Raw genomic sequence first — 121,798 nt, 5'->3', positions numbered from 1 at the left:
CAGGGGAAGAATAACCTCCCTTGTCCTACTGGCCACACTGTTCCTGATCCAGGCCAGGATGCCATTGTCTCTCTTGGCCACCTGGGCACACTGCTGCCTCATCTTCAGCTTACTGTCTATCAGTACCCCCAGGTCCCTTTCTTCCTGGCTGCTCTCCAGCCACTCTGTCCCCAGCCTGTAGCACTGCTTGGGGTTGTTGTGGCCAAAGTGTAGAACCCTGCACTTGGCCTTGTTCAGTCTCATCCCATTGGCCTCTGCCCACCCATCCAGCCTGTCAAGGTCCCACTGCAGGGCTCTCCTACCCTCCAACAGATCCACACTGAAGTTAATAATATTTAGCTATATGACCTAACTGAACAATGAATTTATGAATACAACATATTTTCTAATTGATAAAAAAATGTAGCAGCTGGTTCAGAACAACAGATGTGAACTCCATATAGCTCCTTATCAACAGCAGTCTGCTAGAAAAGAAAGATACTGGCTTAGATAAATAATCACCACCTCTAGAACATGAGTGGGCTTCAGATAAGTACTGTTTGGGCTTTCAGAAGCCTCTGTAGAAACCATTCTGTGTTCTTCTGTTTTAGAAGGAACCTGGAACACCAGGTGAGTGACATACCCAATAAATAACTGCACTTTAACACCCAATTCAGGGTAATGTCTGAAAGGTAAATGGGAACTGCTCTGTTAACTGACTAGGGTTTGTTAATTTCCTTTCCAGCAGGTGTGTGTGCGTGTGTGTATGTGTCTACACACACATGTAGAATAGCCTTTGGTAGCTGAAATACCTGAAGCAATTTCATCTAATGCCACATGATGCTGGCAGTGTCCAAGGTAGAAAAAACAAAGAACAGTACCAAAAAATTCCAAACAAACTCAACCACAAACAACAACAAAACAACTAATAGATTACTTCCCTGCCCGTACCCACTTGTAGTAATGCTTTACATGGGATCAAGCTCTGGCCAATTCCTTGTGGAAGTGGCCCAGCTTCCTTTATAGTAACGTTTCCTATGCATCAGAGAGCTAGTTTCAAGTGTTGGATGTTTATGAAAGGGATGAGCTGACACTACCATTTTAACATGGCATTGAACAAGACAAAGTCCAGCTCCAACCATCTTATCTGTAGAAGAGGTTCAAGTTTGTGGTATAGGCACTCCATCAGGGAGTAGTAGCCTGTGGATTTGTTGGCTCATAATTTAAGCTTGTTAGTGCTGGTTTTGTCTCTGTCAGATCTGTCCTGCCAATGAAAAAGACGGTGCCTGAGGCATGAAGCCTGCTTAATCATCACAGCACAGTCATGATGTGACAGAAGTGATAATGTACAGTCTGCTTCAGGAAGGTAGGAGTTTGGGGTCTTTCCTTGCCAAATCACAGGTCTATCACAAAGGAGCTTCCGTAAGGAGCACCTTTTACTCCCAGATGGGGCTGGCCAAACCACTACTTATTGCTCAAACTTAGATTAAAAAAACACTCTGTAGCTGAGATCTACATGGATGGACACTGAAGAAGCAAAAACTAAATAAAGACCTGAAGACTTTTACCTTTTAATCTCTTAACTTTCAGGAAATTAGTTGTTCTAAAATATGTTCATGTGTTATCAGTGTCTGAACATTTGTGGAGTAGAGACTGTGCATTAAATATTTGCCCAGCAGCCTTGTGAGGCTGTAAGAAATGAAAAAGGGAGGTGGGGGGAGAGAACAAAAACCCCAAGACCAAGCAAAACCAAGCCAGGAAAGGTTTTCTGTAAGCACATAACACTTTATGGATTTTTTTTTAATATAGAACATTTTGGCTACCAACAGCATTTTTCAGTGGTCAAAACCAATGCAAATTTCAATGCTGTCTACAAAAACGTCTTTGCCCAGGATAAAAATAACACTCATGTATTTGAATGATTTTGGTCTTGAGTTAACGTTCCCTTCCTTTGGCAGGCATTATCAAACACTGGAATAACCTCAGGGAAGTGGCTTAATCTCCATGCCTGGAGGTGTTTAAAAGATGCATAGCTGTGGTGCTAAAGGACATGCTTCAGCATTGCTTAGATAATGGTTGGACACAATGATCTTAAAGGCCTTTTCCAACCGAAATGATTCTGTGACTCTGTGATTAGCATTTAGAAGTTGAGTACAGACACCAGAGTTTACAGGCCTCTAAATAGTGCCTCAGACAACAGTGTTAAGTTTCAGGAGATACCTTTTCAGCACTTGGTAAGTGGCTGAGTGCTTCAGACAGTTTAGGTGGGGGCTGAAATCCTTAAAATACCCTGAGCAGAAGCACTAGAGGCATGTTTTCCTCAGGGCTGCAGAATCGTCAGCTATGCATGTCCTTACAGCAGAGGTGACAGTATCGATCTTCATCTTCCCCCTGTATGAAACAAAACTTCTGGTGCTAATTGGGCCTAATTCTTCAAATGTGTAGAAACAGTGTTTGCTGGTGAGGTCTGGTGGAAGCCTGTGGTGATCCCATACAACCACAAAACAACCAACTTGGCAAATACAGTGTATTACCAGTCACTGTCACAAGAAGATGCTTCATGGTGTTCGTTTCTGAAGAGGAAGCTCCCAGTTGCAAAACTGTTGCGTTTAGAGTTGTGTTTCCAGTGAGATCCTTAAAATAGAGCTGCACTCTACCATGAATGGAAACCTGTCCTTTGAATTCTGGAGTGGCTGATAACAGAAGGCAAAGGCTCTGATAAGCTCGAAGTTAGGGCAACAGAAAGCTTGTGAGGATCAGGAAGAAGCACCAAGTTCCCCACATCTTAGTATAGACTGTGAAGCACCTGGCTGAGGAGCAGCTCTGTTGAAAGGGACCTGAGATTTACAGCAGATGTCAGGGTGAATATGAGATGCACTTGCACACTGAATAAAGCCAATGACCTACTGGACTCCACCAGGATGATAACTCCACGCAGGAGATGGAGGGAAGGTGTCTCCTCATGTTGGTGAGTAGTACCACTGATTCATGCTAAATGGCATCCATTGTGATGGTGTGCTTTGTGCCCTTAGTAAACGGAGAACAGGGAGGAAAGAACTGGGGAGATGATGTGATGTTACTGATTCAAGAATCTCTCTTACTACAGGTCAGAGTAGCTACAGCCCTGCTGCACTGTCAGGGGTACATGGGTACTAAGGTTACAGCATTACAGCTTAGTGAGCACCCTGTAGTATCAAACATGGGCAATGCCATTCAATTTTTGAACCTTGCATTTTGTACTCCAGTTTTCTTCTGCTTCAGTTGTTCCAGCCATTGAGGTGTGTCCTTTTGGTGGCTCAGAATCATAGAATCAACTGGGTTGGAAGAGACCTCCAAGATCATCCAGTCCAACCTATCCTGCTCCAACCAGCCCTGTCCAATCACAACTAGACCATGACACTAAGTGCCTCATCCAGTCTTTGCTTGAACACCTCCAGGGACAGCAATTTCACCACCTGGGCAGCTCATTCCAATGGCAAATCTCTCTGTTAAGAACTTTCTCCTAACATCGAACCTATACCTCCTCTGACACAACTTGAGACTGTGTCCCCTTGTTCTGTTGCTGGTTGCCTAGGAGAAGAGACCAACCTCCACCTGGGGTGGGAGGGCCTTCATCCTGCTTTACAGTGACTGTTACCACTGTTCCGTGCTACAAAGTAACCCAGCATGAGAAGTGGATTCCTTTAGGATGAAATTGAACAAGAGTTGCTCTCCAGCAGTGACCCTGCTGTGCTCAAGATGTTAATCAGATTTCAGTCTATAGGACCAGATGAGCAGCTCGAAAGCAGCCCTCCAACTACAGTGTGGATGTTGGGTCCTGAGCACCAACTGCTTTGCATGTTTGCTCCTGTAATGCTGTGCTACATGCTAATACAAGCACAGCTTTTGAACATCAATTATTCCATCTCCTTCTATCCAGTTCTTTGTTCACTTTATGCTGATCCCAAACTGAAAAGTAGTTATTAAACCCTGTATGGTTCTATAATCAGGTGCTTAATGAAGTCTAAATAGAATCATAGAATAATCCAGGTTGGAAGAGGCCTCCAAGATCATCCAGTCCAACCTAGCACCCATCCCTGTCCAATCAACTAGACCATGGCACTAAGTGCCTCATCCAGGCTTTTCTTCAACACCTCTAGGGATGGTGACCAACTGGATGTGGCACCATTCATCACCACTCTCTGGGCCTGGTTCTCCAGCCAATTCTTAACCCATATCAAAGTGAATCTGTCGAAGCCACAAGCTGCCATCTCTGTTTCCTGTGTCCCTAAAACCAGCTATTATTCAGACTACTCAAGGATCATCTATTTTTAAGTCCATTTTGCATTTTATCCCATTTTGCATTTGTCTCCACGTTTTTAGTGACCCCTTCCTTGCAAACATTGCTGAAGTCTTGCAAACTACTGAGTCTAGACTATTAACCCTGTGGTCCTGGGCATAATTTTTCATCTGTCTCCTTTGAAAGTAGTCCATTTTCAATTCCCAGATACTACAATACCACTTTCAATTTGAAAGGTTTTTTAGAAGCATTTCTTCCTGCCCTGCACTTACATAGAGCCATTCTTTCTGAATTCAGGGATGTAGTTTTTATGTGTACCAATGGGGCTGTAATCACATCTATGTGAGATAAAATACAATTTGAAGACATTTACTGCCTAAGTTCACAGAAGGTTTGCCTTGCCATTCTGAAACAGCATTAAGTTTCTATCTATAGTTTCTAAAGAAGATTATTGGAAATTTCTGACTCCTTCCTTCCATTCCATTTCCTGAGGATTTGGCCCACTGATTTTAAGTATATATATTCTGCAGGAAAGATAAGTATATACCTTAAGTGATCTCTACTTGCCTATAGCCTATATTGAGTACTGAATAAATAGAAGGCTGGACAAAGAAGCATTTCCAACCTTGCTAAAACTGAAGTTGGCATAAAGCAACATCAAGCTCATGTGCTGGGCAATGAGCTTGGCCAAATGAACACCTAGTGTCTGTCTAGGAAATGCTAGGGGGGAATGTCGGACTTCTCTTGATTATCCAGACACTTATTCAATGCCAATATTAGGTTTGGATTTGCACAAGTTTCACAGGTGATATATCACAGGGGTGACCTCATTGCTGTCTACAACTACCTGAAGGGAGGCTGTAACGAGCTGGAGGTTGGTCTCTTCTGCCAGGCAACCAGCAATAGAACAGGGGGACACAGTCTCAAGTTGTGCTGGGGGAGGTATAGGCTGGATGTTAGGAGGAAGTTCTTGCCAGAGAGAGTGATTGACATTGGAATGGGCTGCCCAGGGAGGTGGTGGAGTCGCCGTTCCTGGAGGTAGTGAAGCAAAGCCTGGCTGAGGCACTTAGTGCCATGGTCTAGTTGATTGTCTAGGGCTGGGTGATAGGTTGGATTGGATGATCTTGGAGGTCTCTTCCAACCTGGTTGATTCTATGATCTGTGCATACTGGTGATCTATCCTAGAGTTTAAGTAGTGATAAAGAATCAGTGTTAGAAACAGAGGCCATGCTGAATGCCTTTGTATTCAATCTGGAGATCTTCCGGATCTTGCAGACAGAAAAGATACAATAGAAGAAAAGAAGATACATCTGTGTCATATAAATAGCTTCTCTGAAATTCTCATGCAGAAAAAATGAATGCATGTACATGCAGGAATGTGCTGAGCATAAATACGTAGAATAAGTTATAATAAATATATAGAATGAGTTAGAATGCATTTTAATATACAAGAAAAAGGTCAAGAGAAAGAAATAAAAGATGTCAGCTAGTTAAGGCATTACAAATGGGGTAAGATGTTTTGTCTAATAGAGATCGATTTGTACCAGACTATATAATTGAAATACCAGATTGGTACTGAGGGAATTCTGAGCCCTCTGCAAGATGTATTGGTGATTTCCATCCAGGGGAAACATGCCAGCAGCACAAAAAAGTCTCATTCTATTAATTGGCACCCTGGATGGCAGGTCTGGGACTGAACATTGCTTTTATAGCTTATATCACACCACTCCTGTGAACTGCACAGCAGAGAGCCAAGAGAATGAGTGCCTTCAAGACTTCCCAGTGTAAACAGACTTCAGCCAAAAAAGGCTGTACTAAGAAAATTTCCACATTAGCCCTAGTGATGGTGCCTGTAGCTGCAGTGTGTTCTCTTGGCAGCGTTCAGGGACTCATGTTGACTCTCTGCAGCTTCTGTTTCCTGGACAATCTCTATCCAGAATTTGTAATACAGCCACATATATTTAAAATAAATGCATTTGTGAGCTGGTGCTGAGGAATCACTCCTTGTTAGACACTGTGTGTGCAGAGAGCCAGATACTTTGCCAGTGTGCACTGACATACTCTTTTCAAGACAAGGATTCATTTCCCTAACAAAATAACTAAGACTAAGGCTGGATGCAGCTGCAATGTGGAGGGAGAAAAGTTTTACCCAGCCCTTCCCGTGCTGTGTGAGGGAGAGGATGCTTTATACTGTGTGAAGCTAGTGAAAAGGGCAGAGGTGCCTGTAGCCTGCACTGAATCTGCATTGAATAATGGCATAGCACCATATGGACAGATTTAAAGAATTCTTAGGACAACCACCTAGTATTAAATGAAAACCATTGTTGCGTGCAGAGAAAGAGACCAGAACAGCAAGGCACCACATCAGGAGTGGCAATTATCACTGTTGGAGCTATAGTTCCCTTTTTTCTTGATAGAATGAAAAAAAAAATAAATCTGGAAAGAGTAAAAAGGAAGGGAAACTGCATGCAACAGATGTGAAGGTGCACAACTGGAAGGGCAAGGCACAAAACCCGAGGAAAGCAGCCCTTTTGTAAACTCTGCATGTCACTGTCAGCAGAACAATGACATCTTTGCAACAGCGTAAAAACAATTTCTAGTCTCGAGAGTGCCATCTAGTGTAAGTGGGACCTCCAAGTGTTTTGATCCACCGAGTTGAAGCAGTGTGTCTCATAGCTGTGAAATTCAACCACACCGTGCTAATTTAAGAGCAAATACTGGCTGCCCTGCCAAAATGGCAGAACCTTGGCTTAGCAGCAGCATACTGTAAAAGCCAGCCCTTAATCCTCCACATCACTGGCTTATCAAACATTTTTGTGTGTGTGAGAGCCTGCTCATCAAGATGAGAGTACAAACTCTGCTGCTAACGAGTCATAGTAGAATGACATGCGCTGTCGAGCAGATAACATCCGATCTGTGTGCAGCCCTTTGATCCAGGCTGTAAACATGTTGTCTCTTAAGGCTGCCTGTGCTACAGTACCATGTGAAAAGGGTACAGAAGAAAGGAAACGGCCTCAAGCCATGCTGCTGAAAGCAAGTTTAGTGAAGGAGGCGGGTTTTTATCTCCAAATCCATATTGCAGAGCAAAGAAAGAGGAGTACAATGGGACTGAGAGCATGGGGTGCACTGTGTTACTGCAGTCCTACATCAAGGATGTGTGTACATCCTGATACCACAGCTGACTTAACACAGGCTGCATGCTGGCACTTGGCCAGCTACACCAGTTACTAAAGCATATACTCCACTTAAAAGGATTTCCTTTCACTGTTTTAGTGTGAAAACATTAGAAAAGAACCCATGAGCTTGCCAAAATTCACTCCTTTTATATCAATACAAATTGAGAGGAACCTCTAAGGAAACTCCTTAAAGTGATGTAAGAGACAGAGTCTCATCTCAAGGAATTATGTTTCAGTTTCTTTCTATGTAGCCTAACCCTAGAATCACAGAATATATTTGATTGAAAGAGACCTTCAAGGTCATAACAGTCCAGCTTTCAACTCAGCACTGAAGGGGCAACACTAACCCATGTCCCTAAGTGCCAGATCTACAAGCTGCTTAAACATCTCCAGGGATGGTGACTCTATCCTTTGATAAAGATATGAAAGAGGACAGGCCCCAGTACTAATCCCTGGGGGACACCACTAGTAACTGGGCACCAGCCAGATTTAACTCCATTCATCACCATTCTTTGGGCCTAGCCATCCAGACGGTTTTTTTATCCAGTGCAGAGTGCACTTATCCAAGTCTTGGGCTGTGAGTTTCTGAAGGAGAATGCTGTGGGAGACAGTGCCAAAGGCTTTACTGAAGTCTAGGTAGACAATGTCCACAGCCCTTCCCTCATTCGCTGGGCAGGTCACCTTATTGTAGGAGGAGATCAAATGAGTCAGACAGCACTTGCCTTTCATAAAGCCATGCTCACTGGGCCTGATCACCTGGTTGTCTTGCATGTGCCATGTGATAGCACTCAGGATGACCTGCTCCACAACCTTTCCTGGCACCCAGGTAAGACTTGACCCTGCAGGTTAAGTATGCTGCTACCTAGTCTCCCACCACCCAGAGGTTCCCTCCTCACCTTCCTATGCACACCAGTTGCTCTCCAGGCAACAGTGTGCATTGAGTTCTTGTGCCATGTGCTGGGATGCAGCGCAGGTGATGTGGATAGGAACAGTGCAAAGGAGTACTTATATTTGGCTTCAATAAAAGATGGAAGAGGGTGATAGAGCAGTTGTCCTTATATTCATGGATGTTTTGTGGAAAGTCAAGAGGGAATGGTTATTCATTATGTTTGATAAAACCAGACAGGATGCACAGAAGGAAATTACCAGGCAGCAAGCTGAAAACAAACCTGATGAAGTTTTTTTGAGTTTGGGTTTGGTTTTTTTTTATTTTCTAAGTACTATGTTGCCAAGTTCAAAACCTTGCTAGGCAAAATAAGAAATTAACCATCATCAGGTTTGAGAAGGGAAATTGATGAAGAATGGGCTTACTACCAGCTATTAAACATTAAGATCCAGATGGAAATTTTGACTCAGAAAATTCTGAAAATATGAACTGATAGAAACAATGAAGGTGAGCTATGGCCAGAGTCCTTCTGTGTCTGCCCCGACTTTCTTGAATCATAGAATCATAGAATCAACCAGGTTGGAAGAGACCTCCAAGATCATCCAGTCCAACCTATCCCCCAGCCCTAGCCAGTCAACTAGACCATGGCACTAAGTGCCTCAGCCAGGCTTTTCTTGAGCACCTCCAGGGATGGTGCCTCCACCACCTCCCTGGGCAGCCCATTCCAATGGGAAATCACTCTCTCTGCGAAGAACTTCCTCCTAATATCCAGCCTATACTTTCCATGGCACTGGTAGGAATAGAATACTAGGAAAGGCAGGCTTAGTGAGCACAGTCTGGTTTGCTATTTAAATTTGCTTACAGGAAATGGGAACTATAGAGCAAAAATGAAATGCAATTTTTCTTTGTTCTGTACAGTGACAAAGCTATCAGCCAGGCAATTTGTCTGTAGTATTCGCACAGGCACAAGAGACGCAGAGCGGCAAGAAAATGACTGACACTTTTAGTCTCTGCTTTTTTTTCACAAGCACATTTTGAAGGATAAAATTGTCATAATTCACAATTGCTATTAGTGGTTTAGGATTTGTTTGGGTTGCCTTTTTTCACATGCAGAGCTGTGTAATGCAACACACGACCTCATTTACTAACCTGGGAAATCATCAGCATTGATTTTCATGAATGCTCCGGTGCCAGCAAGCTTTGCCAGATCAGATCTCAGCCTTTCTTCTGTTTCCAAATCACCAGAGGATCTTCCTCAAGGATTACTGCTATGAAATTAATAAAAGAGTCAGAATCATTCTATTAGGTCAACAGACTGCCAGATGAGCCAGTTCCCTCCCTGTAGGCTGCTAAGGTAGGCTGGTACAGAGCAGATAGAATTATTTTGCCTTCTTAGCTTATAAATAGGAAATAGCTGATCAGCAGCAGATATTGTTAAGGTTTAGGCTCACGAAGCAATTATGAGATGTTACCACCTGAGGCTGATTCAAATAGCTACAGCAGAAGATTTCTGCTTCTACCCTACAGTGGGTTGGTGGCGGCACATCAAACGTAATCAGCCCTCAGGGAACAGCCCTTAAATTTACCCTTTAGTGACAGCACCAGCAGCACTGCTGCAACACACAACTGCTCACTTTCAAATCTACTTCATACTCCTAGATCAGCGTGTCAGAGCTCTCCTTCCTCACAGGCAGAACAGTGCTTTTAACGTTTTTCCTTTGTATTTCATCCATAGAATCATAGAATCAACCAGGTTGGAAGAGACCTCCAAGATCATCCAGTCCAACCTAGCACCCAGCCCTATCCAATCAACTAGACCATGGCACTAAGTGCCCCATCCAGTCTTTTCCTGAAGACCCCCAGGGACGGTGCCTCCACCACCTCCCTGGGCAGCCCATTCCAATGGGAAATCACTCTTTCTGTGAAGAACTTCTTCCTAACATCCAGCCTATACCTACCCTGGCACAACTTGAGACTGTGTCCCCTTGTTCTATTGCTGGTTGTCCAGTTCAAATTGAGCCCCATCCACACTTACCCTATGCCATAAGCAATGAAATGGGTGATCTGCTGCCCTCTATCCTGACAGGCTAGCTTCTGACTTACATTCACCCATATTCCTCACAGAACTTCAAGGGACATCAGAGTGTATATTTAATGAATATTTAACAAGATGTTTCCTTGAAGATAAAAGAAAGATGAGTTTTCAGAGTGCAGTGGAAAACTGCTGAAAATCTCTAGGTGTCCATTTGTAAGTACATGCAGAAAAAGCCAAAGTAGATATCTTTACAGTTAAAGAAAGTGTGGCAGAAGTCAGCCTTTGGAGCTCAGAAGGGATTTTTTATGAATTACTGTGTATTGCAACCATAGCTCTCACTCCAAAGACCACAGGACTGGGCTGGTCAGCTCTACAGACAGAAGAGGAAAACAAAAATCACATTGACCTGTACGAAATCAGCGTGGTCTTACCTAGAAACTAGTAGCAGTTTGGCAGCTAATGAAAGCACATGGAAGCATGGCTGTGGTGTTGGTCAATGGAAAAGTCACTCCTATATACTTGTGATTTTGTCCAGCATCCTGGCACACATACAGGTGAAAGTTTTAATTCAGAAACATAACTGTAACAAATACAAACGTTGTAACTGATTACATTCTTCAGATGACAGAAAACATTGCACCAGGAACAGCAACACCAGCTTTAAAGCTGATACAGCTGAAGGCTGTGCGGCCATCCAGCAAGACCTGGACAGACTGGAGAGCTGGGCACAGAGGAATCAAATGTGGTTCAACAAGGACAAGTGCAGTCCTGCATCTGGGGATGAATAATAAACTGCACCAGTACAGGCTGGGAGGTGATCTGCTGGACAGCAGTCCTGCGGAGAGGGACTTGGGAGTGCTGGTGGATAACAAATTAACCATGGCACAGCAATGTGCCCTTGAGGCCAAGAAGGCCAATGGGATCCTGGAACATATTAAGAAGAGTGTGTCCAGCAGATCAAGGGAGGTTCTTCTTCCCCTCTACTCTGCCCTGGTGAGACCTCATCTTGAGTACTGCATTCACTTTTGGGCTCCCCAGTTTAAGAGGGACAGGGATCTGCTGGAGAGGGTCCAGTGGAGAGCTACAAGGATGATGAGGGGACTGGAGCACTGCCTTATGAGGAGAGGCTGAGGGACCTGGGGTTGTTTAGTCTGGAGAAGACTTAGAGGGGATTTAATGTTTATAAACATCTGAGAGCTGGTCAGGAGTGGGGGGACAGGCTCTGCTCACTTGTTCCTTGTGATAGGACAAGGAGCAATGGGTGTAAGTTGCACCACAAGAGGTTCCACCTCAACACAAGGGGGAATTTGTTTACAGTAAGGGTCACAGGGCACTGAAACAGGCTCCTCAGAGAGGCTGTAGAGTCTCCTTCTCTGGAGACTTTCAAGGCCTGTCTTGATTGTGTTCCTCTGTGATCTGTGCTAGATTGTGTGGTCCTGCTCTGGCAGAGGGGTTGGACTCGACGATCTCCTTGGGTCCCTTACAGCCCCTCATATCCTGTGACCAGATCTTGTTTGCCCTGAGGAAAACAGTGTATTTGGACAATACACACAGTAACCAAACTGGACTGCTACTTGGGGATTGAACTTCAGGCTTTTAATCCATGGAAGAATACCTTGATTGTCATAGGCAGTTTACCTATACATAGCAAATTAGTTTCAGCAATTCCCTGTCACACAGTGACAGCAGAAAGACCCAGATCTGGCTGAAACCGAGTAGCAGTCCCTGAAGCCTCACAGAGCTCCTGTTAGCAGGTACTGAGGGACCTCCCAGTCAGCGAGAGAGTCACCTTTGTGTTTTGTTTTAAAGTGCCTGTGAAGATTTCCCTTGGTTCTACAGCACTGAGACAGCTAGAGCTTTGGCAGGTGGCTTAAGCTCTCAGAAGAACGATGTGATCTCAAACACAAACGTGGCTTGCAGGAAGGAGCAGAAGCACATAGAAAGGTTTGGGTTGGGAGGGACCTTTAAAGGTCGTCTCGTCCAGCCCCCCTCTAGTGAGCAGGGACATCTTCAATTAAATCAGGAAGACAAGTCTAAAAACAGCAAAGGGGAAAAGAAGGCTTGCTGACAAACCCAAGTTTGTTTTGCCTTGCCCCACCGGGACACGGCGGAGGTAACGTTCGGCCGCCTACAGGCCAGAGTAGCGGCGGGGCCTGCCCGGCAAGGCAGACAGCCCCAGCGGGCGGCAGCGAGCGTCGGGAGGCGACATTTTCCTGGAGATGGAGCCACTGGTCCCCTGCCGGAAAAACCGAGCGGCCCCCGCTTCGGAACAGACTGAGGGGGCCGAGGGAGGGCTTCGTGGGTCGGGCCTGGAGCGACACGGCCGCGGCCGCCGCCCGCCCGCCCCGCCCCTCGCCCGATGCCTGCCGCTGCCGCCCCGCCATTGGCCGGGCGCGGCGGGGAACGGCGGCCGCGGGCCGGACCCGCCATGCCGAAGCGCTCTTGCCCCTTCGGGGAGGCGGCCCCGCTCCAGCTGAAAACACGCGTGGGGCTGCGGGAGCTCAGCCGCGGCGTGCGAGGCGAGGAGTACCAGCGGGAAGTCTTCGGTAAGGCGAAGGGGGAAGCGCTCGGACCGTCGCCCCAACCCCGGGCCTGGCCTGTGCCCGCAGGCCTCCGCAGCTGCCTCCGCCTTCCAGTGGCCGTTACCCCGCGCCTGGTGGCGGGCGGTGAGGGTGTGAAGCTGCCCCTGACTCTTCTCTCCTCCCTTCGGCAGAGAGAACCCGGCGGTTGCTCTTCAAAGGCGCCCAGGCGTGCATGGAGGGCGCTTGGCCCGCCAGCCCCGCCGACACTTGCGCGGTCACCCGCTCACCGGAGCCGGCTGTGGAAGCCCAGGACGGCAGTGCGGGGTGCCGCTGGAGCGGGCAGCTGCTCATAGGCCACGACGGGAAACTGCTGAGGCGTCCGGCTGCCATGGAGAAAGGTGAGGGACTCGCTGGGGCTGGGGGCCGGCGCCGTTGCGTGAGCCGGGCTGCAGGAACCGCTCGTCACCCGTCGAGCTTCTCCGCACGCGTTGTGGGAGTGTTCCTCTGCAGGCCTTTGTTGGAAACGTTAGATGCGAGCTTCGCTTGCGCACGTACAAACTGCTGCACGTGTGGGCTCCTTAAGAATCTCTCATCACTGAGCAGAGAAAGAGCCAGCAAAGTTGTAAACAGCGAGCCCTGTGCTGCTGCCTGTTGTTCTGCGAAGTGCTGCCGCCTGTAGCTGTAGTGCTGAGCGGTCTTGGAACTTGCAGGCGTTTTCTCTGGTTTGCTGTAAAGTTCATCCCTTCTTATTGCATCTCTTCCAAGCAGTTCCACCTGTAGGAGTCTCCAAAGCCTGTTCATCGTGTGTAAGAACGGCTGATGTCAAGGAGGCATGTACACAGTGCGACCAGTTTGTCTGCCAGAACTGTAGCAGACTCTGCAGCTGCTGTAACACAGTTACCTGTTCTTTGTGCTCCAGTGTTGAGTAAGTGTCTTTTAGATTTTTAAGCTTGTTTCTAGTTCAGTTTGCCCTGAAAACTTGTTACAGCAGATGAAGACTCAACAGGTATCTTGCTCATCCATGTAAAGGAGCTGAGCTCACGTTGCTTTAGCAGCAGTAAACCGTCTGAAACATGGGAAAATAGTATGTCTCTGTTAAGTAGTCTAAGCAATCTTAGTGTAAGTCAAGTTTGGCTTCTAATATAAATATTTTGGGGGATAGAAATTCCTCTTACCTTCCCACCAGCCATTAGCAATGCACTCCCAAGGAGTGATACTAAATTTTTGACATCATTGCTAACAGTTCCATGATATAAATAAATACCAAGTATGCTGTGTGGGAGTCCTGCACTTCCAGCTGATAATGGACTAGGAGATGGCATTCTTTGTTATCATCCAGAAACAGTACACACACACTGATATTTTTATTTTGGTTTTCTGTTTTCTTTCCTAGTTACGGTGATGTGGGAGAGCAAGTTCTGTGCAATGGCTGCTCAGTGTTTCAAGTCTGAAACTTGGTCATAGCCTTTATGGCTAAGGCATCTGTAAATTTCATGAAGTTTTCTGTTAGCATGTGAATTAAATATGGACTTTCTATGTTTTATATCTTTATATTGTACTTTTTAATATTGTAGCTAAATAAACTTGTCTATTTTGAGGCTTTCTAGCTTATTTTAAATCAGCCTTCTCCTTTTCTCTTGCTGTGATATACCTGTCTGGAAGGGGGTACTTTCTGCTTTTATGTGGTGTTCCTTATGAGATTGAGAACTTGGAATGTTTATCCAGGGTCTCTCCATGTATTGCACCTCTTAGCATGCACTTTTATGCAATAAGAAGAGAGATCAGTTGCTCATTGCATACTTTCAGGTGAGTGTAAATTTTTCTGGGCACACAGTGGTTTTTGTGAGCTGACTAGAAAAGTTAGCCAGGCCTGAATGCTCTTTCAAGCAGAGAAGTTGCTGATTTCTGGTTATTTTTTTTTTAAACTGCCACACACATCTCATGATTATGAAAAACTTGACTGTGAGCCAATCACATCCTGGACTACGTCAAGAGGAGTGTGGCCAGGAGGTGATTCTGCCCCTCTACTCCAGTGAGAACTCACCTGGAGGTCCAGCTCTGGAGTACTCAACACAAGGCAGACATGGATCTGTTTGAATGCATCCAGAGAAGGCCCATGAAGGTGAGCAGGGTGGAGCTCCTCCCATATGAGGACAGGCTGAGAGAGCTGAGGTTCAACCTAGAGAAGGTTCTGGGAAGACCTTACAGCAGCTTTCCAGTATTACAGAAAAGATGACGAGGGGCCCTTTATCAGTGGGCATAGTGATAGGATGAAGGGTAACAGTTTAAAATGTGAAGAGGGTAGATTTAGATCAGGTGTCAGGAAGAAATTCTATGCTGCAAGGGCAGTGAGACACCAAACAGATAGATTGCCCAGAGAAGTGTGGATTCCCCATCCTTGGAGGTGTTCAAAGCCAGGTTGTATGGGGTTTTGAGCAACCTGGCCTAGTGAAAGGTGGTCCCCTGCCTGTAGCAGGGAACTTGAAACTAGATGATCTTGAAGGTCTCTTCCAACCCAGCGCATTCTGTGATTACTGACAGCTTGAATGGTTTTGTTACTTTCCATGGTAACTTCAATAGAGAGGACAGTTCAAGTAAAAAGTTTTTTTTCCCCTCAGTAGTTGTGTCAGACATTTTCCTGTATACTTCCTGCAGAGTGACTTGTTTGGATCATCTATGCCATAAACTTGATATTGTCCTGAAAACAACTCAAAATTGGCTTGTCAGGTAGTCTAAAAGAAAATGGGTAGCATTCAAGTATACATCTCATAAGCTAGTTCATTCCTCATTTTCCTTTCATATCATGGCAGAGACCAGTGTCCTTAGTATTTGTGCTGCAGGAGTTAGCTATTGTTAAGTAGTATAGAAAAGCTCCTCAAAGTAACTTTCTTGTACTGTTTTTTTTGCTGTGTTTTTAAAAATAAACCCACTAAACTTGTGATCTTGCAAGCCAACCATATGTAAGAGAAAAACTACCCTGGTCTTCACCTGAGGAAAATGATGACTTCAGTGGTTGATTCAAACTGTAGGGAAAAAGGAACAGATTTCAGAGAGAAAAGAAACTCTTACAGCACTCATAGCTAATGCTCTGTTTCCCAAATTATTTGTCCTGAATTCCCAAAGTAAAGTCCACCCTGCCTGCTTCCCAGTCTTCTCAACTGTAATTAGCATGTTTTGCATGGATTGACTTTTTTACCCCTTCTGCTTCAGCCATTTCTGTTTGAAGAAACTGACAGGCTCTTGCAATGCAAGCTGAGAGAATTCTCTCCTGGGGGGACATCTTTACTTGTCATACTGACAGAGTGATTTACATTACAGAATAGCACAACTAACTTGCACTGCTTCATGACTTTCTCTGAGCTTTGGGGTTTTTTTGCCTCCTCACTTCCATTTAGTTCCTTACACTTAGTAAAGTCTTTTCATTTAGTTTTGAGATTCATCATAAGTGAGCAGAAAGAAGCAGCAGAAGACTCAGATGAGCTCAGCCTAAATAAGGAGGCCCAGGCAGCATCCATGAGTGATGTTAGAGCAACCATCAAGCCTATTCCTACCTAACCGGGGGGCCACCAGGCCCCCCGGCCTTTAGTCCCCTTCACCAACCACCCAGTGTGCACCATGGGCACTCACCTGTGATGTTCGGAGAAGGATCCCTCTGCCCAGTTGGGCAAGCTTGGAGCTTTCCTTTCCTGGGGCCCATTATAAAGGGGAGTGTGGCAGGGAGGGCACAGTGGTCACACCTGGGGTGGGAGGAGACTCCAACAGCACCCAGGTGCTCTGAGTTTGGGGGATAACAGGAAGATGTGGGATTTGGGGTAAGGGGCAGGTATGGTGGAAAAGGGGAGGTGGTGCTGAAAGGAAGGAGATGGAAAGGATGGAGAGGAAAGGAGGGAGATGGGGAAATAGATGGTAAGGAAAGGAGAGAGATAGGAGAAAGAGGAGATGGAGAGGAAAGGAGGGAGATTGGGGGAGGAAAGCGAAGATGGAGAGGAAAAGAGGAAGATGGGAGAAAAGGGGAATTAAAGCCAAAACTGGTCTGTAAAGAAAAAAAAAGAGAAAAGGTGCTCCTGCTCTGGCAGGGGGAGTTGGACTGGGTGATCTTTTGAGGTCCCTTCCAGCCCCTGACATTCTGTGATTCTATGAACTAACCAGACGAATGATTGTACTTCATTGCTGCACCCCTTGGGAGGGGGATTGGTTTGCTGCTAGGTCAACCATCTGTGTGTTAGTCTAGTCTAGCTGATGCATCTATTTGTTTCCCTATTTTGCATACTTTGTTGTCAGTTAAAATGGCAGACCTCACTGTTTTTTTTTCCAGTCTTGATTTTGAGCAACTGGAAGATGTATGTTGTCCCCACTTCGAAGCAAACAAAGTCAGAGTCAGTCAGGTGAGCTCACAGTGAAAGTATTATTCAGTGTATAGTAATTCTGCTGTTTTATCTTTTCAAAACTGATTTATTGTCAGGGTGATGATTGGTCTCTGGTGCAGTTCCCAGTTGTCAAGTATCGCAGGGCAGATAAAGATGTTCCTGCTGAACGTCTTTAAAACTGAGCTTTAAGAATGGGAAGAATCTGTGGGTTACTTCATTTAAATGCTGCTCTTTGACTTTGTGAACAACAGTGCTTTTTCAGTCAAGCATATTTTTCAGATTGAGAACTTTAAATATGTGCCTGCTTTTTCTTATTCTCTCCCAAAGGTGAAAGACTGAAAACACTGTTGTTTGCTTCCAGGATCCTAGAGAGACAGACATCTTGTTTACAAATGATGTGTGTTTCAAAGTAATTGATAGATATGTTGTTTTGGTTAGTTTAGTCACTGCTGTATTCCATAGGAAGCTGTCCTCTGTAAACAAGGGCTTGAGTCCTGTGTCCAGTCCTGGGCTCCTCAATTCAAGAGAGCTGTTGAGATACTGGAAGGTGTCCAGAGAAGGGCAACTAACTGATGAGAGGCCTGGAACACAGCCCTGTGAGGAGAGGCTGAGGGAGCTGGGGGTGTGCAGCCTGGAGAAGAGGAGGCTCAGAGGTGATCTCATTGCTGTTTACGACTAATTGAAGGGAGACTGTAGCCATATGGGGTTGATCTTTTCTCCCAGGCAATCAGCAACAGAACAAGGGGACAAGTTGTCTCAAGTTGTGCTGGGGCAGTTATAGGCTGGATGTTAGGAGGAAGTTCTTGATAGAGAGTGTGATTTGCCATTGGAATGGGCTGCCCAGGGAGGTGGTGGAGTCACCATCCCTGAAGGTGTTGAAGAAAAGCCTGGCTGAGGCACTTAGTGCCATGGTCTAGTTGATTGGACAGGGTTAGGTGCTAGGTTGGACTGGATGAGCTTGGGGGTCTCTTCCAACTTGGTTGATTCTGTGATTCTCATTTGTTATCATCAGGTCTGCCTGTTGAAAGATAGTTGTTCATTAGGGCAGAAAACCCATGCAGAGTGAAGAGTTGGGAGAAGAAAAAAATAAAACCAAAAGCTGGGGAAAAAAAAAGTTAGAGGCTGTGAGAAGCAGGGCAGGAAGAGCACAGAACAGCATGGTCAATTCTCACATAGGGGTGGTGCATCATACATCTAACAGACTATGTGCTACTTGTGCTGCCTTTAGTTTCCATCTGGATTCCAGTAGTGCTGACTACCTAGGCATGAAGTCCTCAGTGCTTGGGGAAACTCCAGTTAGTATAGAGTGTTGCAGTGTATCTCCACAGCTTAATCTGTGTATGGCAAGCTTGTCCTCCTTTCTATGCAGTGGCTTACCACTGATTTTAAGTCTAAGCTTAGATTTGAAGCGACTGTAGACACACATGAGGCTTTGCAAGCAGAGGGAAGAAAACCTCAAGCCACCCAACAAAAGCACTTTGCAGAACAAAGTTGCATCAGCTGTACAAAGATTGCATAGCCAAACTTTGTAGCACAACACTCAATATTAGTTTTGCAAATGTGACCTCAGAGGCTTGGTGGGAAACTCTTCCAAGAGAGTCCTTCCAGCAAGCTTTTGCCTGAGGATAGAAAAGGCTGAGAAAGGCCAAATGTATCCCAGTGCTGAGTTTCCTCATGCTGTTTCTTCAACTTCATTTAGGGATTTTCATTACTGAATACTGCAGAAGAAGGTACAAAGCTTTGAATATTCTGGGTTTTGCCCATATTGAAGCAAATTGGTTAACCTGTTTAAAGCAGCCAGAAGGCTTTAGAAAATGTTAATGCTATTGTAAAAAATAAACAGAAGTGCTGAGTCAAGCCAACCTGCTTGTGGATAGAAGATGGGAAATAAATTATTCTAGCTCTTTATATTTTTAATTAGTTAAACTGCAATATAGTGAAGGTGATCAGACACTGCATGTTTCAGAGCATTTAGAAGACTCACTGTTAATACATTCTTTTTTCTTTTGTATTGATACTTTAAAGATACTGAAATACCATACTATTTTATGGCTGATTGCCTTTTGGACCTTTATCATTGCAATACCACGGAGTTATCATAGAATTAACCAGGTTGGAAGAGATCCTCCAAGATCATCCAGTACAACCTAGCACCCAGCCCTAGCCAATCAACTGGACTATGGCACTAAGTGCCTCATCCAGGCTTTTCTTCAACACCTCCAGGGACTCCAGGTGGCAACTCCACCACCTCCCTGGGCAGCCCATTCCAATGCCAATCACTCTCTGTGAAGAACTTCCTCCTGACATCCAGCCTAGACCTGCCCTGACACAACTTGAGACTCTGTCCCCTTGTTCTATTGCTGGTTGCCTGGGAGAAGAGGCCACCCCCCACCTGGGTACAGCCTCCCTTCAGGTAGTTGTAGACAGCAATGAGGTCTCCCCTGAGCCTCCTCTTCTGCAGGCTAAACACCCCCAGCTCCCTCAGCCTCTCCTCACAGGGCTGTGTTCCAGGCCCTTCACCAGCTTTGTCACCCTTCTCTGGACACGTTCTAGCACCTCAACATCTCTCTTGAATCGAGGTGCCCAGAACTGGACACAGTACTCAAGGTGTGGCCTGCACAGCAATGTCAAAATCCACACGGTATCAGCAGGAACTATCTTGATCTGTTCTACATAATTGCATGCTTGAATTTCTGAAAAGTGAGGGGGGGGTTCTTTGTGCAGAAGTTCACTTTTCATCTGATTGGAGACGCAAGATAAACCAACCATTCACCCTCCCTTCTCAGGAGCAGTTTCTTGTTACAGCCACAGGGTGGCATCACTGTGTTAGTTTTGTGGGGCTTGTTAGCCAAGTACTTCGTTTCCCCCCCAAGTCTTCACAGCTTGATTGAACCTGCTGTAATTGGCTTGCTAGTTTGAGAAGGCAGGAGCTTATTTTAAAGTATCCCACCCATAATTCTGTGGGCCCTAAACAACCTTTTTTTAATCAAAAATACTTTGTACCAGTCATAAATTATAGCCTGGATTCAAAATGGATGAGTTAGGCTATCTGCAAAGATGAAGGCAAAAATCACAGACTCACAGAATGTCAGAGGCACCTTCAAAGTTCATCCAGTCCACCCCACCCTGCTGGAGCAGATCACACAGGAAGACATCCAGGCAGGTTTTGTATATCTCCAGAGAGGGAGATTCCACAATCCCCCTGGGCAGCCTATTCCAATGTTCTATTACCCTCCCCATGAAAAAAATCCTCCTTATGTTTAAATGAAACTTCCTATGCCTCAGCTTCCACCCATTGCCCCTTGTCCTCTCACTGGGCATCCCTGAGAAGAGCCTGGCTCCATCCTCCTGGCAGTCACGCTTGTGTAAATACAAATCATTTTTCTTTGAGTTTTAAGTTATCAGTATCATAAATAAGGGGAGGTGTTCAAAAAAAGCCTGGATGAGGCACTTGGTGCCATGGTCTATTTGATTGGACAGGGCTGAGTGATAAGTTGGACTGGATGAGCTTGGAGGCCTCTTCCAACCTGGCTGATTGTGTGATTTACACACTACAGGATGTGTAAGTTACGTCACACTTTTCTTAAAAGAGCCCCAATAAAAGAACCTTCAAGTACCCACATTTCACTGCAGTAAATTAACATATTGCCCACAGGTTGCTTCTCGTAAAGACGTGAAAGAATACGGTGGTCACTACGCCACAGCAGGACTGTAAAGCTTTGCTTTGAAGTGTACAGAAGTGTGCTGAGTGTGCAGGCTAACATCGTCAGGCCACTGTCTGTCACCGCTGAATGGCACTGGCCACTCGGGGATGGTCCTGGTGGCTAAGAAAAGATGAGGGTTATGCCAGTCTTTGAAGAGATCAGTTTGAGGAGTTACAACCTGGTCCATCTGACCTGAAGTCCACGGGAAGATCATAGTGTGAATCCTCATAAATACCACATCCAGCACTACATTCCGGCATGGGAAGGGCCAGAATGTAATTTGGAACAGTCACAAAGATCTGTCAAGGGCAAATTTTCTCACCAAACTAACTGCCTCTTCCGATGAGATAAGCAGCGCCAGATAAGGCGAGAGAAATGGATGTTATTCACCTTGATGTTAGCAAGATGTAAGGTGAGTAGAAGCTTCACTGGGCTGTGACAGGCAGGGCAAACCCAAGCAGCAGCACTGCTCTGGGGTTGTTAATGGAACTCGCGCTAATGGAAGTTCTTTGTTAATGACTTGGACCATGGGACAAAGCAGACCCCTCGGTGGTCCCTGGGTGATGCTGATTTGGAGGTAATCTTGGCACCCAAGGAACAGTACAGGAGCCTCAGCAAGCCATGGAAGTGGACTGACAGAGGGACTCCTACATGTGGTAAGTGCAGAGCTCTGTGCTAGGGGGACAGTTGTGCTGTGCTGACTGACAGCACAGTAGCCTGTGCTGATTGACTAGAAAGCAGCTTTGCAGAAGAGGAGCTGGGTGTCCTGTGGGGTGGATTGCACCTAAGTGTGTTCTTGACGTGATAAAGGTAACCTGTTGGGCTGCATTAGCATGAGCAGAGGCAGCACAGTTCCCCTTAGGTGTGAGGTCTAGAGGTGGGGGTGTCACACATGGAGGTTCTAGCTGTCCTGAAGACCCTACAGTGCAGAGAAACTATGGGACCAGAAGTCTGGCACCTTCCAGTTCACAGATGAGGAATGGTTGTGGTCTTTAGAGTCCACCAAAAGCATAAGTTTAATGATTATTTTCCTTGGGATTGCAAAGCAGTGTATTGATGTATCATGTTTCAGAACACACTTAGGAATTGACAGTACTGTTGGTACTCTTCAGCACTCCTAGACCTGCTCCTTTCTTCTGTTCTCCTAAGCATTGATTGCTGCTAGCTGCCAGAAATGAGGAACTGGTAAAAGCAGATGTGGTCTGAATATGTCCACTTTTACATCCTGTTTACTCTGCTAGAACTACTGATATGATTAAACTCACTCATATCCTTAAGTGTTTTAGTGAGCTGTGCCATAGTATGCAGCACTTCACAGCAGATAGATCCCTAAGCCTAAATAAATAATCACATTTTCAACCAAATGGCTTAAACCCAAAAGTTAATGCACTTTGATGTACCTCGGTCCCAGCAAGTTTCAGTTCAGGAGTTTGATTCTCCCACGCTTTCTTGCACTGAGTAATACCTTGCTAAATGAGTAATCTGATTGTTCTGATTTCTCTTTCCGTGATGGTGAGATTATTTACTGCCCCAAATGAAATGGTAAAGTATTTTTAAACTCGGTAAAAACAGAATTAAGAGACCATAGTCAGTTTAAGGAATGAAAGTACATTAAAATGTGAGTCCGGAAATAGATGATCAGAGTGCAGATTTTCAGTGTCTCCTCACAGAAATGTTACAAAAAGAAACCTGGCTCAAGGATTTCCTTTGTAGCTTGTTTCATCTTCTGCAGAGTGGTTTAACTCCAGGTTGTTCTGGAAGTCCTCACTTCTCTGAAAATTGGAGGACTTAGTCTCTGAAGTAGAATCATAGAATCAACCAGGTTGGAAGAGACCTCCAAGATCATCCAGTCTAACCTAGCACCCAGCTCTGTCCAATCAACTAGACCATGGCACTAAGTGTCCCAGCCAGGCTTTTCTTCAACACCTCCAGGGATGGTGACTCGACCACCTCCCCGGGCAGCCCATTCCAATGCCAATCACTCTCTGTCAAGAACTTCCTCCTAACGTCCAGCCTAGGTAGTCAGATCTGTTGCTATCTTTGTAAGTAAGAGAAGCAGTATAAAATACCTTTGTGTTTAGGTCAGATTTTCACATGAATGCAAGAGCTGTCTTACCCGTTGCAGGGAGTGAAGAAATTCTGTAGAAAAAGGCTTCACTCATGTCAGGTGAACACAAGCCCATGTAAACCCCAAAATATCTTTTGTTCCTCACCTATCCAAAACTGGAGTGCCCTGTCTTAGTGAGACCAAGAACTAGAAATTACTGTAAACTAAGAGGGACTTTCCCTCTCTGCTGGTGCAAGTCCTGCTGTTTACCTTGTGCATGTTCATATATTCACATATTTTTTGTGGTTAGGATCAGTGCTGTAACATTTTTTCTTATGTTTCATACTAACTTTGTCTCTTCTGTGCTGCTAGAGATCCAGCAAGAGCTTGTGCACATCTCATCACCTTAACATTAATAAGCTTTCCATTTGTGTACTTCTGCCCTTGCATTGCTGAAAAGATCCTCAGAGTTCATAGAATCAACCAGGTTGGAAGAGACCTCCAACGTCATCCAGTCCAACCTAGCACCCAGCCCTAGCCAACCAACTAGACCATGGCACTAAGTGCCTCATCCAGGCTTTTCTTGAACACCTCCAGGGATGGTGACTCCACCACCTCCCTGGGCAGCCCATTCCAATGCCAAATCACTCTCTCTGGCAAGAACTTCCTCCTAACATCCAGCCTAGACCTCCCCTGGCACAACTTGAGACTGTGTCCCCTTGTTCTGTTGCTGGTTGCCTGGCAGAAGAAACCAACCCCCACCTGGCTACATCCTCCCTTCAGGTAGTTGTAGAGAGCAGTGAGTTCACCCCTGAGCCTCCTCTTCTCCAGGCTAAACACCCCCAGCTCCCTCAGCCTCTCCTCACAGGGCTGTGCTCCAGGCCCCTTACCAGCTTTGTTGCCCTTCTCTGGACACATTGCAGCATCTCAACATCTGTCTTGAATTGAGTGGCCCAGGACTGGACACAGTACTCAAGGTGTGGCCTGACCAGTGTTGAGTACAGGGGAAGAATAACCTCCCCTCCTCATGATGCTGTCCCTTCATTGCTGCTGGCACTGCAAAATGACACGATTTGGGGAGCTTTCATCTTTTCCTTAGTGCCAGGTCTTTGGTACTGGTTTGTGCTACAGGTGTAGCTTTGAGCTGTTCCTGAAGTGTCTGTGGCACCAATTCATGTGTAGTCTCTTCTACACCAGTGAAGTGGAAACTTTCATACTAATGGCTGCTTCAGAAGCACTGTCAGAAATGAGACTGCCTTTTACAGATTAGGGACATCAAAACTAGTTCAAATCTCAACACTTGTTCTCTGTATTCTCACAAAGATTGAAATTCTTGAGAAGCTTTTAACTTTATTCCTCCACTCAGAGTATTTTCTTAGTTTGCTTAACTCGTGCTACCATCTGTTGTTCAGTAACTTCTCAGAGCCAAGGCAGCTGATGGAGATCTGAGTTCCCTTAGATCAGCACTTGGCACTACAAGCTTTTTCACAACCCAACAAGCAGTTCCAACAGCTGCATGCATGAATCACTTAAGTTATAGTACCCTGCAGCACCCTGTAAGAATGGGTTATGACAATCTGGTCAGACGCCACACAGGGAAGAGTGCTATGAACTGAGCTTCTTGGAAGGTCTGACATAAATTTAAGATCATTATTATGATACCTCTTTTAATGTAATGCGCTGTGAAGTTTCATTTGGGAATACCTAGGCTGCACTTAAGCATTTACCATTAAGTACCAAAGAAATCCAGTAGACTGAAGGGTGGGTGTGCATTTGTTAGAGCAAACCATTCTGACACGTTCCCTATGGCATTTAATGTTACTGAGAGACAGTTTGCCCCAGCGCAGAACTGCTCTTCACATGGCTTTTGAGTCAGTCTATATTTAAACCTGTCTCCAGCAGTATTTTATTTCAGTTGTTTTAGTCTGGTTTGCTTAGCTGTGGATACATTCTTGCTTATGCTGTATGTTTGCTGAAAGATTTGCTATCATAGGATTGCTTAGGCTGGAAAAGACCTTTAAGATTGAGTCCAACCGTTAACCTAACACTACTGAGACTGCTGCTGCACTATGTCCCTCAGCACCACATCTACACATCTTTTACATTCCACCAGGGATGGTGACTCAACTGTTCCTCTGAGCAGCCTGCTCCAATATTCATGTACTGCTCTGCAAACACTGAAACAGCATTTCCCTCAGAGGACTTTCAGGTTTGGAAGAGGATAGTGTGGATTCCTTCTTGGTTTCGTAGCAGATAGCTGATTGCACCTACACCAAACCTAAAGGACTGCTGTAAATCAGCCTAGGACCATGGGGCAAACTCAGGTACACAGCACAGGATCTCATCCTGCATCTAATGTGTGTTATGGTCTAGTGTTGTCATTATTTGTTTAACGATAAGTATTGCTTTGGCTGAGCATTTAACACAAGGCCATTCACAGAAGAATGTATGGAATCCATATGTTTGTATTTCACTTAGCTGCCTCAATAAGGTGGGGAGGGAGCAATATGGTGGTTACTGTTGTCTTGGTTTTTCTTTTGAAGCTGCATCTGCAGACTAGCTGGAGCCAAGCAGGGTAACTGTAGGATGGGACAGGAATAGGGTGTTGAAACTTCTTGGGCAACTTCCACAGAACTGCCTGGCAGGACTTCTCCCAGTTCTTCTGAGAAAATTGGATCAGTGGGTACCCAGGGGATAATGAGGGATGGGTGCCAGAGATGGAAAGTCTCAGTTCGGCAGAAACAGAATGGGAAAGGACATGATTAAGTCTTGTGTTCTAAGAGTTCAACCAATTTTGTTGATTTGGATTGGAAGCCTTTCACACCACTAGAAAAGTGGATTAAACAGGTCTCAGGATGTACAGGCTGCAGGCTGAGGCGGTGGCCTTGAGGATGCTGAAGAAGCTGGTATTAGTTTCCCACATTGTAAAGAGTTCTTAAGAGCTTGTAAGAGTTAGAAAGAGAATATGTAAATATCTTCCATCAGCAATTTTCAGTTAATGTCTTATCAGAGATTGGATTTAACTCTTTATAGAGAACTCTGCATAGGTTAAGCTTGATAGCTCAGACCACAATGAAAAGATAAATTAAAGCGCAGAGAAATGGTCTGCTTTGCTTCCCTCAGGTTTCTTACATTGATCATCTGGAAAACCACACAAATCCAGGGATGCCCTGGAACAGAAACTGATGCCATGCAGGGAGGGATGACCTGATTGAATTTTTAAGGCAACCAAGTCCATTCTGTCTGCAACTACCTGCAGGGAGGCTGTAGCCAGGTGGGGGTTGGTCTCTTCTGCCAGGCAACCAGCACAGAAGAAGGGGGGACAGTCTCAAGTTGTGCCAGGGGAGGTATAGGCTGGATGTTAGGAGGAAGGAGGAAGTTGTTGGCAGAGAGAGTGATTGGCATTGGAATGGTCTGCCCAGGGAGGTGGTGGAGTCACCATCCCTGGAGGTGTTGAAGGAAAGCCTGGCTGAGGCACTTAGTGCCATGGTCTAGTTGATTGAACAGGGCTTGGTGCTAGGTTAGACTGGATGATCTTGGAGGTCTCTTTCAACCTGGTTGATTCTAAGATTCTGTGATCCAGTAAAGAAATGAGCATGTTGCAAAACATGCAGGGCAGTTGCCTCCTCTTCTTGAACTCCAGTGATTTCTAGTTGTGCTTCTGCAGCAAAACTGGTATGAAAAATATTTAGACCTGGATGGAAGACACACTTTTTTCTTTGGTGAGGCCACTATTCATGCCTCAAGACATCAGTCGAGATTTGTCAGGAAATGTGAGGAGGTAGTTTTATATCATGTGGCACTATGGGTTTGGATCAGATGACAATGTTTACCTTGCCCACCTTTGCCACATTAAGGAGTTGTGGCTGCCAAAATACTATTTCTTAAGTAATTACATCAGATAAAATATTATTTGATAGACTGCAGTTAATATATCCATCCCTGAAGTCAAATACTTGATTATTTTCACTAGTTTGTATCTTCCAGCAAAGTCACCACACCCAGACCAGCAGCACAGTCCTGTCCCACACTGGAGGCTGTGACCAGGACTTTCTCTTAGTTCATGTGCCACGCCAGACAGTGCAGATAGGAGAAGGAAGGAGCATGCTACAGGCTTTAATTACCCTTTCTCCTTCTGTTCATTAAATCTGCACTTGTCTGAGACAAGGAAGAAAGTCTGGCAGCTTCCTTTTACCATTTAACAGGAAGATTAACTGTATCTTCAGTGTCTGAAGTGTTCACAGTGACACAAGAACATCCAGTACCAAGACACTGCCCAAGAGAAAGCAAATATTTAAAGTAAGAGGTATTGTAACAGTTTATAACACACCTTCCAGGAGGTGCAGGAGATGAGAAACAGGCTAAGGCAGGTTAAAGAAGGAGAGAAGGTAGGGGAGGAGGAAGAAATCTATTGTTTCTTGTCTGCTGGGAAGAGATGGGGGAAGGAGGAAGGTGTCATGAGGGCAAAAAAGGCAAAATAAAGAGAACAGGAATTGAGACAAAACTGACTGAAAAAAGAGAGGACAGGATAGAGCAGCCCTAGCGTCTACAGGTAACACCCAGCAATCTGTATCCAACTTCCATGCAGCAGGGAAGTGAAAGGCCACCTCCCTGTGCCAGCTTTTTTTCTGCTCCCAGGAGAGGAGATCTGTTCTGCAGAAGAGACAGATGGCTCTGCCATTGCCTGTGCTCCTGTGGGGGATTTTTCCAGATGGGGAGTTGGAAGCTTCTTTGTGCTGCCACAGCCTTCTTCTCCAGCAGCCCTTAAGCGCTCGGGGCCTCCACCAGTCTGCGTACCCATGTCATCTGCTGCTCAGGCGTGCGCACATGCATCTCGGTGCTGTGAGCGTGCTACAGCTGAACCTGTTAGACAGAGAGCTGCATTTATATCCAGGGCTTTCTTCACGTTTCTAAAGTATCCTTGTTGCCTTTTCCTTTCTTGTAACATGTGCCAGTGGTTGGTTTTTTTTTTTTTTCATTATCAAGAGATTGATGATAAAAACTGAGCTACCAGCAGCAAGCTGAATAGAAAGATGACACAACTCTTGCAGAGAGCAACTCCAGGCAACACTGCATCACTTCATCAGTCTTAGTGCTTCCCAGCATGGTTTGCATACCTCTCCTACCACAGGTGTGACAAGGAGTCAGGAGTCTCGGTCTGGAGGAGGCTCCGAGCTGACCTTATTGTGGCCTTTCAGTATGTGAAAGTGGCCTACAAAAAAGCTGGGGAAGGATATCAGGGAGTGACAGGACTAAGGGGAATGGAGCAAAGCTGGACGTGGGGAGATTCAGCCTGGATGCGAGGAGGAAGTTGTTCATCATTAGAGTGGTGAGAGCCTGGAATGGATTGCCCAGGGAGGTGGTTGAAGCCCCATCCCTGGAGGTGTTTAAGGCCAGGATGGATGAGGCTGTGGCCAGCCTGATCTAGGGTAGGGTGTCCCTGCCCATGGCAGGGGGGGTTAGAACCAGATGATCCTTGTGGTCCCTTCAACCCTGACTGATTCTATGATTCCAGGTTCTGTTACCCGGCAGATTTCTGGGCAGCCCAGGAAGCATCATTCTCACCACAACTCAATGAGTTGCTTAAAAACAAATCTAGTAAAGTCTATTTCAAATAACAGGCACCCACCTCTGATCTCCACTTTCTGAACAGCTGAGAAAATCAGCACAGAAAGTCAAAGTTTGGAAAGGTAATGTGATTTCAAGTTTTACACAAAGTGGAGGGAGATTCTAAGTTTAATCCCTTTATCTTACACATTCAATTTATGACCACTTCACCTGTGTAAATAAGTACATCTTGTTCTGCTCTCTGATACTTCCCTTCCTCTGCAACTTTCCAGTCTGCACTTGCACCAAATGACCTTGTTCTTTCCCCTTTGTTTTTACTGTTTCATTTTATACTCCTTACTGGACTCCTGCCTTCCCATTTAGTTTCATTTCCCCTGATAATAGCAGAATAAGGAACAACTGCAGCAGCTGAACCACATGGAAAGCTTCATATATGCTGCAGCATTCTTCAAGACAAGCATCACTCCATTTTTCCACTGTTAAAGTTCACTAAAGGGCTTACATTTTCATCTTTCTCCCATGTCCATAAAGCCTTTAAAGATCATTGTAGCAATTTGTCAAATGCATCAGAAAAGTTCATCAGCTGTTCCAGAACACTCAAATGCTGTATCGTCTCCAGGCTCTTGTGCAAGATAAAGGTGTTGCAGTTCTCCAAAGTCAGAGCCACACTTCACTGAATTGAAAATAAAAAGCCAGTTTCGGTGTGGGAAGCCTCTAACAGCTCAGACCTTGCCCTCAAGCCATGCTGGGACTCCTGACTGAGGCACTGCTGACATATGGTGAGCTGCTGGATTCAATTCTATCAAGAGACCCAAGTCAAACTGGCATTTTCTCCAGCAGTCAGCAAACTGGGAGTGTATGCAAATCCACAGGGCACAGCTGTGCAGCTCCAGGTAAAAGTCACCTAAGGGAGCCAGCAGTTCCAACCTGCACTAGAAACAACATCTGAGTGACTTTTGTCATGCAGGTGAAAGGAACATTAAAGGAATCTGTTTTGGGCATGACACTGTGGAAAAGAAAAGTGGCAGCCACCAAAACCAAGGAGATATGAAAGTGCCTGGTGGTGATGCTGTTGATGCAGCCCTTCAGAAACAGCCACAGGATCCTGTTTGAGTGGAATTCCTCATACAAGGCAGACACCATCCTTCACCTGAAACAGTAAGTATCACTTAAGTAAGTATCACTCCTAGTCATGCCAAGAGGAAGTCTGGCCTCCATGTACCCATCTCAAGCAATCCAAGGGCAAGTGCTGCTGCTCCTGCTAGAGGAAGGCATCAAAAATCTCCAGTTCAGTGAAGTGCCAATATACTAGACTAAAACAAGCTCTACAGCCCTGAGGGCATCTTACTGACCACAACAAAACTGGCATAGATCAACAAAGATACTTACTGTTTCAAGCAAAGTATGTGCAGTGACTTGCTATGACCAGAGCCAAGGACAGAAAATGAAAGGATGCAAGAAGTGTGATACTGGAAGCATCTCAAAGCAAGGCTGGTGCCCAGTCATGTTCTCTGAAAGTAGTAGCTTGTCTCAGTCTGGAAGTACAGATACATACCACAAAGCACAGAAAGAAAACAACTCATGAAGAACCTTGTCCACTGAAGCACAGGGTCACAAATCCAGGACTCAAACAATAAAATACACTTCCAGACAAGGTTTGCAGTGACTTCTGGATGTTGTCTAGCCCAGTGCCCCTGCTAGAAGTCAACAAGACTTCCCCAAAGGAATCCCTTTGTTCCAACTGTTTTACATCATTAGAAGAAGGAAGAGCAGTGGTGCCAACTTCACTGTTTTTCCAAAATACTACGTTTAAGCACATATTTTATGATTGTTTTAATCCAGTTTTGATGAATTTCCAGGCACTGCTGAAGAGCACAATCATTATTTTTCATTCTGATACTGTTTTCTCAGTACTAGACAACAGGTTTTCTGACTAACAGCATCAGTACTGTAAGAACACAACAAGGCAATAGATAATGGTAGAGTTTACAAACAGCCAAAAATCACAACATTCGTGGTAGGGGTTGCATCTCCTCTGGGAAGAATTTCACTCTTGTACTCAATTATAGTTATCTTCTGTGGGGTGCATGTTATATATTCTTTTCAAAAGGTGCAGAATTCAAGAGACTTCAGAAAACATAGCAACTGCTGCCTGCAGTGCCAGTGTTCTCTTGAAACAGAGAGCTGATGAAGATGCAAAATTCAAGCAATTAGGGTAACATGAGAGAAGATATGAAGAAACATTGTGAAGAGATTGATAAAAACGGGATTTTAGCATTAACAGGAGGAACTTCATAACGTTTAGCACTAGAGAAACAGGTAATGAGCAGTAAGAGAACCACCTGAAGCTTCAGCAAAGGAGAAACTGAGAACTGAGCTACAAGCACACTAAAAAACCCCACAGAAGGAAGCAGTGTTTTCACATATCAAGTCCTTGATAGGGACCAAACTCAGAAAAGCAGGATGGCAACCAGCAGTTGGAAAAATTAAAGTGAAGGAAGCGGCATGCAGGAACCACTGTAACAAAATGACTTGGTTTAAAATGATTTCAGACACAGAGCAACTAGTCATCACCTGATTAGAATGCAACATATGTTCCATTAGGCAGAGCTACCAAACGTCTGTACGCTCAGCTGCATTGGGGATAATAAGCTCCCATTTGCTATAGGCACTGTGCGTTCTTTTCGCTTTACTTCTAGTGGCAATTAACCTCCCTGTTATTAAGAAAATTGAGCTCAAAGTGGAAGACAAACACACTCATTTGCACCACTGAAGAAACAAGATTCTTCTACATTCACCCGTTTCTTCCAGCCTGTTTTCACCTCTGAAACTCTTTTAGCTACAATGAAATAAACCTTCCTCCTAAATTATTATTTCCCAAACTTCCCAGGCAGAAAACTCACACAAGTCCCACAGCTGCTTTATGTGTGTGGGCTTCTCTTCTGCCATTCAGTCTCCTTGGAGTTTGCATTCCCACTACAAGCTGTGACCTCTGGTTTGTGACCACCCTCCAAAATCTTGCTGCTAGAGATTAAAAAAAAATAACAACCTCCTTTGGCATATGCTTTCTAAAAAGCAAAGGTATTTTCTCTAACAAAGATGTTTAAAATCATGCACACACAGAGCTGCAGAGAGAACACAGCACTCCTGCACTGAGCATTTAAATGCAGCTAAGCAGATGACTTGCCCCCAGTTAAAGCAAAAGTTTTTACCCTCCAACCTTGAAAAACCTGACATTTGTTTCTCAGGTGGAAAACAGGGAACAAATTCGAGTATCAGTTTAGATAATGAGCCTGAACATGAGTCAGCAGTGTGCCCAGGTAGCCAAGAGAGCCAATGGCATCCTGGATCAGGAACACTGTGGCCAGTATGACAAGGGAGGTTATTCTGCCCTTGTACTCAGCACTGGTCAGGCCACACCTTGAGGTGTGAGGCTTCTCGATTCAAGAGAGATGTTGAGGTACTGGAATGTGTCCAGAGAAGGGCAACAAAGCTGGTGAGAGGCCTGGAACACAGCCCTGTGAAGAGAGGCTGATTGAGCTGGGGATGTTTAGCCTGAAGAGGAGGCTCAGGGATGACCTCATTGCTGTCTACAACTACCTGAAGGGAGGCTGTAACCAGGTGGGGGTTGGTCTCTTCTGCCAGGCAACCAGCAACAGAACAATGGGACACAGTCTTAAGTTGTGCCGAGGTAGATACAGGCTGGATGTTAGGAGGAAGTTCTTCCCAGAGAGAGTGATTTGGCATTGGAATGGGCTGCCCAGGGAGGTGGTGGAGTCACTGTCCCTGGAGTTGTTGAAGAAAAGCCTGGATGAGGCCCTTAGGGGCCTTGTTGGTTGAACAGGACTTGGTGATAGGTTGGATTGGATGATCTTGGAGGTCTCTTCAAACACGTTAGATTCTATGATAAACCTGAGGCCTGCGCAAGAGCAGTGCAGCAGCTGGAGAGCACACAGTGGTTACCTGCCAGAGAGGGCAATTGTGTAGGAAGAAAAATGAAGAACGAGCAGTTTATTTTACAGTAGGGGGTGAGAGGTCACAGGTTGTGCAGAGCTGGGTATGCAATAAACCCCTGTGATCTTCGCCCCGTGTAAAGGCAAAACAGCCTGCCACATCCTACTGGGATTATGCTGGATGTTCTATTTACACAAGAGAATACAAAATGGAATTTGCACAGTCACCTGGCTTTTGACAGTGTCCCTTAACCCCAAAGAGCAGAAGCAGCAGCGTGTCTGTTTTGACCCATGCTCAGCTGACTTCATCTTCTGGCTGTTGTCAGAGGCAGACAGAAGTGGCAGTTTTTGCTCGTGCAAAGGTGTTTTTTTCCTCTGTTTTTCTTCCACCCTGAGTCTACAACCGAGTTCCTAGGCTGTGACATACCAGTGCTCTGCACTCTGGCTGCACCATCTTTGCTGTAAAATACAACACCAGAGCAAAATGACATTTGTCAGTGCCAGAAGGAAGAATGAGGTGGTTCTGGCTGTATAGAAAACTTTGAGGTTTTCAAATGAGAGAGCTGAAACGTACATGCAAGATTTAAGCAGGCTCTGCATACATGATACAAAAGCAAATCGAGGTGACCACCACTCAGGTCACAGACTTCTGTGATAGGACCTTCTGGGCTAAAGCAAAACCTAAATACATTTTACATTTGCTGGTAGGCAGCTGTAACACTGATAATCATTCACTGAGAGATGATGGACAAGGCCTTTTGACTAAGCACAGGTGAAGACCCTGCGAGGCATGGCCCCTACAGCTCACACTACTAAGATTCCCAAACATTTTGGGCAGCTTTTTTTAAAGTTCTGCTTTATGTAAGGGAATTAAACCAAAAATCCATTAGCAACAACTGGCAGAAAAAGACTGCTCAGAGACATAATCGGCCTCCACTGAACAACGCGATCCCTGTCTGTTCCTGCACATGAAACAGCAGATTTTCCTGGGGCAGATTATGGTAACCTTTGCTCATTTGTGTTACCTATATTTGGATGCATGAACCGTGTTAGTTCAGAACTTGTTGGGGCTTGTAGACTTGCAGAAGAGTTCTTTGGACTTCGTCCCTGGGCTGGCTGGGAACTCAGATGAAAGGCTTGGAAGCAAAAGAAGGAGAGCAGTTAGGAGATCAGCCTTGCAGAATGGGGACAGGCTGTCCAGCATCAGTCTCTACAGAGACACAAATCCCCTTTTTTCCACCTTTTCTGCTTTTACAGAATATGTGGTGAATTGTACTGGGAATTACAGTTTATTCTTTGAACCAAAACATCATTTGGATGGTTAATGGCTTACTACAGTTGCAACTTCTGTGCTTAGTCTGAAGCATACTGCTTTTTTCTTGGATGCTCTTGTATTTTCCTCTGTATCCTTGTTTGTAAGAGGACATTCCAGCCTTGTACAACTACCTCCTAGAAGCAAGGAATATTAGTCCTTAGAAAGGAAACACAGTATTATACATTGTACACTGGCCCAAAGTGACTGGAATAGAAACATCTTTTAATATTAGGGCCTGAGTAACACAATCTCACTGGCAGCAGGAGGACAGCAAAATGAAGCCTGTCCTCGTTCACCTCGAGACAACTATTTCTGGCACAGGGTCTTGTTCTTTCAACATCTTCCAAAATCATCTTTGCATAATTATCAGCACAGAGATGAAACAACTGAAGAGGGGCAGAAAAGTCTAAGTCCCTCAACGACAGGCACATCAAACTCAAGCAACTGGAGCTGTTGCATCTCTATAAATTCGGAAGGCTCCTACCACAAGAAATAAGAACCTAACTCATTAAAGCGACTTTTATTGAAGTATCGGGAGGGAAATTTTCATATCATGAGTAAAAAGACTAGAGCTGAATGGCATTAAAAACAGTCAGGATGATGGGGCTCTCTGTGCAAAAGACAGCAGTTTCTGATGGAAAGGGGAAGCGAGGGGGTTTTCATAACAGACTCCCTTTCAAATTAAAAAATAATTAAATGCTAGTTAACTGCAGTACATTTTTTATACAGTCCAAAGAATGAAAAACAAAACAACAACAACAAAAAAAAAGAAGGCAAAATTAAGAGAACGCAACCTACAACGGAATAAATTCATTCGCAGCAGAGACAGAGTAAGACTGCTTTTATGAAAATTACAAAGGAAACATGATACAACAAAAATAGGGCGTGGGGAATTTTCCACTAAGATTAAAAATGAAGAACAAACAAACAAACGAAAAGAAGAAAAAAAAAAAAATTCACTTTTTGAACACCATTATTATTCAAACACATACGAAGTTTCAACCTAGGCTTTGTTTTTTTCCTTATACATGGGGAAACACTGCTAAAGTGAATCTTCAAGAGTGAGAAGGCACCGTGAACTGCCGGCTGACACCTTTAATGCACACTCAAGAATAAAGAAATGGTCTGGCATGATCCCAAAACAAAAAAAAAAAAATCATTAAGTGTTTATATATATTCATATATCTTCTCATTAAAAAAAAAAAACAAACAACAAAACCAAACAACACCACCAAGAAAAAAAGAAAAGGCGGCAACAAGTCATTACTTCAGTGCCAAAAAGGTACTTTTGTCTGGCTGACTCATTAATTTCTCACTTGGATCTGTATGCTATTTTTTATACAGTGGTGAAAGTGGGTGATTCTGTGCCGCTGCATTTCATATTAGATTGGTAAATTAGGTTCTGAGAAGCCAATCCTATGAAGTATTCCTAAACTCTACGCGAATGGAACAATTTAAATGCACTGTCTAGAATGGAGTATTCATCTGTACAGTGTGGCAATTCCACTGGATTCAGTTTGATATGTAATGTCTTGTAGCAGATGTTATAACAAAAATAACTTTTGCTTTTTTAATTACCTCACTGAGGCCATTAATGCTGTTCTAGAGTTGGTTTTCTGGAGTTGGATGACTTCGCTGCTGTCCAAAAATGAGTTTGAACCTTAACCCTCCAGAGTTTGTTCACTTTGTTGCTTATATTATTGCACTAGCTACTAAAGTCTTAACATCTTCCTATATAAATCTAATTGTTCAGAGTGCAGATTCTATATTTAGATAATGAACTGTATGAAATAAATAAAATAAGGGGATTTTCTGGTCAGAGTTGCTGATATGTTGAATATCTTAATTATTTCTAAAGTAAACAGATTTGGTGTATATTCTTAGAAACCTATGGTCATTCAGCATAAAAGCTTTGACATAATACTTTAAGAATGGATCTGTTTTCCTTCTCAAAAATGCATCAAAGAATTGGTTTAAATACAGAATCTGTGAGGCATCCTACAAAGTCATCTAAATTGTAATACAAACACAGTTTGTAATTCAGATAATATAGAAAGTTCTCTAGTGTCCATTGAAGTAAGGTCCCCAAAATGCAGTCTGTTTTGTTTCTGAGTGGGAAAACATTGCAAAACATTAAGCGGTTCCACTGGCTGAATAGGAGAACTGAGGAAAATGAGGTCTTCTCTCGTTATCTACACAATCCATGCTGTCATCTGGAAAACAAAACAAAACAAAAACCCAGTAGGCAACACTTGCTAACTTTTTGATTTTCAGAAAACAAACAGGTAAGATGATGCATGGTAGAATCGTGCAAGAAAAATTCAGTGTCACCTTCTTCTGCAGCTCTAAACAACAGAAGAGGAAGTCCTGAACCTCACCCCATTCAACCGGCATCACAGAAGACCCTGACTGTTGTATGTAAATAGCTGTTCAGATGTCTATTTAAAACAGTTAGGGCTGCATCAGGAGAAGTGTGGCCAGCAGGTTGAGGTAGGTGATTCTCCCCCTCTACTCTGCTCTGCTGAGACCCCACCTGGAGTACTCCATCCAGTTCTGGAGCCCTATTACAAGAAGGATGTGGACATGCTGGAGCATGGCCAGAGAAGGGCCATGATGATGATCAGAGAGCAGGAGCACCTCTCCTATGAGGACAGACTAAAGAGTTGGGGCTGCTCAGTCTGGAGAAGAGGAGGCTCCCAGGTGACCTTCTTGTGGCTTTCCAGGATCTGAAGGGGGCCTACAAAAAAGCTGGGTGGGACTTTTTAGGCTATCAGGCAGTGACAGGACTAGGGGGAATGGAGCAAAGCTGGAGGTGGGGAGATTCAGCCTGGATGTGAGGAGGAAGTTGTTCATCATGAGAGTGGTGAGAGGCTGGAATGGGTTGCACACATGGAAACCCAGCCAGTTTAAACTGGTGGGGTTTCTTTCACATGGCCTACAGAGACCAGCAAACTGTTTCTGGTGGTCTGGAGGACAGAGTGGGAAACGTTAGGGAAAACTTTACCTTGGTCAGGAGGAGTGATTGTTATCATCTGTGCTGTAAATTCTTCATCAAAATACCTTGTATCTGTTTCAGATGTAACTTGTGGCTTAAACAGAGGTACCAGCTATGAAAAACAAACAAAAGAATATACTGTTTACAGTACTGTTTGAAACAGGCAGAATATGAAACAGTTTCAAGCTACAGTGCCTTCTCCTATGTTCCTAATACAAATTTTAAAACTATTTCATAAAGAAGGAACCATATATAGTAAAAAGTATTTATTTATGTGCATTTACTATATTTACTATATATATAGTAAAAAGTATTTATTTATGTGTGCATTTCCTATTTATGGGGCATTTAAGGCTATTTATCTTAATGCAAATAGTACAAAGAAAAACCTAGAATCCTAACATTTTGTCAAGTAACATGCATACTAATGCTTAAAAATAATTAGATGGGTTCCCCACTTACTTACATGGAAATTGTCAACTGCACCTAGTCAGATTTTATGCTTGAGGAGGGCGAAAGTGAGTAAGAAAGATACTTAGTGAAGCCAAACTGATCAACTAGACTTGACTATCTTTACAAGGGCTGTAATGTTCACCAAAAGCATTCAGCTATAGAGCTCCTGTGTCCACGCAGCTCTGACTGCAACTTGCTGTAGGTCTAATCAGCCTGGGAGAGTTTAGGAAAAGGCAGCAGCTTTTACATTAAGCTTTTACACTCCTAATCCCCTAAAAGTACTTTGGTATCAACTCTGAACTTAAAAAAATCTGGCATGCTTGAAGAAAAAGCAAGCACACTTAGCAGTGAACATCCTCCTTGTGTTACATCACAAGTCACACTATTGGGTTTTATTCTTGACACTCGCTTGGGCAGGCAGGCTAGAAATCATCCATTTGTACCTAGGCAGGCTCTGGCAAGAGAAACTCCAGATGGAGCAGAGCTGCTTGACTGGGGCTGGAGGAGGAGCGCGCCTGGGAAGTGGGGTGGCAGAGCTGGCTGCATACAGATGCACAGTTGGAAGACGTGCAGTTTTGGAGGGCAGCAGAGCTGGGATTCAGGCCTCACCTCCCCGCTGCAGGATGCAGCAGCAAACAGAATGCAAACGCTGTCCTTCGGCCTCCCACAGAGGACATGTAATAGCTCTCAGCACAGGGCTTCAGCTCGCCCACCACTGGGGTTAAGCATGGCCGTCTTTTAATAGCACAGGGCCACACCAGGCAACAATTTGGGAGCGTGATTGAGGAAGTATATGGCTTCCAACCCCAAACTGCAGGGAAAGGTTTAGCAAGTCAAATGGTAAATTGCTCCAACTGGAATTAAACAGTGACCTCGAGACTGGAGCTTCTGCTCTTACAGAAATAACACCACCAAGAGAAAGCACTACCTGGAAAATAACAGCAAATTTCAAATGTACAAACCACCTCTTCCCCACCCTCGTTCTTTCCTCCAGCCTAGATCTGAAAAATCATTTGCTTGGCAACCTGGTAAATACAAAAAGCACCAGCTTCAAGCTCCTTATCACCAGGATCACCTTTTGGATCTGTTTTGCACACCTAACAGAACATTGTCCTGTCTTAAAAGCAACAATCCAACAAAACTCTGTTTTTAATGTAAAGACTTTAAGAAATGTAACCTATGCATATGGCACTATTTCCAAATACAAAGAAACATTTACTGTTTAACATCAATCTTTTAAAATTAAGGGACATAAAAATCACACTTATTGTAAGAGAGCACAATTACAGTATAGATTCATCATCAGTTTTAATTACTAATGATCCTTTGTGCTCAAGGATGGCTTAGAGGACCCTGGCCAAGGGGTCTTTAGAAGTGGTCTTTACGTCTCAAATTTATAAAGGAAAAGGAAACAGGATATCCCAAAGTTGAGTCACTGTAAGCCTCACAGCCCTCCTGGAGCTATTGAAGAGCAAATGCTCACACTGTAATGTTAACAACACCATTCCAAATCAAGTCACACCAGTATATTATATATAAAAACCCTGTGGAGGATGAGCACTCCTTTCCCATTTTATCTCTGTTCCCTTTCTTCCTATAGCAGGTTTCTCCGTGCTCCTTAAAGCAAACTTCTGTTTGTTTTAGACAAGCTGCACACATGTGTGTTAAGTTCTATCTGTCCTTTTAAGCTAATGGTGGGTTTGGCACTCACAACACTCTGGCTTGCTGTGTGCAGCACAGAGTGATTTAGGACCTGGGCACTGCAGCAGACACCTGAACCACGCACATCGGAACGACTGGGAGCAGCAATCCCAAGTCAGAACACATGTGTAATGGGCTCGCACTGCCTGTATCATTTTCCCTTTTATTTTAGTATCTGTTAAAGGCAACTTGAGACAGGTTGTGATGCACCCACAAGACTTTTTTTCTCCCCCTGACTGTCAAATTCAAAACATCAAGCAGGAAACAGAGGGGAAGCCACAGAAAGCTCTAATGTTGGCTTTACCAAGCGAATATGTTGCTTTACTGAAAAGCTGTTACTGCAGTATCTCTGCAGTTCAACTAGCAGAGAAGGTGCCACTTACAGCTCCCACTGCTGCAAACCACCATGGTACCTGCAGGCTCACACTGGCTTAAGAGACAAAAAAAAGGGCCAGAAAACACACATGATTGAAGTCGCACTGCATATGGTTTGCTTGTGGATGGGTGAAATACTGCAAATTAAAACGCGTCTTTCTTTACACCAGAGACAAATAACAGCACTCGTCCAGGAGAGTCTAATGAATATTTTAAATTCTTGGGACAACCCTGGTTATTCAAAACTTCCAATTCACAGCCAAGCAATTGTTCCAAAAAGCTTAATGACAAAGTAAGTGTTCTCAGTTACCCCAAGCCTATACTCAGAAACATTTACCATTATCTGTAGATAATGAGTAACCAAGCCAAGCACATGAACACCTCTAGGCAGCTGACAAAATTCAGCTTTTATCTTCCAGACTGCATTTCAGGTAAATGCTGTGAGATCCCATTTGGACCACCCAGAATGCAGGCAGCAATTACTCACAGGCTTTCTGAAATCTCTTCATTTGCACAGTGTGGCTATTTCAGATGCGCACACTAACAGGACAGGAGCGAAACAGAAGCTAGCCTCCTTGCCTATGCCAAGGTCAGAAACGGTCTCAATCTGCACACTGTTTTCTCCAAAATATCTAACATTTGGAATTTCCTGCTCGTTTCCACAACAATCTGAGTCAGTACTCTGATGGGACAATTTATGAAGGCTTTCTCAGTTCCACAGTTAAATAAACTGCCACCAGCTTGTAACTTCCCCATTCAAGGAACCAACACTATCATCAAATGACAATTACTGAAGAACATTTGAACCCAATCACCAACTGTTTACTTTAAGTTGCAAAAAAAACCCCAACCCCCCAAGTATTCAGCTTGTCAGCTGGGTGAAAATGGGGATAACCTCTCCACAGGAACAGCAATTCAGATACACTTTTTACATTATACCAAATGAAAAAATTCTATGTAACTGCTTCCTGCCCTCATGACCACATATGGCCCTCTCTCAAGGGATGCTCTGAAAGGACAGAAGTCTTTCTGACTTTCAAGACACAAAAACTTGGTTTATGATTTTTTCAGTTCCCTTTAGCCACACAAATCTGTGAGGAAGTGAAAGAAGAGAAAGAAATAGAGCACTCTTTGTAGTTTTACACAGACACTGGACAATCCTCCCACTGAGAGGTGGAAGTCAGAGGTGTTAAGCTCTGTTTTTCTAAGGGTACAAACACTGCAAATAGATCATCACTGTATTAGTTTTACCAAAAGAATCCAAGTAGTTACAACTCTGTTTCTGATATATTTCTTACCTGCTACCACCAATTGGAGAAAGAACTAAACTGTATTTAGAGATCAAATGAGATTTGATATCACAACGGGCTGCAGATAGAAGGGAGGAAAAACTGGGAAAGGCTGGGATTGAGTGAGTTCACGTGGCCAGTACATGAGAGCCTTGCAACAGACCCACACTGTGCTTAGCTGCATTTCATGTGAGCCTTATATAAAATGTGACTGGTGAGAATCAAGAAGGAAAGAACAACAGATTGCCCTGAGAACACAAAGCAGAGCATCCTGGAGGAGTGGAGTAAGTTATCTGAACAAATGGACTGTGAGACGTAGATGGATGATGAAACACTTGTACCAAAAGGGCAGGGCTCTTTGACTTCAGAGGCTCTCACCGGAAAGTCTAAAAACTCAGTGGGTCTCAAGGAAAACCAGTGACAAACACCATGAAGTACAGACACTTCACATCAGCCTTCTGTCACTGAAACAAAAAATACTAGGCACAGATTGACGTAAATGCCTGCACTTCTCTGCACTTGCCTATTCAGTCTAATTTAATCATCTGAGATGGGAAAAATGCAAAGGGAACAAGCAGCCCATCTTCCCCTACTGCTTCTAGGAAGCTTTGTTTCAGATCCTCAGGAATCAAAACTAACTCCTGGGCTCACAAGGGATATGCCAGTTAATAGCAAAGAATGGCAATAAGAATTGCAGGAAAATAAAAATTAAAAGCTTACATACTGTCTAAATATGGAAGCAATTTTGGTTACTTCTTGTTCATCTAGTCACAGAAACAAGTATCTCACTGAGATACACTCATTGTGAAAAAAAAACTTTGGTTCTGAATTAATCCTATTACAGTATTTTAAGAAACATGAAGCAATTTAGCCTTGTGAAAAACAACTGCAAACCTTTTCTGTGGAAGACTTCTATGAACCTTACAGATGGCAACATAATTTGAAACATTTACAACATCCACAGCTACAATTCACCTTGGGACAACTCTTGTATAAGTACCTTTTTCTCGTATACGTCTTGCCAAACAATGCCAGCAAAGAATTTGTGCTGCATAATCTCCTTGGCATCATCAGGACCACCACCTAACCTGCAAAAGAAGTAAACAAATGTTTGAGCACAATTATTTTCTTCATATATTTTTTATTAAATGGTAATGAAGAAATTTTGAGTTTTTATAATACATTTGGGAACAGTTCTAGCATTTCCTTCAGATTTGTGCTTTGTGCAAGGGCTGTGGGGTGGTGTATTTTAGGCTTCAACACAGTTGAAGAAGACTTGAAAACATGATAACAAACAGAATTAAAGTCTCTCTTAAACAAACCAACAGAACAACAATTCAGAAGACCTGTCCTTCTGTAAAGATGCTGACCTAGACACCACAGCAGATCCTGCAAATAAAATGTCTGAGTCACACATCCTTCCCTCTTGCTAAATTAACAAGTGACTATTCCTTAACAATTTTCTAGAGCCAGCAGTAAAACTGAATTTGATTCTGAAGTGTAAGAGAGGCAAGGATTTTTAAGACAAACTGATTTATGCAACCTGATTTAAATTTCCATTAAAGAAAACAGTTGACATCTGCAGTGATAATATCGTGTTGTATGCAAATCTTTCCCCCTCCTTGGCTTCAAGAAAGCACAAAGGGTGGTTTATTGACTCAAGGTCTATCAAGATAAAGCACTTTTATTCTAAAATAAAACCGTCCACACAGCTTATAGATGCAATCAGTTTAGTTGCAGTCTTGAGCTAACAGATGCTTAAATTTTGCTGTGGAGGCTAAAATGTTCTCTAAGAGGATGAACCACATCTGCAAGCAAAGGCATGCACTGAGAAAACATATACCAAGTAATCAGCAGGAGACATACTTTCAGGTAACAAGCTTAAGATGATGCTCAGAGTTTTAACTAAGAGGTGCCACCATGTTCACCCAGACTGACCTCTAGAATCTGCCTGTGCTCTGACTCTTGGTGCCACTGGTGAATGAGGCATTATCCTGATTTTAAGAGCCTGAAACAGTGGCTTTACATGATCAAGGCCAGAGGTACACCACTACAGGAAAAGGGCCAAGGACCGTCCTTTGAACCTGAAGCCAAGCGGCTTGGTCAGGCCTCATCTGTGCTGGACAACAGCTGGCCCTGAATCACCTCTGGGTCACATGCAGTAATGCTGCAGCCTTAGCTGCATCATTATTTGAGGATAGAGGGGAGGGGTTTGGTTCAAAATGCATAGGCTGTGCTAAAATCTGAAGTGGGTTTTTTAGAGGCTGAGACTGATCTGCATGCTCTGGGATGTAGCTAGAATGCACAATGTTATTAGGACCACATCAGATGGTCATTTAGCACAGAGGGGTCAAATATGGTGACTCACTGTCCATACTGCCCAAGCACTGTCTTCAGAGCTGGGAGAGGCCACAAGCAGCAGAGATGCCTGGCAATTCAGAGTCCACGCTTGCTTCCTGGCCCTCTTCCATTTAGTGGCACAGCAACTTAATTGTTCCTCTATGTTCCTTCAGGAAATGTGCAAACAGGTACCCAGTCTCCAGTAGCAAAGTGTTGGGTGATGCTCTCCTTCCTCAAGTAAGCTCTAAGACACATGGACTTAGGCTGATCCTAGATTCCCACAGGCCAAACCAAACCAGACAATGGCTCTTCTGGCTGCCTGGTAGCACATTACACAGCTGCAGAGCTGCCTGGAACAGAGACAAACTCTGAGAGTAGTCATCTCAGCTAGCTCCTCACAGGTCCAGAGGATTAGCCAAGTTGCTACCAGGCTCCTTCTTGCTTCCCCAGCACAGACTGCAATAGTTGGTGAAGAATAGGGTGGAGTGGATCCTCTCTATTCACAGATGTCAATAGACCGCGCTTCTGCACAAGACCAGGTATCGACTTTGAGCTAAGAACCTGGATCATGTGCTGCAGAAGCATGCAGAAGGTTGCTGGCTGCAGCTAGGTACGAGTGCTTTGCAGACTATGTTACCTAATGCAAGCCTTTGTTCCATGAAGGGCAGACACACGCTCACGGAAACACCAAGAAAAAAACCCAGATGTTTTACTCACCTTTTAAAAATACTATTAAATAAATCCATTCCAAGCAAGTGAGGAAATGACAGAAACCCAGTATTTTGGATATGGACTTCTTCCAAAATACATTCTTCCTTTTCAGGATTATTATGAAAGGACTCTCTCAAGGAGAACAAAATTAAATCAGCACCTAACACAAAGCTCATGGTTCAGCACCACTGAGAAGTGAAAGAGCAGCAGATTTGTCCTCTGTAAGGACATGCAACAACTGAAGAAAAATACTGCAGGAATAAAAGTCCTGAGAAGATTCTTATGCAATAAATTATATGCATTTAAGTATTCAGGCAGAACTAAAAATAAGTATATATTAAAAGGAAAAGCTACTGAGATGCAAAGGGAAGTAGAAGAGAAACTGTGAAAGTAAAAAAGCAATAATAAAAAAAAAACTAAAACAACCCAAAACCCAACAAAACAAAAAAACACACACCAAAAATCTCTCTAAATGAGTCTCCTTAAATAATGCCAGCCAAACTATTTTGGTTATTCATTTCACTATGAGAGCCTTTTGTTTCTATATTTCAGCTAAATCCCAAGAGGAAAATTATAACTGAAGTGCAACTTCAATATTAAAATTGAAACCACTTCCACATTTTCTGTCTTTATGAAACTATGTGTTGCTTGGCAATTCCTTTAATCATTTAATGACAAATGTTGTGCTCCAAAATCAAGGGCAATTACATAATAATTACAAAGATAAGTCGTGCAAATATCTTAGACCAGTCATAGACTGTAGTTTTATATATATACACAGTGTAAACACACAGTCAACAGCGAAAGTATTATCATTACAGGCCAGAAGATTGTAATTACCAGATCACAGGAAAAATATTCTCTACTTGTCCACGTAAAAGTTAGCAGTGTTCAGTACCCAGGTCCATTCCCAGCTGTTAGAGGAGAAACCCACAAGCTTTTAGTTTTATGGTCAAAAAGTTTCTACAGTAAGGACAGCCAGGCTGTAATGCAGGAAAGTGGCAGCAGCTGCCCTCAGGTGTGCTCTGCCAAATAATTCCATTGATAAACTCATGCTTCAGCATATTAGGAGCCACAGACTTTGTCTGTGGGTGAACCCTCAGATGAAGAGACAGTCAAACTTTTAGGTGGCAGATTTCTGTTGTCTACAGATTTGCATACATACCGTCCTCATCTGAGGAGACAGTCACAGTTTTAGGCACCACTTCTGTCGCCATTCTGTCTTCACATGATTGACCCTCCCCTAGCCCCAAACCTGGTTCTACAACAGCACAGATCTACTCACCGGACTCAGAAAATCTGCTCAGCAGAAGTTATTCATGTTCACCAGCTCAGAGCACAGAAATATTTCTCCCTCTCTGATACAGTCAGGATGGAGACTAGGGACTTATTTATCCTATTGCTCTTATCTTCAGAGGCTTTTAAGAACCACAGGAAGGATTTAACTACAGCCACACCACTTTCCTGTGACTGATACTACCAGCATGGAGAAGCTCTAGCTGGCTTTGGGAACAATATAATTTGATGTCTCCAGATTTGGAAGGAAAATGCTGCATTCTTCCAAAAGCCCTGCACACACATTCTTTGGAGGCTTTCCTGATCAGAGATCAAGACTTTGGAATACTTAACCCAACTCTCATGTCTATGCTGAGGTTTACTTCCCCATTTCTTCATTAACTGCATGCGTATCACACAAACACAGTGGATCCACTAACACTGTAAGAGCTCCCACTCCCCAACACTAGTAACCACAGAAGAGTCATTTTTGAGGATGCTGAGGCTTGGGAAGTCTCTGAACTACTTATTTCTACATTTTTTTGTTTGTGTGTGTGTGTGGAGATACTCTTTAAATTTTCTTTCTGTTTTCCTCAGTTTCAGTTTACATCTCTTCTGGTGAATTGTTTGAGTCTGTCCAAATTTGTTCTGAATAGCTTTGTACTGTATAGATTTTGACTAAAATTACCACACTCATAACAGCTAAACCTCAGTCTACCTCCAAACAACTGGTAAAACATGTATGAAGACTAGATGAGCACTCTGTGCTTCAAGTGATACTCCAGACACTGAGGCTGTCTGGAGATAGAAACACTTTTGTACTCAAGACACACATTCCAGAGCAAACATAAGTCACTTCCAACATGTGGTTTTAAAACTCTGGATGCCCACAGAACACGAACTCTGCTGCCTGCGAGAACCAGCTATCAGTGTTACCTCCTCCTGCCTGTCACCAGCTATCTGGGACCACCTCCAGGCCTTGCAGTCACCTCTACCTCTTCCAACTGCAGCAGCTAGATAGGCTGGATATGTCTGAGAGCAAATCTGTTCAAGGCATCTGCCCTTGCCATAGCAGATCACTGCAGACATACACCTTAAGTACAAACCACCTCCTTTCACAAGGAGAAAAACACAAGGAGCTTGGTTTTCACACAGGTAAAGGCTTGACTGATCCTGATTCCTTGAATATCTGGATGTGGAAATAAACAGAATCAGTTCAATCTCTCTACATTCTTGTGTGGCTGCAACAAGTGATCACCAGTTCACAGTGTCTGCTTTCAGTGCTCCAAAGCCACAGCTACAACTCTGTGAAATCATGAAACTTTTTAACAGCTGTTTGTGAAATGCTGTATTTTCTTCCTCTCATTCCTCCTGAATGGCGAGGTCCATCAGCACTGCAGCTAGAAGTAGATGAAGCAGCTTGTGACAAACCCCCATCTGAAAGAGACTGAACAACCCTGACCTATGACAGGGCACTAAGACAAGCAGCAAAAACACACAATCAAGTGTGTCCTGAAGTTCTCTTAAGTGTAAAACCTGACAAGATTTTGTCATGTTTTTGGCTGTCTCCCCCATCCCACTCTATAGTTCATCAGAAGTTACTAAATACTACCAATTTTGATGTTTTCTGCCACAGACATTTCAATGACACCAACTTCTGTTCACCACTGAGCTTTGTGGAAGAGGGGACTTCTGCAGTGGCTCCCCAAAGCATCATCAACAGGCTAATTCAAACAGACTACTGCACATTATTTAACTTTTGACTGAATGTATTTTCATAGCTATCTGACTTTCCCATCAATATTGCTCCATGAACTCTCTCTGAGTCAGCCACCAAAGTATGCCAAGTGCCCACTTTGGGACACACACCACTAAGTGGAAAGGACATAAAACTTCAAGGCCAGGACTCAAGCCATCTACCCTTAGCACTTCCAGCCCAGTTCTCTGTACTGCCTGAAATGCCACAAAGTGCAGGGGATTTGCAGAACATTCACAACTTCAGTTAAAAAGTTGGGTGAATGATGACTGATCAAAAAAACATATTTAAGAATGGTCCATGATCCAAAAAGCTTGGGAAGCACCGATGAGTGTAATTAGCAAGCTGCAGGCATATGTGTGGGTTTGTCTGGTCTATAGTTATTTCTATCAGCAGCATGGAAATCATCTGTCCAACAGATCAGAGCATCACTGGTTCCAAGCCTGCAGAAGATACATGTGAAGAAGTGGCTATTTGTATGAAATGAGCATATTGTGGAGTAATTATTGGCACTGGGAAAGCCTTGTAATTAGAAATAAGTGGGCATTCTTTGTTTGTAAACAAATTGCATTTTGGTTCATCAGAGATGCTCCTTTAAGAACAAATTACAGCAGATGCTGCTTGTGTTTCCAGTGATTGAAAGGCCCCACCTGAATAAGCTACAGAAGGGTCACAATTGTATTTAACCCAGCACTTTCATGAACAGGAATCCTGTTGGCAGGGGCTACAACAATGCTTGCACAGCACAGTGCCTGGGGGGGCTCTAATCAATTACACAACCTTCTCCTGGAGGTCCCCTTGCAGGCGTTGGGTTCAGGAGGGATGTGCAGCTGTTGCCACCTAGTATAGAGCTGGCCACGTTCCTGACTACAGCAGAGACATAGAGAACTGGGAACAGTAAAGTTGAACCCTCTGGCAACACAAATTGTGGATTTGCATTGTGAGACCTCTCAGCAGAATTTTCCATCAAAAAAACAGTGATGAAAATAGCCTACAGTAGTGACAAAAACCCTTGCTACAAGTATCCATGTACTTGACAAAGCCCATTTTCCTGTTGCAAGCACGCACACACACACAGACTAAACAAACATCAGAAAGCAAGTTGGAATACTCTGCTTGCACCTCACAGGAAAGATTTCCTATCTGGGGCCCATTTACAGTGGAAAGTTCAGGACAGAAGATCAGGGGCAGATCCAAAATATTATTTGTTTTTTAAAGGGTCTGGATTGACACAATGGTAGGATTTTAAAGCGGTGTTTATCTCTGTGCAAAGGTCAACATCCTTTTTGGATCTTGTTCTATTTTCTGTTTGTCAACTCCTAAGGACTTGGGATTTTTTGTTTTTGTATTTTTTTTTCTAAATCAAGGGTTACTTTTAAAATAACACAGCATAGCTAAACAAAAGGAGGAAATAGGAAAAGTAGATGAGGTATGGCATAAACTCCACCACAAACACGGTACAAACACCACCACCTACTGCCCAAAGCAGGATGCTAAATCACTGGCTTAAATTCAAACAGAAACTCTGACAACAGCCTGACACTGGGATAGAAGGTAAAAGCACTGAGCATAAAGCAGCTTGTAACTCAGAGCAGCCATGGGACTCATTATGCCCAACTACAGGGCTAATTCACTCTGTCCCAGGCTACAGCTGTGTGCTAACAGCAGCCATCACATTCTGAAGTTCGGTCTTCTGATCACCAAAGCTGTCACTATGTGTGGTATCAGCTCATGTCAAAAACTAAACCAAAAATCAGTAGGTCCACTTGCTGCATTCCTGATGGATGATTATTTTAAATGGACTAGAAACAAAACTACTATTTTGCCTGAAATACTTTCCACAACTTTAAATAAACGGCTGGCATGAGTTCCTGCCAGCGCCTTCTGTGCAGCACTGTTTTCAACTTTTTTTCAGGGATGGCATTACTGGCATTTCATACAACAGCAGAGAAATGGTCACTTTTAAGTCACTGGTCTTCAAGATACCTCCCTTTCATAGACATGCCCCTGGCACAGCACAATTCCTTGTGAAGCCTTTAATGTTTTCCTGCCTTTTTTTCCCCCCCTGTATTTCTGAGTGCATGAGTGCTCAAAAGTGCAACTACTCATCAATAGTCTCACCTTTGCTTAGGATCTTTCTTCAGCAAACCTGACAAAAGAGATTTTGCTTCAGGAGACAAGGTACGTGGGAATCTAATCTCTTCCATAAGGATGAGTTCAAAGAGCTTTTCATGGTCCTGATTGTAGAAAGGGAGACGGCCACACATCATTTCGTACATCACAACTCCTAAACCCCACCAGTCCACTGCACGACCATAGTCATTATCTTCCAGCACCTGCAGAAATAGAAGGAAAAGACTTTAGCAGACATTCCTAAACCAGGCGTGAACACAGAACTTGTGAGGCAAAATTTACCACCCATTTCACATACTACAGCCAAATCTACCACAGTATTTGCTGAAGACCCCTTTGAAAGGAACTGGCATCCAGGTTATGGCACTAGGTATGAAGGAGAAAAGGAGACAGCAGGTAGGTTATGGCCTCTTCCTTCTCTTCTTCCTCCCATCCTCCCTCATATTATGGCCATGATAAGCACAACCTTCCAAAGTCCAAAGGCCAAGAACTCTTCTCACATTACACAGACAGCTGTTAAAATCTCACTTATTCATTACAAACTGTTCCACACGAGATCCATGTTTTTGGAAAAAACCCAAATCAAAGAGCCAGTACAGGGAGAAGAGATCATCAACCTGTTACTTCGCAAATGACAAGGCAATCTTCCCCATCACCTTCATATCAACCTGTACCCTGCAAAGGGTGTCTCTGACTGATCACAAATACAAAATGCCTAATCTACATTAAAAGCTACGAGCCAGAATGCCACTTCTAAAATTTGACCATCTGTAAGGCTGCAAAATGACAGCCAAATTGTCTGGAAATGTTTCCCCTCCTCCTCTCTGCTTCTCTCCAAAGACACTTGCTTACTAGTGCCTCTGCTTAGAGGGCTGCAAACTCAGGAACTGTCAGTGGGGTGGACTCGTGCCAGATCTCATAAATGAAGAACCATAGTACAGTTCATTCTTCTCTTACCCTGGACACTTCTACCTAACAAAGCCTTGGCTGGTGCAGAGGACCTGGGACCCCAGCAATGGCCTCCATCTCTCCTACTTGCTCTGGAGAAGCCCTGTCATAGTGCATTTGTGATCTTCTATGCAGAAGGTTGCTGAAGGGAGACAGGAGTGTTTTGTGGCTTGTGGAGTGGATGATACCAGGACTTCTCTAGACTTTGTGTCTCCTACACAGTTGTCTGTAGATGATGCCAACAGTCTCAGGTTCCACTCTGTCCTCAGGTTTTAGTTGTCATCTTCAATCTTTTCATTGGTCTGCACTGAACTGCTTATTCTTTTTAAGAGCACAAACCACGACAGTACCACTGTTGTTTTTTCTTGGTGCATGGCATCTGTGTGAGTTCTACATTATTACAGTACAGAATGCTTCGCAATCAAAAGGGTGAAAAAGCCAAATGAAGTTACTTAAATTAAACAAAACCAGGATATGAACTTCTTGCAAACCTTGATAAAGTTTTGCATGCAAAAAAGGAGCACTGAGACACTCCACACAGCAACTGTTTGCATTCTGTCTTCCTTTATTCACTAATTATTCCCCTTAATTATCTGAATGAGGGAAAGGGCCTGCAGTAAAAATCAAAAGGGTGCCAGGTATTAGATTACCTCACTTTGGTCTATTTACAACATCCCCTGCTGTATGATTCACACCAAACGACAGCTGGCTGTGCAGCTGCCCCGCACATGTATACGGCCGACACAGCTGCCAGCCGGACAGGATTCCAGGAGCCGGCCTCATCCTTCCCGAGGCATCGCGGCCTTTCAGCTCTCAGGAGATACTGTGTGACAATGCAGTTAACACTCTCTGAGTCACCTCCTCCAATAAGCACTTCCTGTTCGCACTCCCCTACACTCGGGTTACCAAAAAGTCATGGGGCCTCCAATTTTATTTTTATTTCTTAAACTGTTTCAAGGGATACACTAGGAGAGATTGCAAGAAAAAGGAAACCACAAAGGCCTTTGTTGTGTATGTAGCAAATGATATGGGTGCTTTCCAAAAGCAGCAAATGTTACTTTAGTCAGTATATTAATACTCCAGATTATAAACTGGCTTACTAACTACAACTCCTCACCTCCGTTAATTCTAAACAGAATATAAAATGCTTATCTCCTCTAAGGTCTTTATCACAAAGAGCATACACTTCTATTACTGACTGCACAAAACACAGGCATGGTCTCAGTATCAAAAATACACCATAATAAAAAAGGTATTGCATGTGTCTATTGCAACACACAGGATAGCTGGGGAGCAGTAAAGTAGCAAGGTCATTTCACTTCAGTAAAGGATCATTTCCTAACAAGCAGCTCTAGACTGCAGAATTTGAAAGAGAAGGCAGAACAGCTGTAAACATCACAGCCATCCATGCATTTGACACATCAAAGTTGACATGGTTCAGTCACTGTCATCCGTGCACGAGATTCCAGGATGAACCTAAAAACAACGATGCAACAACTGTACAAATACGCTGCTGTGCCAGATGCAAGTCACAAACGCAGACAGAACCGAGTCCCTGCTTTTAAGGATGTCTGACCTTAAAGGTATGGGGTATTGCTCACATGCAATTTCCACATTTTTTGCATGCTATCAGCCAGATGACAAAAGCCTCCAGAATTTAATGCTCCAACCCAAGATAGGATTTGCAAGTAAAGGAGAGAGCTGGCTTAATCAAAAAGATTTCAGAGTTTTGGATAAGCCAATTCATCGTAAATACTAAAAAGAAAAACAACAGCAAATAACATAACAGAAACAGTATAATGCCTGTAGAGGGAATCCCCACATTCCAAGATGGGAAAAAATGAAACCAAAACAGTAAATATTTTTAGCCTTCTCATAAAATCCTTGATGAGAAACTGCAGCTCAGCAATTGATTTTAAGAGGGAAGCTAAAATAAAAGCTATGTTTATGATTAGAAAACACTCTGTCATGCCACTAATAAAGTAAATCAGTAAATCTCAAAATGTGGTGCATGGACCCCAATTTAGATTCACTGAAGATTTCTGGGGATCCACAGAGAGCTGGCAGCTACCATGAGACTGGCTCCACTTCCTTGTTGCAAGCAACTTCCACACGTGCCCATGTTCTTCATTATTACAAAGAGATTGGAGGCTCTTGAAAGCAGCTGAGTTTAAAAAAATACAAACAAAACCCAAGAGCACACTGCCCCCACTACGCAGAGACTACAAAAGTGCTGATCAGCAAAGACATCGGCTCTCAGTAGAAATATTCCTTCTCCACTCTGGTATCCCATACTTTCTACTTCTGCATACTTCAACCTAAGAACGGTTGGCAATGCCCAAGTCTTCAATTTTGAAGATGGGCTACATCCTGGCTGTGTCAATCATAGAATTGTTTCAGTAGGAAAAGACATCTAGGATCCAACCATTGACCTACCACCACTATGGCCATTAAACCACATCTCAAAGTGCCACTGTTTACACATTTTTTTGTTCTGTTTTTTTTTACACCTCCAGGACAGGGACTCCACCACCTCCATGGAAATCAGCGCCTGACAACTTTTTCAGTAAAGAAAATTTTCATAATATCCAATCTAACCCCCCAAACCCCTGTGTAATTTGAGGACATTTCCTCTTGTTCTATTACTTGACACCAGGGAGAAGAGATCAGTGCCTACCTCACTACATCGAGATGCAGGTAGTTGACAGCAATAATGTCTCCCCTCAGCCCCCTCTTCTCCAGACTAAACAACCCCAATTCCCTCTGCTGTGCCAACCATCTATAATTTGGATTTGCTTCTGCCTGTGGTCCAAGCTGGATGAAGTCTTAATGCCACAGGTAGCAAAGCACCCACCAAAAGGCAGCAAACTCTTCTGTGAGGCACACTATGTTAGCACAGGCTTGGTGCCCTACTAATATAGGCAGTCTGCTTCCAGACAGCTCCAAGCGTGGGCAGCAAGAACTAGCGTCTGCCTGCAAAATACCATGTACACTTCTATCCTCTATCACACCGTTTTGCTTTTGATCTGCATGTAACTATCTCAGCTGTAACACCACCTGTGTTGCACAACTCTCAGAAGCAACATTTCCAAGACGAAAGTTGAAAGCACAGATTTGCATGTTACACTTAAAAAAAAAAAAAAGTTAAGTGAAAAAAAATAATAAAAATCCCCAAAATACAGAGTCTGGGGACTGAAATCCCCTGATTGGATTTATTTCTTTGAAACTGAAGAGTTCAAATTAACATTGGGAAGTATCTCATGGTCTTAAGCCATAAAACAGTGGGGACTTTTAATGCACTCCATGCTAAATACTACAGAAAAAGCTTGGTCTATCATGTTTCTGAAAACACATCCCTGTTATACTGTCTTCCAAAAGTAAGAGGACTGGAGAATGCTTTTGCTTCTTAAGCAAAGTCCTGTTGATAATTTTGAAACAGTCCAATGCACAGCAAACAAACTGCAAAACAGACACAAACCCATCATGTAGCATTTGAAGTGGCTTTAGAGGTTTATCTCTACATTAGATTTCTGACACAAGAAGCAAGCACTGTTCCAGTAAAATGTAAATATTCCCCAAAGTGGAAGGAAGATGCTACTCTGCCCGAAAATTATCACATAGGACTATGCTAAAGTTATGTCCCAGAACATAATGAATAACAGAGTCTCAATATGTGTTGTTACATAATCACAGTTACTGTATGAACACATTATGGCACAGGAACTGCTCTCCCTATCACTACTGCTATCACGGATGGCATTTAAGAAGATAATTTAGTACGACAGCCAACAAAAGCATACCTCTGGTGCGAGATACTCTGGAGTGCCACAGAAAGTCTTCATTGTTGCTCCATCCTTGATGCCTTCTTTACATAGTCCAAAGTCTGTAATTTTTATGTGTCCATCTTTATCCAGCATAAGATTTTCCAGCTGTGAAGAAAATCCAAATGGAAGACATCACATACAGCATACATTGCTTCTGAGCAAGGCAAGGAGAAACATGAATTTCTGCAGATCAGTTTTCAACCTCCTTCTCACTTAGGGTCAGAACCACAGTAGCTTCTAAAGCACATATGATGCCCATATACAATTACATCACTTTCTCTAGATCTTTAGGGAATGTTAGGTATGTAGACATTGTATTTATGTTTCTACAACATTCCTACCAATAGAACTCTAGTCCTTTTAAGTATCCCCTCTCACACAACTTCATCTCTGCTTTTATTCTAAGTGATTTTAAGAAATACCCTGTACCAGTAGAGAAAGCAACTGAAACAAAAATCAAATGCAAGGCTACAGAACCACCTCCAAAGAGACCCTTTACATCAGAGTTATTTCACACATTTACTCAGTATATGGTATTCATCCTAGCCTGCACCACTGATGTTTGAGAAAGCAATTCAAATTTCAGGCTACTATGTACAAAAGAAAGCACTTTCAAAGAAATCATGGTGATATGGGAGACAAAATCTCAGCAGGAATCCCAAAACTACTTTGATGTAGCCTGAAAACATTACACAGCATGCTTTATTTCAGACTGCTCCTAAATGAACTACCTGTATCCCCCCTCATCCTTTCCTGAATACACTTCTCAGGACAAAAGAAGAAAAACAATGAAAAAGCTGTTGTATTTTCCTCAAGAATTTCCCAAGTTTGTTTGCCCCCAGGTTTCTTCTCGTATTGTTGCTTTTTTTTTCTCCTTCTGTGCTCACCAAACAAGTAAGTAACTTGAGGCTTACTCAATTTTCTAACTGAAAGGAGGTGCTAAGAAGACAGTGCTGCACAGCACACTGCAAGGAAGAGTAACATCCACACAGTATGAATTTACATCAGTCTAGTAAGACCTGGGATGAAGAACCCAGGATTATGTTCTACCACACAGAAAAGCCAGCAAAGTTTATCTTAGAACATAAACAGGCAAGTTAAAATGCAGCCCAAGTAGCTCAGCACTCTTAATATTCTCCAAAATGCTGCCTGATAAATGAATTACATAACCTCTTAGACTATAAAGAAGTTTAGGATGTCCTGTAAAGCCAAGTCCAACAGCTGCACTAACTGCTGTGTTAAAGTTCATTCAGAAAAGGCATTCTTACAATCAAGGCTCATTTGTTTCTGTGACTAAAAAAGCCTCAACCCAAAGAGTCTATGACATTTTGCTTCATACCTTCAAATCTCTATAAACCACGTTCTTCTCTGAATGCAGGTAATCCAGTGCTGAAACAATCTCAGCTCCATAAAAACGAGCCCGGTCTTCAGAAAAGACACGTTCTCTTGACAGGTGGAAAAACAACTGCAAGAACAGTAATCTGTTACCTTTAGATTGCCCATGTTTGAGTTACATCTCATGCTTTTCAAGCCATCCTGCTTGGAGTGTGGTATTACCCAAGTGAAAATTCCTTCCCGTCCTCACTCAGCTGTGTCCCCAAATGTGTTTAAGAGAATCACAAACTAAATAGACAACTATATCTCATAGTCACAGATGCACACTGACCAGTTTCTGTGCTGCACATTCTATATATGGAAAGTAACAAAAACTCATTTTGAATGAGTTACAGCTACATAAACTACAGCTTAAAGCATGGTTTAAAGACATGTTAATGTTCCAACTTTCCCTTCTTGACTATCTAACAGCAGTTTGCTCTTTCTAGTTCTCCCTCCAAAGTAGCATGCGCTCACAACATACACTGAAAAGCATTAAAAGATTTCTGAAGAGCAACTAGAAAGCAACCTTGCCTTCTTGAATCTGCTGTCTACAACTACCTGAAGGGACACTGTAGTCAGGTGGGGGGTGGCCTCTTCTCCCAGGCAACCACCAATAGAACAAGGGGACACAGTCTCAAGTTGTGCCGGGGGAAGTATAGGCTGGATGTTAGGAGGAAGTTCTTCACAGAGAGAGTGATATGCCATTGGAATGGGCCGCCCAGGGAGGTGGTGGAGGCACCATCCCTGGAGGTCTTCAAGAAAAGACTGGATGAGGCACTTAGTGCCATGGTCTAGTTGACTGGATAGGGCTGGGTGCTAGGTTGGACTGGATGATCTTGGAGATCTCTTCCAACCTGGTTGATTCTCTGATTCTAAATGTCAGGTTACAATATGTTGCTGTCATGTAAAATATGAACCTACACCCAAGACCTCTATTCTCTAAAAGTAGAGTTAATAGTCTTAATTCTTAATATTAGTTAAACCTGTGAACAGCTCTGTTTAACTGAGACAGCTTGGATTAATTAGAATTGCAAACACGGGCCTTAGCTAAATAATATCAAGCAGTATTAGCAGCAGTACAGGAAAACCTTAAAGTATTAAGCATTGTTACATTTTCCTTACCTCCCCTCCATTAGCATACTCCATAACAAAGCATAAGCGATCATGTGTCTGAAAGGAATACTTTAAAGCCTGAAACAGATTTAAAGCAAAACTCAGAAGACAGATCACACTAATTCTACAGAACTGCAGACAGACATGAAATTGTCTATTTCAGTGGACTTTTCATCCTCAGATCTTATATGTCTATACATCACATCTTACATACTTACATTTACGTTCCTGTTGCAGATGAAGACTGACCAACCATTCATTTATTTCATTATATCAATTCAATAAAACATTTTTTAAAATCCCATGTAGAAGCTATCAGTAACAGTTATAATGCTGTGAAACAAAATTCTGGCCCACAGACACAAAATATACTGATAGCAGCTCTGAAATTTCCTCCCCAGGCTACAAGCTCCCACAGTATCATCTCATAGACAAGAGGCCACAACCAAACCCCAGAGCACAAGGTTTCATCACACTGATTTCAAGCCATCTTACATGAAACACACACACATACATATATATATATTTTTACAAACACCATCTTCCTGGTCTCTGCCCTTCAACAACTTCTTGCCGACAGCCTGACAGAGGATTGAGCAATGCTGTCAATATCAATTTGTGAGCAATTCACAAAAACAGACTGGACAGAAGGTGTGATGGAGCATCACAAAGTGCCTTTGTACAGTCCCGTCACATGTATTCCTGTGGCAAGAGTAACATCAACTTGTTTGCTATGGTTTTAAGTTTTATGGTCATAACCCAGTCTCATAGCTGACTTCTCAAGACAGTCCTTGTTTTGGATATTTGGCTTTAGGAAAGCATTAAAAAGAAAATCCCACATATATCATCATCATCATCATCACTGCTAGGAGTGGCATTTAAAAGCAGTGATAGTTTAGCAGAGTAAGAGAGGATCGGGTTTTAGACACGTCAGCATTTACTGACTATAACTAAAACAGCCAATATTTATTTTCAGAGGCCATGTCTCAAAACGTCTAAATTCCAGCAAAGCCCTTGTGTACCCAGACAAGGGATCCAACACAGGTCTCTCGTAGAGCTTATGTGGTTGGAAATAATTCAGAGTCAACTTGTAATAAATACTAGAAACAAAATCTTAAGGTAGAACTTTACTTTCTAAACTCAACTCAAAGAGACTGCTAGCACTGGAGGTCTGAAACGAGAGTACAGTTTGATTTTACAGCTAAGATAATCCAAAAGGAAAGTAGGGGATGAAGCAAAGCCCTGCTCTTCCCTGTTCCATCCCACATTCTTCCACCACTATCTTTTTGGCTACCATAACCAACATTTTGATTCCATAGTGACCTGCATCTGGGAACTTAAAAAAAAAAAAAAAAAAGAAAGAAAAGCAAAATTAAAGGATTTTTCCTCCACTGCATCTTCCTGAATTTGTTTGTCACAAGAACTAGGGTGTCTCAGTTCTCATGTAAATTTCCCAGAAACTCAGATATAGTTAACAGAACCAACCACAATTTATAGGATGCCCTTCCCTTTTCCCTTTTTTTTCCCAAAAGAAAAGGAATTAGATGGAGAGAGAGGAAAGGTATGCAGACCCAAATAAATAATCTCACTGCAATTTGGAATTTAAAAGAAGAAAAGTTTAACAATAAATAAAAGGTATATGAGGTAGGGAAGTTACAAAGGTATAGGGAAGGGAAAACAAGATACAAACCATGTAAATATACAACCAGATTTGATGGCAATGGGTTTTGTCCGCCTTGTGGGTGACAGCCACGTGGTGAAACAAAGAACCAGGATTTCTGGTAAGCAGGAGGGCAGAGGAGAGACTGAGCAAACAGGAAGTCCTCCTGCTTTTATGGATCTTAGACAGGAAGGGGGAGTGAGCTAACCAGCATAGTGTTCAGACCCATCCCTATGGAGGTGTCAAGACCACCTGGGGTCAGGTTCAAGATCACTCCCCAAGAGGGTTAACCCTGTACACGGGGTCACCCTGATCTCTACTACAAAGAGACGACCAACATTTGGAGATAGCAGGCCATTAAGTGAGTGAACCATAACATCAAGCCACACTCTGAAAAGAGGTTCTGAGGACCTGCTCTGAAAGAACCAGAATGTTAAAACAGTTTTGTGATTCCCAAATACGGAGAGCTACAAAAACACACTGCCACTCTGCAAACCCAGATTATATATACGTAACAAAATATAAGCCAAGTTAATGTCAAGCTACACTCAGCTGAGAGAGAGATGCTTACTGTTAGGAACGGATGCCGTGAATTCTGTAAAACACGGTTTTCTGTCAGGGTGTGCGCTACTTCATCCTGCAACACAAGCAGAAGGAAATCAACAAAGGGATTCCCCAACGGAGGGGTCCATTTCAAACGCTAATGAAGTAATTGTTTACAAGTAGTCAGAGAATCCTTGGTAAGCCTTTTCCTGAAGGCTGGACCAAGGGTAAATGACATTCCCAAGTTTCCCATCTACTCACCTTTGCTACAATCACTTCCTTCTTCAGAATTTTCATAGCATAATACCGTCCAGTTGCTTTTTCTTTGACTAAAATGACCTTTCCAAAAGTGCCTTTTCCCAGTAGTTTAAGGTATTCAAACTCATTCATGGTCTGTCAACAATACAGATAAACAAGAACTGAATTACATGAACCAACAACAAATATATTACTTCCAGACTAAATTTCTCATTCACATGAGAATACATAGCAATCTTGGGAGTTTTTAACCCTTTTGCTTAGTAGCACTCAGCACTAGACACGATTCTTCCATGGAACTGAATACTAGTGCATTCCCTAAGATAATCAATAGAACTATTTAAGGAAAAATGTAAACTTTCAATTACCAGAACATTCTTTCAGATGACTCAACACTTACTGTGCAAATACCACTTAACATATTATTACTAATCCATAGACCTTTCAACCACTTGTCATTTGCAGACACTCAATAAAAGGCACACGTTGCCCTGAAACCAGGGATTAAACCCACACTTTATTTCTCCTGTTGGCCACCTCTCTAAGAGACCCAGTGTTCTTATATTTCATGGAACAGCACCAAAACTCAGAGGCTAAAAGACTGCCTCACAGATTAGCAATTCATCTTTGCTTTTTCATTAGGAATAAATGTTGGGAAAAATCAGAATCTGTTGTAGGCTGAGAGTAGTCTCTGTACTGTCACATCAATGATCGCTGTCAACACAGTAATAGGAAGATTTACACAGACAGAGGCTACTGCAGTCTTGACTGGGGATTTTAAGATGCTCCCAACAGCAAACTTCCTCCATATTCTTCCCCAGAGCTGGCTGAGAAAGATTTTTGGTAATTGTTCAACACAGCTGATGTTGTGTTGAACCCAACCCAACCCAATCCCAAAATCGTTCTGGTTATATTCACTGACATGCTCAGACAGACAGCCACTGCCTCAGAAGAATGTCTTTATTTTAACAAGGTGGTTCTTGCATTTCTATGAAGAGTTGCTCAGCAAGAGCAGTACCTTTCACTTGCTGAACACCTACGTTCAATCAAGGGCACAGAAGACCAATGGTAGCCTAATTCAGAGTGACATGTAAATAGCCACCCACATCAGTCTAAAACAACTGACAAGACACAAGACTGGCACACATACTTTGCAGTGGATGGCTTTGTGCTCTAAAAACTTCATTGGTTTTCCCACAACTGACACATGTTCAGATAAAGACACAAAGAAACACCTTCATACAATCCATGGGGCCTATGTCATGTCGCCACTCACATTCTTACAAGACCAGCTAGGAACACTTTGGAAAATGGAAATCCAACCAGGAGACCATGAAGGGATAAGAGATAAATGAAGCAAGGCTAAAGACAGATAGCTAAAAGGGTTCCACAGAACAAAGATCACCTCTGGCAGACACTCTTTTAATAGAAGGCCATTGCTGAGATGGCCCTATGCCTTCAGACAATGCTGCGACTGATGCAAAAGCCCAAGGTCTGGGAACACTATGGACAGACACTACAGCAGCTCTCTCAGACTTAGTGTAAACTCTACCCAGAGAAGTTAAATCCACTGAAATCCTGAAAATCTACTGAAATATTTTTGCATCAGCCTGCAAAGCGTTGACACAGTCGCACGGTCCATCAGGAGCTATGATTTCAGGCTCCGCACAATGGGAAAATAGGCAAATCAAATCCAGACCTGAGCTGGCCTGGAAAGCCATCCGGTAGGGACATCTGGACTCAGAACTTCAAGAGACCCAGACAAGCTTTGTCTGGTACCTGCTCAGCTCAGACAGTTGTTTCCTCCAGAAGCTGCATCTACAATCAACTGTGTAACTGTTATGGGAACAGATGTGTCTTGATGGCTATTTCTTGTCTACCTTTGCAAACACCTAAAAAATACTGTTATTCCTGCTATGCTCACTTACCACTTTGTGTTTTGGCTTTGTCATAGAAACCTCCATTTCTTCAGCACCTGAATTATCACTGGGAGAACCAGATCTAAAATCCATCATCTCTTCCTCTTGTTTCTTGAGGCTGTCTGCTACTGTTTGGATGGCTTTTGTCCATTCTTCCCTGACAAAATACAAGCAAAGACATTCATTACTTATGACTTGATTACTGCCTGCCGTGACAAGGATTGCCAAGGAATACAGAGCAAATAATGCTCTCTGCTGAATCAGTGCAACATATAAAGAATTATGTGCATTTACAAGCACTGTAAAATGCATTCTTAAGAGCACTTCTAACATATATCTTTATTAATCATACTAGAAACAAGCTACAACTGAAGTCCTCCCAGTCTGGATACAACATAAGGCTTTTCAGACAAGAGAATTTCTAACAGGCATTCAGTCAACAGCTCAAGATATGACCTGGTGATACAGAGATTTACATAACAAAACCAAAAAGCAAAAGGCTCTCATGCAGCACAAAGCAGTCAAACACTGCTTCTTCGTTCCTATGGTGCACTGAAACACATATATCCAACTGCTGGGGGCACTATGCCACCTCTTCACGCACAGATCCTGAATCTGAATGGCAAGGGTGATCTAGGCAAAGGTATTAAAGCCTAAGATACTTAGGTTATTCCTCTCGTGTAAAGATGATGACAAAACTGCAGCAATTCCTGTGTGAATTTTAGTATAAAGTCAGCAAAAGCAGTGACATTCTATCCCAGGCACAGGACTTAGTTATGATAAAGCTTTCACAGCTGTTTCAGCAGTGGGTGCTCTAATTGTGACCCCTTGGACTCCCATGAATACCACTTCCACTCGTGCTCTTTGGAAAATTTAACACCTTTGGAAACTACGGAAGTGGGAGTTCTTGGCCTTCACTTTGTAACACTGCAAAATTACTGAGCAGAAAACATACAACTCATTAAGGGCTTACAGTGTTTTGGGATGGACTTTTACAGCATAGAGAGACTAATGACATGTTCAACAGACCGTGTGAATTTATCATGTTTTATTATCTCTTGTTATCTGTAAGGAATGGGACATAGTGATTTAGTGGATATTTTCTGGGTGCTGGCTAATCTCTTCTTGCAGGGATACCCCAGGTAAAATACTTTGCTACTGTGGCAGGGAGAGAAATAGCCAATGCTAAAGAACTCTATGCACAATCTGCAGTGAAGCCATGCCATCCCAGTCAATTCCACATTATTCACTGGTTCTGTGAAATTATTAAAAATTGTATCTGAACATATGAATTTCACACTGTGGTGAAGAAGCAGATCATTCCAAAGAGGAAGCAAAGTCTATAGGGAAAAAGTACCCTAATAAAAACATCACAAATTGCACATAAGGTCTTTCCTGCCCTGTGCATTTTTTGGTCTGGGTTTGGTCTGAATGTGAACTATCCAACCCTGTCTAGGGCGGCAAAGTAATGCTAAACATTCTGAACATCCTCCCTATATGCTCAACACAGACTACTTCATCCACCATCACAAATACATTCCTTTATTTACTAGTCATTTTTCATATTCAGAACAACTACAGAAAAAACTTTCTCTTCTGTATTTTTCTCCCTCCACCTCTCTTAAAAAACAAATGCTGGTTTTAAAAGGCACAGAGGAAGATAAAGACAGTTCTACATATCTCTAAGATTTGCTACTGACTTGGTTGGGATCTTGGCCTTCCTCAAGTGAGTACCTTTGATTTCTCGGAGACCAGAATTTCACCCTCAGCTTTTATGTCTTATGTGTACACAACAGAGGTGACTAACACTCCGAGCCCTGAAGTGTCACAAAGCTGACTTAATTGGCTAGGAGGAAACAAAACAGCATTGAAATACAATCTTCCCCCAAGTGGAAACTGTTATTCACTCCTTTTAGGGTCACTGACCACAAAGCTACTAGAAGAAACGAGGATCAGTTCCTTTTTCTTTGCTTTTCATTTGATTTTACCTTCTTCTGATCACTGTAATAGAATCAAAAGCTATGAACAAGAACTTTCTTTAGAACAGTGCAGGCAAAGGCTACAGAAGAAAAAAGCAAAGAATATTAGATAGAATTTGCTGATCTCAAAAAAACCCCAAAAAACAGTAACATGCCAATATCACATCTAGGGAGGACAAGGGTTTTAAAATACTCTTTCCCCTAGGGCAATGGTACTGAAATAATTCAAGTTCAGTTCCTGAAGATCAAGTAAATATTTAAGTACTCAGCAGTTGTAGAATAGCTGTGCTCAAAAACTGTTCTCTCAGAAGGTAAGAGATCAATTCTCTGATGATGAGGGCACAGGATGCATGTTCTTAGCTTTCTTTCCTAACAGCTGAAACAGAATCTGCACCTGCTGCAGATAACTATCACTTTCATTACCTCATTTGCATAAAACATTAGCAATCAGCAATGATACAACTAAGTTTCAAAAACAATGTGTCTAAAAAGACTTCAGAAGGTCAGCATAAGACACAAATCAACCTTGCCTGATTCTCTATTCCACTTCTGTGCATCTTCCCAGAAACTCCCAGATCAGAAACCTTTCATGTTCTGCAACATTTCCTGTGAGAAATGAACCTTAAGCTTCCAGAAATAGCTACCTGAGTGCTGATACACACCTGCACCTATCCATTTTGGATACCCAACCAAGCAATGCTTTGTTTACAAATACTACCCAAAATCCACTCTCTGAAACTCCCCTTTAAGGTATCTTTTATACTGCAACACGCACTAAAACTGAGACACTCAAAAATTATCTGTTGCTTTTCAGTCTTGATGTACATCATCTGATAAATAAGAGCTTCAGCAACGGACTTGCTATTAATACTGAACACTTGCATCTGCTTCTGCGAGTAGTTTATGTATTAAATATGAATGAAACATACCGCTCCTCTGGAGTCTCCACATGAAATGTTCTTTCAATTACTGTGGTCCACTGGAGGCATCTAATGATAAATGTGTTTGGTTTAGGTCGTTCTGTCTTCATCAGCTGGCACTCTACCACAATCAAGAAAGAAAGAGTCATGGTACATAAGCAGGTTTAAATAATCATTTGTCTTTATTCTTGTCTAGTAAACCCTTGCGATTAATCAGCCATAGAAATCTCTGTAAGTACTTCTTTAGGAGACTTGAGACAATTTACTGTGTTGATGAAACTAATAAATAGCTTGAGAGACAGTCATCTAAGCAGCACTGAAATCAGATTCTGCTTCTAAAGGCTCCATGTTTGGTTGGCCCATAGAAGTAAGTAGAAATGTGACGTGATGACACAGAAGCCATTCGAGACTTGGGTCCTACACTCCAAAGGTCATCTAGAGCAGAGCACATGGATGAAGTCAGCTGATAATGCAGCAATTACATCCACTGAAACTTTCCCTACATAAAACCCGGCCTGCCCTTGGCTTTCAGGTAGTTGCTAGGGCTTCTGTTTGATCATTTTGCAGTGACCTGATGATTATCAGACTCAACATTTCCAGTTCTCAAACACTACAAGGGACATCACACTGCAGAGGCACCCTTGGAGGAGACTCCTATCCAAAACACCTTCAGGACAGTTGCTGCAGAGTCAGATGCTGTACAGACATGCCTCTAAGAGCTTCCATCTTTGTCAGTACCGAAGCACAACCTAAAGAAGTACAGCTACATCCAAATCCACCACTTTCTTCACTAAAATGCTATTGAGAGCTAAGCCTTAATTTCTCTTTTTTTTTTAATCACATCTACTATTTTAAGCTCCATAGGATGCTATGAGTGTTTATCCTTCAAATATAAGGCCTGTAAATGCATCTGATTAAAGGTACACTAACTATACTAGAAGAAAGGATCTGAAAAACCAAAGAAAATCAGTAAAATAACAACAGAAGCCAAAACTGCACATTTTTCAGATCTAAATTAACATAAAATCAAACGCTAATTAAGAAGCTCCTATGTTAAAGGAAAGTCAAATTAAAAAATGAAGGGGGGGGGGGGAAACACCAAAAAAAGAGAGATCATTGGGAATTTTTTTTCTTACATTGTACCCTTCCTTGCTATTATTTGGCCTTTAGGTTCTTAATCAATTTCCAAGTAAATAAAAAGGCACTATGAAGACAACAAGAAATTTCTGCTTACTGTTAGAGCTATGAATATCCTTCACCATCAGCACTGTGGAAGTTGAGGCCAGAATCTGGCCAGAGCAAGTGCACATTACTTCAGCTAAACTGGCACCGCTGGGTTAATTTTATTACTGTGAAAATTTAGAATGCTCAGTTTTAAATTCAAGCTCTTAATTAGCACCGAGATAAAATATTTAGCACCAGTCTTTTTGGGTGCTGTATTTTTGGCAATATATTTCATGCCTCATTTGCTACTGGAATTATAAGCTTTTCATTGAATAACTGCATTTTTCACAACAAGAAAACCTAATTTTTCTTTAATAGCATGCTGAGGTTACACTGCATCCTACTAAAGCAGTGCAATTAGATAAGAGGAAAGTTTATTAATGAGTCATGAAAAGGTTTTAGTGTGATAAACAGCACTCCTTCATTCACCCTGATTAAAGAAAATCCACACTGTGCTGCTGCTGTGCTTGCAGAGCGCCAGATTTAGCCTTCCAGATACCTCCAGCCTCCTTCACAGAATGGCAATGAAGGCCATACTGAACTGCATGAGCTGGCTCAGGTCAGTAAGTCTGATACTGATGACCTCAGTTCAAAAGATCTTACTCCTGTTTCCAGATTGCTCACCTTATCTTAGCCGCTCTACTTTGGTGGTAGTGGTCTGCCATTTATCATTTTTTTCTGCTTAATGTGATTAGATTTAGGTCCTCTGGGCCTGCACAATACAGCCCTAACAGATACGGAATTGGGCTGAAAATCTGAAGAAGAAAGTTAGGCTATTTCTAAGCTTGTCCTAATCCAGAACTATTCTCCTACACTGATGCAGAAGTGCAGCATTACAAAGAAATAAATTGAGAGGTTTTGCTTACTTTTAAAAACAGACTTCAGCTTCATATTTAGCATCTCAGATTAAGTACTCTGAAGTAGCAGTACAGATATTTAAACCAGCCACAAACTCTAAACTTTCATCATTGAATGTCAGTGTAATAAACTACATGTGGCATTTTCTGTCATAGAAGAGGACCAGCTAAACTTTTCCCCTAAATCAGCACTGTCCATTGATATTTGTTAAGCTTTGCTGATCTAGCAATCTTTAAGGCATACAGAAAGATGAATAATAGAGATTTGTCAGTTAATAACCACTATAATTCAAGTATGTCACATAGAAGTGTTTTGTTTAGAGAACAATATGCTGTCTAATTACCCTGCTCAATCATAACAGCACATATCAAGAAATACAGAAGGCTTTATTGTTAAATTGCTTTACTGAAGTGCTGTACTGCATAGGTTTCAGAAAGTTCCTTAGTTCTCCCCATATATGACAATCACATGGATTTTACCAACAGAAGGATGATGCTGTAGGTTTTTTCTTACTTTTTCTGCACTCTTTACCATAGTTGGCAAGCTAGAGAAGCACCAAACTTGTCTTCTATAATCACATACCACAACATGATGGTAGAGCACAGATGCAGATGCTGTATAACATCAGGTCTGGTTCATATAGCATGTTTGGGGGTTCTGCTATGAAAGTAGTCACATTTCAACTACAGACTGAGTGTCACCTACCCACTTTGAAAACAATTCTTCCTGTCAAACAGGCCAACCCTAAGTATTTCCTATTTTCAACAAAGTAAGTAATATAAACAGCAGCCCGTTAAAAATTATTTAAATTGCTCTAAAGAACCTCTCGATTCTTTCCTGGCACTTGGTCTTTTAAAGTAAGTAGGACAGAGAAATTGCTCCTAACAGGAATAGACACCAAGGCATTCAAATGTAAATTACCATTTTGTATTTGAAAGACACTTAGTATTATCCCAGTGACTTTCTAAAATGTCACAATATTTGCTTCCCCAGCACTTAAGCTAAAAGGCAGATTACCTGCTATGAAAGTGTCAAACTCTGCTCCCTATATAATGACATCACACCTAAAATGATAATGTCAAGGAAGAACTCTTCCCATCCCTGCTTTGGTTTCTTTCACAAAAGCAATGCAGAGGAAATTAAAAAAAAAAAAAATCAGGCAAAAAGAATAATGAATAAAGAAAACTTTATAAAAGTAAGCAGGAATATTATGTTGAGGTGCTCCTTGTTTGCTAGTACCACCACATAAATTTGCCCCCAACATCTCAGCATGGCAGAAGTGAGTACAGACCTGGGCAAAGGTAACAGCAGACAAAAAAAATAAAGAAATTCACCCATTAATGTGGCCATCTCATGCCCTCTGATAAATGCTTCACTGCAGACAGGCAGTCCTGTCCAAAAAGGAGCACTCATACTGTTGAACAATTACGTTTTCAGCTGTACAACAAAACCACCAAAGTCCACCCTCCTTTTTGACAGTGGGAGAAATAATCCCTTCTAACACGAACAGCCTCTCTCTCCATGTGTTTTTTCACAATATACTCTTCTCAGCTATATGGTTTTAAAGGCTTATAACCTAATAGGCAGACATACATGATAATCCAAGATTACAATCAGTATGAGGGCTACTTATCTCACAGATTTACAACACAGGCTCTATTGGTTATTTATCTGCAGATAAATAGCAGAACTATTTAGCAGGAACTGGAGCAGAACTATTTAGAAGGAATAAAAAAGTCTCTACCTATCTTACTAGTGGTCGAGAACACAAATATGACTTAAAAATCACAATTAAATGCTCAGGCACCACAATTTGGACATTTTGCTGCCTCTTTTTTTTTTCCCTTTTAAAATCCATCAGCAGTAGGTAACTTCCAGGAAAAATAAACTCATTAAACATATAATTAAATTAGAAATATAGATATATGGTTATTTTAAATGTAACACTAGCTTCAATTAAATTTTTTTTTAACCTCTTTTTTATCCATGGAGGACCTTAGAAAGAAATTTTTCAAAGATGTGATCAGAACCCTCAAATTGAAAGAAAAAGACTAAGGTACAGAAAGATGAGCCTGTGAAGCACATGGAAAGCACACAATTTATTGCTACTACTTCATATCTGTTAACAGAAAAGATGGTGAATTAAGTATTTCCTACCTCTCAAGGGTTGACAAAAAACACTTAATATGAATTTTACACTACCAGTAAGAGTCCTTTAGCAATGAAAACCACCCTCAAACTCCTACTTACAAAGCTAAAAAGCCTACATTGTTTTACAGCAGAAGAGGGTAAAGATTTTAATCAGAAACATGGGACCACTTCCAAAGACCAGACTGACAGAGACAGTCTGCCATCTCATTAAAAAAACAGAAAAGGAAAATAAAGACCTAGTCCACTAATTAACAAAAAATTCAGGGCTACCAGTTTCCTGAAAAAAAATCCAAACAAAAACCAGAAAAAAAACCCAACTATTTTTTACTAAACCTTTAAGCTGAATTCTCCCCACCTTTCACTGGCATGAGGCTTCCACATACTACCTCTGCAGCACATAGCTGCATTCAGGCCTGAGCCTTCTCCGCAGGCAGTCCAAGTTCACTCATGCTAACTCGACAAGTCAACCCAAATGAAAGTACCAGGCAAGCAGGTTCAAAGGGAAAACTTGTGGTGCAAAATACATCCAAATGATACGAATGTGGAAGGTACCTAGAAGGGAACCACACATCAGGTGCTGGCAGCAATGCATGCCAGTGCCTACATGAGAAATTAAATCCTGGTGGGGCAACAGCTGCTTCTATAAACCCAAAACCACATAATTACTTCAAGTAAAGAAACCCTCCCCTAATCATCAAGACTTTCCCAATCTGCCACTGGTTCAGCAGGGAAAAACCACTGTTAGGAACATCTTTCCACCCACCAACCTTGCTGCATCCCCTCTTACAGGGATTACACCTTACTCTGGAGCTATGTATTGCATCTTTTTCAACAATGCTCTGATGCCATGGTAACAAACAATGCTAAGATGGGCTCAACCTGCCACAAAAAGGGCACCATATTCCTCTTGTGAAAACTCAGTTAAGTTAACCCATTTTGAAGGCAGCTTGGACAAAGAGAAGGCAATGGGCACATCATATCATACTCCTTAGCACCGAGCTGCAGTAAATAATTATCTTAAGTAGTGCAGTTAGCAGCAACGGGATGGAATTGTCCTGCAAAATGTGCCTTTGTTAAAAGCCTCTGGCTACAGACCAAGCACTGAACTAATTTATGAATGAATGTCTTTCTGCTGCATTTCTTCACCTTCTTGATCCACGAGGAGATACCAGTCTAAAGAGGAAAGTAGTGTATCATTACTGAAATGAAAACACTACAGTAACTCTTTCTAAAACAAGACAAAAATCCCAAAAGCACTCTTGGCATCCTGCACAGTGGCACTAGGCAACAGCACATCCATTACTTAATCCCATCATCAGTCAGAACAAGTATATGTTGCTACCAGCAGAAAAAACAAACAAACAAAGAAAAACTCAAAGCAAACAAACGAAAAACCCAAACCCACAAAAACATTTGCATTAACTCCTAGTGCTGCTCAGCTCTCCTCCGGGCCCTGGGTTTTGCAAAATAAATCTGTTGGCTTAAAAGTCAACTACAAAGATGAACCTCACATATTTCAAGCTACCCTGTAATGAAGAGGGAAAGCCCCTACCCTTCTCTCTTGTAGAACTTCACTTCCACTAGTGACACAGAACAGGCCGTTGTTAATAACAGGTGCCACAATGATCTATTTTAAATGGTGGAACAAGACACAGGCAGATCATGAGACAGGAAAGATTAAGAATGGGAGAACATAAAAGCTGGAAGTATACAGTGAAAGGTTAAAAACATGAGCAAAGAAAGGAAATTATCTTCAGGGTCTTCAATCACATCCTGTGCTGCAGCACCTGAGCAAAGTCGGAAATGTTTGCATAGGACAGAGTGCAGAGGTTAGGAGATGTTATTATTTCCAAAACCTTTTGTTGGCTCCTCTGGAAGAAAAATGATTTTGTGTTCAAGATTAAGAAAAACTGAATGTGTTTCATTAAAACCAATGCTCACTCTGCATTCTCTTATGCTAATAATCACGTAACTTTGACCTATGTCAATACCACTTGAATCCAGACCTGGTAGCAGAACAGACACTGAAACAATTCAACAGTGCATACTTGCCAAGTACCAAGACATGCATCTGGGTTGGTTTTTACTTTAGAACGACTTGCTTAATAACAGAAATACAAAATATTAACAAATAAACTTGGTTTAGTCTATAACCAGAAACAGTAAAATAATAGAAAACTGAAAAAAATGCAGATCAAACCTCCACACTGCAGTCATTCCTGAGAAACACAGAACGGGGGTTTACCATCTCACATTTAGAGTTTTGATACACTGTTCTGGGCAGATCCACTTTACTGATGCAGCTTTAACAGCACCATGACCACAAATAGACATCAAACCCCAAACTGGACAAGGGAGGAGGTAAAAACACTTACGAGCTACTGAGAAGTTATTTAAAGGTGACTCCCGCTGGTCAACATCTTGTGGTCGCTCCTTGTACCCAATGAACGTGCCATCGTTCTTCAGAAGGAAGTACCGCGGCCTCCATGTTTTTATGTATTCTCCTGCAAAGAAAGGATGGGCAAAGGAGGAGAACATCAGAAAAGAGCCCAAAATACTGACTCATCATGGGGGTTTTATTAGTGAAACTATGTCGTCCTGACATAGAAGCAGTTTTAAGAACATTCAATTCATTCCCATACAAAGAGTGGAAAAAATATAGACACTGAGTTAGATAGAATCATAGAATCAGTCAGGGTTGGAAGGGACCACAAGGATCATCTAGCTCCAAACCCCCCTGCCATGGGCATAGACACCCTTCCCTAGATCAGGCTGCCCACAGCCCCATCCAGCCTGGCCTTAAACACCTCCAGCCATGGGGCATCAACCACCTCCTTGGACAACCCATTCCAGCCTCTTACCACTCTCATGCTCAACAGCTTCCTCCTCACGTCCAGTCTGAACCTACCCACCTCCAGCTTTGTTTCATTCCCTCTAGTCCTGTCACTTCCTGATATCCTGAAAAGTCCTTCCCCAGATTTTTTACAGGCCCCCTTCAGATATTGAAAGGCCACAAGAAGGTCACCTCAGAGCCTCCTCTTCTCCAGACTGAACAGCCTCAATTCTTTCAGTCTGTCCTCATAGCAGAGGTGCTCCAGCCCTCTGATCATCCTCATGGCCCTTCTCTGGACATGCTCCAGCATCTCCACATCCTTCTTGTAATGGGGGCTCCAGAACTGGATGCAGTACTCGAGGTAGGGTCTCACCAGAGCAGAGTAGAGGGGGAGAATCACCTCCCTTGACCTGCTGGCCACACTTCTCCTGATGCACCCCAGGATCTGGTTGGTCCTCTGGGTTGCAAGTGCACACTGCTAGCTCATGTTGAGCTTCTCATCCAACAGCACCCCCAGGTCCCTCTCCTCAGGGCTGCTGTCCAGCTGGTCACTGACCAGCCTGTATTTGTGCTTGGGATTGCCCCGACCCAGATACAGGACACTGCATTTGGTCTTGTTGAACCTCATGAGGTTGGCTTGTGCCCACCTCTCCAGCCTGTCCTGATCCCTCTGGATGGCATCCCTTCCCTCCAGTGTGTCTGCTGCACTACACAGCTTGGTGTCGTTGGCAAACTTCCTGAGGGTGATACTGCTAGTGATGTTAACCATAAAAATGTGACTTCACAAAAGGTAAACAGCTATGTTTTGTTCTTCTATCCACTCCCATTTCCATTCAAATTCTGCAACATCTGCCTTAAATGCATTTAATTTAAAAAAAAAAATCAGAGCAGATGTCCTATGTATTATTTTTGCTATTGTCATTTTTCATACTGACAAGTGAAGAAATTTTTTTCATTTACATTTTGCAATGCAAGTATTTTAAACAACAATGGGTAATTTACTAATTAGTCAACTGCTTTATCAAACCAACAGTCACTTTTAGAACACAGAAACATAATTCTCTGCTTAAGTTACATAACATCGCTCACTTCTCTCACAACATTTCAAGCATGAAACACAAGATGATATATAACAATATGAAGGGAAAAACACTGGATGATGTATAGCTACCACAAAGAAGAAAACAAACATCTATTCCTTTGTCAGCAAAAACATCCATAGCTCATAACTGCTCGCTCATCTGAGTAACCTGCACAGGTGACAACTCATGTGACTGTTACAGCCATGTTTGAAATGTCCAGCAGCAGAATAAAACAGAAGCTAACCAAAACCTCAGTTATTTACTGGACTTACTCAGCTGGGCTTCAGGGAAAGAAGACAGGGATTCTACTTGTAGCTCTTCTGAGTGACTTTGTCAGCATGCCTCAATTTCCCTCTTTGCTAATTATTCACATTGTCATTTTCTCAGACAATCTCTCTAGAAACTCAAATCGTTTTATGTGGTGCTGAAGTGGCCTGCTAAGTGGTAAAAGGTACTGCAGTAATGCCTCTATTCAGCTGAATAAAACAAAAGTCTCTCTGAAGGTGATATTCAAATCAGGCTACCAGCCACATTTTTCCCAAATTTGCACACCCCAAGAATAACTGATATTAAAAAAGCAGAAAGGAAAAAAAAATGGTCACTACAAAGCACCCTGCAGCTGGGCAGCAGCCACAATCTCCTCCCTTCAGTATGGTTTCTCATTTGTTTGCTCAGCATCAGGGAGAGGATGAGAGAGCCAAGTTTTCCTCTGGTCTGCTGGAGCAAGAGCACACCTGCATATCCCATGATGCTGCTCCTGCAGTGGCTGTGTACTCAATGCTCATGGTCTCATAGGCTGGTGAGATCTTCAAACAACCACTGAGAGTGACGAGAGAAGGTTCTCTAGATATATATGGTCTCGGAACTCACTGCCGCTCTCCTGTTCTCCCAACCTCAACCCACACTTTCTTTTCTTGATGCTCAGCTCTCTTCTGGTAATTTCTCCCAGTAATGTGCACCCTGCCCCAGAAACCCCCCTCTTTGCCTCTTTCCTCTCCCCATGGATCTCCTCTCCTTGTGTGCCATTTCAACCTACTTTGGGCACCAGCTGTATCATTTCTTCTCTGTTCAGATTCATACTTTGTTGCATGGAAGCACAAGGAACTACAATAGCTCGTGTCGACAGCCACAGGCTTGTGCACTCCAGGCACTGCTTTCACCTGTTTAGTCCTTGTTAGTTTTTAATGTAATGAACAGAGTCACACGGAGCAACCTTTCCAACAACAGCCATGTCCGCAGAAAATACCCATTTGTACTGATGAAACAGGGCATGGGGCAAGAAAGAAGAGAGGAAAAGGAATAAGCACAAACTTTCTCAGTCTTTTAGAGACATCTGTTATGGTTGTGTTATCCTAGCCTATAAAGGGTTTACAAAAATGTCATTGCTGCTTTAGGAATTTCAGAACTTGCCTATAGCTGTCATGGCTTAACATTTACAAGCAAGGCAGTAAATGTAGAAGGTTTTGTTGTCATCATCTTTTTAATTCTGACCTTAATTAAAAGCTGAAAACTTTCTGGGATGAGTAGGAGATTATGAAGCCTTTCACATTTAAATTATCAGTCCAGCTCAGCCCAGATCAGTGAGATTACTCCAATCTCATTAGTATTACACCACAGATGCAGCTACAGGTACAAGAAGACATATAGCACACTCAACCTAGCTCCTGACTAGGTAAGCGGGTCAAGAAGGCAGCTGTCCAGACTGTCACAATTTTGGAACGTACTGTTACATACCCAACTCAATGATATGTTCTTCTCTTGCACAAAGAAGACCCAGAAGACCAAAGAACGATCACACACCTCTTATTGTACCCTGCATTTAGGACTTAATTCATATTGGATGAGACTAAAGAGAGGGCAAGACAGTTTCCATTTCTCTTACTCCAAAATCCAGGCTACATGTCTTCTCCATTGATATTTACAGAATTTCTACTTTTTGTAGATTCTGAAATTATTATCTGGTTATTTTCTATGAAGTACACATAATTCTATACAAAATTACACTGTACTGTCACAAGAAACTCATCCTCTTAGATCAGATGCTTATGTTTGGCTCTCATACTTCCTGACAGCTTTATACCATCAGTCTAGTTCTCTGTTCGAAACACATCATCCAACAGGATTAATCACAGTGTCTTTAAATGGGTGCATTCCACAATATATAGTATCCTCCTCCACACTCACTTTCTTCACTCTGTGTGAAAAATCAAGGATTTCATTACTGACAGGCATTCTGCAAAGACCATTCTACTTGGACCTTCCCTCATTCATTGCTTTACTTGTTTCTAGTTCCTGATCCATCTTTCTAATTTGCAAATAACTTGATTTTCAATTTCTTTTTTATTTTTCCACATCTGGAGCTTAATGAAACCTGTAATATGGCAAGCATAGACATTATTGATTATTGCTCTTGCCAAGAATAGTGTGAGGCACACTGCAGCATCTGTGGTATAAATTTTACTATATAATATACTTCTGCATCTTGCAGCAAAGTGGCAAGACACTGCCTGGTGTGTTGACTTCCCAACCAGACAATCTGTAAATATGATTTTAACTTCATCTATAGAACTTCTGAAACACAGATTCATCAACAGAGTCATCAAGAAAACAGACAGTGTTTACTTTTCAGAAACAGGCGATTATCTAAAACACTATACACTTCCTTCCACCTGTGAAGAGGACCACATTATCATAATAGCAAATTTGATTATTTTAGGCAGAAAAGGAGTTTGCAGTAAGGACAAAAAATTTATGTGGATCCTCTGGGACAAAGCTAACTGAAAAACACTGACACCTTTTCCTTCCTCCAATATTCCAGTAAGCTGTCATGCTTGAAGAGAGAACGGAGCTGTTTCAATAGCCCTGTGCTATTTGTTTCTGTTGTGATTTTGTTTTTAAGAACCATAAGCAAAAAGTTACTTGAAGTCATCAATATTAGTAGTTATGTAGTCACACTAGAAAGAATTGTACCAAGTACAGTAAATGCAAGCATGTGTGGCAAATTCTATCAGACAACACTAAGGAAAAAAAAAAAGATCCACCATGGAAAAGTGAACAATTTACAAAGCAAAACATTTTTTTCCTCTGTGATTCATTGCTTGTGTAATGCCCTGGCAGAGCCTTCTTTGTTTTCAGTAACAGAATGCTAACACTGCAGAGACAGGAAAGCAGAAGCATGGGTTATAAATCCTACATATAAAATCCTGGAACCAAATAGACTCCTTTGTAGCTTGCTAGTGTTATTATTTGAAATCTTTATGTACCGTTCTGTTTACTCCAAACAATTTCCAAATTGCAAAGATTCCCAAACTGTATATATCTGGAAACACACATGAAGACTGTTAAAGACCAATTTCCCTTTATTGCCTTGTGTCAGCCCCCGCACACTGCACATTAAAACACTTAACACACAGTTAGAATGTAAATCCATCTAAGGCCAGAAAAGCTTTTACATACTGCAAAGTATGCTTATGCCTGAATATTTCAGAAAAAGTTAAACACAAAACTCTTCTGGTTCATGAAAAGTTAATTCTGCTAAGGATTTACAATAATGCAGGGCTAGGTTATTTTCCTCTCCTCCCCACAACAGTATCTCACCGAATCTGGAGCTGTCTACCACTGATAGAGTGTCTAACATCAGAAACAGCTGCCACTCCCTGGGAAGCTCAGGGGGTAAGTGGAGAATAATGAGCAGCAAGCACCAGCAAAACAAAAGAAAATCCATCTTTATTTACCAACTGCTGCATGCTTGTTGCTGCATCAAGCTCATTCAAAGCCAACACCACACCCTTTAATTCAGAACAGCTTATATGTAAAAAGCCTCTGTTGGTTTTTTTTTTTAAATCAACTTATACATACCAACGGTTTGAAAAAAAAAAAATCATTAGGTTAACCAAGTCAGCATCTAATGATACTCTTGGTACTTAGAAAAAGCACTGGACCAACTATTAACTTTCTCACTCCCCAAAGTAACCAGCACAAGCCCAGGAGCACCAGCTGAAAACAAGGTCTCAGTTATATGAAATGCACTCAAGTAGGTACCACAAATCTACGGAAAAATAATGCACTAAACTTCCTACTCTGATCATCAGAAGTAGCAACATTAATTATACTTAAGGTTAGCACTCAAAATATTAAAGCTTTTGAGTTATGAAAGTCGTCTCTAAGTTCCCACACCCTCAGAAGATGTATGACATTCCTTGATTGTACAGCCCTGAATCGTCTGAGGGAAACACGAAAGTTATGCCAATCACAGCGCTAATGTGCCACTGGTCAAAGGCGGAATGACTCATTTCTGAGACTTCAATGGCCGTGAGAAGTGGTCTGCATCCTGTCAGACTAATAAGGTTTTGGGGAAACAGATGCCAGCTTCCTCAAACATGCGAAGCTTTCAGGAGCTGCCATCCCGTGCGTGCAGAAGCGCAGGACAGGGATTCGCAGTTAGTTTCTATCGATTGAATAAACAGGGTAAATGCCCACTTGCTTCGAGACCAGTTGAAATCAAAACAGATTTGTAAAAAGAAAGCAGGGCTTGAAAACTGGCCTTTGCATTTCTAAAGCACTCGGAAGCAAGCCCTTTCCAAAAGCAGCAAGCTAATTCTGGATCTTAATTACTTGACACCAAACAATTAAGTCTAGGGTGACCCAAATGAAAACTCTGCAATTCAGATATGTTGGGGCTTCTTTAAAATAGCTGCACAGACACCCACCAGGCTGGTGCAGCACTCTTCCCTTCCCTCCACAAACTGTCAAAACAAGATATTTGAACACAGTGCCAGCTTTTTGGTGGTTTGGGGAAAGGAGAAAGAAAGGGGGGGAAAAAGGAGAGGAAAAAAAAAAAAAGAGAGGTTATGCTAATGTCTTTCTCAACACTTGCCGAGAGAGGAGGATCTCTGGTTTGTCTGCCTATTCAGAGGCGCAGCAAAGGGGGCTGGCTCTTTGATTATTTTTGTTGGCCCCTCTCTGGACGCCTCCTCAGCCGCCTCCAGCGTACAGCTGCGGAGGCGACGCCTGTGCCCTGAATCTCAATGAGGCGGCTGGGCCTGCCGCCGGGGCTGCTCCCCAGTGGGGAGGTCAACCCACGGCCCTAGGCCTGCTTTCGCCAGGCCAGCGCTCCACAGCTCCCAGCCCGGCTCTTCTACGCCTGTCACCACCCTCAGGCGGGCTCCCACGGTCGCAGCGCTCCAATTCAGGGCACGGCAAATCCGCTCCTCGCTTTATGCTCCCCGGGGCAGCTGGACGGTCGTGCGGCGCACCGGCTGCCCGCATGGCCGTGACTGACGTGACTGCCAACAGGTTAAGAAGAAATGCCGCCGCCTCCTCCCTCCTGCTCGGCTCCAGCTTTTCTAAACCTGCTGCCTTTTCTCACGCTCACAGAAAGCTGCAATAGAGGGCACCTGCTTCATTACCATATCTTGGGGGAATTTGAGGAGGGAGGAAAGGAGGGAGGGAATGAAGCGGGAAGCTGGAGCAGAGGGGGACAGCTGAGCGGTCTGGCCCTGCAGCGACAAAGGGAGCCCTGCGAGGCCTGCTCCCAGTCACCTGACAGCCGACATCTGTAAATCAACTTCAGAGAGCAACACACAGCCTTGGCTTAGCGCCTTGCACAAAGCTCCGCGGGCACGCTCTGAAGAAAAGTAAGTGTGCTGGAAGCTACCTCAGCCTTCAGTTACACAACGGCGCAGACGGGAAACACCTAGCCAAAGCAAGGCACGGGTGCTCTGATTCGCAAAGCTAGGCCATGGAATGGAACAGGAGCCAGACTATGGAGAAAGAAAAACAGATTCTCAGCCAATACTTTGTCCAGGCAAGGCATGGGCAGCTACCACGTACTCCGATTCCATCTCTGTCGAAGGATTTGAGATCATCAGCCAGCACCACCACAGGACACCTCTGTATCTTTTATCACTGTATTTCAACTGTATGGTTATGTAAAGCTGAAACATGGATGGGTTTTGCCTTTTTTTTTTTTTTAAATTGCTGAATTTCAGTTTAGAAGGTCAAAAATGTTGCCATACTGCTTACAGCAATCAATTTAAGCAATACCAGATATTCCCAAAGGAGTAAAAGGGAATTAATCAGCATGTAAAAAACTCCTTACTCCTACCTTTGGCACAGCTTAGTCAGGCTAGTCCTAACCTACAGCTGTCTCCAGTGGGAGAAGATGTAAATGAAGTTTCATTAAAAACAGCAGTTTTAAGGATAGCTACATAAATTACAGGAAAGAATAAAGCAATTTCTTAAGCTATGCTGAAAAAAAAACCTCTGAGTGAATTACATCTCCACTACCTCACAGTGGGAGCAGGAGGACTCAAACCTACTACGAGGTGTCCAATACAGTTAATCTTTTCTGTATTATGCTTGCAAGCAGCTATAGCATTTTAACAAAAGCAAACATCCCTGTAACAGAAAGCACTGTCATAGATTCCTTTCCTTTTGAGAGGTGCCCAACTCTCCCTCATTTTTTATAAATAAGGAGGTGTCAGATTCACTGAACTGAATTAAGCAGGCTTGGAAGAATTATTTCTCCACAAGTAATTTTTACATTGATGTTATGATGGGAAACAGCAAAAGCAGCTAAACAAGGCACTTAAGCTAATAGACCTCAGCAATGTTTTTAATATCTTCTCTTAAAGAAGTGACATAAAAACAACTACTTCTCGAGCTCAATCTGAAGGTAATACAATCAGTACTTCTGCAAATCAGGCTCTTAAATACACTGCATGTATTTATATAAAGGGTGAGACTTAATCCTCCAAAGATTTTATGATCCCTACTAAAAACACAAAGAAAAATAAAAGCAAAGAAAAAACACCAAACACACCACACCCTGGTGTATTTGAACAAGGAAGGGCTTTTATAGACATCATCTAAAAGCTGATTTAATTATTTTACCTCTTAGCATAGGCATCCTTAGCTATGATTCTTGCACTTATCTGAACACATGCCTTATTTGAATATGACACATCCATTTTTTTTGTTCAGTAAATTCTGTCTAGAGACTAACAGTGCAAAAGGGGACAATACAAAGAAATGCACATAACCCAAAGCTCTTACAGAGATTACACAAAATAAGTCTGAAAGTCCAATTTTAGCTACTGTTCTTAGGGCTGCCTACACATAGGGGATGTTCACGAAAAGCATCATTAATTGATTAAAATTGATTTTGGGTCCCTTCCCTCACTGATACTAGGAAAGCCAATGACTTAGTCAAGAGTGATTTAATGATCCATTTATTTGTTTTGTGAACATTAAACCTAAAAAGTACTCAGCAGAGGCTCCCCGTTTAAAATCTCAAAGCTGGCAAAGCTGAGAGGTGAGCTGGTAACGTGAGGGAGGTGGGAGCACATAGGAGAGGAAGGATGCAGCCACACAGAAAACATCCATGCTGACGACCCATGAAGTCTCCAACCAAAATTGTAAAGAAATGGTGAAAAAAAACAACTAAGGGATATTAGGGGAAATTTATGGAAACAGCAGCTTTTCTAAAACAGATGATATGGATCAACTTCAGAGGCATTTTGAAACAGCAAAAAAGGCTCTTTTTGTAAAAACTAAGCTGCAGAACATGGACTTCTTATAAATAAGCAATTTATGGAGCATAAGAAATTAACACATTGTATTGTTTTTAGCTTCTGGGTTTGAGTCCTAATTCTCCACATAAATACATAGAGTTGTTTTAGGCTACTTACAATAAAGCTCAACCAGTAATTTTGTGACCATGCTTCACATTGGAAATTTTTTTAACAGTGCCAAAGGAAGAGGGGAAAAAAAATGTGATCAATGCAGAATTTTAAATATGTTTAAGCAAACCTCTACAGGGTAAATACTTCATAGGAAGATGAATAACATAACAGCCAAGTTAAGCAAGTATTTCAAAGGCAAAAATAGGAAGCAACACAAAAAAAAAAAAAAAGGTGATCTGTTCATACAGCTGCAGCTAATTCAGATTTCCTTCTTCATTTTGTCACTATCAAGTCTGCAAAACCATGAAGGAGCGCACAGAGACCATGTTAGTTCTAATAAAAAGTTTCATTTATCTTGAGCCATTTAATGTCTATCAATGGAAAAATTACAAGTACTTCCCAGAAAGCAAGTTCCAATATTTGTTATCATGGCAACCTCCTGGTTACTCCTCCAAATTTAGTATTCCACAGATAAGTTTTATTGAGTCACTACCCTAAACTCAGGAATGAAAGTCTTCTCCAGATAACTGGAGTGCCTGTCTCAGTTCAGAGGAATTGTGCAAAGTAACTTCATTGCATGCTGAGAATTTATTAAAAAAAAACTTCACCACTGGGTAACTTGAGAGCAAAGAGCCACTGCAGCTCTGATGCTAAGCTCAGCAAAGTAACACAGGCATAACAAACTTCGCCACGGATCTCTGTGCCTTGGACTGAGGTGCGTTGTCATCATACAGAGCAGCACAATCCATGTTGCTGCCTCAACAGGGTTCCAGGCTCAACTGGACACACTTCTGTCACTTTAAGCTCTATTAAAATTAATTTATTTTTACAATACACAGTAAAAAGACTGAGTCTCAGTATAATCAAACAGTAAAACTCCTTCTGGATTTTGATGGAACCACAATCACCCTTGTAATACTGAGATGTATGTATGTACCACTGAAAGCACATACATAAAATTGTGGCTATCATTTTTTGAAATCCAAAGTCAGCTCATCATACCTCTCCCTAAGAGCTCCAAATCCAAGAGAGATGTATTCCCAGCAAAATTCTGTTTCTTCAACAAGGAGGAATGAAATACCTCCGTAAAGACCGAATAAAGACTCACCTACTGTAATGCTGTTACCATGAACTAATTTTCATGTTGCAATAGAATCTTGGTATGCTAAAGCTGGTTTTGTTTGTTTGTTTTTAAAGAAAGCATAAAAAATGAAAGGTATACACCACACAAACTAAAAGCAGAAGGGCACAGAAAGACAGGAGCCTGAATTGCACTTTCCAGCCTGTGATGCTCTACATGGCACAAAATTCCAATCTACTCTTCTAAAACTGCTCCGATTCCCAGAGGAAAACCAAACATTATGCCCTGCCCCCAGTCAGCTCTAAACTCACACCTGTTTCCATGGACATCAAAACTGGCACTTGTCCCGTTAGATTTTCACAGTTTAAGGACTGCTGCATCAGCCTCACCTTTCCTTCGCACCTGGTTTTCCAAGCACAGCACACCACACAACTGCTCTTCACCACATACATCCCCTCTACCACTTGAATTTTAAAGGCCCCATCCCATAAGTGAACACAATCTACCCTCTCTAGTTCACCTTCCCACTCCTACTAGCATGTTGCCAAAGAACAGAAGCAAAAGAAACATCAAAACCCATCCTTTGCATAGCCTGGTTACAGCTACCTTTCAGATTTGTAGGGGAACTTACAACTACAGCAGCTGTCTAGGAAAGTTAGATCCCCCCACTTATAGCATGAGAACACAAGAAAGCTATAAATTAAGCTTTAAACTTACATGAGACTTTTGTCTTGTTTACAAAATATTTTTCAAAAATATAAAAAAAAAATAGAGGTCACCTGGGGTAACATTCTTGAAGAAGGTCATCTGGGGCCATGTTCATGCCTTAGGAATTTCTGCAGTGGAAGGTACATACACATGTACAGAAAAACCTGCATGCAAACCCCACTTTGTCATTTGATGCTTAGCGCATACTCTGGTTACGTCATTTTCTTCCACTGGTCCCTGATCTGATGCTATCAGCTCAGACAGCAGCTGCTAGGGGCTCCTCTGTTGCCCCAGGGGTCAAACCAAGCAAAGCCACCCTGAAAAACCTGCTGCTGCTGCCAGCAAGGCAAGCAGGGAGCAGGAGGAGAAAGGGGGAGGACAGAGGCACCTTGTGCCAAGGCAGAAGTCTGTAGTATACACAAGTCTGCTGCATGAGGCATCCTCAGCGCTCTGCTGGACAGAGAAGGTGCTGGGCAGCTAAGAATAAAGGCAGTGCAGGCAGAGGTGGCAGCTGAAATTTATCTCAGGTCACACTAGTTTTTCCTGTGCCCACCCTGGTACTGATTCTGTCCCAGCAGCAACAGGGCAGCTCTAAGGGCAGGTTGTGCCCAGCCCATGGGCAGAGTATTGCTCCCCATTCAGGACCTCGTTCTTGAAACATAGCCAAGTCAAAGCAAGTTTAAATAGCACAGCTACATCCTTTAAGTACACGTACACACGTACATATGTTAGAGCTAACAGAGTCTGGCCACGAGTACACAACATGGCTGCACTGACCCTTCTTGTTCGTAGGCAGTCACTGCCCACAGTGAGATCTTCTAAAGTCAGGCTGGCCAAAAAGAATCAGCCCACCCTCTGGTCTGAGGAAGCTACAAAGTTTAATCAGCTTCCCTTCTCTAAAACTAAATGTCTCCCTTATGATAAATCCTCCCACTGAACCTTAAATCAACAGGTTCCTAGTTTTAGTTGTAAGATCCGATTTTAATTGACTCTGCTTTGCTAAAGCACTGCTTTCTTCTGCCCCTCCTTACTAAAAATGCAGTCTAAATTGCTATTTTCACAAAGAAATATGTCTAATATTGACAAGAGTTCTATGAAGAATTCTTGAGGGCCTGCAGAGATTCTTGTACTTAACTCAAAGGTAAAGTTTACAGTAATTCATCATACAAAAATCAACTGCTCTGCAGATCTGGGCTCCCACTTCTACCAAACTGTGGGGGTGGCAATTAAATAGCTTAATTTGCAGTCCTCAGTTATTTGCACCTAATTCATGACAACACACAGGATGGAGAGAAAAGTAGGCATGCCACTATATACACTCTGCATTTGAGCAGGTATGCTTCCCTGTTCTAATGTTTAAAAAGCAAACTGCAAACAGTAAGATGCAAAACCATTGATGAAGAAAAAGCAAAAGACATAAAGGGTGGGGAGGAAAATAAAAAGAAAATGTGGTTTAGCAATACAAACATCGCTACCTTTTAAAAAGACAAGATCCAGCTGTATTTCCCCCTTCCTTTGTACTGAAGTTTAAAAAGCATTTTCTCCAAGTTACCGATTTTGAGAAAATTGCTGGATAAACACTTGTGTTAACCCAGTTACATGGCTCAGTGCCAAATGTAATGCCAAACTTCCCAGTTGCAAAACGAGCTGTTTTTACACACCAAAGTAACCACGCAGCAGGCCTGCCGAGCCTGAAGACAGCTGACAGAGATGACTGTTGCTGTCCCCCCATTGCACCGACATCCATCCAAATACCAACATCTGCTGCGCTACAATTTACTTTTTACACAACATTTAGCAAAACAGTGCCTCTGACTGCAACATCATTAAGGAAGTAACAACAAATAAATCGCAAAGTCCCATCAGACAGTTGTAAAATTAAAGCATAGTTTGTCTTGCATACACTGAGCTTTAGTTCAGATGTATCGGACTTCAGAAATAATAAGCATTAGAATCTATTTTCTTTTATTAAACACACAAGACAAAATTCTGTAAACCGTGGCAAGCGTAATCCATCATTACAGTGAAAATTACCATTTTGAGGATATTGACTTGACTCAATAGGCAGAGAAGCAGATGCCTGCAAGGCAGCCTGGCCTGCCCAGTACCACCACAACAACTCAGACTACTAACAGGATTACACTATGCTTGAAAGCATAAAAGTGCACTCCCAACTTGGGGCCCGCTCCTTTTCAAACACTGAGAGGGTGTATTTCTGCTTGCCAAGTAAGGAATTAACATTCCTAAAAACCAAAGCACCTTTTGCTTTTAGAACAGGAGAAAGCACAGGAGTCAAGGCATTGGGATGCCACTTCACAGAAGCAAGGTGGCAAGGCAGGTTCCAGCAGCAAGTCCTGCTACAAATTGATAGCCTGGGGGTGCAAACTGAGATTTAAGCTTCCAAGTGAAAGAAAAGTTTGGTTAGCGGTTTCACTGCACTGCCCAACACACTTCACATCACAGAAGTCCCTATATGATCTTGTCCTTCAATTAGTTGTCCTTCACAGCTGCATCACCCAGGATGCTACAAGTCAGGATGGCAGCGCTGCCTCATTTTATACTGCCTCAGAGCTTGGGGTTTCATTGGCACACTGCAGAAGGGGAGTCAAAAAGGAGAATTTTTTAATCTTTATAATTATGACCAGTTTTCAAAACCAATTCTTTCTTCTTTCTATCCTGCAGGATATGAATGCAAAAATAAAATCTAAAAAAAAAAAAAAAAATTCAAAACACTTTTTGAAAGGCATGAAAATTTTAATCAAGAGACAATTTGAATTCTTTTAAGCATCAATTAAGGGGTCTTCCTTCAATCTTTCTGTTCCTCATCACTTTTAACACAAAAATCACTGAAGTTGAAAGAGCAGCGCAAACACTCTCTCCCCACGTCTCCAGACAGTATGTCTGTCAGGAACAGCACCACACTCAACACTCAGCTCAAGAAACAAGAACTTGGCAGGCTACATCTCAAAGCAGTTTCACCAAAACAATAGTTTCCCTCAAATCCCTATCAGCTTAATAGTAGAAGACAATAATATTTCAGATAACACAGCAGCAAACATTTTGGTAAGTCCAGTGGCCATTCTTCATCCAATACATAGAGAAAAAACAACCAACATCCACCACTAGATTAAGAAGTGATTAAATAATTCAGACTAGAGTCAATGGGTTATGCATAAGAAATACTTCTGGGAGTTTCAGCAGGTTGACTTTTGTCAGATTTTATAACAATCCATATAATGCCTACCATGGGACACAGGAAAATGTCTGTGTGTAGATCCTTTCCCAACCAGGGATTTAGAGGACAGTCTTCTCTGTGCTGGCTACTACATATTTGCACAGCAGGAGTCAAGGTCCATTGGAAACTTATCTAAAGAGCTGCTCCTGCACAAACTTTAGGTTCAACCTCCAAGTTCAGAACTGAAACTCTATTTGTTTGTCCATTTATCCCCTGGCACGGTTGGCTTTTTGTCAGACAGATGTATGCCACATTGCAAGTCATTTCCCAACCTCTCTGCTCCACCTCCCTCCACACACTCTGCACACACTCTGACCCCTCAGCAAATGTTGTAAGAGAGGAGGAAGTGTTCCCGACAGTTTGCATACTCTTCACAACAATTTTATTGCAGGGTATGGATGTTTTCTCCTGCCCCTCAACCCTACTTTTAAGGAAACAAAGCAAAACAAACAAACAAAAAATCTACCACTTCCCAAACAACTAAACCCAGCAGCAGGAAAGGGGAGGGAAGGGATGGAGAAAAAAAAAAGAACTGAGAGGATGGATTACACTGAAGTTATTTTTGTCTTGTTTAAGTGGATAGGCAGAAACAACTAAATATAGAATTTATCAAAGCAGGTGAGCAAGGAAGATGATGTGAACCACATGTTTCAAGGAGTAAGCAATAAACGAAGTACACTCCTACCTCCCCTCCTGGCCCAAAAAGCTTCCTCAAAACACGCTACAATTTGCATGAGCAAGATTTGATTGAACAAATAGTCAACCCAGCATAGCCTTCCCTTCAGACATGTGACAATGTAAATGCTAAGCAGAAAGGTTTTCCTGTCTCTTACCTGCTTGTACTATATACAGACAAGCACTGTGAAGTCTGCATTAAAACAGAAAGAAGTTTGCATCCTTCTGTGGCATCTTTGGACAGAAATTCTGCTGAAGAAAGCGTGTTTGTATGTACAGCTGGGTAATAAAGTTCCACTTGAAATCGAACGTTAAGGAATGTTATGTTGCCAGTAGTAACACAAAGGATGTGGTTTCTACAAAATTTAACCAGTTATGTCAAGGACAATGGCCGCCTTCTGGTCACACTGCAGTCCACAGCTTGCTCAGAGTAACTGCTACAGTAGTTAGAATTCCACAAGTGAAAATCCATTCATATGTATTTTTAACTCCTTACAGGGTCTGAGTGAGTCTGTGAAACGCACTAAGCAACTGCTGCCAGAAGAACATACTCATTCAGTCACTGTGAGCAGCCAATGCTGGCAAGCACACGAGTAGCAAGTCTCACCCATGCTCTTGGGCTCTCAGAGCCTGCAGCCAGGGATGCAAATAAGAGCATTTAGCAAGGACATTAAGTGCTTTGCTGATATGCCTACAGTTGTGAGCAAGGAAATACTCAGAAAAAAAGACATGGCACAACTCAAACCATGAAATCAGTGGAAGCCACACTCAAATCAGTGATGTAACCTACCACTGGGCTTAAAGAACAGAAAGCTTTTATGCAGAACATTTCCCTTCTTCCATCTGTGCTCCCAGTTACCACGGTATCCAAGAGCCCCACAGCCTGAGCTGCACTTGTCCTCACAACATTCCTGAGAAGTAGGGAAGTGCTGTTATCACCATTTTACAGATAGGGAACTGGGGCACAGTGAGATAAAAATAACCTTATCTAAGATGATCATATAGGAGGAAGTTTGTGTCAGAACAGGGGAGGACTGGCTTCAATTCTCAGTTCCAGGATGGTATTCTAATAGACCTACTACCTCTTCACCTTCTAGATGCTTTGTCTTCAGTTGGACTAACCTATCTATCTACCCTGGTCAAGCATTGGAATAGGCTGCCCAAGGAGGAGGTGGAGCTGTGCATCCTTCAAGAACTGACCTCTTCTGGAGATCATAGGCTATAAACCAAGATTTTTTTAAAAAATCCTTTTAGAACTACAGCTATCTCATTTCAGACATGGATCTAAACACAGCTCCTACATAGTTTGACATAGAGACCTTGGCTCCAGACTTCACACAACAATCTTGTTTTCGATAAAACAAATTCCAGAGGCTGGAGGCTGCTCAAGGTTTCTCATTTCTGCCTGAGCAAAATTTCAACCCTGCCCTCAAAGGCTCTACTCTATGTGAAATGTCACATAAGGTCCAAAATTTACTACTCTGTCCTTTGGGACTCCAGTTGCAGCCATCCTCAGCACTAGTTGTGAAATAAGCTTCTACAACTTAAGGGCATTCACAAAAGAGTTGTGAATGTCAACTGTTTGAGGTGACTTTTACCCTGGAACGAACAGCAAAGATCCATCACCCTTTGGATCACTGATGTTATCAAGTCTAATTCCAAAAGGTGTCTGCTCATCATAACAGCCAAAGGATGACAGACCACTACTAAATTATCCCAAACAGGCTTGATGATAACATGGTCACTGTACGTACTGGGACAAAGGAAGAAAGTTGTGAGTTGGTGCTATGTGAAGGTACCAGATCAGCCACGCTTAGCTTCTGGTTTACCCCTACTATCTGTAGGCTATCATGTCAATCACAGCTGATACACTGAACCTTATGGCTCAGGCCTCTTTCATAATGGGCTGTCACTGCAAACTTCAGCCACCAGCAACACAATGTGAAACTAAATACACTGCCTTCACTGTGGTCAGTATTGAGGAGCTACAGCCAAACTACTGCTGAAGGTGATCATCAAGGCACCCAATTTAACATCCACTGGTGACAAAGTAACTGTAGTCTTCCTTGGAGAGAACCAGAAACAACAGAGAGTTCTGCACACATCCTGCACCAGGATTGCAAAAGGATGATACAGAGAGGCTGGGATGAAGTTAAAAAACATTTCTACCATCTGACAGCAAGCCTTGCAGCAAGAAGAGCTAAAGAGACAAATGAAAGCAAAACCCCCAGCAGCTACACAGCAAGTTGGTAAACCAAATGTTCTAGTAATTAATACAAAAAACAACTTTCAATTCCAAAGCATAGACCCAGAACACTAACAAGTAGTAAATTAGTGACACTTGTTCGTGTTTTGAACCTTTTCCTTGAAAAATCCGTACTTCTGTATTTGAATAGATCATCCAACACTGAAAAACAAAAAAAAGCTTGTTGATAGGCAAGGAACTGCTATTTATTTCATGTTTGAAAGCCATCACAAGGAATATTAAAACTAAAACCAAAACACCTCTAGAAATGGGGTTGTTACCCTGATTCAAAACCAGCCTGGGCCTTCCATGAGGTTCTCAGTATCAAGTTAGTTACAGAAGGCTTTATGCTGTAAGGAGCCATTAGAGGTGATCTGGTCTAATTTTCACCTCAAAGCAGGGCCATCCAAAATGCTACAAAGAAATCCTAATAGTGTACATAGGTAATTCAGGAGAATTAATAGAGGAAAAAAATAATAGAAAAACAGAACAAAACTTCAAACTGCAACTTTTAAATCAAAATTGAGAAAGAAAGCCTCAAATCTGCTTGATCGTGTGCCCTCATTTTAGTTTCCTTACCTCCAGTAACTAACTGCTTTGAGGATTTTAAGAGTCAGCAAAACGATGAACGGCAATAAACATTCTGTGCATGTACTGGACATAAAAGGATAGATGAATTCTGTGATCCTCCACATGAATGATGAAAAAGAAAGCCCAGGATTGTACATGGCCAAAAAGGTATATAAATTGTCTGAAGTGTAGCGTGTATCTGCGACCACACATCCTGTTGTGTGTCATTCCGCTTCTGAAATGGTGCCTGAATTGAGAAACACGAGGCTTTGCCATAAGCACACCCAGCCTGGCCATGGAAGTAAGCAAACCTCTCCAAGAGACCAACAAGAGTCGTTGTAAAGTAGCCCACTCTTATATGCCTGAAGCAGTTCCTGAGAAGAAAGGATTCCTTGAAATGGGAAGAAAACTTTGTATGTACTGATTTTTGTACATTTCTGCCAGTAACCTGTCAGAGGATGAACACAAAACCAAAAACTTACCGACCACAACAAATAAACAAACCCCCACATCAAAACCAACTCTTAAAAATGCATTAAAATTCTCTCAGTAAATCAAATCTTCTTCCTCCCCATATTTAGATAGAGCTTTCTACAGCATAGTGATCTGTATTACTGCAGTGCACTGCAACTTCAGATACTCATCTGGGGATGGATCACCTGCTGTATAAATAAAACAAATGAGACAGTTTCTGTTCTACAGAGTTTACTGGCACAGGACAGGGACAATGGAAGGCCAGACACACAAAACAGGGCAACCAATACTGGGCACCACAGTGAACAGCAGTCACAGTACTACAAGTTCATCAAAGCCTTTTATAAGCAACACAAGGAGCAAGAGCTTTCAAAGAGGATAATAAAGCAGTACTGCAGCTGTTTACAGGGACCATTTCCCAAGTGTGAAAGGATAGCACAAGAAAAAGCACAGAAGTGTTTGCTTGTCTTCAAGTTGTAGTCACAGTATACAGACATGCTAGGCTAAGTGGAGGCAGAAGTTAACATCTTAATAGCAAATTAGAGATGGTAAAAATAGGTATGAAAAGCAAAAGCAGCTGGGTTTGCAGCTCAATGCAAGAGGAACTAGTTAGATAGCAACAAAGCAGCAGCCCAAAGAACGAGCTCTGCTCTGTTCAGAGCAGCACTCTGAATGGGACAAGGTTACATGCCAAGCATACAAAGATGCAAGATGATGCAAACCTTAGAAAAAGTATATTCCCCTCCTCCACGTTTTGCTTTTGTTTTCCTTTTTCAGGAACAACAGCATACTCCAACAACTGCAGCAACTTTGAAAACATCAACTTCTTTGTAGATCAAACAATAGAGTCGCAGCAGACGCTCTGGTTAGCTGCTGTAGAGCCGAGACAAGCCCCTATTTTAGAAAGAAATCTGACCACCTGCTGCTCAAAGCAGAGAAGGCAGTATATATGTAAAAGCACGCTTTTCTCCAAAATTACAACTGGTATTACCCAGGAAACACAGACTAGTCTGGGAAAAAAACACATTAACTCCAAATGGCACAGTTACGCTGAACTGAATTGTACATGGCTGGCTAATAGTCTTCACTCAGCTGTCACAGGCTTGCTCATCTTAAGATCATCTTATACTACTCCCAGTGAACAATGTACTACAGCCACTTCAGACCTCTGGCCTCCTTTCAAGTCAGAGGTGGATACCAGTAAGGCTGGGACATCTCAAAAACTTACGTATTTTAAAAAAAAAATTAAAAATAAAAAAAATCTGCCAACTCTAACGCTTACTCTGTGTGGATGAAACACCTACAGTACAAAAGTTTCCTACCTCAGCAAGAACAGCACATTCTAATTCAGTAAAAGCAATCAACAAATCTAGGATTAGAGCTCATTCTGGAACAGATCAGGCTATGACAAGGTGTAACTTTTAAGTAACTGAGCCACCACAGCTGAAGAGAAGCTGCCCCATTGCATCTGTTTTTCACAGGGCTGTCCACTGTTATTTTAAAATGTGAAGGCAGATTTAGCTGCTGTATCTTCACAGCCCCACTGTGTAAAGGGGAAAAATTAAACCAGCTTGTAAAGGCATCAGCCCAGAGGAAAATGCCTTATTTTACCTGAACATGCTGAATCTGGCATGAGGCGACGGTCAGAGAACACACAGATCTCTTTAGAAATACACATCATTTATTACACTAGGACAGCATTTTGTGTTGCACAATCTAAGCTTTTGTTTCAAGCAAGAAAATGTTTTCTAAATATTTTGTCACCATGACAGTCCAGCCTTGAACTTGAATTCTGCCCCTGGTTATTCCAAAAAGTCAACTGTGTTATATGGCTCATTACTGTGCCCCACAGTGCCAGAAAGCTTCACCTAGCAGGGCATCTATCGGCATCCTCTCAGCTCACTGTGCTCTGCAAGACTCACTCATCTGAAAATATTTTGCCTACCCACAAATTAAAACATTTAACATAAGATCCGTGTGACAAAACAACTTTGAAATTAAGAGTAAGACAGTTTTGCAGCTACAAAATACCAAACATTTCCCTGACAGGTTCAGCTTTATTTGGGGAACACAGGCAAAAGAAAAAACATTTCCAAGACAGCAGAATTAAGTATTTTAAACACACAGAGAAAAAAAAGATAGATAGAAAAACATCCCAGCTTTGAGGGTCTTGCTCCAAGTAAAAGTGTTTCTTTCAGGGACATTAACTTGGAAAACTAAATCTGAGCAAATACAGCCCTGATAAGTCGAACCAGATAAGTCCACAAGACAGCCCTGAAAAGAGCAGTGGAGCATTTCTGTATGACTCAGGAAACTCAATAAAGGAAGAGTTCTGCAGAACAAGATCAACAGGGTTTATATACAGCCAACAGCATCATGTGAATGGGTGGTTTAGTTTGTGAAATGAATGTTTGCATTGTCATTAAAAACCAAAACAAAACAAAACCAAAAGCAATCCAACAACCAAAAAACAGCCTCTATTCCACACTCTCAAGTTTCCAACATTAAAATCTTAGCAGGGGAAGGAAGCACTCCAGCAGCCAAAATGTACAAATTCTTACCATAACTTTGGCACAGTAAACTTCTCCAGTGTCACAAAAGGCCTATTCTTCAGAGGGCTTGGTTGCATTTTTGGGTTTGGGGGTTTTTGTTTGTTGTTTTTTTTTCCCAGAAGGACTTATCCACATGTGAAGGTTATTAAAGAACACACAAAATGCCAACAGAAACATAAACATGCACACTTTGTGTGTGCTTTCAAAGTTTTACCTGTCTTTTCTTAAACAAAAAGATACCTAGAAACAGCCCTGGAGGCAGATATTTCTGCTTTCTCTCTTTTAACTAGTGAAGCTCAATAAACTTTTTCCTTTTCTTCTTCTTATTTTAATTTATTCAAGTTGGTGACAAGAGATTCATCCTCATGAGTTGCATTCAGCAGCCAGGTTTGAAGAATTTAACAAAGAATGAAGATCTGAATACGGAGAGGGGGAATTGTCTGTTTGTTTTACTAGAAAATTAACTCCTAATGGCAATATTTTAATTGTTTGAGAGGCACCTTACTAGAACCTCAAAGAAAATGCTAATACACTTGGCACTTCTGCACTGCAAAAAGAAATCCAAGCTCTGAAAGTCAGCACTCTTTCCTCTTATTATCTGAAGCTATATAAAAGCCTTACTACATATTTGAAAGAAATACAACAGAAAATCCTGCCTGATCTAAATACACGGAGCTAAATTTATCTTTCAGTTTAGAGGTTGAGCATTTAGAGTTTTATTCACTGGCTAGAAAAAAGCCAAATGGAGCATTTTAAAAAACTGACTTTGAAATATTGTTATGAGAACAGGGACAAGCTATGTAAACCCTAAAATTCTGTGGGTCTTTGTATTCACGATTATTGTTGCAAACTAAAAGGCTCATATTCCCTACTAAGCAAACATTTACAATTAGAACCATTCTGCACAAGGCATTTGCATTTTGAGATAGAACAGTCAGTTGTTCAGCTGCTGTGATTTAGATAGATTGGTTCATTATTGCTGTAGTTCGTTTTCAGCTACACTGTATAACAAAGGGGTGCCAATGTAGTCTTGAATGGCTTTAAAGCTAAGTATGCTGGTATTCTTCCATGATGATGTAATTTAACTATCTCCCTCTATCTCTCAGATCAAGATATCTTGACTTTACAGGATAAACTTCTGTGAAAACGACAGAAACAAGCTGTCACCATAGTGTTCAATAGGCAGTATCTCTGCAAGTCAGCTGGAGGCTGTTGTTGCAAGTTAGCAGTGATTCTTCATGTACAAGAAAGTGATTTTTCCCAAATTTCTATTTAGAATAAATATTTTTCCTATCATGCAAGTAATAAGGCAGCCTCAACTTCCAAACTAGAAGATAAATCTGTCATATATTTCCAAATGTTCAAGCTATAGTACAAATGTAACTGTATCACAAAAGAAAGCCTGAACACTTCGAAAACCTAAAATCATTAAGATTTCTGATGTAAAGAAAATTTCAGGTTGTAAAAGCTATTTATCTGCCATCTTCACTGTCTGAAACATATCCCCAAAGACAGTATTAAAGCAGCAAAACATTTTTTCTATGAACAACCTTTAAAAAAAATATATTGCAGAGAAAGCCATGATGATTAGTGCCATTTAACCTTCCAGTCTAAAGAATGGTCTTCTGAAGACAGTGGCAGAGCAGCCCAAAGAACACTTACCAGAAAATGACTTATTACTGACTTCATAGTGACAAAGGATTTTTACTCTAAGTCCAGAAATCAATTTTCACCTATAAAACCACTTCCAATCCCCAAAGCCAGCACTGTCACAAGAGACTACCACAACTAGAGTGGAATAATATAGTGCAGCTAAATCTGTGGAACCAAACATTTAAGTCAAGTTTTTTAAGAAATAAATGCCTTTACTTCTCTTGGTGACCACAAAATTTTGTTTCTACTTATTGAAGATAGGAGAGATTGCACAACTGAAAGTTAAAAATTAATAAAACAAACTCCCCAAAATCTACATTACAGAGAAAACACTTTCATTTAGCAATGGAGTCCTGTTTATAAAAGGTTTACTGATCACAGACAGGTGCAGGGATATGCACAACACACAGAGAAGAAAAAGGCCCAGACAATCTATGCCTGGAAGTCCCTGAAAAGCAACCAACAAATAAAATCCTGTGTTCCCACTTTGCAACTATGAAGCAGCCTGACAATGAATTTTGAACTGCTTAACAGTTTTGTTCAGCTGACACCCCAGCTGTGAAGTTCCAACTTAGGCATAACGACAAGAAAACACAAACTAGTGCACACTCTTGTATTTCAGGTCATAAACCCTACTTAGTGCAAATACTTTCCAGCATTACATTGGCAACTGTAACGTGGCCTGAACAAAGGCTCATATGAAAACACGTGGCAAAAATCCTAAAGAAGCATTCTTCATCCTAAATCTTGAAATCTATTTTAACTGAAGTTCAATGCATAAAAAAAACAGTTCAAATACAGTTTCACTTGTGTGTTTCTATTAGGCCTGTCAAGCCTCTTGCAGAAAATGCCATATTTATTCTCCTGTACTGCTTGCTTTCTAAAGCATTATCAGGACACATTTCTTGATCCCCTCTTGTGACACAACTGCAGAAATATCAGGGCATACTGCTAAGGCTGCGAGTTCAGAAAAATAAAACCATATATTATGAACCATTTTAAATCCTTTATTATTGGAGATTTTTCATTAAAAGTAATTAAATAGTCCTATTTCTTCTTCTTAGTCTAAACTGCGAAGAAGGCACTCGAGTTAGACTTTTCAGTTTTTCTCTGCATCATGAGGACTAGCAAGCTCCTCCACTTCAGAAAGAAGGGGCAAAACTTCAAAATATTGTGATTTCTGCAGTTTGGAACTGATTTATAAAGCCACCACAAGGAGAAAGGCCGCACTTGAATTTGAGAATGATTGCTATAAGGAACCTTGACCTCCAGCAGCACCTGAAGTCCACTCAAGTAACACTGGTGTTAATCTCATGAGTTAGACTTTTATATCAGAATAAAAACACTTGTCTTGAAGGCATCTCCTGCAAAGAAAGGCTAAGAATCATGCCAGTTCAGCTGGGAGAAGACACCAAGGAGACCTTATTGTGGTCTTTTAATACAGAAATTGGAGCTTGTAAGAGAAACTGAGAAGTCGTGGCCTATGGTAACAGCACAAGGCATAATAGTTTTAAACTACAGAAAAGTAGATTTATGCTATATATATGCTATATATATAAGGAAAAAGTTCTTGACGTTGATGGTGATGAAACACTGGAACATGTTGCCCAGGGAGGATGCTGATGACCCTATCATTAAAACTGTTCAAAGTCAGGTTGGATGGGCCTTTGAGCAACCTAATCTAGAGGAAGATGTTCCTGCCCAGGGCAAAAGTGATTGGCTAGATGATCTTTAAAGGTGTCTTCCAACCCAAACCATTCTAAGACTGGAGCTCCCTTCCAAAAAGTTATCTGCTATGAAGGTCATAGTTCACAACCAACACAAAACCCACCTCTCCATGGTCTTCATTAAAGTACATTAGTAAAACACAAGCAGAGAAGACTGATTTCCTAGCCCCTGATTCAGATAGTGCACTCAATGTTGGCATGAAACACCACTGTAGTCATGCACAGAACCACTGACTCCAAAGTGTATGTCTACATGCAGTTCACCAAAGGTCTGGGGGTTTGGACAGCACTTCAAAACACACTCTCCCAACTTACCCAAGAGACTCAGGAAAACAGTAACTGGCTTGCCCACATAGTGTGATGACTGTTTACCTCAGCTGTCCTCAGATATGACCATGCACTTTTGAATAAATTGACAAATTTCACAATATTGTTTGACCAGCTATCTTTTTCACATTTTTGGCTCAACTTGGAGAGGTGGGAGAATAATCCCAGAGTTCTGTAACTTGTTTTCCAATTGCACTCAGGCAGTCTTCATTATTTCCCCCTTTCAGCTGCAGTAAATATTTCTCACAGAACCACACTACTTCACACCTAATATGGTGCTATTTTTTCTCCATTCTTTTTCTTCCTCTTTCCTCACACAGCTTCCTGGTTTTTGTTCCCCCTTTAAGACACACATTGTACCTGCAATATAATGCAACTGAAAATAATCATCCCTCCTCTATCTTCCCCCCCCATGAGAGACAACTTTTTAAACAAAATCTGACTCATTTTTTTCTTAGTAAATCAGTTACTTCAATATTTAAAAGGGAAAAGAAAACATAAGGTTGACTACTCTTTGCTTGTTTTCCACAACGCTCTCTTACAATGCAATGTTCAAACACTGAGCAAATTCCCCTTTCCAACACATACTAAGGTTTGCTTTCTGGATGAGTCTGACACCAACCACCACTCCAATTTTTAAGAGAATTACTAGTAACACAAAAAGTGGGTAAAAGAAGATATACAGTCTACATGTGAACATAACACTGCTGTAAGAGCATCAGTCCCCAACAACTTTTTCAGATGGTAAAGCTGAGGGCTAAGAGTGCTAACACAGAGCAGGCTTAGGCAGGGGAAGGTGCAGGGACTGGCAAGGAGCGCAGCTGATGGTGCTTAGGCAGAGGAAGCACCAGCAGGGAATGCTGCTAGGGAAGGAACCTTCTGGCACCCACAGAGGGGCTTGCAGGGGAAGACATTTTTCAAGCCAGGACAAGGCGCCAAATTTAAAATGCATGTCATTGAACCTTGCCTAAAACCACTCCTGCAAGAACAATGGGCAAGACTGACTCTAACTCTAAACAGCACACTCACTTAGTACATCTTTCTTCCTTCCTAAACCCAAGCCTGACGACTTCCCAGTATGTCAACTGAGAGAGAAAAAAAAAGAACAGAAAACTACATGTGGACAACTTCTTTGTGCACAGGCTTAGCTTTCTTCTTGAAAATGAAGGAACCCTGAGAAAGAGGATCAAAGCCAAAGCAGGCAGTTTCTGCATGATCCACTGTATCAAGCATTCCCAGGCTCACTTTAACAGGACTTGTGACATTTTAGATTCCTCATTCTCAAATCTCTTTTGAAGACAAGTAACAGTAATTTATGATGCTATCCCACTTTCAGAGATAAAATTGAGACCTAGTTTGTTTCAATTCTGATGTACAATAAAACAGAATATGAAAGTTAACTTCCAGGACTGACATAATGTGGGCATCAACATCTGAGCTCTTCCTCTTTTCCATTTAAATAGCGTGTTTGGTGTCACTTGCAAACAAGTTCTAGACAGGGTAGTTTATTAAATCAGAGAAAAACATCTGACCTAGCATGACTTCTCTAAAGAACTCAAAGTATTTTGCAGAAAAGGTGGGGAAAAGCATTGGAGTCAATTTTTTTTTTGATCAATTTTTACTGAAAAAATTAAACATTTGGATTTTACCCTTAAAAAATGTGAAACTGCCTTAAAAAAACAAGGTTTCCTACATGAAAAAAAATGTTCTGGAATACTTTTCTAAAACAATACTGGCAAGGAACAAAGATGGTCAAACTTAAGTATTTTGCTCAGTGGAAGTAAGATGAGCAACCACTAGCTACACTAGCTCTTGCAAAGACAAAGTACACTGTACTAGGTAAACTTCAGCATCTGACTTTCTTTTCATCCAAAGCAGACTTTTTACAGTACTGGATCCAGCGTGTTTCCTATGATCTCCCCACAAATAATTCCAGCAGATGAGACTTATCCTCCAAAAGTCTAGCTGACTAGCCATTATCAGCTCATATTTCTCCAGATGTTTTGTGATCTCATCCTTTCTTAATGTCTCTAGCATCTTGCCTACCACCAAGGTCAAATTTATTGGTCGACGATTTCCTGGTTCCGCCCCAGTCTCTTTTTCCCAGAACAGAACAAGCAAAATGAAAGCAACCAAGAGCTGGCATTGCAAAACTATTGCCCCTTGTGTTGAAAGACAGAAACACAAAAACCCCCACAAATGGACACTGCTTATCTTTTGTTTCCAATAAGGAGAGCAACACATTTCCTTGTAAACCAAACCTTTCAGCTCTGCAAACAGCATCAGCTTCCTTACCTCTGTTAAAATATCCTCTCCCCTTTCTTTGATCAGTCCCAATCTTGTTTCTTACTTTTCCACTTCCTCCTAGTTTTTCCTCAGAAACAGCTGTGCCCTCTATAGCTGGCATCTTCAGAGTTCAGAGATATCTTAGGATTTTTTGTGTCAAGTGCCACAGCCACTCCTTTGAAACACCACGAAAGCCAGACAATCCTTGAATTAATCTGAACCTTGACAGTTCTGGCTACATAAATCATCACAAAAGTGCACTGCTACATCACAGAGATAGACAGAAGTCAAGGTGAAAAAATAAGAAACATCCCAAAGTAAAACACACACACAGAAAAATCCTGGAACATAGTGAGAATAGAAAAGACAGAAGAAATAAGAGGTGAAGAAAAACAGCAACACAATAGACTCACTGGGGAAAAAAAGTAGTTTACTTCTGGTAAATACCTCTTAAGATCCTGTTTTGATTAACAGAATACTGAAAGTATGAACCTCTGCTCATTTTTCAGACACAAGCTAAAATTCACAGGCTGTGTTGGAAAATTTTAAAAGAGCTTCTACTCTTGGCTTGTCATTTACATATGAATCCTGCAGTCATTTCATGCAATGAAGCTACGGGAAGACAAATCACAATGAACTACTGGTTCTTTATTAGGACATTTGTATCACTCCATTTCATTACAGAAATAATTCCTTAACATAAGTGGAGTAACTTTCATTTGCATAATTTCTCCTTTAAAGATCTCTAGTAATTTTGATAAGCTCAGAAGCCAGAGTTCCAACCAGTCACATAGTTTTACCTGCCTGAACTCCACACAAATTGACACCCAGAAGGACACATTCTGGGTTTCACATCTAAAATTACCCTATGGTGTTTATACACTATTTAAAAACAAAGCCAAAAAAAGTAGCTCCACATTTGCAGCTAAATATTAATGGATGAACACACAGCTCTCTCCTGCTGCTTCAAATTGCTTCAGAGTTCTCAGAGTAAGAAATTGAGACTTCTGTTTCCTTTTTTAAAATGCCAGTGCACATTTTTCCCTCCCCCTCTTTTTCTGCCTCCAAAAGACTCCTTTTTCCATAGGAGTTTATGCCCTAATAAGAAAACCGGACATATGAGGGAGGACAGAGATGACAGAATATCAAAATGCACAATCCCCCTCTTTGTTAGCCTTGCAGAAAGACTTTAAATAAAAACAAAAAAAACCAACAACCAAACAGGATGAAGACTGAAGACAATAGAAAGACCTTTATAAATAGGGACAAGAGAAGAAAAATGCCAAGAAATCCAATGACGTCTTTGAAATGCATCAGTAAATAAAATATGCTCAGGCATGCACCTCTTTTATCCAAACAGTTCCACAAGACACAACTGAAATTAAGGATACTCATGACATACATCAAAAAAACCTGCAATCTCTGAACTTAACAAGCAGCAATTTGGGAAGATCATTTCCTTTTTTCTCCTCCATATTCAGTCACAATTATAACACCTTTGCATCAATCTGTTTCCCTCATCCTTTCTCACCAAACAAACCATTAATGTAACACAACTGGGAACTAGGTATTCAGGAAATACACATAAAACACACCCACCCCAAGTCTGAGATTCTTCATGTTTTCTCTGTGTGTTGGGACAGAAAGAGTATTTTAACTACTATTTCAGGCTTCACACAAGAGTCTATCGCCTCACTGTGACTGGAGTAACACCACCAAGCATTGCCAAAGGGGAAAAGGGGAAGAAAGAAAAAAGAAACAAACACGAAACAACTTCATTCATGAATTCTCCTGTTTCTGCCTGGTTGAGGTTAGACATGCCATGGAGATGACTCTGGCCCCCGCACAAAAACATTTGCACTACTGGAAGTAGAACTTCCTGTAAGCAACTGACTGACAGAACTGCCAAGGGCTCTCAGCCAGGCAGCGATGTTTAATTTCATTTCTCCATTTGTATTTTCAATCTTGGAAACAAAAACAGAAATGTAAAGCATGCTGACAGAAGAAAACAACCCCTCAATTCTAGAAAACCCTGCTATTTCCCTGCCAGGCCAAAACACCTGCTCCTACTAATGATGGCTTTATGCTTATATACACCTGCCATCCAGAAGGGCTCCAGAGCACTCTGCAGCCTGATTTATACATACACAAATCATTAAAATCTACAAAATTAAGCCACTGCTGGGGTGAGATGTAGCAACTGTTTAACTGCACACAGCCATGCTATACAACTGTTTAGGACATGAAGTAAGAGAGACAATATCCAACCAAAGCTATGGGGGAACCTTAGGAGGTAGGGAGAACATTGTTGCCCAATCTGGCTCTTGGCCAGTCACTACCTAAAACATTTGCATGTGGAAAGCCTTAGGATCTTTAAAAAAAACACAGGCAGTGAAACCTTTGGTTTTATAAATGATCCATAAGACAAATTATATGCACTTCCTATATCTGAAATCCTTCTTTAGCAGTCACTCCCTGCAGTAATTACTGTTTATGCCTTAACTTCAGAAGCTCATAGTATCAGACATCAGTTTTGGAAACATCCTGTGGCTGAAGCACTTGATTTTGCAGAGCCAGCAAACCCAATAGGGTCTGGCAATAAATGTAGGCAATAAAAAAGAAATCATCACCAAAAATAAGCACACAAAAGTGGCTCAATTCCCCACATACACACCCTCAGCCAAAATAACTATTTTCTCTGACTGATCCCAGAACAGATACAAAACCCGTGAGAGTAACGGAGCTGACATGCTCAGCTCTCAGGCAAGCTGGGAAGGAGAGAGAACACTGATTTCTAAAACTCTCCTCATATGGCCAACACCAAATTAACAGTTGCAGAGTCAACGAATTGGAATGAAGGTGTCACCATGCATACCAAGAAGGCAAAAAGGCACTGGGGAACAGGTTAAAAAGTAGGAAACCCAGCATTCAAAAAATGCTATGATACATTTAACAGTTTGGGTATCAGGGCACAAGTTTGCAATCTCAAATATGCAAAACATGCAGAGTTAACATTTTAGAAATGGAAATACATTCATCAGATAGTCTCATCATAATACTATCTCAGATTCATCATAGATAACAATCTCTTTCTCTAAGGTAATTTTAAAAAGGAAAAGGGGGGAAAAAAACAGACCAGGAGATCAGGGCATCTCTTACTAAGAACTCCCCCACAGGTCTCCTTACTTGAAAGTAGCTTTACCATAATCCTAGAAACAAGAAAAAATCAATTCTCAAGTGTAAATACATACAAGTGTGAAATACTTGATGACTGGTTTAAAATTTCAGGCACATCCACCTCTGAATCATTTTGACAACATAATTCCATTTTCTTATCTTTTTATCTCTTCCAGATTTCTGAACTGTACTCCTTAAAGTAAGTCTTTATTTGTTACATTACAGGTAAGTGCAAAATTAATTATAACAATAAATTGTTAAAAGCAATGGTTAGACTAAAATGTCATTTAAACTAAAAAGGTATATTTTGAAGAGTTTCTAATTGATGAATGTAAATGGGAAGCATAATTCTGTGTTTCTTTCTCCTGTATAATTCTTGAATATTTTAACAGAACAAGGCAGCCTGGGTACACCAGGATTACCAAGTTAGTTACTGAAGAAAATGACTGGAAAGGAGTTTCTGAAATTAATCAGCACAAAAAAATCTCCACATTTTTGCATCAAGCATCAGACACTGTACTCAAGCTGTGCATCTAGCTGTTAGAAATGTATTTTTCTACCCTTTTAAAACATGGATTATGAACGTGTTCTCCAAATTCTTAGAAACGTCACATTGTTGCAAAAGAACCATCAGCCTTTATCAAGGTTATGATAATGTATTTCTGTTTTCTTCCACAAACAATTATGCTATAGCTTTGCACCTTCAGGAAAGTTGTTGCAAACCCCCTAGAAAAATCATGAGTCTGCAGAACCACATGAGCTTACCTACTGCTGGAATACACAGGTGCTGGATTGGCTCAAAAGAAAAAGACATTATGGAAAGCACCTAACACTGCTCTCTCCAAGAAACAACAGAATACAAAGAAACAGATACATCACAGCACCATATAGAAGCAAGACTTTGGTACTTGAAAATAAACACTTCTTACCACCAAAAAATAGAACAGAGGCACTGCTTTAGGAATAAAACATTTAAGAATGCAAAAAAGCACAGTGCACATGACTTATTTCAGTTTTGCCACCCAGTCAAGAATAAAGACATTTTACAACAACCACATGTCATGAGTAGTACAAGAGAAACGCAGAGTGCACAAACTCAAGGCCATTCTTCCTGTCTACGACACCAGTACCAAAAGTAAACATAACACAAGTAGGACACTGGTACAAGACACAAATAAAACAGCACATTCTCTACCAAGCCTCTGCAAGAGCACAGTGTTGCTCACAAAGTAAAGGCATAATTTTCATTGTTCAGATGAAGATTCACCGCGAGACAGTTCTAACCCCAAAAGGAAAGCTACAGACCTATAAATAAATTAATCTGCTACATTTTAAACTTTAATATTTCAGTTAGGATCTCCTTCAGTTGCATCTGCTGCTTGGAAAATGGTGATAGCAGTTTTCAGTGAACACACACACGCACTCACCCATACATGTTTTCTCAAACTTGAGACAAACTCAACACACACACCTCACAAGCTGTGTCACACCATGGTGAATGGGAAAGTAACAGACTATTTGAAGGTACACTGATAAAAGGCAGATCAGCGTTGCCAGAGAAAGTCAATCCACTGTCCTGGAGGAAAAAGACGCTTACCTCGTTTGTGAAGCCACCCTTCCTTGACTATTGCTACTTCATTCATAATGGCTGGAATGTCTCTTGAAAAACCAGTTTACACCAGAAGACCACTCCTGAAATTCCTGAACTCCTGCAGAAGGTTCCACAAAAGGGACGTTCACGTTTTTTTCTGGTTTTCTCCTTCTCGGCTATTTCTGAAAGGATCAAGAGAAGTGCATCATCAATTTGAAGCATGTTGTATATGTACAGTAAGGGATGCAACAGGGAGCAATCTTCATGCTAGGTTGTTGATTTGTTTGGGTTTTTTTAATTATCATTAAAAAATGTAAACCAGGGCTTAGCTCTTCACAAGGATTTCTGTATCTTTGCAGGTGGAGGAACCAAACAGTTATTTGCTGATGTCCAGCTTCTTCTCTCAGCAAGTTGACTGTGCAGAGACTTGCATCACCAGATTAGAAGTGAAAGCAAGACCATGCCCAGTTAGACATCCATCTCTCCAGTAACACTTTCCACAACCCCCCCTCCCTGGTGCTATATGCTCCCTTCCTGGCCAAGCTGGATGAGACCTTGAGCGACCTGGTCTACTGAAAGGTGTCCATGCCCATGACTGGCGGGGGTTGGAACTAGATGGTCCCTTCCAACCTAAACCATTCTGTCAATGTATGAATCCATAAACAATAAAACCTCGAATATTTCACAAAGTCCAGTTTTAAATATTTCCTGTTATAAAGCCTTCCAGAATTGTCTTTACAGCCTGATATATAGAAGCAACTACCACGCTGCATCTTACAAGAGAAACCTCCAACAGTAAAAAAAAAAAATCCTAATACTTTGCTTCTGATTTTCCTCCCTTCAGCATCATCCTGTTAATCCTGCCCAGATCTCAACTCTCCAAAATGTGTCTTCTCTCCGTTGGATATTTGTAACTCCTGCCTCTCCTAGAGGTATACAAAACATTCCAGATAAGCTGACAGATATTTTTTATTATCCTAAATCAACACTTAGAGCATCCTAGTCATTGCTCTTCCCTCAGCACATCATAACTTGCTGCTTTCTCACAATGAAATACACCTAAGTACAACTTAGGATTTTTACCCCTCTGTTTTAGGAGATGATGTTCCTATCTAAATAGCTCAAACTTGCCATTTTATTGAAAATATGTCTATTTCAGAGCAGATTACCACAGTAATGTTCTTTGTGTTTCTCTCTCGCACTGAAAGTAATCAGTTCCCAAATGTATTAGCTTTTAATATTTTCTAAATTGATTATTTTCCTGCTTATGGTAGACCTGTTCTGTTTTTCTTTAAAGACTTATGTGCTCTCTGAAGTGTCCATACTGCCATTCAGTTTGATATTACTTTTGATGGTCAAAAAAATGTAATCAGTGACAGATTCTCAGCAGTAACCAAGAAGTCCACTTTTACTGGACAACCACAGAGATATCACATTCCACCTAACAAAAATATCTCTGCATGCAGTAGGCACGTGTGCATCAGTTATCTCTGAGAGTGCAGGTGATAGCCATCCATCAGAAGCGAGATTAAAAAGCAGCTAATTCACCATAACTCACTCAGATACACCCAAGGTGGAAGAAACAGGTGGTTAAAATGAATCTAACCTAGAACTGAAACCTCAGCAGAGACAAGGGGGCTCTGCACCATTCATCACCAGTGCTCTGAAATGGGTAGCCTTTAAAATAAGGAGGTCAAACTTAAGTTCCATGATTGTCATCAGAAATGGACTTGGAAAAAACGAAGTCCCTCCCTTGATACTTTGTCTAGCAACCTTTGCTGCATATCACAGTATCACAGCTATTGCAAGAACATTTTATTTTCTCAATTTTGTGCAGAAACAAGGCAGGGTGCTTTTGTTTCCAAATTACAAATCTGACATATCTCACTAGTTATCATTATTGACTCCAAGAAACATACAAGATGTTTACCTGAGATAGGTAAAACACACAAAAAATTACATTGGAATATTGGACTGGATGATCTTGGAGGTCTCTTTCAACCTGGTTGATTCTATGATTCTATGATAAGAGACACGTAAGAATTCCTTCATTTCTTATCTAATGTGAGAACACTATATGCTGCAGAATAGTGACCAGTAAGCCACAGCTGGCTTGGAACAAACTCCTTTAGCTCCAGAGCAATTAGGACAGAATCTGACAAGAATGGCAGGCTTTTGCTCTCCTTTCAAAATTCAATGCACAACAGTCATGCAAGCTAGACTTATTTGGCCAAGTAAAAGGGAAACTAGACCTCATTTAGAGACTTCATTTAAGCATTGAGCAATTTGCAAAGTGTTGAACAAAACCCCTAAGGTTATCACAGTTTATGTCTGGAAATACAACACCCAGGTGTGAAAGTTAACGCTTCTAACATTGTGCTGTAACAGAACATGGGGCCTGTGCAACCTATCTCTGCATTCTGAATTCAGCAATTTAGCAGCATTGAACAATTGGTATGCTTTTCAATATCATACGTTAAAAAGGAAGCCAGGAGCCAAACTAGTCTGTAGAAAGGATAATGCTGTTATTAAAAGTAGGAAAAAAGCAAAACCGCCCAAAATTCTGCAATCTGCAGCTAAGTTACTCCCTGTTTTCTGGGTTAACGCTTGCCCAGATTATCACTTGGCAGCCTCCGCCTGGTCACTGGCTATGCTGTCATCTCATAATAGGAATTTCAATGACAATACAGCCCAGAAGATCTGCAAAGAAATTCAACTACTTTTCCCACACTCTGTGGTATCAAAAAAGTTTGCGCAGTCTTTTCTCTATGATTTCCACCCAAGAAACACTTCCTGCTTGCTACTGCAGCCCTGCCATCAGAGATGTGTTTTTACCTGCTCATCTTCTTCAAAGGAAGGTGGTGGAGGGGTAAGGGGGTATTATAAAGGAGCCCTGCAGAGAAGATTTGAGTATCATAGCACAACAAACTGGGCAAAGACTAAATGTTCCCTGACAACAATTTGCAAGCATGGACTCTACAGTAGTCCTCAGTGCTTATTTTATACCCGGAACTTGTTAATTTTTCTTCACACTATATGAGCTGGGGATCCCTTCTCGCTGTCCAACAAGATGTCCATAGACACAGTTCCAACCACAGCAAGCCCTCTCTACCTGTTTTCTTTTAAAATACATATTCAAACTGTGCCTGATACATGTTTAGTAAAACACACTATTCAGAAGAGTGGCAGCAAGAGTAACTTCCCAGAACAGAAGAACAAGTTAACTGCAGGTCAGCATACTACTGAAGAAGTATAAACCAGAGAAAGTTCCTCTTCCATAACATTCTTACAGGGGAAGGGGGGAAAATTAAACAAAACAACCCCACAATTATTAGAATCCTCATTTATGGACATCTAGGAATGGTTCCCAGTGGACAGAGGGCATCTGAGGTAAGTATGACCTGGCTGCTCCAGCCTGTATCTGCACATGACTGAACACTGTCAAAAGCTAAACAACTCTGTTTTTCTCTCAGCCTCTGTTTGCTCATTTTTCAATATGCAATTCTGTAATACCTTTTTCAGCACCAAAGTATTCCTCACGTGGCTTAAGTGCATTAAATTATGAATGGCATGACACCAGCATCATATCACAATGATGCTGGTTTTACACATATATTAATACCTTAAAGATTATTAATGTCTTCATAAATAATGAGGTAACTCACTTCCCTAAGCACTGCAGCAGTGAAACCTGCTTTAAGAGGTCAGTCAAGCCAACTGTCCAACAGAAGGTGAAGCAGAACCATCTTACACATATTTGGGTCATCTTAGAGCTCCTCCTCTCATTGTCTTGTATTTATTACGCTTACTTTGTCTCTGCAACATCAAGAGATCAATCTGTCCTCCCTGTCCTCTTCCTAAGACAAAATATTATATTCATCTCTACTCACACTCTAAAACAGAGTAGGAAGAAAAGGAATTCTTCCATTAATGCTGAAGCTGAAATATAAGTTTATAGGATGCAGGATCATCTATCGTAATCATCTCCAAGTGGGAGAGTACGAATGAGACTGAAGGAGCTCAGATCAAACAACCTCAGTCCTGTCACTGTCTTCACATGGCATGTTGACTGTGCTCTGGCTCAAAAGCAGGTTCCAGCATGCTCTTGGACTAGCATTTTGCCCATCACACCACCAGTTACTGATGTCCACTGCTCTGGTGTGGCAGTCAGCGATGATTTCAGGACACCATGGGCCTTATATGGCTTCACATACTCTTATACTGCTCAGCAGCAGGACCAGACAAAAAGGATTCAGCTGCCCATGTTTGCCTACTTTAGCCACAACACTCAGCAGAGCAGATGAGACAGAGCCCAGCCACCAGATCAAGTGTAGTATACAGATAGGCACCAGGCTTTGACCAGTGAAGTACATCTCCTGCATTACGCAAATCCTGCCTTGGATGTTTTGCGGGAGCAGCAGCAGCAGTTCCAATGCACTCAAGGCCCTCTAAGCCCGCAGTAGCTTCACACTATGACCTAGTTATCAAATCTGGGCAGACAGCTTTCAAGAAAGCTTAGAAGGACCAGGCTGTACCAGCATCTTAGCTTACTTTACAAAAATGAACTGTGGGTCATGACTTAGTTATGTTTACTACTGTGCATTCTGCGTCAAATGACACCACATCTAAAATGGTATTTTATGGCAGCAATTGCAACTTATCAACAGGGTTCTGAAAGGCTTCTCAGATACTAAACTATAAAGAAAATACTAAGTGGTGAACAAAAATCCCTAAAGCCACATCCACTTTTCTTTCAATTTCTTAGCTTAATCTAGGTTTACAAAATTGCAGTTTAAAATACTTGTGCTCACATGTCTTTGCTCACCAACAGAAAAGACATTAATATTGTTCAGGTGAGGGGCCAGAATACAGCATCCAGCTGTCCAAGCTGCAACCACAACTACAGTTTGACAGGGCAAACTAAGCTGTTTCTAAACTAAGTGATGTCAGAAGAGAGACTTCTTCATACTCTGTACAAGACACAGCCCAGACAAAATCCTCTTTATGTTCCCAAACAAGAAAAAGTCCTTTCACAGTTTATGCTCATATAAGAACTGTTCTGCTCAGCACTTCTGTACCAACTTGTGATGCATTTAATCTAAACTCATTTTAAACTATTTGTAACAGAAGTTTTTGTTCTGTCCTCAAACAAATCAAGTCAGTTGTGAAACTATTTAGTTCTTAATATAATTACTTGCAAGACATTTTTATAAGTCAGCAAGTAAATGCTGGAGCTAGAAGTTACTTGTGGACACTGGATCAATTCTTAAATTTGATTTATCACCACTGTGCACCAAAAACAGTTCTATAAACACCACACACAACAAAACCCCCTCCTATTTAAAAAATCAAAAGGTATTTCCATGGTATCTGTAAACCTGTTAACTCAAGAAAATGTTGTGTCTGTCATCAGGAAATTAAGTACTGCACAAAAACAGTTCTATAAACATCACACACAACAAAACCCCTCCTATTTTAAAAATCAGAAGGTATTTCCACGGTATCTGTAAACCTGTTAACTCAAGAAAATGTTGTGTCTGTCATCAGGAAATTAATTACTGCACAGCAGTAATTACTAGTCACACAGTATGTCAAATTTATTTACCTGTAAACAAATACTCTTCTGAATTAAGTGTTAGTAACTCCCCTTTATAACCGTATTTTGACATGCACATCCTTCCTGTGGCATAAATAAAATGAACGAGCAAATCAGGGATCTGCTTTTTACATGTTAGGTAGTAGGAAAACAAAGCAAAAAGAAAAACACTTTCCCCAGGGGGAGAATACCGATAAGGTACAAGCTGCTTTAGCATCTGTAAAGCACTGTCAGTAAAATATATTAAATATCTCTGCACGTTCATACACTTGATTATAATTATGCGTTTGATGAAAAAAAAAAAAAAAAGAAAGTCACAGAAATCTCCAAGAACCTTTCTATAACTGCAGGATTTCACCTGGGGAGGCAAGTGGGCATCTGCAGACAGTTGCCTACAGCTCTGCAAAATGCGAGTTTAAAAAAAAACAAATCCAGTCCAAACGCCGCACAGGCACCTACACATGCCAAATGCCCACGGAGATAATCACACACTCGGCGGCACACACTCAGTGGTCTGCAAAGCGGAGCTGAGCTGCACAACGCGGCTACAGAAAACAAGGGGAGAAAATGGGGGCGGGTGAAGTGCGAGAAGGGGGGAACAGTTGGCAACTTTATTTGCCAGTTTTATTAATATACATATATAACCCCCCGTTTTCCGGGTGGATGCTCCGGCAGCTCCCGGACAGCCCCAGCCTCCGCCGGCCCTAGAGGGCCGTGGTTCCGCGGGGGCCGGAGCAGGCCCGAGGGCCGCCGGGGGAGCCACCCCCGCGCCCCGCCGCCCTCTTATCCACCGCACCCCGGGGGAGCCAACAGCTTCCTGTCCGCCCCAGGCCCGCCCGCAGGACGCCGACCGGGGGCCTCTCGCAGCCTGCTCTCCCCCTCCCCACCCCCATCTCCCCCCCACCCTGCCCGGCCGGCGCGGGGCCGCCGCAGCCCAGCCGTGCCCGGTGAGGGCGGCCGGACAGCCCCCCTAGCTGCCGCCGCGGCCTAGGCGGGTTAGCGGCCGCCGCCCGGGAAAGGCGGAGGGCTGCCGTCCCCCTTCCCTTTCCCTGCCTGCCCCGCACAATGCGACGAGCACGGCGCGGCCGAGCGGAGAGCAGGCCCCGGCCCCGTCGCTTCCTTCCCCCAGCCCTTCCCAGCAGGGGAAGCGGGTCACTTACATGGCTGGAGCCCGGGGAGGAGGTGATGGGAGGGTGGCGGCGGCAGGGGAAGGGAGCCGGGGAAGGAGGCAAGGGAAGAGGAGGGAAAGGGGGAGAGAGCGAGCGGGGGAAGGGGAAGGCTGGCGAGGCGGGCTCTTCGGCGGGTGCCGAGCGAAGGCCTCACTGGGCTCCCGGCAGCCGCCGCCTCCTCACCATCCCCGGGCGGCGGGCGGCGGGGCGGCTCCTCCTCTCCCTCTCGCAGGCGCTCGGCCCATGGGGCTCACACGCCCGCTCTGGCTGCCGGCTTTGCCTTCCCCGCCGCTCCGCCTCGCCCCCGCCGCCGCCCTGCCTCCGGCCGGGAGGGGGAGGCCGCCCCTTGCCTCGCTCAGCAGCCCCCCTGCAGCCGCCGCCGCCGCCTCTCCCCGCGCCACCAGGCCTGCAGCAGCGGCCAGGCTCGTCCCACACGCGTCTCCGCGGCGCTCGCTCACATCCTCCAGGGAGCGGCTGCCGTATCCTACCGCCGCCGCGCCGCTTCCCGCCCGCCCCGCCGAGCCGAGGGGCCGCCCCACTCCGCTCCGCGCCGTTCCTCGCGGTGTGGAGGGGGAGTGTTGAGGGGTTCGCCTTCTGTGCCTCGCTGCCCAGCCCCGCCTCGCCTCGCCGGCCTTGGAGCTTCCCTCAGAGCACTGGGACAGCGCTCACCGGTCTGGCCCGTCTGCCGCCCCCTCCGCCCACCCGCCAGGCCGGCCCTTGGCCCCGAGGGCGGTGTTTCCGGGCCCCCGGCGCGGCCTGACCCCGGCCGGCTGAACAACGGGGTCGCTTCTCCGGCACCTTTCCGGACCTTGACCAGGGCGTTTAGGACGCCGTACGCCGCCAGGTGATGTGGCCTCTTCTAACTCGTCCCTGCGGGTAGCCACCAACTTTGGGAGCCTGATGCCCGAATCAGGGGCAATTTACTCCCCAAAACAGGGGCCTGACCTCACCATAGTGGAGAGGTCCGGGCAGCCCCCGGCATTTCAACTTCTGAGAAGGACCAGGCTCTCGTAAACCTCGTGGAGTGCCACCAGCAAGCTTTCCTAAAAGCATGAGCTGCCGGTCCACTTAGCCTGCACTCGGGGCTTTTCCTTGTTCCCATGAAATACCAATTGATTAAATAATTCAGTCTCTCAAAAGCTTGGAGCATATCTCAACACCCTGTTTGCAGCAAGAGACCTGTGTGGTATGGAAAGGTGAAGTGATTGCCCAGGGACTGGAGGTGGTGGAGGACTGAGGTGGTGATGCTGCTCTTCCCGTCTTGTGTGTTCGAGGCCATCCAGCTCTTGCAGCAGGAATGGCTCAGAACATCACAAATTCCTTAAATACTGCTTACAGCCTGGCAATATTTTGCGAGATTTTTAAGAGCCATTCTGCTCTGAAAAGTGATTATGGAAATGCTTTGACATACGGATTATTTCTCTGTGCTTCCAGTATCAAAATTTGCCCCTTTTGGTTGTTAAAGATTTTTCTTTATTTTTCAGTAGAGCCATAAAGACAGGGTTATGACAACTGATTGAATCTCTGCAGTTGTAAGCGATTTGTAATTTAGAGAGAGCAGACCTTCCCACAGGTAAAGGTGCATAAAATACAGCAGTAAAGTTGGGGAATACAACTCTGCCTTTACACTAGTAGCAAACCTATTTGATACAGGAATAAAGCTTTTCCGCCAAGTCATTTGAATAAACCTCCATGTTCAGTGAAATTCACTTTTTTTCCTCCACTTTTATCAGCTTGGTCTGTTTAGTCATATCTGTCACAAGAGTTTCTTCCTAAGTGTCAAATAGTCCACTGGAATTTTGGGTGTGCTTATAGGAGCTAGCAATGAGAGAGAAAAGGAAAGGCTTCTTCATGCCCATGTGCCCAGGTGGCCAAGAGAGCCAATGGCATCCTGGCCTGCATCAGGAATGGTGTGGTCAGCAGGAGCAGGGAGGTCATTCTGCCCCTGTACTCTGCACTGGTTAGACCACACCTTGAGTACTGTGTTCAGTTCTGGGCCCCCCAGTTTAGGAGGGACATTGAGATGCTTGAGCATGTCCAGAGAAGGGCGACGAGGCTGGTGAGAGGCCTTGAGCACAGCCCTATGAGGAGAGGCTGAGGGAGCTGGGATTGGTTAGCCTGGAGAAGAGGAGGCTCAGGGGTGACCTTATTGCTGTCTACAACTACCTGAGGGGTGGTTGTGGCCAGGAGGAGGTTGCTCTCTTCTCTCAGGTGGCCAGCGCCAGAACAAGAGGACACAGCCTCAGGCTGCGCCAGGGGAGATTTAGGCTGGAGGTGAGGAGAAAGTTCTTCACTGAGAGAGTCATTGGACACTGGAATGGGTTGCCCAGGGAGGTGGTGGAGTCGCCGTCCCTGGAGCTGTTCAAGGCAGGATTGGACGTGGCACTTGGTGCCATGGTCTAGCCTTGAGCTCTGTGGTAAAGGGTTGGACTTGATGATCTGTGAGGTCTCTTCCAGCCCTGATGATACTGTGTGATACTGTGATGGTCAAAGGAGAACGAGCAAGACCTCCTTTTCCACTGAGGAACAGACCAGTTTCTCCTGGCAGATCTGCTATTCCAGCATGGTATTTTATTTGGCTCTTTTTTAGGTTTACTGTGGCAGTTTTCAGTATGCTTTGAAAAATGTATAATTTGGGCAACTTAGTACAGTAGCTGACCCTGCGATACAGGCCCACTTACCTAGTTCAGGGTCAGATCCTCATCTGCTGCAGTCAGTGGAAAGATTTCTTTTGATATCAAGACAGAATGAAATGACTGTGAGAACTCTCTAAGATGCTAAGATAATGAAAAGGAAAAATCTGGCGGTGTGATTACATTTTGACCTACCATGCATTGTGTGCAGTGCAGTCAGTGTAGATTAAAATCTAGGTAGGCACAAAAGATATACTTCAAATTAAATTAACTATCAGCTCCTAGGCTGTGTGGTAAGCAAGGTCATCAGGACTTCCCCCTGAAAATGAAGTAGCAGTTTAAAATACAAAGTCATGCAGTAAACAGTTTTCTGTCCTGAAGAGAAGAAAATAAACCTCTGTTGTTTGCTAGAAAGGAAGTACAATTAAGAAAAAAAAACCCAAATTTCAAGATGAACAGATTGTTTAGATCTGCTGCCTGTTGATTTACCATGACGAAAGACAAGCCCCAACTAGAAAGTTTGCATCCTGATCTGTATCTGATATTCCCCAAATTTGAGGGGGAAGTGTGATTCAGAGATTGGCGTAAGGGCTTATCTCTCAAACCCAGCAAAGTACTGTGGATAAAAATACCCAGGTAAAGTAGGAAGTGCCTGGTCTGCAACAAGAGTGACTTTGTATCAACAATGAACAAAAGCAGCTTCTTTTTTTTTCTGTCTTTAAGAACAATGAAATCACTCGAGAATTGTTATAAATGTAATGTAGGTTTCAGCACTCAGTTATCATCAGTGGGATTATAGTCTATAAAACCCTAATTTTCAGGGAAGTCCCTAGGTTTCCCTGAGTGCTTCCTCAAATTTCACAGCTGCTGACTCTAGTTTAAAGTGCTTCAGGATAAGGTGCATCAACTGTTCTTCAGCATTACGTTACCTGAAAATACCAAATGTAGTGGCAGTTAATAGTTGATTGTATCAATACCACACCAGAAGAGCAAACACTACTTTCCTCATCCATTTTTAGCATTCATATTGAAAACATATAGTTCAATGGAACTTTTGAAGTTATTTTAGAACGTTGAAACTGTGCAAAATAGGTTTTTATGCAGTCAGGCATAAGAAGAAACACTAGCACACAAAGATGAAGTAGAATTATTAAGCTAACCCCTAGCAGAACAAATTCTGTTGCACAATTGCAAGTAACGACACCACCTTTATGGGACAACAGTGAATTTTTTCCTCCCTTTTTAAAAGGTGGGCTCTACTCGAAGAGCTTTATGACATCCTATTAGAATTACAGAGCTAGTCTGTCGGTCTAGGCAGTAACAGCTTTTAAACAAACAGCTTTGGTTTCAGACAAAAAATGTAGCTCAATAAAAACACAAATTAAAAGTGTATTTCACGGTGCCAAATATAATAAACATAGTTATTCTTCTTAAATTGAATTAATCCAATGTTTCAAGGTGTATTTCTCAATAGCAAAACAATAGCAGGCTACTTGGAGAAAACATAAACATAGTCATACTGAAACATTGTTGTTTTGCTCTTTACAAATTCATCTTGTGAATAAATAAGTGAATGGTTTTGTTTGTACTTCTCCAGTGAATTTCCTGTGACCTGAATGATGCCTGCCTGCTGAAATATTTGTGGGAGTTCTTCTGAATGGATCACTAAAAGCTCCAGGAGAGAGGTCAGACAAGAGACTTAGGTTTGGTTTTCAGCTTCTGTTCTTGGTCACCAGGGTGCTAAATCCAGATAGCCCTGGGATGGCAGTGTGCTTTACTCAGTCTTCACAGTCCCATGAATAGTTTCTCTGGCTGGGTCACAAATGCTGTTGATAAACTCTGAAATGAGAGCAGTACAGCCTGTACTTCTGTTAGGAGGAAGTTCTTCCCAGAGAGAGTGATTTGCCATTGGAATGGGCTGCTCAGGGAGGTGGTGGAGTCACTGTCCCTGGAGGTGTTGAAGCAAAGCCTGGCTGAGGCACTTAGTGCCATGGTCTAGTTGACTGGCTAGGGCTGGGTGCTAGGTTGGACTGGATGATCCTGGAGGTCTCTTCCAACCTGGTTGATTCTATGAATCTATGATTCTCTTCACTAGGAATGATGATGGCTGTGACAAAGGACAGCAAACACACTGCGGGGAACTTGGTATATAAAAGGAACCAAACTGGCTTGCATAGAAGTCATGCTAGTTAAATATAGACTATATACAAACAGCAAATCTATCAGTTCTGTCCCATACACCACTGCAGTTGATTTTGTTCTTACAGTAATAACCACAAGTCTCAGTCTGGACCAGACACCATTAGGTGCTGTGGAAACATTAGAAGACATGGTCTCTGACCTGAAGGAACTGATGTCTGCTTCAAACATGTCATGAGTTCCTAGTTCTGGAAAGATGCCAGAAAATACTGAAAATTCAGTGGCCTTGTGCAAGGAAACACTGTGATCTTAACTCCAGCCAGAATGGCAAGTCCTCAGAGACCAAAATACTAAAGTTGTAAACACGTATTAAAAGAAAATGAAAAACTGTCAGGCTCCTGTTGCATCGCCAACTGTCACACCCCCAATGCTAATTATGCTCTTCACCTAAAATTACAGAGTTAAGTACAATGTGGGCATAACAACTTGGGTATGATTTCAGTGGTTGATTACCCCTGTAGATCCCCACGTGGAAATGTGGAACAAGCAGCAGCAGCTGTGCTGTTGGGTGTTGGCACTGGCAGAGAAATGGGTTCTTGGAACACTGATTCTGGCGGCATTCAGCTCCTGGCGAAAGCCAGTGCAGAGCAAAGCCATGAAGTTTGCAGTTTTCTAGAGATGCAGGGCTGTAATGCCTGGGTTTATGCATTATGATGACAGGCTTCCTAGATCCTTTGAAGTGTGCATACATATGACATTTATCCAGTGGACTGGCAGGGGTTTTTACTATTTGTATATTAACGTCAAAAGAGAAGGGATTGCTTTTAATTTCTTCAGTGTCTGCACGCATGTGAAAATCTGCTACTCTTTGAATCAAAATTATATCCTTTTAAGGGCAGAAGTGACCATTTCAGCATCATTCTGGTCTAACCTTCTGGTTACTGCAGCCATAAAACTGCATTTAGTGATGTCTTTATCTGTATTCACACCTCATATGTAAAAGATGACACTACCGTGAATTAAAGCAGGAAAGGAGAGGACAGATAAATTTTTATCTTTGGTGCTCTCTTTCCTTCAGAGCCTGCTGCATCCTTGTTTCTGCAGTTATGCAGGTCAGACACCAACAAGAGAGACAAGCTTCTGCTTTATTTATGATACAAAAAGCTGTCTTATAAAAAGAAGAGCCCTGCTAATAATTTATATATTAGAGAAATATGGGTTTATTTATATATTTTTTAATATATTTTGTTGTTGTTGCAACATCTCTCCTGTAGTTCTTTGATGCCTAATCAGGTTTGAGCTCATGCTGCTTCCTGACTTGTTATTGTCACGAAACCTTTGAGTGGTTTTTGCTAGCCTTTGGCTACAGCTACACCACTTTTGTTATCTATGCCTACAGATAGGTTGGTGGCTGTTGCACAACATGGCCAGAGTGAATTATGTCCATCTTGCTTTGAAGGGCAGGGCTCCTCTCCAAGCTCAAACCTTCTTCCCCCTGGGCCTGAAGTTTCCTGTGGGCAATAAGTGGAGATGCCCTAGGTATGTGTGAGTAGTACTGAGCCTCAAGGAGAGATTTTCTGGAGTGAGTCAGTCAGTTTTGAGGACCCCGTATCCTCATCAGTGAACTGAAAGTGCTTCCAGCTAGCTGTAACAAGATCCTAAGGACTGTGTGCCCAGTGCTGGCCAGACTTCATGTAAATGGGTCTGTTAGGTTTGCTGAAAGGAAGCCCAGTTCACGCATTCCCAGACTGATCTATGATGGACAGTAAATTGGTGTGATTAGGACATATGGTTCAAAACCAAATTTCTGATTCAAACATACTGATGTAATGTATACAGGCATTGAAAACTTTGCTGCCACATGAGCTGATGGTATCCAGAAGTTGTTAAAAAAAAAGAAGTTTAAGAAGATATTAGGAATGAGAATCAAATCTCTGCACAATGACTGCAAAATCCAGGCTAAACAGCCCTGCAGGTGTGCTGGTGTAGCAAGTACCTATTTACTTGCTTACTCTTCACCATACTCAACACATGGCATTGGTTTTCTTTGACCTTAAGTCCACAAGCATTGCCTGTCTGCTAAACTTCCCATCCCAGCCTTGAACAGAATGGCTCACACGTTAAGATGGATCCGCTAAAAGCATGTGCATAACAGCATCATCCCTTCAAGGCCCTGTGGGACAGGAGCTATCTCTCAGCATGTCTGCATCCAGTGCTGAGCAGTCTCTGTGGGAGCTTCTTGGTGCTTGTCTAATGTACACACTAAATATTAAAATATTAAAGGGAACCATGAAAGAAATCAACCTGTTGACCTGCCTTGCAGTCTTCACTGACCTCAGCCTTGTCATCTGCATTCAACTGGAGAACTGGCTGCTCCTCAGCCAGACTCTCTTGCCAGCCTGGATGGAACCTGGCCCACTGTATTTTTCTGCCGCATCCAGCCTGGCTCTCACACACTGTTCCCACTGCAGCCCCTGAGCCTGCCAGGACTGGCTGGATGTTGCAGAAAATGATGTCACCAACTGGGCAGGATTTCTTTGCCCCTATAACATCTCAGCAGATGTCCTCCAAATGTGCTTATGGTTCTTCTCATTGTAGCATCTTTATTTTGCATTTATCTGTCACTGTCCCACCCCTTAACTTAGCAAAGACATTACTCTTTGATGAATTCTGTTTATAGGGGGGGGTGGGGGGGAGGCAATGGACAAGAACAATGCTGCTGATGTTTTAAGTGCTTTCTTCTTGGGCAGGAAAACTTTGCAATTCAGTTAGACACCAGTACTCAGATACTTCAAAGCATACAGATATCAGACTCTCACTGTCAGAGTTTATGATTTTCCCTTGTTCATTTACCCTTTTCCAAAATAAAGCAAGTGATCAGCAAATTTGCTAAATTGCATACATGGTGCAGGCACCCCTGTAATCCCATTACCTATAATCTGTATCCAATAAATCTTGTAGGCTTTGCTCCCACCTACTGCATCTCATCCCTATTTAGAAAACCAGGTCTACCCCAGGGTATCATTCTGAACATGTAGAGTTCCACTGAAATCAGCAGGGACCTGTTTAAGGACATGCCTGCAGAGAGTATCTGTTACTCTATATTTACACAGTACCCAGCATAATAGGACATGAAACCTGATTAAAGCCTCCAAACACTACTACCATGGAAATCAGTCTTTTTATTGACTGATGACTCAACATGTCTGAATTTAGATGGAAGAGGTATACTTTCAATTCCCAATTCTTTTATAGACTCTCTGCATCACCTAGCCAAGTCATTTAATCTCCGTACCTCAGATACTCTTGTATTTAATGCAGAGAAAGTAAATCATTGATTAATTCCCTTCCCCCAGCCCTTTCTCTGGATTTCGATTATAGGTTCCCTAGGGCAGATGTTGCATCTTGTGAGGTGCCAGGCAGGACACCACACAGCACCAGGGAGCTCTGGCAGTCCTATAAATGATAAAATAATAATCATGTTCAGTAGCCCAGAAGCAGCTGTGACTGCCCTAATATTTGTCCTCATAGAGTCATTTTTCCATTGAAAGCACACCTGGGACAATTCAGTTCCAGAAGAGGCTCAAGCTGATCCTGGAATGATTGCAACCCCAGAGTAACCTGAGCTATAGGACTGCCTTTAACAAAGTAACAAAAAGTGAAATAAAAGGGAGTTGTGGATTCTTTACAAAATGTAAAGCAATAAGGATGGTTTTGAACCTTAGATGAAACATCAGCAGTCTCACAGCTTTCCTTCTTCATGAGAACAGATGTGGAAAGCTATTACTGTAATTTGCAAATATTGTTACAGCTCTCCCTCCCCCCTCCCCCCCCGGCCATGTGTGTGTGTCATTGGACCTGGTTTATGGCATGGCTCCGGCTAGACAGTTTCTTGCATTAACACTGTTACTCTGGTTTTATGTCAGACGTAGCTGTTAGGTGGTGCTTTCCCATGTGTAGGTTTATTAATGAAAAGCCTAGTTAGCTCTCAAAATATTAGTGTTTTGAATTTGTGAAGATACTTCCTAAGCCAAAATTTAAGCTCAGGAGGAGGCATGGGTCCTTGCAGGTGTGCCATACAGCTTGCACAGACAGCCATTACTAATACAAATCACTTCAATTATAATGGACACAAGCTAGTTAATAGTATGTCGATTGATAAACAAGGTCTCACTCGTTTTAGCCAGGCATTTGTTAATTACCTGCCTGAAGTAAGGACACACTCCTGTTCTAGAAACATTATGGGGTTTGTGTGCATTCCTGTTTACTGGTGATTTGCTGTAATGCTTGAAAATAGCAGTAGTTTTGAACCATGAGTCATAAAGTCTTGTGTCCACCTGCATCACAGCTGGGATATAGTACGCGTCACTTCGTGTACATTATTACTTGCTACAGTAAGATCTCACATTATGTGCTGACCATATATTTTTCTTTCTTCTCTTCCTTATTTCTCCCCCCTCCCTTCCCCCTCCCGCCCCAATCTGACAGCACTGACAGCCTCCATAGTGCTCTATAATAGCGACCACACTGCGACACTGTTGCAGGGGTTCCCTACAGCAAAGCCTGCCCAGTGCCATTGATCAAGCTACAAGCACTAGTTAAGTAATGCAAGGTTGCTCTAATTCCCTGACTCATCCTCTCTTCCCCCTGGAAATCCTGAAAGTGGTGCTGGAAACTGAACTGCAGTCAGAGGACTGCAGCAGGATGAAGTAACTTGATTGCTGAGTCACCACATTGACCCACACAGCTCAAATTTCTGTTTATAGCTAGCAATAGTCAAGAAAGCTCATTGTAATCTTAGCACAGTTCAAGCACTAACTGCACATTCCCTGGAAACGCATTCCCCCTGGCTTTTGGCTCAGGGCTCAGATTCCCCAAATCACTGCTCGCATGTTTACAAAAACATATTTCATTTTAAGTAGCCCTGAATGATGATATTCTTGGAGTCCCTCTTTTTATGCATATGTCATCTTAGAGCTAATCAGCATTCTGCTGTTGCATTGCAACTACTGAGAAAGTCAGATCTTTAAAAGCCGTAACTCCCAGACAATTTCTGCCCATCAATAGCTCATACAAGCTGTTTGGGAGTAGTAAGTAGTGTGGAGGAAAAGTGAAGATCAAATTATTCTCAGGTATGAATTAAATCTATTGCTTTGTAACTGATGACATGTCTCCTTGCTCTGCATGAGGAAATTCTCCTTGTTATGTACTGCATGCTTTCACAAGCGCTGCTATCCTTCTGAGCATGATCTATGTTTCACTGATAGAAGTCTGTTTTGCTCCAGTGGCATCACTAAACACTTCTGATAATGTTAGCTGTGAGACCTACTGTTTTAGATGCAAATCTTTTGTTCTGGTCCACAACATGACATGGAATGTATTTGATGCTTGCCTGATTGCAGAGACCAGAAGAAGAGTAGAAACACTTTGTGTGCCAGTTTGTTTCTAGAAATGATCTTGACCAGTCAGCATAAAATGCATTGTGCCAATGTGATTGCTGTAATGCTCTTTCATTAGGCAAAATGATTTCCCTCAGACATACAGCAAACAGGACTTGAGTGGGGAAGCCTCTATTGCCCCTTCATCTGGCTAAAAGAGAAAGATCTGCTTGCAATTGAAAGCAAAATATGAAAACAGATCAACATAGATAAAGATGCAGGAAGAGGAGATTCACATCAGAGAAGACACAAATGAAAAGACACGTGACCAGTTTAAAACACGAATGAGCTTCTGTTAAAAGGTCTCTTCAGTGACCTTTCCTGCCATGTGACCAAATTCTGCAATCAGGCACTGTAAAGGAATGCTAAAATCGCCTTCATTTTCGTTTCAGATCTGGCCACAATAGCATATACTTGCTGTATTCATTCATTGCCCAAATAATCTCACTTTCTGCTGAAGTCAAAGGGAGTTTTTCTTATATCCCTCTTCTGGTTCCGCTCTAGGCTGCAACATTTTACAGCCCTGAGGACCTGGAGCCAGCCAGCACTCTGCTCAGGCCAATCCGGGCAGGGAACAAGTATTTTTGAAGCCAGCAAATGGCCACGGAAGAAAGCTGGTCTCTGTGCAAGGTCTTGGGCTGAAGGACAAACCTCTCTGAAAACAGCCAGCTCTGTAGAAAGCAAAGGGACCCTTCTTTGGAATTAATATGTAACCAAGCCAAACGTCCTAAAATATGCATAGAGAGGTAGCAAGGTGGGTACCTGCATCTATGCAGCCTCTTTAGTTTATCAAAATACCTGTTGAATCACAGACCCAGACATGATGGTGGCAACAGTCAATTGCACTTGGTGCCAAATGCAGCTGTATGGTAACTCCTTCTCCACTCACTCTCCCTGCTTAGACTTCCAAGGACCACAGAAGAATTTCTGACATGCTCCAACACTGAACAAAGCAATCTCTGATCTTAATGGGGGGGAAAAAAAAGTTCAGTTTTATATAGGCAACTGGCAAAAATTCAACTTGCATCTTATTTTAGCCAAAGTAGTTCACCAATCCTGAGGAGATGTGAATTTTCAGCTCCACTCAGATGCCTAATTATTCATTTCTCCTTATTTTGCTTTTAAAATCTTGCCAAAGCTGCACCCATCTCTATATCTGTAGGCATCTGAATACCACTTAAGAGGCATCTGAACTCTCTGACAGTAGGCCTGCTTTCAAGTCACCATGTAACCTCTCAGAAACCCCTGCAGATGATATGCTGACAAAGCATACCTTGCACTGGAACAATGTTTCCTTTCACCGGTAGAGATGCTGTTCTAACCACCCTACTCGACAGGATCTCTGAGACTGTCAGCCTGGTCTCACCGTACATGAGCATGCCCTTTTTCTAGGGGATGTTTAAGCAGAGCTACTCTGTGTGACAAATAATTTCACCTTCAGTCCTGTGTCCAGTTCTGGGCTCCTCAATTCAAGAGAGATGTTGAGATACTGGAATGTGTCCAGAGAAGAGCAACAAAGCTGGTGAGAGGCCTGGAACACAGCCCTGTGAGGAGAGGCTGAGGCAGCTGGGGGTGTGCAGCCTGGAGAAGAGGAGGCTCAGGGGTGACCTCATTGCTGTCTACAACTACCTGAAGGGAGGCTGTAGCCAGGTGGGGGTTGGTCTCTTCTGCCAAGCAACCAGCAACAGAACCTTTAAAGGGACACAGTCTCAAGTCGTGCTGGGGGAGGTCTAGTCTGGATGTTAGGAGGAAGTTCCTGACAGAGAGAGTGATTGGCATTGGAATGGGCTGCCCAGGGAGGTGGTGGACTTGCCATCCCTGGAGGTGTTGAAGAAAAGACTGGACTTAGTGCCATGGTCTAGTTGATTGGCTAGGGCGGGGTGCTAGGCTGGACTGGCCTTGCTCTAGGCAGGGCCTAAGATTGAATCCTCAATCTGTTACTGACTACACAGCAGGGCCTTCTTCAAATTGCAGAATCTAAATTGAAAGTGAATGGGAAAGAGGGCAAAACATGCAGGTTGTGCAGCATAAAATTAGACTTTTCAAAAATCCCAGTTTTGTTTTCCTCCCAGGTTTATTCTCCACCTGACTTCCTCATCTTCCATTCCCTCTTCACCCATGTTTTCTGCAAAATTCCCTTTTGGAGGCGCACCATATGCTTGTATACTTCTTCATTTCAGTCTCTGTTTCAGCCCTGAAGAAGGGCATAAGAAGACCACAACTGAGCCCCAGAGAAGGGACACTTTGGCTTCTGGCAGGGAGTCAATTGTAATGCCAAAACAACTGTGTTTTTATGTGCCACTTACAATTAGAGGAGCCACCTGAGTGATAGATAAATTCTGCAGGCTTTCCACAGGACCCATATTCACCCAGGTAAGGGTCAGTCCCACTAGGAGAGACTGATGGCATCTTGTTTGGCTGGAAAGAAGGGCTACATAAACCACAGGATTAATTTCTTAGCATATCATGTGGAGGCTGCTATAGTTTATCATCTCTCACTCTTAGATCTGCATATATTGCAGCACTTATAAAAGTGATTATTGTTCATTACTTTTGGCTTCAAAAATGTCCACCTGCCACTTTGGAGTACAGAACATGTTGAGAGTGAAATTTATTTCAGTTCTCTTTATTGGCAGCTCTGTACATGGGCTTCAGATTTGAGCTAGGAAAGTCTAAGCAGAATTCAGGCTGGCTAATGGGTCTTTTTTAACCCTCCAGGTGCTTCTAAAATGCAGTATTTCATGTGATACCTGGAGAGCAGGTGACACCAAACCTCCTCTTTGAAGAGCCTGGGTATGTTTCTCTTAACTTTAGACAAAGCAGGCACCAGTGACATTGATACATAATTTAGTCACCACCTTCAGGGTATGTTAAATTAGCAAATTCTCTAATTTGCTAGGAATTCACATAGATGAATTGATGCTTAAATAGGTGACTGAAGTGAAGAACTCAAATGGAGCAGTTTGTTGCTAATTTAAATGCCATCTATGTCTAGACCACTCTCCTTGTTACATTCTAATTGACCTAATTATTTCCAAAAAACATTCTTTTTGTCATTTATTTTGCATTTAGCTCATTCTGTACAGAGGCTGGGTGTGGGAGAAGAGCTGCTCTGGTGTATTCCAACAGCAGAGAGTATTTCAGGCAGCAACTTTGGATAGCAGCTACAGTGACTGGTTACGAAGCTGGAGAGTTTCAGGTAGACACAGGGAGAAGATTGTGGGCTACCTGTTTGAACTTTGCCACTGTAAAACCACATCTACTTTTATGATATCTTAGGAATGAATAC

General features: G+C 42.4%; 2 protein-coding genes and 1 long non-coding RNA gene across 6 annotated transcripts; 1 reads left to right on the top strand and 2 right to left on the bottom strand.

The window, feature by feature from the left end:
• Positions 1-12,696: 12,696 nt before the first annotated feature.
• On the top strand, positions 12,697-14,495 carry SIVA1 (SIVA1 apoptosis inducing factor). Of its 2 annotated transcripts, none has more exons than XM_064162759.1 (4): positions 12,697-12,901; positions 13,069-13,275; positions 13,643-13,802; positions 14,271-14,495. In XM_064162759.1, exons 1-4 carry the CDS (start codon positions 12,715-12,717, stop codon positions 14,326-14,328), a joined length of 612 nt encoding a protein of 203 aa, XP_064018829.1. In that variant the 5' UTR covers positions 12,697-12,714; the 3' UTR covers positions 14,329-14,495. The 2 variants fall into 2 exon arrangements, with proteins under 2 accessions (XP_064018829.1, XP_064018918.1); XM_064162848.1 differs by having other exon boundaries at positions 12,698-12,901; positions 13,646-13,802.
• Positions 13,469-15,904, bottom strand: LOC135185784 (uncharacterized). Its single transcript, XR_010306636.1, has 2 exons — positions 15,866-15,904; positions 13,469-13,943 (listed from the first exon to the last, which is right to left on the bottom strand). It is a non-coding gene; the product is annotated as an uncharacterized LOC135185784 (long non-coding RNA).
• Positions 15,905-34,032: 18,128 nt separating this feature from the next.
• On the bottom strand, positions 34,033-108,381 carry AKT1 (AKT serine/threonine kinase 1). Of its 3 annotated transcripts, XM_064162543.1 has the most exons (15): positions 108,291-108,373; positions 107,590-107,675; positions 101,541-101,716; positions 70,009-70,137; positions 63,410-63,521; positions 60,511-60,658; positions 58,586-58,717; positions 58,353-58,418; positions 56,131-56,199; positions 54,971-55,096; positions 53,608-53,736; positions 48,848-49,062; positions 41,645-41,732; positions 36,836-36,938; positions 34,033-36,044 (listed from the first exon to the last, which is right to left on the bottom strand). In XM_064162543.1, exons 3-15 carry the CDS (start codon positions 101,584-101,586, stop codon positions 35,965-35,967), a joined length of 1,443 nt encoding a protein of 480 aa, XP_064018613.1. In that variant the 5' UTR covers positions 101,587-101,716; positions 107,590-107,675; positions 108,291-108,373; the 3' UTR covers positions 34,033-35,964. The 3 variants fall into 3 exon arrangements, with proteins under 3 accessions (XP_064018613.1, XP_064018533.1, XP_064018690.1); XM_064162463.1 differs by lacking the exon at positions 107,590-107,675 and having other exon boundaries at positions 108,291-108,381; XM_064162620.1 differs by lacking the exons at positions 107,590-107,675; positions 108,291-108,373 and adding an exon at positions 107,140-107,158.
• Between the last annotated feature and the right edge of the window lie 13,417 nt (positions 108,382-121,798).

Source organism: Pogoniulus pusillus, chromosome 1 (assembly GCF_015220805.1).
Source record: "Pogoniulus pusillus isolate bPogPus1 chromosome 1, bPogPus1.pri, whole genome shotgun sequence".
Classification (NCBI taxonomy): domain Eukaryota; kingdom Metazoa; phylum Chordata; class Aves; order Piciformes; family Lybiidae; genus Pogoniulus; species Pogoniulus pusillus.
The sequence above is the reverse complement of the archived record's forward strand: the minus strand, read 5'-3'. Positions and strand labels throughout refer to the sequence as shown.

Coding starts and splice junctions, on each gene's coding strand:
- SIVA1 (XM_064162759.1), top strand. CDS start 12,715: ATGCCTGCCGCTGCCGCCCCGCCATTGGCCGGGCGCGGCGGGGAACGG. Junction 13,276..13,642: donor TCCGGCTGCCATGGAGAAAG/GTGAGGGACTCG, acceptor ATCTCTTCCAAG/CAGTTCCACCTGTAGGAGTC. Junction 13,803..14,270: donor TCTTTGTGCTCCAGTGTTGA/GTAAGTGTCTTT, acceptor TTTCTTTCCTAG/TTACGGTGATGTGGGAGAGC.
- AKT1 (XM_064162463.1), bottom strand. CDS start 101,586: ATGAATGAAGTAGCAATAGTCAAGGAAGGGTGGCTTCACAAACGAG. Junction 60,659..63,409: donor GTGGAGACTCCAGAGGAGCG/GTATGTTTCATT, acceptor GTATTTTGTCAG/GGAAGAATGGACAAAAGCCA. Junction 58,419..58,585: donor AGGAAGTGATTGTAGCAAAG/GTGAGTAGATGG, acceptor CTTGTGTTGCAG/GATGAAGTAGCGCACACCCT.